At 40.8% G+C, this 139,208-nt stretch overlaps 1 protein-coding gene and 1 pseudogene across 10 annotated transcripts; one reads left to right on the top strand and one right to left on the bottom strand.

Moving 5' to 3' along the window:
- The first annotated feature begins 65,370 nt into the window (after positions 1-65,370).
- On the top strand, positions 65,371-66,891 carry LOC100411640 (protein C-ets-2 pseudogene; annotated as a pseudogene).
- A 1,677-nt stretch (positions 66,892-68,568) lies between these two features.
- INTS6L (integrator complex subunit 6 like) lies at positions 68,569-128,948 on the bottom strand. 10 transcript variants are annotated; one of them, XR_013531444.1, is made up of 18 exons: positions 128,502-128,948; positions 128,288-128,365; positions 103,830-103,979; positions 102,931-103,020; positions 102,518-102,701; positions 102,134-102,262; positions 99,480-99,643; positions 97,157-97,309; positions 92,451-92,583; positions 82,036-82,130; positions 80,936-81,046; positions 78,471-78,689; positions 77,439-77,562; positions 75,952-76,094; positions 73,944-74,087; positions 70,902-71,276; positions 69,922-70,015; positions 68,569-69,548 (listed from the first exon to the last, which is right to left on the bottom strand). XR_013531444.1 is itself a non-coding variant. In XM_003735827.5 (18 exons), the coding sequence occupies exons 1-18, from the start codon at positions 128,610-128,612 to the stop codon at positions 69,440-69,442; spliced, it is 2,697 nt and encodes an 898-aa protein (XP_003735875.2). In that variant the 5' UTR covers positions 128,613-128,948; the 3' UTR covers positions 68,569-69,439. The 10 variants fall into 10 exon arrangements, 4 of the variants coding, with proteins under 4 accessions (XP_003735875.2, XP_008988194.2, XP_002763348.2 ...); XM_003735827.5 differs by having other exon boundaries at positions 73,853-74,087; XM_008989946.4 differs by having other exon boundaries at positions 73,985-74,087.
- Positions 128,949-139,208: the final 10,260 nt, after the last annotated feature.

Genomic DNA, 139,208 nt, shown 5'->3' with positions numbered 1-139,208 from the left:
TGAAGAACAGTTTGGAGGTTCCTCGAAAACCTGAAAATGGAACAATCATATGATCCAGTAATCCCACTGCTGGGTATACTCCCAGGAGAAAGGAAGTCAGTACACCGCAGAGATATCTGCACTCCCGTGTTGGTTCCAGCACCGTCCACAGTAGCCAAGCTTTGGAAGCAACCTAAGTGTCCACCAACAGCTGAATGGGTAAGGAAAACGCGGTACATATACACAAAGGAGTGCTGTTCGGCCATAGAAAAGAATGAGATTCAGTCTTGTGCAACAACATGGATGGAACTGAAGGTCATTACGTTAAGTGGAATAAGCCAGGCACAAAAAGACAAACTTCGCATGTTCTCACTTATTTGTGGGAGCAAAAATTTTAAACTGAACTAATGGAGATAGAGAGTAGAACGGAGGACTGCCAGAGGCTGAGAAGGTTCGTGGGGTTGGGGGAAGTACAGATGATTAATACGTACAAAAGTATCTGATAGCATGACAGGGTGACTACAGCCAGTAATAATTTAATTGTACATTAAAAATAACAAGAGTATAATTGGATTATCTGTAACACAAAAAAATAAATGCTTGAGGTGATAGATGCCCCATTTACCTCGATGTGTTTATTACACATTGTTGTCTGTATCACAATGTCTCATATACCCCAGAAATATATGCATCTGCTATGTACGTACACACATTTCTTAAAAAGAGGTAATTAGCAAATACAAAGAGTGTCAATTGAGGGACAATATCTACCTCAGACTATGGAGAGAATTGAATTCTCCATAGGCTTAAAAGAATGAGTTAGATTCAGACAACATTAACCTAAGTAATTGTGGAGACAGACGTAAGTATAAGTGAGGGCCAAGGTTTGAGAAATTCAAGGCACAGGCCGTTCCCCCATGCTCACCGCCAGTACTGTGTTGGACCCGAGTGCTTAAAGAAATTGGACAGTTCCTGTCTCTACCTACCTTGCTGCTTCCTTGATGTTGGATTCAAAAAATTGTTTTTTGATTTCTATAGGTCCTTGCACTCCTTCAAGCAATTTGAAGATTGTTTCATATTCTGAAGATGTTAAAAAAAAAAACTTCAGTATTTTCAAATACAAAGAAGAATAGAAGTGAATCTTGCTTACCCTATACCTCACTAATCCTGTTTCATGGGCTAAAATGTTTTAAATGCTTAAATCAAGATACCTGCACATACAAAATCTAAAAAATTAAAAAAAAAAAAAACCTGCACCTACCTATGAATGAAAGTCTTGGAAACCATAACCCGGTGAGAAAAGGTGTACTGTGCTTTAGTCAAAAGACGAATTACCATAAATTATGGGTAAACTCAACTCTGGCAAGGAATTAGCCTCAACAGACAACATGCATATCTTCTGAATTAAAGTAAGGGAGACTTCCTCAATTTTTTTTAAAACAGACATTCTTATACTACTTACTTTGTCCAAAGCATTGAATTTCCTTCACTAACTGGTATTTTACATCAGCACTAATTTCTTCTCGGCTTTTTAGAAAAGGGAGTATTTCTCTGCATTTTAGGTCATCTGCAGAGAAATTGCTGGTAATGATTCTTTCTACAAGTGCATTTCTACCAGCTTTCTCCACCAGCCCACCTTTGCTGAAGCCAGTGAAGTCATCAATCCGAGAATCCAGTTGGCTGGCTGGAATACCAACTCCTACCTTAAGCTCTGGTGGAACAAATTTTGACAAAAAGCCATCAGTTGGAGTTTCACCATGTTCTTTCCCCTCCACATAGACATCACGAACGACAGATCTGGAAACTGAACTGAGAAGTTGAGCTGTGGGAACTGTGTCTTTTATCACCCCTCTGGGTATATCTATGTGCTCCTCAGTTTCTAGGGAATTATTTATTTCATAGATGGGAGGTATACCAGGGGGAAATCCCAGGCCTGATGAATTGAGGCCAGGACACATAAAACATTAAACCATTTCTTAGTTTCTGGCTCTATAAATACATATGGAAACCAAGTAAGACTGTATAACTCTAACAAATATTCACAGGTCCCTGGTACTCATCTGTTAGTGTCAGCTTGTCATGCTTTATAAGTTGAAAGCAGCAAGTTTCACTTGATATCATGATTTTTCAGGTTCACATACAAAGTGCCACGCTTTACTCAGCTGGAAGCCGGAAAACTTGGATACACCTCAACCTGTCTCCTCGCTATGTCAAATATATTCTGAGAAAATATAGGCAGCTGTTAATGCTGAAAGTTCTATACCCACTCATCACCTAAAATCCCGTTTAGCATATGATCTTCCTCTTTCTTCTTTCTGCCTCAGAAAAGTGACTTTCCTTCCACTCCAGGTCTGTCACCTCTTTCATTTCTTCATTGTCTGTGGCAGGCAGCATGCCAGGATCTAGGGATCAGTAGTAAATAGCCCAGAGAGCAAAGTTCTCTGCCCTTGTGGAGTTCACACCCTCAAGGGGCAGTCAGACAGTGCATACGTAATGAGGAAATGAAAGAAAGCAGCGTTAGGCTGGTGGTGGGGAAGACATCCACAGGCCTGTGGGAGACAGCAGCAGAGGGAGCCCCAGGAGCTGCCGCTGGTTGGGCAGGGCCTTCTCAGGAGGTGCCCTTGGGCAGGGATTGGAGGAAGAAGTGGGGCTACCTGTGCAGAGGCAGAGGGGGATTTCCAGGCTGCAATGAGTCTACGGGTATGGGCTGTAGTGAGGATGGACCGGGCACTATGGAGTGAAGGAGATAAGCAGAGAGAGCCAGGAGATGAATAGGACCCGTGTTAGTAGAGGGTGAAGAAGGCCTCGCAGACCAAAGCTGGTTTACGGTCTGTTCTGAGTGCTTAGGAGAGTTGGGGATGGATTTTCAGGAGTGATGTGGCATGATGTCATTTACCTGCCAACACGATGACCTGGCTGCAGGGCTGGAGGGTGTGCGTTAGATGGGGGCAATAATGGGAGACATGGAGATGTGACTCATCATGGCAAAGTGGAATAGAAGGAGAGAGAAATGCTGGGATTCAAGGAATATTTACAGTGTTTAGAGAAGAGAAGAAAAAGAAAGGTAGAAAAAACGAATGATAGGGGCCGGAAGTGGTGGCTCATGCCTGTAATCCCAGCACTTTGGGAGGCTGCGATCGGTGGATTATCTGAGGAGAGGAGTCCGAGACAAGTTTGGCCAACATAGTGAGACCGCATATCTACCAAAAATACAAAAATTTCCTGAGAATGCTGGCAGGTGCCTGTAATCTCAGCTACTCGGGAGGCTGAGGCAGGAGAATTACTTGAACTGGGAGACAGAATTTGCAGTGAGCCAAGATTGAAATACTGCACTCCAGCCTTGCTGACAAGACTGAAACTCTGTCTCAAAAAAAAAGAAAAAAAAAAAGAAAACAGGGGCTCACTAGTAAGGATAAGAAAATTTTAAAAGTACACATTGTGGAAAATGGAAATCCTAGAAGGTTTCCATGAAGGAGCAAGTGAACAACTGTCAAATGCTGTTGTAAAATTTATGGCAATGCAAGCCAAAACTGTTGACCTTGACAAAGACAGGAGGGTAAGAGGCAGGAGGCCAGCTGCACTGGATACAGCACGAAAAGGAGGCGAGGACAGGCTGACTTACCCTTTTCCGTAGACATGGCAGAGCGTCCAATACCACCGTCTCCTGCTCCTTCTGTACGTGCCGACAGGGCCATCTTCTGCCTTTTCTGATATGAAGGACTGTCAGATTCCCTGGGACGTTCAAACACATTTTCAGGTTCTACAGCCACCTTCTCGCCTTGATGGGTCATGGTTTCCTGAAATATATCAATGAACGCCTCCCACTCCTGACAAAAATCTAACAACCACCAAATGGCAAACAGTCTGCATATGTGTATCCAACCAAGAATGTGAACCATTAATTTGACGTTTAATCATGAGCCAAAATTTACCAAGCCCCAAGAAACACTCTGTTCTCATGAAAAGAAACCTATTTTTAATGCATGCTAAGTTAAAAAGAAGGAAGATAGTTTAATCAAAATCAATGAGAATGATTGCAGAAAAGGCAGCGACCATCAACCAAATGTAGATTAAACTATTATTAACTCTTTGAAGATTATAAATCAATTTGTATCAACCGTTGTTAGAAAAAGGGATTCCTTTTCTTTGTCCTCATTTTAGGAGATTGATACAAACCTGGTAACAACATCTGACAAGGACTTTAGAAAAAAAGTAAATGATAAGATCAAGCCAAAACTACAAGCCAAGATCACCCTGAATTTAAACGCAAGAATTCTAAACAAAAGTTTAGCGAACAAAATGCAAGAATACTTAAAAACAACGTACATCAACCATTGTCAAACATATTGCAGAAAGGCGAGATTGATTTCACATTTGAAAATCAATAAATGTAATGCACCACATTAACAAAAAGTTAAAAAAAAAAACAGGGAAACACCACAGGATTATTTTCATAGATGGGTCAATGTTTAACATTTATTCATGACAAAAACCATCAGTAACTTAGAAAAGAAAGCAACTTTCTAATGGTGGGAAGCATATGCACACACAAAAAATCATGGTAAATACCATACTTAATAGTGACATATCAGTATTTTCTCCCTGAGTTTGGAAACACGACAAAAATATCAACTATCCATTCAGCAATTTACTGGAGAATCTAAGAAGTGCAGTGGCATCAGGAAGACATAATAGGTTTAAAAACTGGAAAGAAATGAAACTGTTATTATTCACATACAACATTGTTCTGTACATAGACAATGTAAAAGAATAAAATCATTAGGGTTAATAAACAAACTTAGTCAAGTTACTAGATATAATAAAAACCACTGGTATTTCTTTATAACTAATAGAAACAAATAGTTAGAATATGAAATTTCAAATGTCATTAAAAACAGCACCAGAAACATCAAATACTTAGGAATAAATCTAATGAAGATGTGCTGGAGCACTACACAATAATTATAAAACATCACTGAGAGAAATTCAAGGCTGCAGTAAATGGAAGAAATATTCTTTACATGGAATGGAAGACATTATTAAGAGATGTTACTGTTAATTCTCCCTGAATGATCATGCCAATCTTCCTTAAAATTCCACCGTGAAAAATATATTTTCCAAAAACTGACGAGCTGATAGTTTTTTAAAAAGTATATGGGAATTGCCAGCGCGGTGGCTCAAGCCTGAAATCCCAGCACTTTGGGAGGCTGAGGCAGGCTGATCACGACATCAAGAGACTGAGACCATACTGACCAACATAGTGAAATCCCGTCTCTACTAAAAACAGAAAAATTAGTTGGGCATGCTGGCTCATGCCTGTAGTCCCAGCTACTCGGGAGGCTGAGGCAGGAGAAGCACATGAACTGAGGAGGCAGAGGTTGCAGTGAATCAGGATCGTGCCACTGCAGTCCAGCCTGTGTGACAGAGTGAGACTCTGTCTAAAAAAATAAAAAAGAAAAAAGTATATGGGAATTAAAGATTTGGAAAAGCCAAGACAATCTATAAGAAGAAGAACTAATTTGGTAGATATACGCTACTAAATATGAGATTTACTGTAAGGGTAGAGTAATTAAAACAGTGTAGTATTGGAGCAATGACAGACAAATACACCAAAGGAAGAGGACACAGAGTCTGGAAACACAAAAGAGCGAGATTTACCACAAAAAGAGATTCTGTAAATCATTGTGGAAAGGGCTGTGTTTTAATAAATGCACTTTATAAATGCAGGGAAAATATAAACCTTGACTCTTATCTCATCCGCTCCAAAAAACATTATTAAAGATGGAGAGACAATCTAGTAAAACACTTGAGATATTATCTTCACAACTATAGAACAGGCAAAGATGTTTCTAATGAGGATACAAAAGCACTAACCATAAAGAATGAATTGTTTAATTTGACATAATTAAATGGAAAATTTCTGTTCCTCCAAAGACACTACTAAGACAGTGAAAAAGCAAAGCATATTTGTAGATTACATATCACAGATTAGATTGTATAGGTTATATGTAAAAATATATATTAACCACACTCACACAAGCACACACACATATATATACGTATGTATGTATGTATGTATGACAAAAAACAAGTGGAATACACAACATATCCTGAACTACACTTCAATTTTTAAGAAACAAACATCCCAATAAAACTTGAAGGGGAGCTGAATACACACTTCATGACAGTCACACTTAAATATGACTCTAATAAACACGTAAAACACACCCAGACTGTGGCTTTACTCCATTCAACGAGAATTTATTTGAGATGAATTTGAGACCTAGAAGAAAACAGAATATAATCGTCATGGCATTGGGCAAGGCAAAGATTTTTCTTAAAACAATAAAAAGCAGTAGCCATAAATAATACACTGAGTAATAAAATTAAGAGTCTGTTCATCAGAAACACTTTATCGAGACAGTGTAAAAGCAAAACAGATTTATAGAAGACATTAAAATTACATGTGTATTTTATCTATGTACATATATGCCTGTGTGTATGTGTGTATAACTGAAATCCGGAATATATGTAAATCCATTTTTAAAGTACAAACATCTCAGTAAAATTTGGGGGTAGAGGCTTGAAAAGGAACCTCCTAAAGGGCACAGTTAAATGACAATAAATACATAAAAACGTGCTCCCAAACCATTAATAAACAGCTGGGATTGGTGGCTCATACCTGTAATCCCAGCATCTTGGGAGGCTGAGGCAGGTGAATCGCTTAAGCCAGAAGTTCGAGACCAGCCAGGGCAACTTGGCAAAACCCCTCTCTGCGTAAAAAAAATACAAAAATTAGCCGGGCTTGCCGGTGCATGCTTGTAGTCCCAGGTACTCCAGAGGTGGAGGCACAAGAATTGCGCGAGCCCGGGAGGTGGAAGTGCTGTTGTATCCACCCTGGGAGGCAGAGGGAGATCCCATTTCAAAACAAAATCAAGTATCAATCAATAAATAAACAGTAAATAAATTAATTAATTAAAACAATTTTTTTTAAAGATGTGCTCATTCTCAATCAGCAGAGAAATTCAAGTGCAGACATAAGGAGAGACCACTGCACACCCATCAGAACAACTGGAATGAAAGATTAAATGTACAGCGAGTGTGTGAATGTGGCACAGCTGGAATCTTCGAATATTTCTGTACACCGACTCCCACACAGACACCCCAGGCTGTGGCTGAAAGGTCAGCTAGTACCGCGGGGAAGAGCTCCTTCAGAACTGAGATCAACCAATGGAGGAAAAGCACCCCAATCCGGGGCGAGACAGAGCTCCCAGGGTCAGGTGGCCTCCCTCATGGCCGACACAGAGCTCCCCGTGTCCCACTGTAGGCTTAGAGAATCCAAGGAACAAGCACCCCACTCTCCCGCAGCACCGGGAGACAGCACCCACAGATAATTAAAAAAAAAAACAGCACCAAGGGAAAGCATTTGGTAAGCATCCCCATCCGGGACGAGCAGAACCCAAGAAAGGCCAACACATCTTAGCTGAGCATGAGCAACATCCAAAGACAAATGCACCCCACAGAGGACATCAGCACTCGAAGAAAAGAGTCCCTCGCGGGCTGAGATAAAGCCCACGACAGTGACCCCACAGAGAGGTGATAGTGCGTCTGGGGCACAGACACCCCCACCCCGGCCCATGAGCACGGGCAGAGTCCACAAGGCAGAGTCTCCCCTCAGGGCTGCGACTGAGCGGGGAAGACACACCCCTAAACCCGAGGCTGACACAGGCAACCAAGGCAGGATCCCTACGTCCTGGTTCAGGTCATTTCAGCAGAAAAAGTCCCTCGCATCACCTAGAGAGAGCCCCCGAGAAAACCCCCCAGTCCCACAACATAGCTGAGACTGGATGCCGAAGGAAAATGTTCCCCCATGGCCAACACAGGCTCCCACGGCGGTGTCCTCAGAGCGGGAACACATAGCCCAGTGATCCGTACCACACACCCGACGGAGAGCACCCCAGAAAAGAGGCTTTCCTAGGACAAAGGAGCCTTTCCGGGGTGAAATGAAAGCATTCAGGGAAAAACTGCCCCACTCACAGTCCTGAAGCCCTGACCTTGCCAGAGAAGCGGAAGCGTCACATCACAAAATGGCAGTGAAACTGTTGTGGCGCCTCCCCCCCGGTTGAGCTTTCTAGAAAAGTGCCCTCTGAGAACTGTGGGAAATGTGCCCCCTAGGGCACCTGGGAGTGATGTGCATGGGTCGCTTCTCACCAGAAGCACAGATCCCGTAGTGACCAAGGGAGACGGAAGGAAGGGAAGCTGCCGGCCACTGGGAACCTGTTGGGGGCACCAGAGTCCAGAGGAGAAGCCTCGAACCCAGCAGGACCAATCGCGCCAGCCCAGACAGACCGAGGAAGAGGAGCGCTCCCCTTCGCTGACTCTGGCGCCCTCTAAAGGCGGCCTTCTGTATCAACTGCACCGCGCACATAGGCAGAGGAACGCAGAACCTTCTCACTCTGCGGGATAAAAGGGTGAATTTGGAGCTGACGGGCAAATATATCTTGTGATATATTTGTCCGGCTTTGATAACGGAGTAATACTGGCCTCACAGAATGAAGTAGTGTTTCTTCCTCCGTTATTTTCTTGAAGACATCGCTAAGTGTTGGTATTATTTCTTCCTTAAATGTTTGGTAGAATTTGCAAGCAAAGCCACCTTGGCTTGGCTTGTATTTGTGGGGAGATTTTAAACTACTAATTAAATCCCTTTTTATGCTATAGTCCTATTTCAGTAATTTGTCTTCAAGGAACTTTTCCATTTTGTCCAAGTTAATTTTTGGCAGAATGTTGTTCAGAATGTATTCCTTTTGATTTCTATAAGGTCAGTATTAATATACGCCCTTCTATTCTTGATTGTCAGAATCTGTATAGTTTTTTTGTTTTTTCTTGGTCAGTCAAGCTAAAAGGTTGTTGGTTTTTTTTTTCACCTTTTCAGTGAACCAACTTTTGATTTCATTCTTTGTTGTTTTTTTGTTGTTGTTGATTTTCTTCTACTTTAATTTTCATCATTCCCCTCCTTCTACTTGCTTTTATTAAATATATCAATTTAAAACTTCAGGGATAACAAATGACTTGTTTCATAAAACAGGATTTGAGACCTTAGATATGTAGAAATGCTTATGCTATTGCAAGTAGTAATTGAGGCCAGAAAAGTTAATACAACACAACCACTTCCTACCCGTTTTGATAGTATGCATGCATATGAAAACCAAGTAGGACAGTAATACTAACAAACAAAATTACTTGGATCCCTGGTACTCATCGATGAAATACCAGTGGCTGCCATCTTAAGCCCTGATGGAAGAGTCAACAACACATTCTCAGGTGCTGGTTGGACATTTTCCATCTTCTGTTCATGGACATTGTGAAAGATGGTAGCATCTGGAAACCTAAGGAAGAGGTTGAGCGCTGAGGTAAGTGCATTATGCCAAACCACAAGTACATCCCTCTGATGCCCAGTTTCTATGAAATTATTTCATAAATCAGGAGGATCTATCAGGTGCTGATCTGAGAGCCCTCAGATTTAGGCCAGAAATGATCATACAACAAAACCACGTTACTCCCTTCATGGCACTGTGCATGCATATGAAAACCAAGTAAGAAAGTACAACTTATAAGCAAACATACAAAGATCCCTGGTACTCATGGCCGGAATACCAGCTGCTGCCATACAAATAAGCTGTGTCGGACCAGTAAACAAGACATAATCAGGCTGCGGTTCAACATTTTTCATTCTCTCTATACAGATATTGTGAGACACAGTAGCATCTGGAAATTGAATGAGAAGTCTCAGCTGCGAGTGAAGTGCATTATGTCAATGCCACAGGTATGTCCCTCTGATGCTCAGCTTCTAGGAAATCATCCCATAAAGCAGGGGGCTATGTCAGGTGGTGGTCTGGGGCCCCTCAAATATAGGACAGAAAAGATAATAAAACAAAACCACCTTCTTTCCTGCATTACACTGCATGCATACAGAAACCATGTATGACAGTATAACTGGTAAGCATTCACTGAACCCTGGTACTCATGGATGGAATACCAGCTGCTGCCATATGACCAAGCCTTGGTGGAATAGTTGACAAGAAATTATCAGTGTTGGATTGGCTATTTTGCATCCTCTCTTCACCAAGAGAGGATGTGATTGATGATTGATGATAGCATCTGGAAACCAAAGGAAGAGGTTGAGCTGTGAGGTAAGTGCATTTTATGTCCACCCCACTTGTATATCCCACTGATACTCAGTTTCTGGGAAATTATCCCATAAAGCAGGAGAATACACCATATAATGATCGAAATCCCCCCAAATTGGGACCAGGAAAGATAATTCAACAAAACCACCTTATTCCCTTCATGATACTACACATGCATATGGAAACCAAGGAGGACACCGCAACTAATAAACACACACACACAGATGCCTGGTAATCGTCGCTGGAATGCCAGCTCCTGCCGTACTCATAAGCCCTGATAGAACATTTCATGAGACGTTATCCTTTTGTGTTTGGCCATTCTTCATCTGCTCTTCACGGACATTGTGATTCGTGATAGGATGTGGAAACCAAATGAAGAGGTTGAACTGTGAGTTAAGTGCATTATGTCAACCCCACAGGCATATCCTTCTGATGGTCAGTTTCTGTAAAATTATCTAAGAATGCAGGAGAGCATATGCCAGGCAGCCATTTGATACCCCTCAAATTGAGGCTAGGAAAAAATATACAACAAACCAACCTTCTACCCTTAATGAAAATGTGCCTGCTTATGGAAACCAAGTAGGACGGAACAACTAAGAAGCAGACATACACAGATCCCTGGTCCTCGTGGATGAAATTCCAGCTTCTGCCATATCACCAAGCCATGGTGGACCAGTTTATAAGACGTTATCATTTTGGGGTTAGCGGGTTTCCATCCTCTGTTCAAAGGAAGAGGTTGAGCTGTGAGGTAAGTGCATTATGACAAGCCCACTGGTATATCCTACTGATGCTCAGTTTCTAGGAAATCGTCCCATGAAACTGGAGGATATGCCAGGTGGCCATCTGAAACCCCTCAAATGGAGCTCACAATAGATAATAAAACAGAACACCTTTTTCCCTTCATTACAGTATGCGTACATATGGAAACCAAGCAGGAGAGTGCAACTAATAAAATAACATACACAGATATCTGGTACTCATGGATGACACACCAGCTTCTGCCCAATTAATAAGTCCTAATGGAACAGTTGACAAGGTGTCATCAGGTTGTGACTGGCCATTTTCCATCTTCTCTTCACGGACATTGTGAATGACACTAGCATCTGGAAACTAAATGAAGTGATTGAGCTGCAACATAGATTTTTTTCCCCATACTTCCTCCAGAGGGACAGCTATACACAAATCAGTTTCTAGGGAATTATTTGTATCATCAAACAGAAGCATATACCACGTGGAAATCCCAGATCTTGCCATCAGAGGTCAAGTGAGATCATACAATGAAACTACCTTTTTACCTCTTGGCACAATGAGTACATGCAGTAAACAAGTAGGACAGTAGAACAAACATTCACAGGTTTCTTGTACACATTATTTTGTATTATCTTGCTGCCTTTTACAATTCTAACTTGATATTATGTTTATAGTTTTCCTATCGATGCCACGCCATACACAGCAGGAAGCCAGATTAGGTGAGCCCTCCTTAACCTGGCTCCTTTCTACCTCAAGCTTTGAGAAAACAGAGGTGGCTATTAGAACTGAGCATTCTATCCCTACTCTATCATCAAACATACCGGGGTTTATACGATTCTATAGACCCTTCCCTTTTGTCTAGAAAGAGTGACTTTCTTTCCACTCCAGATCTGACATCTCTTTCATTTATTCATCATCTGTGGTAGCCTGCAGGCCAGGATCTGAGGATCAGCAGAACAGCCTATAGAGCAAAGTTCCCTGCCCTTGTGGAGCCCAGCCAGTGTCACTCATCTTTGCCCTCATCGTTAGCCCACAAATTTTCGGAGTGCCAACTATCCCCAGGAATAGTACAGATACTTGGAATGTCTCATCTCTTTTACTCCTGCTGAGGAATCCACGCAGTAGAATTTGCTCACCCCACTTTACTGGTGAGGAAGTTCAGGCCAAAGGAGATGGGGAGACTGAGACCAAGTCCTAGTGTCGGTAGATGGTCAAGTCCAATCTTGACGGTTGAGGACAATAAGACAGGAACACTGGAGCCAGCCGATGCTTTTAGGAGCCTTGGTGAGGGGGGATGACACTAACGCGTGGCCTAATCTCCCTTCCCCTGCTCCCATGCCAAATACAACCTGATGATTCTCAAAAGAGCTTTTGCTTTAAAGTAGGTCTCCTCCGAAGGTGGAAAAGCATGGTTTCCACAAGGTTTTCCCGCAGATGTGTAGCAGGTCCACGAATATTCCTGATGTTCTGCTTAAAGCTTACGTTCACAAGGGGGATGTCCAGTGTATGGAATGCATTCGTCTCAGAGCCAGAATGAAGACGTTTCTGAACAAGTTGTTACAGAATGTAAAATTATGTATGCAGAGATCTTTCCATGCGAGAAAGTTCCAAGTGCTCTGCAAGACTTGTGAGGGAGATTAGTAAACGTGATGCCCAAAGAAATGTAAAAAGGGGTGTATAGATGTTTGCCTTTTCACAGTGTCTGTTGTGCAGCCAGCAGTGGGCTCTGCAAACCTGTGTTTGAACCCAAAGTGGTAGTGCCTGCATCAGAAGTCAGAATAGCCACTGTGGGTTTTTTTCTGAACTGGAAAGAAGGATTTAGGATGGGCCAGTGCCCAGGGGACACGGGAATCTGTCATCTACAAGGCCAGAGTTTGATGGCAGGTCCTAGGTCCTCAATATTGTGTTTCCTAAGCGGACAGCGGAGATCCCAACAAGCAAGCTTACTGGAAGAGTACAGTCCAGGTGGTTCTCCCTGGCCAATCTCTTTAAGAAGCAGGTAAGAAAAAGGAGACACAATGAGCAGGTTTGGGCCTCCAGTGGAATAATATTTGCAAGGTTATAGAAATTCCAGAATTTAGAAAAATACATGAAAGGTTTGGTGGACCCCAGATTTTACAAGGTCCAGAGGCACTGGTCAAGGAAACTGAGCAGAAGCGCAGTCCCATACCCATTCTAAAGAGAAGTGCTTTAGGGAATGCTGTGAGCGCAGGCTGAGGCCTCATCCCCTGTGCATCAGCTAGCAGGTTGGCAGAAAAACCAGTCCCAAGCTGAGGCTTCTGGAGGAACTGGAGGAATCATGGGCTTCTGCCTTGGCCGTCTCAACTCCGTGATGGGCAGGATGGATATTGTGGATGGAGGCCAAAATACAAAAACCCAAACCATAATCTTAGACCTTTCAGCCAAGAAGGAGTGATGAGGCAATCACAGAAAGTGCCGTTAAAAGAGCTTTGCATAGTGAGGCCTCTGCTGCATATTCCCAACCACACGTGGGGCCACCTACCTGTTCCTGTCCCATCCATCCCTGTGCTGAAGCCACTCTGACCTCTTTGCTGTTCCTCAAACATGACAGGGATGTGTCTTCTGCGGGGCCTTTGCAGTTGTTCTTTCCTCTGCCCAAATCAGTCTTTCTCATTTTGTCCATTTTTCTTTATTTTATTTAAACATTTTTTATAGAGATGTAGTCTTGCTGTTGCTTAGGCTGGTCTTGAACTCCTGGTTTCAAGCACTCCACCTGCCTTGGCCTTCCAAAGTGCTGGGATGACAGGCGTGAGCCACGATGCCTGGTCATCTTTTCTATTTCTCCTTAAATACCACTCCCTCGGAGCGACCATTTTGTCATCCAGTCTAAAGTAAGACCCTCAGTGAGTTCAGCCCCTTATTTTCATCACAGCACTACAACTCGCCGACAGTCTATCCATTTCATGGTTCAGCGTCTCATTCGTGGGCAGGCATTGCTACCTAACTGCACACTACCCATTCCACTTTCTTCCTCTCTATTGGAGCACTGATTTTGTTTTGGGCATACTTTTAAAAACCGTTTTCCATTTTAGACCCTTTGCAGTGTGGGTGGTCCTCTGACACAGCTGTTGACAGTGAGATGTCATCTGAGATGGTCTGGGAAAACCTCTGCTTTCAGAGCCACCCCTACCTTCTTCCATTTCTCTCCTTTTTATATTCCAGGAAGAGTCGCTCACCATGCCTGGATGTGGAGAGCCGTACTCCCCTGCCCCCACTTCGTGCTGTGCGGGGTCACACTGGAGCCCGAAGCACAGGGGAAATGTGCACCTCGATGAACATGTTTTCATAATTTTTTAAACAATTAGTGTTTCCAGGGCATTAAAGTTGTCGCAGAGATATTGAAATACCCTCTCTCTCTCTTTCTGTCTCTCTCTCTCTCTCTCCGTCTCTCTCTCTCTCTCATATATATATATACATACATTATATATATATATATATGATGTATATATATATACATGTATGAATGTGTGTGTGTATATATATATGTATATATTGAGACAGGGTCTTGCTCTGTCACTCAGGCTGCAGTGTAGTGGCACAATATGGCTCACTGCAGCCTCAACCTCATGGGTTTGAGCAATCCTCCTACTTCAGCTTCCCAAGTAGCTGAGACTACAGGTGTACACCACCATGCGTGGCTACTTTTTGTATATTTTGTAGGGATGGTTTTGCCACATTGCCCAGGCTGGTCTTGAATTCCTGGACTCAAGGGATCCGCCTGTCTGGGCCTCTCATAGTGCTGAGATTATAGGCGTGAGACACTGGGCCCATCTGCAACATTATTTTAAATTGGAATTTTTATTTATGCTCCAAATAGAATTTATTAACATCTTACTTTCTGGCTCTAATAGAAGCAAACTCATCATACTTTGAAAATATACTACTTTGTTGATCTCGTTTTCAGTGAGAAGAATTGCCATGTGTGACAATTTCTCTTGACAAAATGATGATCTGAGGTGATTTTTTTTCAACCTCAGCTTACCGAAAGTCCTTTTGCAGGATCCCACTGTGAATGGTATTGTTTAATAAAAATTTTAGGGCTAAATTTGGATAAGACTGTGCAAAGGGAGATTAGTGACTCAGTTTTACAAGATCCAAACCTGATGTTGATGTGTTACAAAGTATTGATACTAGGTTCTGCTTCAAACTAATTATTGTAGGTGAAAATCTACAAGACCTATCAACCAAATATTTACAAGTTACATCAGTGGCTTCTTTTGTAGATCAGATGTATTCATAGGAAGTAATATTTCTCCATGTAAAGATTCCAAACACTGTTTACCTTGTCATATCTCCATTATTACTATGAAATTAGGACATCTGTAAACATCTTACTTTCTGTTTGAATTGTAGTTTTCCCAAAATAATCTGAAGTAAGATCTATATTCTTAGCTGGTGATTTGGACATTTATAACTTCTCTACTTTTCTGTTCCCAATGTTTTCAAATCAAGGAAATGCATTCTTTTATCTTGTGAAACTTTCACCTCCATGAAACATACTTTCAAAGATTCTTTCTTCCACTTGCTATAAACAAATGTAGCTTTGATTTCTTGTATGTGTGGTTATTGGGGTTGTTTTTTTTTGAGACAGGGTCTTGATCTGTTGCCCAGGTTGGAGTGCCATGGCACAATCACAGCTCACTGTAAACTTGACCTCTTGGGCTCAAGTGATCCTCCCATCTCATGCACTCTATTAGCTGGGACTACATGTGTGCACCAGCACAGGTAGCTAATGTTTATATATTTTCTTAGATACAGCATCGTATCATGTCGTCCAGGCTGGTCTTGAACTCCTGGGTTCAAGCGATCCACCCACCTCAGCCTCCTAAAATGCTTGGATTACAGGCTTGAGTCACTGCACCTGGCCTCCTTATGTTTTAAAAAAATTATAGAGCTTTATGAACTGCTTCTACTTGGCAGAAAACATTATTAAACAAAAAAAGTTCCACGAAATTTTGTAATCTACATGTGACAAGCCCCTTGGTGCTTGGCATAATGTTTTATGTCATTTCATGTTTTGTGTTTTAATAGTTGATAACCATCATTAGTTAGTTTCTAGTGTCTCGATTGCCTGTTATCTTGAAGCCCAGTTTATCTTCACATAAATATATATTTTCCAGAAATACTTTAATGCATTATTAGGAACAGACACACGAATTTCCCTATACTCATTGAAATCATGCAAAAAATGAGCCCAGTGAGTCTCATATTTGGCATAATTACTTCTGCATAAATTCCGACTGGTATGTACTCTTGATACACCTGCCGTAAGTGCTCTCTTATCATATCCCTAGCTCTGAGTACTTTTATGCCATTAGAATCTTCTAATTTGTTAATCATTTTATAAACTAGACTCTACCCAACTCTTTTCATTTCAATGAAGTTAAAAAAATTCTTCTATAGTTATAACATGGTTGTTAATGTAAATATGCTTAATCGTCTGAAACATTCATTCAGAATTGGTTACATCTGGTGTACAATCAAGAAGTGAGAATACACGGTTTGCTTGTTTGGTTCTCACGAGATTTAGCACGATTTCCCAGAAACATTAAATATTCGTTTTGAATTTTTACGACCAGTAAGACCCATGATGGCCTATGGTTAGCTGTAACAACATTATACACACCTGTAAGTTCGCCTAAATTTAGAAATTTAAAGCATGTGGACTTTCGATAATTTCTTGCGATCTTTCATGAGGTAAATTCTTTTATATACAAAGGTATGATAACCTAAACACAGTGAGGCAGGGTAGGGAGTCAAGGAAGCGACCACGTCCTTTGGACATAGCAGTCGTGGTGAGCATATACAATCAACACCAATAAGGCTCAGCATCCCCACTGTAGTGAAGCACATTCAGGCAAGGCTATCTTCATTCGGGAATTTCCTCTGTGTTTCGATTTGACCTGTCCTCACATTGACCCTTTACTCATTATAATAGTCAAAAACACATCCCGGGTGGAGAGTTAAGATGCTAATGAGACCTGTGATGTATGAACGAGCACGGACAGCTACTGCAAACGTGCACCCAGAGGACCACCCTGAACATGCCTGCTAGCTACACCTTTTCCCACCTCCTTATGAATATTCATACAAGACTCCCGTAAAGGGAATTTCCCCAGTATTAACCAGTACTGTCTCATGCTTTCAAGCAGGCCACCCTGAATTCTCTCTGTCTCAGGGTATATTCCCTTTTCTACACTTAAATTTGAAAATATTATTTTTCCATTGCAATAAATTGTTCTGTGCTGCATCTCCTCTGCCGTGTGTCGCTTGGTTAAATTCTTGCACTAAGAAAACAAGAACCGAGTTCTCACAGCGGCTGTCAGCATTTCTGGTGCCGCGACACAGGTAGAGTTTTGCCTGCTGCACTGACTTTCGTTTCCTTTCACCAGTCCCAGACTACCTGCTTGCGTATCACTGCTTTTTCCAGTGTTGTTTCATTGAAGTTGTGGAGAAAAGTTGTTAAATCGCTTTGATTCTTTATGTGAATATAAGTAGCGCTCTCCTTTTGGCTGCTACTTCTGTACTATTCGTAATTATACGAACCATGTGGGTTGCCCTCAATATTCAGGCCACTCTGCTGCTTAGCGTCACATATTTCTGGCCGCATTTCAGACTCAGGACGTTTGTTGTTGCTCTGCAAATACCTGACTGCCACTTAGTGGCTACCGTGATTTATTTTCTAATCTGGTTTTCTGTTTATAAAACATTCTGTTTCTAGGGCCACGTTAAGAGTCCCTATCCCTCCAGGCTTTATGCATTTTCATACTCCTTCAGATTGTCCTTCAACAAACTTTCTATGCTGAAAAAGAGAGGTGCAGTCATGTAGATGCCTGGTTGCAGGGACTGCATCCAGGTATTCTATGTATTATAATCGGGCATCACAAATGGTAAACCAGTAAGGTAGGGAAATTCTTGTCCGTGAGACATCTGGGCCCCCAGCTGGCAGTGAGGGCCACCTCAGTTGAGCCTGGAGATGTCCAGTTCTGGGGAGACCTAGCATGATGCATGGCAAACACCTGTGACCTCCTAGGGCCTCAGTCACATGGGAATTCAAGCAAGTGCCCTGTACCACTTTGTGGTCTAGATTGGCTCATGGGGACACCCACAACCTCCTGGACTTTGGTATATGTGTCTGTCATTGAACGATTCTCTTGGTTCCCTGGGACCCATCTCCCCTACTTACACTAAAAATATCCCTGGGCTGTATGTTTTAAAAACCTGAATGCCATTTGGTTAGGTGAGCTAAAAAACAAAAAACAAACAAACAAAAAACTTACCTTGTTTTCTAACACTGTTTGGCCTGGATACAATTCAGCTAACAATGAAAAAGGGCCAGAGAATTGAAATGTGAACTTCAACACTATCCTACAGCTTGATCTTTTCTGTGCAAATCAGGAAAGTGGTCTGATGTTCCCTACGTGCAAGTCTTCATGGCCTCAGAACAGAACCCAGCTCTATGCAGCACCCGTGGACTTAAACCCAGTAAGACAGAAAACCACGCAGATGCACTAGGAGATCATCTTTTATTAAGGGAAAGGGACCCCAGGGCCCACGGTCCAACACCAGCTCCACATAGGGGCCCTCAGGGGCCCACACCTCCTTCTGAGTCCCCAGCACACACATCCTATCCGAGTCTTCTGTAGAATGTAATACCATTTCAACCCCCGTCTTATGCTCCTCTTTATTCTCCTTTGCCTTGTACGGTAAGAACTAGCCCAGTTGGAATAACCTGCAGTGGGACTTCATACCATCCAGGGCCAGAGAAACTGCTCCCTTTACAGGAAGTCTAAATGAAGAAGGGACCATTAGAGTGCATGTTCCATTCTCAGTGAATGTTCTAATCCAGTGCAAGCAAAACCTCAGCCGGTTCTCGGAGGAACCCAGTGCATTGACCGTCACATTCAAGGCTCTCATTTTGGCCTCTGACTTAACGTGGAAGGGTATACAAGTTGTCCTTTCCCTTGCCGCACTCCACAGAAACAGCAGAGAGTCTGATTAGCCAGTCGGAGATACATGAATAGCAGGGCAGGTGACCAGCCGGCTACCCATGAAGGGGCAGCTATTGCTGATCTCTCCCAGGACCCAGACTGGAATTACAACAGGTCTGGAGGAATAAAGAATAGGGACGGACTCCACGGTCCAGTGCCTCCTGGCAGGGTCAGACGATGTCTTACAAAACCTGTTAACAATGAGAAAGTCGAAGCACAGGGAAAAGGTGAAAACCCTGCCCTCTTTCAGGGGTGCGTAGAGGAGGCCTCCCGAAAGTATGCTAGCCTAGACCCTGACTCTGCTCAAGGCCAAGTGTTACCAAGACCCAACTTGATTAGCCAGTCTACCCCAGATCTCAGGAGAAAACCACAGAAATTATAATTAGGGCCACAAACGCCTATGTCTCAATTGATAGAAGTGGCTTTTTGAGTATTTCATAATAGGAATATGGCTGAGGAGGAAGGCAGAGTCCGGTGCAAGAACAGGTGAGATGAGGCCCAGGCTAAAATGATAGCTCTTTCTGTCAGTAATGACCTGCAACCTCCAAGTCATCCCCAGGAACCTCAAAGCTTGGAAACCGATCACCATCAGGGTAACAGCCATCAAGGAGCCTGCCTTCAATCCAAGCAATCAGAGCACCAGGACAGAAAGTGCACACAGCTGCCCCTGGGCCATGCCCAGTCTGTAAACAAGACAGCCACTGGGGAACGGATTTCCCTTCGTCCCGAAGGGGAAAGTGGGCATCCTCCCTCGAGATGGCACTAAGTCAAGACTGAGGGGGCCCAGGGATCCAGACAGCCCCCACTGAAGGGAGCATTCCAGTCCCCAATCTGGAACCCTGGCTGACCCTTGATGTGGCAGGTAAGAACACAGATTTTTTAAACGATAATCCGACCTCCTACTGTGTATTAACTTCTCATGCTGGGCCACTTACCTCCAAAGGTTGTGCTATAACTGGGGTCAATAATCTACCCCGTTCTTACTATTTTAATGCCTTATTCACATGTCAGTATAGACATCAGTTGATGGCACACTCTTTCTTACTTATGCCTGAGTGTCCTGCCCTGCTCTTAGGCAGAGAATTATTAAATAACATAGAGGCCATCATACCACTCAAAGGCACCAGTCCCTCCCAAACGGTCCTCACTGTAGGGCCAACAGATCACCTCTCTATGTCTGTCAATCTCAGAGCGAGCAAACCCTGCATCTGGAACGACAGGGTGCTCACAAGAGCCCTTTGGGCTCAACCTGTGGTCATTAAACTATAGGACCCCAATAGGTACCCCAACAAAAAGAAATATTCCCTAATGTTAGAAGCAAAGAAAGGATTGGAGCCCTAAATTTCTAGATTCTTACAGCATGGCTACAAGCGTCCTGACAATCTCCTTGTAATACTCCCATTCTACCAGTCACAAAACCAAATGGGGAATATTAACCGGCACAAAACTTGAGAATCATAAACGAGGCAGGAACCCTCTTCATCCCTTAGCAGAGAACTCTTATACCTTGTGAACCAAATTCCGGGACATTGCCAATGGTTTAGTGTACTAGACATTAAAGATGTCGCATTCTTTTTATCCCAGTGCACCTGTCCTTTCAGTTTCTATTTGCCTTTGAGTGGACAGATCCAAATACACGGAACACGCACAGTACACCCGGGCGTTATAGCTCTTGGGCTTTCAAGATAGCCCTCATCTTTTTGCACTAGCCCGAGGCAAAGATCTTTGAAAGTTACCGCTTAGGGAAGGCACTGTCCTACACTATGCAGATACCATCTTAATGTGTAGCCCTGCTGAGGAAACATCTGACAAGAATACCATCACAGTCTTAAATTTTCTTGGAACAAGCAGATATAAAGTTTCAAATAACAGGGCACAATTAACCAAACAAAGAATAACTTACTGAGGGTATATTATAATCCCTGGGATAAGGCGGCTCTCAGGAAAAAGCAAACAGGCCACACTAGAGTTGCCCAGCTCCCAAACCAAGAGACAACGCAGAACTTTGCTTGCAATGTATGGTCCTGTAGAATCCTGATTCCTGGATTTGGACTAACGGCTCATCCTCGCTCTGAGATCACTAAAGGGCCCGACACCGATCTTACAACGGGAAGAAGAACGAACGAGGGCATTTCAAGACATGACCAAAGGCCCTTATTGAGGTTCCTGCCCTGGAAATTCCCGACTTGGAACATCCAGGCACCTTATATGGGGCAGAGAAACAGGACCTCCTCACCAAAAACTGGGAGTACCACCTGATCCAGTTGGCTACGTTTCAAAGCACATGGACTTCATGGCCTGTGGATAGCCTGGTTGCCCTAGGACAATCGCAGCCACTGCCATTCTAGTGGAGGAAGCCCTAAAGCTGACTTTTAGACACACCTTAGAGGTCCTCATCCCCCATCAAGTGCAGCTAGTTTTAGAAACTCCTCGGTCACACTGGGCAATGGAAGGGCTGGCAGGGAAGTTAGGAGGTCAGCCACGAAGCTGTAGCCCAGCTGGCCTTCTTCCTCTCTGCCCATTCCCTTTATTTCTTATCTTTTATTTATTTATTTTTTTTGAGATGGAGTCTTGCTCTGTGGCTTAGGCTGGAGTACAGTGGCGCACTCTTAGCTCACTGCAATCTGTACCACTCTCACTCAAGCAATTCTCCTGCCTCAGCCTCCGGAGTAGCTGGTATTACAGGCTCATGCCACCACACCTGTCTAATCTTTGTATTTTCAGTAAAGACGGGGTTTCGCCACATAGGCCAGGCTGGTCTTGGGCTCCTGACCACAAGTGAGCGGCCGACCTTAGCCTCCCAAAGTGGTGAAATGTACAAATGCGAGTTACCAGGCTTGGCTTCATTCTTCTGATATAAATAGATCCTATACTATAGAAAACAAGCATGGGCTCAAGAAAATCAGAAGACCCTGAATCCTGAGGGTTGGAGGCTCATAGATTTGCAGCTCTTGCTAATGCCACCCATGAAAAATTGTTAGAAATGTACATAATTCCCTCCATGTGGGGCAGGACGCTATGACCACCTGGATGGACCATGTGCTTACAGGTAAAGGCCTGGCAACCACAATAAGAAGGTGACTCCGGCCTGTGAACTTTGCTCTCAAAATTGCCATGTGGGCAGACAAAACAGGTCCCCTCCTCTGTTAACCTCAATAAAGGTCCCCTCCTCTATTAACCTCAGTCCAGTGGTGAGGAACCTATCCTGGTGAGGACTGGCAAATTCACTGCACCCAAAGGCCCTCCTTCCAGGTTTTAAAATACCTTTTAGTTTCTGTAGACGCCTTTACTGAATGGGTAGAAGCTTTCCCCACCAGAACAGAGAAAGCTACAGGAGTGGACAAGGCACTGCCGAGAGTTCATAACAGGATTTGGCCTCCCCTGCTCCTTCCAGAGCGACGGAGGGCCCTGTTTTCTTGTAACTGTGACCCAAGAGACAGCACAAGCTTTGGAAACTAAACTTCATCTCCACTCCTCATGGAGGCCACACTCCTCACGCAAGGTTAATAGGACTAATCAAACTTTAAGGCAGACCCTGGCGAAACCGTGCCAGGGAACTTCTGGACCTCGGTACACTCTGTTGCCTATAGCCCTCATGAGAATACGAGTGGCACCCAAGGAAAAGAGAAAACTTGGTCCGTTTGAAAAGACTTCTGGGAGACCCTTCCTGACCTTAGACCTGTTAATCAAACCAGAAACCCAGTCTAATACACAATATATTCAAAATCTAAGCCAGGGCTCAGGCGCGGTGATTCACAGCTGCACTCTCGTCACTTTGGGAGACCGAGGTGGGCAGATGACTGGAGGTCAGTGGTTCCGGACCAGCCTGGCCAACATGGCGAAACCCCCAAAATACAAAAATGACCCAGGCATGGAGGCGTGGGCCTTTAATCCCAGCTACTTGGGTGGCTGAGCCAGGAGAGTTGCTTGAACCCGAGAGGCGAAGGTTGCAGTGAGCCGAGACTGGACCGCTGCACTCCCGCCTGGGCGACAGAATGACACTTTGCTGCCTAAAAACAAACAAACAAACAAACAAACAAACAAAACTGCTGTCTTAGGAAAAAAATCTAAGCCCTATACAGCAGGCTATCCAGGAATATAGCGATGCGGTGCTGCCCTCATGTGGACAAGTGGAAGGCATCCCCACGATCATACCTGGAGACGGGGTTCTATTGAAAACTTGGAAGGAAGGCTCCCAGGCAGATCAACTTTTCTTTGTTCGTTTGTTTGATTTTTACTTCTTTTAAAATGACAGGGGCCCTAGTAAGTACTACTAACCACCCCGATGGCGGTCAAGCTGCAAGGAATAGCCAATAGGGTTCACATGGCCAGAATTAAAGGTTGCAGTACACATTTACGGGAACCAGAGGAAGCTACTAATGACACCTGCCAGCCCATAGAGGCTCTAAAGCTTCTGTTCAAGAACACAATTCCAGATAAAGCCAATCTGGAAGACAAGCAACATCTCATCTTTGTTTTCTTAGCACTGCCTGCCATACTCTAATGGCTTTTAGAGATAGTGGCCTGTCTGCTGGGGAAGTAATTAACCACAGTGTTCGTCTATTAAACAACTCACCCCTGGGCGCAGCGGCTCGGCCCATAATCCCAGCACTTGGGGAGACTGAGGCAGGTGGATCACCGGAGGTCAGGAGTTTTGACACCAGCCTGACCAACATGGTGAAACGCCGTCTCGATCAAAAACACAAAATCAGCCAGGCGTGGTGGTGCATGCCTGTAATCCCAGCCACATCAGAGGCTGAGGTACGAGAATCACTTGAACCCAGGAGGCAGAGGTTGCAGTGAGGCGAGTTTATACCACTGCACTCCAGCCTTGGCAACAAGTGCAAAATTGCATGTCAAAAATAAAATTTTGAAAAAATACACTTAACCTTGTTGACTTTGGTTCACTATCAAAAGTTGAGGCTATGCCAGACCTGGGCCCTTAGAAGACTGGCCTGGCATCCCAGCACATCTCCAGGGACAAACTCACTGGGCCAAAGAATGGGGATGTCAGGCCCGACGGTCAATGCAAAGGGATTTTATTCGGTCAGGTCCTGAGTTCCTTATAAACAGCAGTTCAAATGTCCCAAACAGAAAAAAAAAAAAAATGCTTTCTTACATAACTTTTATTCACAGCAATTCCCTTTCTGCCTTTACAATAATTATGCCAGTGCTGTCACTTTCATGGAATTCCAAGAGAGACAGTGTAGCTGATACTTTGTCGCTGGGTCACCTATCTGCGTCAATACCTCTGCAGGAACTAAACTAATAAGTGGACACCTCACCCAGGAAACCAGTTCTTTGCTCTATTTCCTATCAATAAAGCTACAACCTCTAGATTTCGCTGAGGCCATCCTCTCACAGAAACCCCTTATTCACCTGATCTCAATATATGTCCCAGGGACTGTCAACATATCCTATCGAAAGATAACTATGCCTTGTGGTCAAACCCTAAAGGAGGAGCTTTAATTAAAGAACTTATTAATGCCACTGCCCAACTCCAGCATTCATTTTTGGACCCAGTAACCACTACCAACTTGGCTGCACATAACCTTTCACTTACAGGCCACAAGACAGGAGACCCCTTTTATAGACCCTCCACTGCTTTCACCAGAGTAATGCAAAATATTTTGCAGCAGAAATTTCACCACCACAAGGAATGTTTGTGGTTTGTGGTACATCTGGGGTATATGAGATATTGTGATACAGACAACAATGTGTAATAAACACATCAAGGTAAATGGGGCATCTATCACCTCAAGCATTTATCTTTTGTGTTACAGATAAACTAATTATACACTTGTTATTTTTAATGTACAATTATATTATTACTGACTGTAGTCACCCTGTCATGCTATCAAATCGTTTTGTACGTATTAATCATCTGCACTTCCCCCCACCCCCACTAACCTTCCCAGCCTCTGGCAGTCATCCATTCCACTCTCTATCTCCAGTAGTTCAGTTGTTTAAAATTTCTGCTCCCACCAATAAGTGAGAACATGCGACGTTTGTCTTTTTGTGCCTGGCTTATTCCACTTAACGTAATGACCTTCAGTTCCATCCATGTTGTTGCACAAGACTGAATCTCATTCTTTTTTTTTTTTTTTAATTTTTTATTGGATTATAGGTTTTGGGGTACATGAGCAGAGCATGCAAGACAGTTGCGTAGGTACACACATGGCAGTGTGCTTTGCTTTTCTTCTCCCCTTCACCCACATTTGGCATTTCTCCCCAGGCTATCCCTCCCCACCTCCCCCTCCCACTGGCCCTCCCCTTTTCCCCCCAATAGACCCCAGTGTTTAGTACTCCCCTTTCTGTGTCCATGTGTTCTCATTTTTCATCACCCACCTATGAGTGAGAATATGCGGTGTTTCATTTTCTGTTCCTGTGTCAGTTTGCTGAGGATGATGTTTTCCAGATTCATCCATGTCCCTACAAACGACACGAACTCATCATTTCTGATTGCTGCATAATATTCCATGGTGTATATGTGCCACATTTTTCCAATCCAGTCTATTATCAATGGGCATTTGGGTTGATTCCAGGTCTTTGCTATTGTAAACAGTGCTGCAATGAACATTCGTGTACATGTGTCCTTATAGTAGAACGATTTATAGTCTTTTGGATATATACCCAGTAATGGGATTGCTGGGTCAAATGGAATTTCTATTTCTAAGGCCTTCAGGAATCGCCACACTGTCTTCCACAATGGTTGAACTAATTTACACTCCCACCAACAGTGTAAAAGTGTTCCTTTTTCTCCACATCCTCTCCAGCATCTGTTGTCTCCAGATTTTTTAATGATCGCCATTCTAACTGGCGTGAGATGCTATCTCAATGTGGTTTTGATTTGCATCTCTCTGATGACCAGTGACGATGAGCATTTTTTCATATGATTGTTGGCCTCATATATGTCTTCTTTCGTAAAGTATCTGTTCATATCCTTTGCCCACTTTTGAATGGGCTTGTTTGTTTTTTTCCTGTAAATCTGCTTGAGTTCTTTGTAAATTCTGGATATCAGCCCTTTGTCAGATGGGTAGACTGCGAAAATTTTTTCCCATTCTGTTGGTTGCCGATCCACTCTAGTGACTGTTTCTTTTGCCGTGCAGAAGCTGTGGAGTTTCATTAGGTCCCATTTGTCTATTTTGGCTTTTGTTGCCAATGCTCTTGGTGTTTTGTTCATGAAGTCCTTGCCTACTCCTATGTCCTGGATAGTTTTGCCTAGATTTCCTTCTAGGGTTTTTATGGTGCCAGGTCTTATGTTTAAGTCTTTAATCCATCTGGAGTTAATTTTAGTGTAAGGTGTCAGGAAGGGGTCCAGTTTCTGCTTTCTGCACATGGCTAGCCAGTTTTCCCAACACCATTTGTTAAACATGGAATCCTTGCCCCGTTGCTTGTTTTTGTCAGGTTTATCAAAGATTGTATAGTTGTATGTATGTTGTGTTGCCTCCAGTGCCTCTGTTTTGTTCCATTGGTCTATATCTCTGTTTTGGTACCAGTACCATGCTGTTTTGATTACTGTAGCCTTGTAGTATAGTTTGAAATCCGGTAGTGTGATGCCCCCCGCTGTGTTCTTTTTGCTTAGAATTGACTTGGCTATGCGGGCTCTCTTTTGGTTCCATATGAAGTTCATGGTGGTTTTTTCCAGTTCTGTGAAGAAAGTCAATGGTAGCTTGATGGGGATAGCGTTGATTCTGTAAATTACTTTGGGCAGTATAGCCATTTTCACGATATTAATTCTTCCTAACCATGAACATGGAATGTTTCTCCATCTGTTTGTGTCCTCTCTGATTTCGTTGAGCAGTGGTTTGTAGTTCTCCTTGAAGAGGTCCCTTACGTTCCTTGTGAGTTGTATTCCAAGGTATTTTATTCTTTTTGTAGCATATGCGAATGGCAGTTCGCTCTTGATTTGGCTTTCTTTAAGTCTGTTATTGGTGTAGACGAATGCTTGTGATTTTTGCACATTGATTTTATATCCTGAGACTTTGCTGAAGTTGTTTATCAGTTTCAGGAGTTTTTGGGCTGAGGCGATGGGGTCTTCTAGGTATACTATCATGTCGTCTGCAAATAGAGACAATTTGGCTTCCACCTTTCCTATTTGAATACCCTTTATTTCTTTTTCTTGCCTGATTGCTCTGGCTAGAACTTCCAGTACTATATTGAATAGGAGTGGTGAGAGAGGGCATCCTTGTCTAGTACCAGATTTCAAAGGGAATGCTTCCAGTTTTTGCCCATTCAGTATGATATTGGCTGTTGGTTTGTCATAAATAGCTTTTATTCCTTTGAGATACGTTCCATCGATACCGAGTTTATTGAGGGTTGTTAGCATAAAGGGCTGTTGAATTTTGTCAAATGCCTTCTCTGCGTCAATTGAGATAATCATGTGGTTTTTGTTTTTGGTTCTGTTTATGTGGTGAATTACGTTGATAGACTTGCGTATGTTGAACCAGCCTTGCATCCCTGGGATGAATCCTACTTGATCATGATGAATAAGTTTTTTGATTTGCTGTTGCAATCGGCTTGCCAATATTTTATTGAAGATTTTTGCATCTATGTTCATCATGGATATTGGCCTGAAGTTTTCTTTTCTCGTTGGGTCTCTGCCGGGTTTTGGTATCAGAATGATGTTGGTCTCATAAAATGATTTGGGAAGGATTCCCTCTTTTTGGATTGTTTGAAATAGTTTTAGAAGGAATGGTACCAGCTCCTCCTTGTGTGTCTGGTAGAATTCGGCTGTGAACCCGTCTGGACCTGGGCTTTTTTTGTGAGGTAGGCTCTTAATTGCTGCCTCAACTTCAGACCTTGTTATTGGTCTATTCATAGTTTCAGCTTCCTCCTGGTTTAGGCTTGGGAGGACACAGGAGTCCAGGAATTTATCCATTTCTTCCAGGTTTACTAGTTTATGTGCATAGAGTTGTTTGTAATATTCTCTGATGATGGTTTGAATTTCTGTGGAATCTGTGGTGATTTCCCCTTTATCATTTTTTATTGCATCTATTTGGTTGTTCTCTCTTTTATTTTTAATCAATCTGGCTAGTGGTCTGTCTATTTTGTTGATCTTTTCAAAAAACCAGCTCTTGGATTTATTGATTTTTTGAAGGGTTTTTCGTGTCTCAATCTCCTTCAGCTCAGCTCTGATCTTAGTAATTTCTTGTCTTCTGCTGGGTTTTGAGTTTTTTTGATCTTGCTCCTCTAGCTCTTTCAATTTTGACGATAGGGTGTCCATTTTGGATCTCTCCATTCTCCTCATATGGGCACTTATTGCTATATACTTTCCTCTAGAGACTGCTTTAAATGTATCCCAGAGGTTCTGGCACGTTGTGTCTTCGTTCTCATTGGTTTCGAAGAACTTCTTTATTTCTGCCTTCATTTCGTTGTTTTCCCAGTCAACATTCAAGAGCCAGTTGTTCAGTTTCCATGAAGCTGTGCGGTTCTGGGTCGGTTTCTGAATTCTGAGTTCTAACTTGATTGCACTATGGTCTGAGAGGCTGTTTGTTATGATTTCAGTTGTTTTGCATTTGTTGAGCAGTGCTTTACTTCCAATTATGTGGTCAATTTTAGAGTAGGTGTGATGTGGTGCTGAGAAGAATGTGTATTCTGTGGATTTGGGGTGGAGAGTTCTGTAAATGTCCACCAGGTTTGCTTGCTCCAGGTCTGAGTTCAAGCCCTGGGTATCCTTGTTGATTTTCTGTCTGGTTGATCTGTCTAGTATTGACAGTGGAGTGTTAAAGTCTCCCACTATTATTGTGTGGGAGTCTAAGTCCTTCTGTAAGTCATTAAGAACTTGCCTTATGTATCTGGGTGCTCCTGTGTTGGGTCCATATATGTTTAGGATCGTTAGCTCTTCTTGTTGTATCGATCCTTTTACCATTATGTAATGGCCTTCTTTGTCTCTTTTGATCTTTGTTGCTTTAAAGTCTATTTTATCAGAGATGAGAATTGCAACTCCTGCTTTTTTTTTGCTTTCCATTAGCTTGGTAAATCTTCCTCCATCCCTTTATTTTGAGCCTTTGTGTATCCTTGCATATGAGATGGGTTTCCTGGATACAGCACACTGATGGGTTTTGGATTTTTATCCAATTTGCCAGTCTGTGTCTTTTGATTGGTGCATTTAGTCCATTTACATTTAGGGTTAATATTGTTATGTGTGAATTTGATACTGCCATTTTGATGCTAAGTGGCTGTTTTGCCTGTTAGTTGTTGTAGATTCTTCATTATGTTGAAGCTCTTTAGCATTCAGTGTGATTTTGGAATGGCTGGTACTGATTGATCCTTTCTATGTGTAGTGCCTCTTTTAGGAGCTCTTGTAAAGCAGGCCTGGTGGTGACAAAATCTCTGAGTACTTGCTTGTTCACAAAGGATTTTATTCTTCCTTCACTTATGAAGCTCAGTTTGGCTGGATATGAAATTCTGGGTTGAAAGTTCTTTTCTTTAAGAATGTTGAATATTGGCCCCCACTCTCTTCTGGCTTGTAGTGTTTCTGCCGAGAGATCTGCTGTGAGTCTGATGGGCTTCCCTTTGTGGGTGACCCGACCTTTCTCTCTGGCTGCCCTTAGTATTCTCTCCTTTATTTCAACCCTGTTGAATCTGACGATTATGTGCCTTGGGGTTGCTCTTCTTGCGGAATATCTTTGTGGTGTTCTCTGTATTTCCTGCAATTGAGTGTTGGCTTGTCTTGCTAGGTGGGGGAAATTTTCCTGGATGATGTCCTGAAGAGTATTTTCCAGCTGGGATTCATTCTCTTCGTCCCCTTCTGGTACACCTATCAAACGTAGGTTAGGTCTCTTCACATAGTCCCACATTTCTTGGAGACTTTGTTCATTCCTTTTTGCGCTTTTTTCTCTGATCTTGGTTTCTCGTTTCATTTCATTGAGTTGGTCTTCGACTTCAGATATTCTTTCTTCTGCTTGGTCAATTCGGCTATTGAAACTTGCGTTTGCTTCGCGAAGTTCTCGTATTGTGTTTTTCAGCTCCTTTAATTCATTCATATTCCTCTCTAAGGTATCCATTCTTGTTATCATTTCCTCGAATCTTTTTTCAAATCTTTTTTCAAGGTTCTTAGTTTCTTTGCATTGATTTGAATCTCATTCTTTTCTATGGCCGAACAGCACTCCTCTGTGTATATGTACTGTGTTTTCCTTACCCATTCAGCTGTTGGTGGACACTTAGGTTGCTTCCAAAGCTTGGCTACTGTGGACGGGGCTGCAACCAACACGGGAGTGCAGATATCTCTGTGGTATACTGACTTCCTTTCTCTTGGGGGTATACCCAGCAGTGGGATTACTGGATCATATGATTGCTCCATTTTCAGGTTTTCGAGGAACCTCCAAACTGTTCTTCATAGTTGTCGTAGTAAATTATATTCTCAACAAGAGTGTATGAAGCTTCCCTTTTCTTCACACCCTCGCCAGCATTTGTTATTGCCTGGCTAGACTACCCCTTACCATGCAGGTGCATTTCTGTCTCCATGCTGACTGTTACTTCATCCTTCTATCTCCCACAGTGCTTCCTACAGCATAGGTTCTTTGGCTCTCTTTTGGTTAATGACACGTCTCTTTCTTTTCAGGTATATGAGCGGAGACTTAATTCCGCACCTTGAGAAGAAACTGGAAGAAATGACATCTGGCTACTTGTCCAAGAAGGAACATCAGACCCTAAATGCATAATCTCTTTAATGATTGAGGAGGAAAGAGGATCAAATTGCTGTTTTCTACAGTCGAGCAGGATATGGCCGAAGCCTCCTAGCATGTGTTAGTGAATAAAATGGCCTCCCAGAGGCTAAGAAATTTCTGCCAGAAAACGTTGGTCTTTTTCCCTAAGCATTTCATTTGAAAGGATAACTTATTTGTTGGTTTGTTGATTTTCCCACCTGTGCTGGGAGACATGATTAACCCATCAGGTAAATACTATTACAGTCGTGGTTTCTGCAGCAGCCCACATTGTTGTAGCTGGTATTTATAACTGCCTTCTTTCACTCCCCATTTCTCATTCCCTTTGCCTTGAGATGGCATGTCAGCTGCTCATGGTGCTTGGTCTGGCAGGATGACTCAAACCTTCATTACGGAACAGTCTGAACCATTAGATGTCCTGCCTAGATGGCATTGCTGTAATTTTTCATTAACTCTGATCATAAAACACAGGAGTACTAAGAAGCTCTCTAGATATGTCAGGCATAGTGTTCCTTAGCCCCTGGTCTAGTAGGAACCCAATATCTGATATTTTCGTTTTTGTTTTTTACTTTCCATCAGCCGAGCCAGTAGTGGATCCCCTCAAGCCAGTCTCTTAGTTCAGATGAATGAAGAGTTCATAGTGGTCAGCTTGTAGACACAACTTCCATTTCAATGGAATCATTTTTGGTTCCCCTGTTGAAAAAATTTCTCAATTCGTAACTAAGACCTCTAGTCCAGCAGAGCCAAAAGTTTGCTTCTTGATATCAAAGTTTGGTTTTGGAGCACAAGAAGCAAAATTTTGCTACTAGATACCCAGGAGTAACAGTGATAGAGGCCTGCTTATTGCCTCCTTCATTCTTGAGGACATACATGTAGCTATGGGAAAAATAGTTCCATATACTTGATGCTGCGATACAGCATTGCCACCTCCTAGACTGTCAGCCAAGCCCCCAAGGCACTGCCGGGAAGGCATTCCTACAACTCAGGTTTTAAAAGATCATTGCACTGTACTATTGAGCCAACCATTTCAGCATGGGGAAGAACATCAGGAGACTCGTGTAATGCATTAGCATGATCTCATTGCCATATTCATTTCCTGTAAAGTGAGTTGCATGTTTAAAACTGGTGCAGTATGGGATAACATGATAGTTGATACAGCCTTTCGTTACAGCCTTTCCTAATACCACAGTGTTGGTTTTCTTGAAGCACTGTGGGTAGGATTGAAAATCCCTATTCAGAAGAAGAGTCTATTTGAGGAAGATCAAAGTGATGCCCCTTTACCTGTGGAAGCAGACCAAAGTAATCACCGTGCCACCTGGAAGCTGACTGACCAGTCTGGGACATCGTGCCATACTGGGGAATCAGCGTTGGTCTCTGCAGCTAGCAGATGGAATAGTCAGCAGTTACTGTAGTGAGGTGGACCTGGTAAATGAAAGTTAGTGTTGCCAAGCCCATGAACAACCTCTGTCTCAGCCACCATAGTCATGATGCACCATGACTGCTTAAAAGATAGCAGGGTGCACCTAAGGAGGTATGGATGTGGGTCAAGTAGCTTACTGTGGCCTCGGCGAAGACCACAAGTATACGGGTACCTCAGTTCTACAACTTTAAGAAGTTAGACCTGCCAGTAACCCAAATGAGCTTGAAAAGAGTTTCTCTCTGAGTCTTCAATTAGTCACCAGCCTGGTTGATACCTTAACTTTGATTTTGTGAGACCCTAAGCAGAGAATCATATCCAGACTGCCTGGATTTCTGATCTACAGAACTGCTTATATATTTGCATTGTTCTAAGCTGCTAAATGGGGGATGATTTCTTTTGCCGCAGTAACAAACTAATACATGTGGTGCCTGCATATTCGGAAGTAACAAATGAAAATCAGTTATGATGATTTTTATTATCTAGTCTACTGGTCACAGGGAACTACACATGAGACCACCGGTGTAGGATGAGAGAATTTTCTCTTTTTTCTGGGCCCAATCCATGCTAACAGGGTTTCAGTCACTTGTCAATGGGTCACGGTACTGAACAACATTGAGGAATGTGCTAAAACAAGCATCTATTACAAAAAAACAAACCCAAAACTTAACCTTGTTGACTTTGCGTAACTACCAAAATTGGGGATATGCCAGACCTGGATCCTTAGAAGACTGGCCTGGCATCCCAGCACATCTCCAGGGGCAAACTCACTGGACCAAAGAATGGGGATGTCAGGCCCAACAGTCAATACCAAGGGATTTTATTGCATCAAGTCATGGGTTCCTTAAGTTCCTCCTCTTAATTATCGACAGTAGTTCAAATGTCCCAAAAGGAAAAAGTGCTTTCCTACATACCTTTTATCCAGAGAAGTTCCCCTTCTGCCTTTACAGTAATCATGCCAGTGCTGCCACTTTAGTAGAACTCCAGGACAGACAGTGTAGGTGAAACTTTGTCACCGGGTCACCTATCTGAGTCAATGCATCTGCAAGAACTAAACTAATAAGTGGACACCTCACCCAGGAAACCAATTTTTTGCTCTATGATGTCCCTGGACTGGCACCACCTCTATTTCCTGTCAACAAAGCTACAACCTCTAGGTTTTGCTGAGGCCATCCTTGCACGAAAAGCCCTTGTTCGCCCCATCTCAACGTATCCCCCAGGGACTGTCAACATAGCCTGTCTAAAGATAACTCTGCCTGTGGTCCAACCCTAAAAGGGGAACTCTATTGAAAGATCTTACTAATGCCGCCACCGAACTCTACCATTCATTAACGGGTCCAGTAACCACTGCCGACTTAGCTGCACAGAAACTTTCAATTATAGGCCAGAAAACGGGAGACCCCTTTTATCGGCCCTCCACTGCTTTCACCATTTTAATGCAAAATACTTTTGCAGCAGAAATTTCAGCATCAAACAAATTTTGGGGGCTTGAGGATCTTCAGCATATCTACAATTACCCACTGTGGAAGGGGCGATGCTAAACACGTCTCTCCCTTTCCCCGTGTACCAGCATAGCAAGATTCAGCTCCCAGCAAGACCCTGTATTCCCTTAAGTTTACTACTGCCCTCTCTATGGGGATTATCATGGTCAGCTACGGGAGGTAGAGCCTCGACATCCAGCATAACCGGTTTGAGGAGATGACGGTGGCCCTCCCACGAACGGCAGAGGGCCTCCCTACACTTCAACAGCAGCTGGACTCCCTAGCCATTATAGTCCGACAAAACCGAAAAGCCTTCAATCTTCTCACAGCCGGTCAAAGACACACGTTTGTATGTGAAAGATGAATGCTCTTTTTACATCAATCAGTCTGGTTTAGCCCAAGAAAATATCAGAAATGTCATCACCCAGGCAAACGAAATGAACACTTTAGGAACTTCCATGGGAACTGGAAGCAGTGGCTATTGTCTGCTCTGCTCCCTTTAACATTGCCAGTCGTTAACATACTTTTAGCTTTGACTTTTGGTCCCAGTGTGTTTAAAACGCTGATTTCTTACTCTCTTGCTTACAGCTTCTCCAGGTCCATATGATGGTTTTGCAAGGCTTTCAACCTTGGGTTGCTGATGAGCTATCTCATGTCTTGCCCACCAGTCCAGTGAAACATGTGGTTCCCACCCTGTAGGATCAGGCAGGAAGAGACGTTAGGGCCCAGGCTAGGCAGGGAGAATGCCCCACTCAGCAGGAAACAGCTTTAGAAGAACATTAAGCGGCCTAAAACAACACATGTGTATTATCCACAGTTCTGCAAGTCAAGACCAGGAAGGCTCAACCGGCCTCTCTGCTGAGTCTCTCCCAAGGCCAACTCTAAATGGGCCGGCTGGGTGCTAATGTGGAGACTGTGGAATAATCCACTTCCGAGCTTATTCAGGTTATTGCTCATTTAGATCTAGTTCCTTAAGGTGGTAGGAGTGTGGTTCCCATGTTTTGGTTGGCTGTCATCCAGGGACTGCTTTAAACGCTTAGAGCCACCCTATACCTTCTCGGGAGCACTGCTTTATCCTCAAAGAGGGCCTGCTGTGTCACATCCTTCTTGTGCTTTGACTCTCTTAGCTCTTCTTCTGCTCCTGTGTGATGAAAATGCTCTACTTTTCAAGGATTCTGCTGCCAGGTCTGGCCCAGCCACACCACACTCATGTCTCAAGGTTAACTGACTTGACACCTTAATTCTCCGGCAAAATCCCACCATAGCAGTATTAGGATTAGTGCTTGATTGAGTATCCGGGAGATGGGAATCTGGGGAATCAGACTACAGCTGTCTCAGTCAGCTCCAGCTGCTATCACAGAATACCACAGACTGGGTGGCTTCGTCACCAGGCATTTCTTTCTCATCGTTCTGGAGGTTAGAAGTCCAAGATCAGGATGCCAGCGTGCTCAAATTCTGGTGGGGGTCCTCTTCCTGGCTTGTAGTCAGCCACTTTGCTATATCCTTACATGTTGAAGAGGCATGGAAGAAAAAATTCTCTTTTCTCTATCTAGAAGGGCATTAATCTCATCATAGGGACCCCACCATCATGACCACATCCAAACCTAATTATCTCCCGAAGGTTCCACCTTCAAATATCATCCCATTGAAGTCAGGGTTTCATCGTGTGAATTCTCAGAGGACACAAATATTTAGTCTGTTCATAATGCCTACCTACTACAAAAGGGAGAAGTTGACAGCTGCATCCCTGGTACCCATGCCTGGAATACCATCTCCTGCCATATTAGGAAACCAGGATGGATCATTTGAGACGACCTTATCTTGTTGGCATTGGCCATTTTCCATCTTCCCTTCATGGGTATTGTGAGTAAAAGTAGCATCTGGAAACGAAATGAAGAGGTTGATATGTGAGGTAAGTGTATTATGGTAACCCCACAGGTATATCCTTCTATTTCTCAGTTTCTAGGAAATTATCTCATCAAGCAGGAGGATATATCAAGTGGCGACCTGAGACCTCTCAAATGGAGGCCCAGAAAGATAATACACTAAAACCACCTTCTTCCCCACTTGACCTTCTTCCCTACTCATGTATATGGAAAACAAGTAGGAAAGTACAACTAATAAACAAACATACATAGATTCCTGGTACTCATGGATGGAATGCCCTCTGCTTCTATGTTAATGAACCCTGGTAGAACAGTTCACAAGATATTATCAGATACTGGTTGCCCATTTTCCATCTTCTCTTCATGGACATTGTGAGAGGAGGCAGCATCTGGACATTGTGAGCGGAGGCAGCATCTGGACATTGTGAGTGGAGGCAGCATCTGGACACTGTGAGCGGAGGCAGCATCTGGACACTGTGAGTGGAGGCAGCATCTGGACATTGTGAGCGGATGTAGCATCTGGACATTGTAAGCGGATGTAGCAACTGGACATTGTGAGTGGATGTAGCATCTGGACATTGTGAGTGGAGGCAGCATCTGGACATTGTGAGGGGAGGCAGCATCTGGAAACCAAATGAAGAGGCTGAACTGTGAGGGAAGTTCATTACTTCAACCCCACAGGTATATCCATCTGATGCTCAGTTTCTAGGAAGTTATCACATAAAGCCAGAGGATGTACCAGGTGGCTCACAAATTCAGCTCACAAAAGACAATGCATTCAAATCGCATTCTTTCATTTATAACACTGCATGCATGTGGACACCAAGTAGGATAGTATAACTAGTAAACAAACATACACTGATCTCCTGCCAAATTAATAAGCTCTGGTGGAGCAGTTGACAAGATGTTATCAGGTGCTGGTTGGCCATTATTTGTCTTCCCTTTCTGGACATTGTGAGTTACAGTAGCATCTGGAAACCAAATGAAGTGGATGAGCTGTGAGGTAAGTGCCTTATGTCAACCATATGGGTTCGCCCCTCTGATGCTCAATATCTAGGAATTTATCTCATAAAGAAGAAGTACATACCAGATATCAATCTGAGAACCCTCAAATTGAGGCCAGAAAAAATAATACAACAAAACCACCTTCTTCCCTCATGACACTATGCATACATATGGAAACAAAGTAAGACAGTACAAAGAGTAAACAAACTTACATTGATTCCTGATAGTAATGGATGAAATATCAGCTGCTGCCATATTAATACGGCCTAGTGGGACAGTTGAGAAGACATTATCGGGTGCTCAAGGCTATTTTTTATCTTCTCTTCAAGGACATTGTGAGTGAAGGTAACATCTGGAAATGAAATGAAGAGATAAAGTTTTGAGTTAAGTGCATTATGTTAACCCCACAGATATATCCCTCTGATGCTCAGTTCCTAGAAAACTATTTCATAAAGCCAGAGAGGATATGCCAGGTGGTGATTTGAGAACACTCAAATGCAGCTCATGAAAGGTAATACAACAAAATCACCTTCTCCCATTCAGGACACTAGTCATGCCTATGAAAACCAAGTAGGACAATACAACTTATAAGCAAACATACACTGATCCCTGGTACTCATGGCTGGGAGACCAGCTGTTGCCAAATAAGTAAGCCCTGGTAGAACAGTTGACGAGATGTTCTTACATGGTAGTTGGTTATTTTCCATCCTCTCTTCAAAGACATTGTGAACGATGGTAGCATCTGAAAACCAAAGGAAATGATTGAGCTCTGAGCTAAGTGTATTATGTCAACCCCCCAAGTATATCCCTCTGATGCTTAATGTCTAGGAAATTATCCCATAAAGCAGGAGGAGGATACATCAGGTGATGATCTGAGACACCTCAAATTGAGCTCATGAAAGATAATACAATAAAACCACCTCTTTCCCTTTATGGCACTGTGCATTCATATGGAAAACCACTAGGACAGTACAACTAGTAAACAAACATACACTGATCACTGATACTCATGCCCAGAATACCAGCCACTGCCCAATAAATAACCACTGGTTGAACAGTTGACAATACGTTATTAGGTTGAGGTTGGTCATTTTCCACCTTCTCTTCATGGATATTGTGAGTGATGGCAGAATCTGGAAACCAAATGAAGAGGTTGAGCTGTGAGGAAAGTGCATTATGTCAGCCCCACAGGTATGTCCCTCTGATGCTCAGCTTCCAAAAAATTATTGCATAAAGCAGGAGGACATGACAGGCCGCAATCAGAGACCCCTCAAATTGATCTCAATAAAGATAATACAACAAAACCTCCATCTCCCCTTCATGACAGTATGCATGCATCTGGAAACTAAGTAGGAAAATCCAACTTTTAAGTGAACATACACAGCTCATTGGTACTCACGGATGGAATACCAGCTCCTGCCATACTAATAAGCCCTGGTGGAGCAATTGACAAGACGTTATCAGATTGGGGTTGACCATTTTTCCATCTTCTCTTCAGGGACATTGCAAGTGGCTGTAGCATCTGGAAACCATATGAAGAGGTTGAGCTGTGAGGTAAAAGTATTATGGTAACTCCACAGGCATATTCCTCTGAAGATCAGTTTCTAAGAAATTATCTCATAAACATAAGCATATACCAGGTTGCCATGAAGTTGAGGCCAGGAAAGTTAATACAACACAACCACCTCCTACCCTTTTTGACACTATGTGTGCATATATAAACCAAGTAGGACAGTAATACTAATAAACAAACTTACATGGATGTCTGGTACTCATGGATGAAATACCAGCAGCTGCCATATTTATAAGACCCGATGGAAGAGTCAACAACACTTTGTCAGGAGCTGGTTGGCCATTTTCTATCTTCTCTTCATGGACATTGTGAATGACAGTAACATCTGGAAACCAAAGGAAGAGGTTGAGCTGTAAGGTGAGTGCATTATGCCAGCTCACAGATATATCCCGCTGATGCTCAGTTTCTAGGAAATTATTTCATGAAGCAGGAGTATATATCAGCTGGTGATCTGCGACCCCTCAGATTTTGGCCAGAAAAGATAATACAATGAAATCACCTTCTTCCCTTCATGTCACTATACACGCATATGAAAACCAAGTAGGACAGCACAACTAATAAGCAAACATACAGAGATCCCCGGTAGCCAAGACCAGAATACGAGTTGCTTCCATATTAATAAGCCCTGTAGGACCAGTTGACAAGATGTTATCAGGTGGGGGTTGGCCATTTTCCATTCTCTCTTCAGGAACATTGTGAGTGAAGGAAGCATCTGGAAACCAAATGAAGGGTTTGAGCTGTGAGCTAAGTGCATTATGTCAACCCCACAGGTATACGCCTCTGATGCTCAGTTTCTAGGAAATTATCTCATCCAGAATTGGTATATAGCAGGTGAAAATCTGACACCCCTCAAATTGAGGCCACGAAAGATAATACAACAAAACCACCTTCTTCCCTTGGTGACATTAGGCATGCATATGGGAATCAAGTAGGACAGTACAGCTAATAAACAAACTTACACAGATGCCTGATACCCATGGATGAAATACCAGCTTTTGCCCTTTTAATAAGTCCTAGTGGAACAGTTGACAAGATATTATCAAGTTGTGGTTTGCCAATTTCCATCTTCTCTTCACAGACATTTTGAGTGACACTAGCATCTAGAAACCAAATGAAGAAGTTGAGCTGCAAGATACGTCTGTTTTGTTCCATTTTCCCCCAGCGAGACAGCTATGTATGAATCAGTTTCTAGGGAATTATTTATTTCATGAAACAGAAAGACATACCACATGGAAAGCTCAGATCTTGCAAACAAAGGTCAGGTCAGATAATACAATAAAACTACCTTTTTACCTCTTGGCATAATGATACATGCAGTGAACAAGTACTACAGTAGAATAAACATTCACATGTTTCTTGTACTCATCATTTTGAATCATCTTGCTGCCCTTTACAATTCTCACTTGACATTATTTTTATAGTTCACTTATGAATGTCATGCTGTGCACAGCAGGAAGCCAGACTAAGGGAGTCTTCCTGAACCTGTCTCCTTTCTACCTCAAATCTTCTGAGAAAACAGAGGTAAGCTATTAGAGCTGAACATTCTATCTCCACTCCATCATTAAACATCCCTGTTTTTATACTATTCTACAGATCCTTCCCTTTTGTCTAGAAAAAGTGACTTTCTTTTCACTCCAGGTCTGACACCTCTTTTATTTATTCATCATCTATGGTAGCCTGCAGGCCAGGAATTGGGGATCAGCAGTAAACAGCCCATAGAACAATGTTCACTGTCCCTGTGGAGCTCACATCTTCATAGGGCAGTCAGACAGCACGTGCACAATGAGCAAATGAAACAAGCAGCTTTGGACTGGTGTTGGGGAAGTAGTCCACAGGCCTGTGGGAGACAGCAGTAGAGGGAGCCCCAGAGGCTGCAGCTGGTTGGCAGGGCCTTCTGAGGAGGTGTCATTGGGCAGGGCTTGGAGGAAGAAGCAGAGCTTCCTGTGCAGAGGCAGAGGGAGAGTTCCAGGCTGTGGTGAAGGCCAAGGGTAGGGGCTGGAGTGGGGATGGACTGGGCACTACAAGGGTGAAGGACAGAGGCAGAGAGAGCCAGGGGAAAATGGATGGGACCCGTATTAGGAGAGGGTGACAGAGCCAGGCCGTGCAGAGGCTCGCAGTCCAAAGTTGTTTCAGGGTCTGTTCTGAGTGCTTAGGAAACTTGAGGATGGATTTTCAGGAGGGACATGGCATGATGTGATTTACTTGCTGATATAATTAGCTACAGGGTTAGAGAGTATGCCACAGAAGAGGGAAGATTAGAAACACAGAGCTAAGAAGGTATTGTACTACCTTGGTGAGAGATCATGGCAGTGTGCACTGGAGGGATAGAGAGAAATGGTGGGATGCAGAGTTTATACTGGGCATCAGCTCCTGAACTTGCCAAGAGGTTGGAAATGAGAGAATAATAAACAAATCATAATAGAAATCATAAGTGACTTTAAGTATTTTGAGTTGAACTACTAAGTAAAAGTACACCAGGGGTGTTCAGGAGGTGTTAGGCAACCGACTATGGGAGCGGAATGCTGCCAACTCTTCCAGATTCTGGTTCAGTGACCTTATGTTGACAGTTTGAACTAGGCCATGGTGGAATTATTTGCACTATGGATAGTTGCAAACTCTAAAAACCAGGACTTCTCAATTCCCCATACCTGTGAGCAGCTGCTTGTTACACCTTTGTGGATGTTTCACCTAATGGATGCTGTCTTTAACTGAAATGATGAAGGCTGAAAGTAAAGTATTTTTGGAGAGAGGGGGAGGTCAGAAATTTGAACATGTAGAGCCACTTGAATTTTGGATGCCTATCAGACACCCTATAGAGATACCACACGTGTAGTTGTATTTGAGTCTTGATTTCAGAAACAAGTTGTAGTCTCGAAATATAATGGTGAGAGTTCTTATAGTGTGAATCATTTAAAATCCTAAGACAGCATGGCATCACATAAAAAGATACTATAGTGAAACGAAGAGAGCCTAGGATCAAGCTTTGTCGCCCTGAAATATTTAGAAATGGGAAGGAAGAGGAGAAAAACAGAAGGGAGAAGGAAAATGAGTCTCTAGTAACAGGGTAAGAAATCCAGGTGTCTGGGGACCCAAGAAGCTTTCCATGCAGGAGGGCGTAAACAGCCGTGCCGCCTACTGCTGAGAAATTGATGTCAAAGTATAGCAAACACAGGTGACCTTGATGATAGTAGTTTCATTGCAATACACGAAGAAGAAGCCATAGTGCACTGGGTTAGAGAGGAATGTGAGGACAGGCAGAAAGTGAGCAGACCCATCCTCTTGTTGCACCCATCATCTCCTTCTGCCTCAGGAACCTGCTTTATTCATCTCACGCTTGCAGAAACTCCAAACTGTTACACCTAATTAGAGCATTGCCCTTCCACTTGCAAATGCACTCATATCTGTTCATCCATCAAGGACATGAGTACAAATGTCTTTTGACATGGCTGAGGCCCGAAAGATTGGATTTCCCCTCACCTTCCTGTTGGTGTAACCACAGGAACATACTCTTCCTTCTCTTAGATGATGAGTGTCTTTTGGATTCTTTGGAATGTTTCCTTTTGCTTTGATGCCCTGTTGCAACCTGACTTACGTCATCACTTCTTGTTTGCTGAAAAACATCAGTGAACATATTCCATTAAAGGCAAATCCAACCATTGCAAAGTCACAGTCTTCTTATGCACACACAGCCATGCATTTATATCATTAATATAAGTTTAAGTCACAGATCAAAGATTTATCATCACTCAACAGACAAGATGCTCTCAGAAAACGCAAGCTGATTATAATGTGGTCTCAGTGAAACAATGGAAGGTAAAAATACAAGGTGTTATCCAAAGTCAAACATGGTACAGTCAAGAGTAATCAGAATGCTTGGGGAATGAGTGGCTTTCATCAACCAAAGGAATAAACATATGGTTATCTAATGAAGTACGCATGATTTTGTCTCAGCCCTTGTTAGGGAGGAAAAAAAGAAATATCTTTTTTATATTTTAGTGCCTTAAACTTACTTATTAACAAATATGATAAATAATTTATTAGATGATACATATAGATAGTGAAGTGTAGGATAGATTGAAAAGGTAAATTTTCCCACTTTCAACCTTATAGAGATTCAAAAAAATTGATCTTGAAGCTAGGTAGGTGGTACCAGGTGTTTTGCAATCTTGGTGGTAGATAAAACATGAAATTGAAGGATATAGTAGGTTATCTAAAAGTTATTTTCATCAAACAATAACTAGAGAATATGCTCCTGCCTACCAGAGGTACAATGAAGAGGTGGTACTATTTCTAATGAAACTATTCCAAAAAATTGAAAAGGAGGGACTCCTACCTAACTCATTTTATGAGGCCAGCATCATCTTGATACCAAAACCTGGCAGAGATAAAACAGAAAGAAATATTCAGGCTAATATTCCTGATGAACATAGATGCAAAAATCCTCAATAAAATACTGGCAAACTGAATCTAGCAGCACAACAAAAAGCTTATACGCCATGTTCAAGTAGGCTTCATTTCCGGGATGCAAGTTTGTTTCAACATACGCAATCTATAAATGCAATTCATCACATAAACAGAACTAAATACAAAATCCACATGATTATCTCAATAGATGCAGAAAAGGCCTTTGATAAAATTCAACATTCCCTTATATTAAAAGCTCTCATTAAACCAGGTATTAAAGGAACAAACCTCAAAATCATAAGAGCCATATATAAGAAACTCACAGCCAATATTATAACGAATGGGAAAAAGCTGGAAGCATTCCCCTTGAAACCGGCACAAGTCAAGGATGCCCTCCCTCACCTACTATTCAACATAGTATCAGACATTTTGGCCAGGCCAATCAGGCAAGACAAAGAAATAAAGGATATTCAAATAGGGAAAGAGGATGCAAAGTTATCTTTGTTTGCAGATGACATGACCCTATATCTAGAAAATCCCATCGCCTCAGTCCAAAAGCTTCTGAAGATGATAAGTAACTTCAGCAAACTCTCATTATATAAAATCCATGTGCAAAATTTGCTAGCACCCCTATACACCAAAAATAGGCAAGCAGAGAGCCAAATCATGAAAGAACTCCCATTCACAATTGCTACAAAAAGAATAAAATACTTATGAATACAGTTAACAAGGGAAGTGAAGGATTTCTTCAGAGAGAACTTCAAACCACTGCTCAAAGAAATCAAAGAGGGCACTGACAAATGGAAAAGCATTCCATGCTCATGGATAGGAAGAATCAATATTGTGAAAATGGCCATACTGCCCAAAGTAATTTAGAAATTCAGTGCTATTCCCATTAAACTACCATTGACATTCTTCCCAGAATTAGAAGAAACTATTTTAAAATTAATATGGAACCAAATAAGAGCCAGAATAGCCAAGCAAAAAGAACAAAGCTAGAGGCATCACACTACCTCACTTCAAACTATACTATGGGGCTACAATAACCAAAACAGAGTTTTACTGGTACAGAAACAGATACATGGACCAATGGAACAGAATAGAGAACTCAGAAATAAGATCGCACAGCAATAAACATCTGATCTTTGACAAACCTGACAAAAACAACCAATGGGGACAAGTTTCCCTATTTAATTAATGGTGCTGGGAGAAATGACTAGCCATGTGCAAAAATTGAAACTGGACCCCATCCTTACCCCTTATACAAAAATTCACTGAATATGGATTAAAGACATAAATGTAAAACCCAAAACTATAAAAACCCTAGAAGAAAATATAAGCAATACTATTAAGGACATAGGCAAAGGCAAAATTTGATGAAATGCCAAAAGCAATGGCAATAAAAGCAAAAATTGACAAATGGGATCTAATTAAACTAAAGAGCTTCTGTGTAGAAAAATGAACAATAATCAGAGTGTGCAGACAACCTACAGAATGGGAGAAAACTTTTGCAATCTCTCCATCTGACAAAAGTCTAATATCCAGAGTCTACAAGAAACTTAAACAAATTTACAAAAGAAAACCAAACAACCCCATTAAAAAGTGGTCAAAGGACATGAACAGACACTTCTCAAAAGAAGACATTCATGTGGCCAACAAACATATGAAAAAAATTTCAACATCACTGATCATCATAGAAATGCAAATCAAAACCACAGTGAGATAACATCTCATGCCAGTCAGAATGGCTATTATTAAAACGTCAAGAAACAACAGATGCTGGCAAAGTTGTGGAGAAAAGGGACAGCTTTTACACTGTTGGTGGGAATGTAAATTACTTCAACCATGTGGAAGGCAGTGTGGTGATTCCTCAAAGATCCAGAGGCAGAAATATCATTTGATCCAGCAATCCCATTACCTAGTATATCCCCAAAGAAATGTAAATCATTCTATTATAAAGATACATGCATGCGTATATTCATTGCAGTACTATTCACAATAGCAAAGACAGGGAATCAACCCAAATGTCCATCAATGATAGACTGGATAAAAAAATATAGTACCTACACCGGAATACTATGCAGCCATAGAAAGCAAGGAGATCATGTCTTTGCAGAAATATGGATGGAGCTGAAAGCTGTTATCCTCAGCAAACTAACACAGGAACAGAAAACCAAGTAGTGCATGTTCTTACTTATAAGTGGGAGCTGAATGATGAGAACACATGGAAACCTGGTGGGGGCAACACACACTGGAGCCTGTCATGGGGAGGGGTATTGGGTAGGGAGAGCATCAGGAAGAATAGCTAATGGACGCTGGGCTTAACACCAAAGTGATGAACTCATAGGTGCAGCAAACAACCACGACACAAGTTTACCTATGTAACAAACCTGCACGTCATGCACATGTACCCCAGAATATAAAATAAAAGGTGAGAAAAAAAGAATATGCTCCTGCATATAAAGTATGCAGGAGCATATTTAATAAAACATATTTATTTTATTAATAATATGTATATTTCTATTATATAAATTTTATTAATAGTTAATAAAATTTAAATATCTCCTTTGTCTTCATGTTTTAATGGAGAAGTTAGAGTTAGTGTGTCTCTCTTATATACAACACAAACCTCATATTAAGATCTCCATTAGGACAATCCAATTATGGCAACATCACCTAGTGCTTCATATTCCAAGAGAAATATTTAGTCATTTTTATTAATATAAATTGTATTAATATTTAATTATATATTATTAATAAGCATTATTAATAAAAATATGTTTATATTTGGTATATAAATTTTATTAAATATATTTAATAAAATATATTTATATATAATTTTGATTTGAAAATTTTCCAAAGCATTTTCATTTTCTATAAGAGCTGAGAATGTGTGAAGACATTTTTACTGAACATTTACTACCCTCCAGGTACTGTTCTAAATGCTTTGCATGTATTAACTCAATCCTTGGCCAATCCCTATGAGTGAGGTGTGATTCTTATCTCTTTCCTTAAGAAAGAGAAAATAAAGGCACGGAAAATCAAGGAAAAGTTTAATTAATTGAGGAGTTTGGGGAATGTGGTGGAATAACTTCAGTCTGGTTTTGGTACAGAAGAGATTATTGCCTATCTGTGTCCTTATACCAATGGTCTGTTCCACGACTACAGATGCAATCCCCTTTGTTTTCATGTTTTAATGGTGAAGTTAGTATGTCTCTCTCCTACACAACACAAACATCACATTAATATCACCATTAGGACAATCTAATCATGGCAACATCACTTAGTGCTTCAGATTCCAAGAGGAATACTTAGTCATTTCTTAGATAGAGCACTAGAGACGAATAACTGAAACGGAAACAGTAGACTGCAATCTCGATATAAAGGAGTTATTGTGGTGAGTGGGAAAGAATATAGACTCTGGAGTCAGAAAGAAATGCGTTCAAACCCTGGCTCTATCTCCTATCATGTGTCAAGTGGGACAAGCCATTTGACCACTGTCAGCCTTGATTTCTCATTAAAGGGGAGATAGTAATACACATCTGCGGAAAATTATGAGCATTAAATGTGATAATTAAAAACATCAGCTCCTAGTAAAATGAATCCACTCTTGGACCAAAAAGTTCCCATTTTATGTTCACATGAGAATTCCTGTGTCATATTCTTATCTTTTAAATCAAGAGAATTAACACATAGTTTACATTCATCTTTCCAATGAGAAAATACTTATACTAAGAATGTCACAGTTAGGGCAGAAATAGAAAGTTATCTTACCTGGCCATCATTTGTAAGCACAGAGCCAACAGTGTGACGTTTTCCAGGTGGAGTTGGCTGACTCGTTTGAAGTGGAGGAACCAGCATCTGCAGATATGCGTCATAGCTAACTATGTGTGTGTGACTGGAACACTCTGATTAAAAACTGGAACATAACTGGTGAAGAAATCAACATTATTCTCCCCATTGGAAGGGAGTAGGCTCCACGGCATTCCCTTATCATCCAGGGAATGCTGAGTAGTGGGCCTAACCCTCTTTGAATGACTTGCTTAAATCTATAGATATTTTTCCCTGGAAAAGCATGCTTACATACAAACTTGGTGTACAATTTCAGAACTGTGACCAGCCTAAGATCTGATTAATTTAGTGAACAGATGACCCCACTTAAATCACCAAAATGGGGATATAGAGTGGATGTAAAGTGATGTCAATTATTCTGGATATGATCAGTTTTGTGATTTCCATATAAACAATGAATACTCCGCTGAACTCACAGCAGTAAGCAGTGTGATATAGTATTTGTGTGTGCAATCTCTGCAATCTGACAGACCTAGGTTCTGTCACTTTTCCAATTGGTTAAACCTGAGAGAGCTGCTTAAATGTGCACTCTAAGAGTCTATTTCCATAAAATGGGCATAAAACAGTATCTAACTCATGGTGCTCTTATAAGGATGACCAGAGATAAAGCACAAAGGGGATAGTGTACGTGCTCGTTGATACATACTTTCCTTTAAGCTTGAAAAAAACAAAGTTGTGGGATTCAGTGAAAATGAGCATTCTAAATATTAAAATATTCAAAAACACTACACATGCAATAAACACCTTCTTACAAACTACATATTTTTAAAATCAATAAAACCCGGTACAAAAAACTTGTCTGGTTTCAGCATACCAAATTTCCTTCTGGTTAACTGGTCGAAATGACTACTACTTGCAACATCATAAGCATTTCTATATGTCTAAGGTTTCAAATCCTCCTTTATGAGACCAATCATTTGTTATTCCTGAAGTTTTGAATTGATGTATTTAATACAAGCAAGCAGAAAGAGGGGAATGATGAAAATTAGAGAAGAAGAAAATGAATGAAATAAAAAACAGAAAAACCAATTAAATCAACAGCTGATTCACCAAAAAAGTGAAATAAGCCTAACAATCTTTTAGCTTGATTCACCAAGAAAAAAAAGAAAGGACTACACAGGTTATCAAAATCAAGAATGAAAGGGGGGTTATTAATACTGACCTTATAGAAATTAAAAGGAATATATTAGGAAAGCTTTATGCCAACAAATTAAACAACTTAGATAAAATAGAAAAATTCCTAAAGACAAATTACTGACTGAAGAAATAGAATATCGAAATAGGACTATAGACAGTAAAGAGATTTAATTAGTAATTTAAAATCTCCTCACAAATACAAGGAAAAGCAAGGTGGCTTCGCGTGTAAATTCTATCAAACATGTAAGGAAGAAATAATACTAATACTTAGCAGTGTCTTCAAAAAAACAGCGGAGGAAGGAACACTAGTTCATTCTATGAAGCCAATATTACCCCAGTATCAAAGCCAGACAAATATATCACAAGATATATTTGCCTCTCAGCTCCAAATTCACCCTTTTATCCTGCTGTGTGAGGTTCTGCGTTCCTCTGCCTATACGAGCGGTGCAATTGTTACTGAAGGCCGCCTTTAGAGGGCGCCAGAGTCAGCCAAGTGGAACGCTGCGCTTCCTAGTTCTCTATGCCTGCATTTGCTGAGTGCCTGTTTTCTCCTCGGGATTCTAGCGTCCCACACAGGTCTCAGTGTTTGGCTGGAGCAGGGCACGCGGTAGCTGGCAGCTTCCCTTCCTTCCATCACCCTTGGGCCGTACCAGATCAGTGCTTCTAGTGAGATGCCTGCCCATGTGCATCACTCTCAGGCGCCCTAGGGGGCAGATTTCCCACAACTTTAAGAGGGCAGGTTTCCAGAAAGTTCCAGGAGCGGTGAGGCACCACCACAACTTTATTGCTATTTTGCGAGGTGCTGCCACACTCCTCTGGAAAGATCGGGATTTTTTTTTTTTTTTTCATTTTTATGTTTGAGACAGAGTCTTGTTCTGTCTCTCAGGCTGGAGTGTGATGGTGGTGAACAGGGCTCACTGCAGCCTCGACTTCCTGGGCTCAGGTGACACTCCCGCCTCAGCCTCCCAAATAGCTGGGACCACAGGCATGCACCACTACACTTGACTATTTTTTGTAGAGATGGGGGTCTCACTATGTTGCCCAGGCTGGTCTGAAATTCCTGGGCTCAAGCAATCTGCCAGTCTTGGCCTTCCAAAGGGCTGGCATTATTGGCGTGAGCAACCACACCCAGCAATGTCAGAATTTCGACATTGGTGATAGAATGAATAGGATAGAATTTCAACATGGGGGGGGCGGTTGGGGGAGGTTATTTGAGTACTCCATTTAAGCTCTGTAGTGAGGAGCTCTTTCTAAGGCACTGTATCTAAACAGTATTTCAGGAGAAACTTTTGAGGGTAATCTATCTCAGCTCTGGGTTAAAGGGATTCTTCCCTGGGTGCTGTACCTCAAATTCCCAATGGTATATTTCCAATGAGTTCTGCCAGTGTGGCACCCCAACAAGTTCTCTGCCGTACATTGAGTAACGACTGGACCTACCCGATATGTGGAAATCCTTGGTGGTGGTGGTGTGAGTGTCTCCTCATATGCTCTCCTCAAGCCTGCAGAGGACGATCATGGGTTCCTCTATCTCAGTAAGGGGGTGATGGATCTCCCTTTCAGCTTTAACTTACTCCTGGGAGAAAGCTCTTCTCTTACTTGGGTGCCCTACCCCAACCCTAGGTGAATGCTTCCTTGTGGGCTCTGTCTCATCCCTTTTGGATGGGGCTGTTTCTGTGGTGCTGTATCTTAGCCCTGGAAAGGATTTTCCATAATGCTCTATCTCAGTCCAAAGGGGTGACTCTTAGGGGCTCTATCTCAGCTCTTGGGGAGGAGATTTTTCCTTGGTTGCTTCATAACTGCAGTTGGAAGGCTCTTCCTTGGGTTCTCATCGTAATTATGTTAGGGGATGCCTTCCTTGGTTGCACTATGTCAGCCATGAAGTGAAGGAGCTTCCTTGGATGCTCTGTTTCCCACCTCAATTAGGGGAGGACCATTCCTTGGATGCTGTATCTCAGCCCTGTAGGGGACTCTTCCTCATGTGCCCATCACAGCTCTGTGTGTGTGTGTGTGTGTGTGTGTGTGTGTGCGCGCGCGCGCGCACGCGCGCGCATGTGTATGGGAGGCACTTCCGTTTGATATTCGATCTCTTCCTCAGGTGCTGTATATCAGCTCTAGGGTTGACGTTTTTCCTTGGATGCTCTATCTAATAAAGCCTAGAGTGGCACATCCTTAATGCTCTAACTCACCATTGCCAATTTTTCTTAAGCTTTTACTTGCATGCTGTATCCTCTAGTGGGGGAGTAATTCTTTGTGGTCTTTTAACTCCACCACCCAGGGGTTCTTACTTGTGTGCTCTGTTTCATCTCTAGGGGAGGGAGAGTACTTGTATTTTAGGTGCTCTATCTCTCCTATGAGAGAACTGAGATCCTTTTTAGGTGCTCTAATTCATTATGGAGAGGACTTTTCGATGGGCCTGTGTCTCAGCACTGTGGGGAAGACTCTTCCTAGGAGCTCTAGCTCAGCTCTGCCATGGTGTGGGGGCATGGGGGTGGAGAGGGACTCGGTCTTGGATCCTCTATCTCAGCCTAGGCAGGATTCGTCTTTGGGTGTGCATTCTCAGTTTTGAAGAGGAAAATCTTCCTCGTGGGATCAAACTCAATCTTTGGGTGATTCTGCCTCAGGTGTGTTCACAGGGCTAAGCAGGTGGGTTGGTATTTTCTTAACTGCTCTATCTCAGCAATGTCTGGGAGGTGGGAGGTGGAGCGGGGAGGACTTCTTTGGGTGCACTATCTCAGTTGACTATACTGACCGCTTCTTGTATCTGCTCTTTCTGTATTTATAGTTATCTTTATTTCTTACTAGTGAATTTCTTGTTACTCTGTTCCCCTGTTATAGTTAATAATTTTATACATTCAACTTTCCCTGTTTGAATTACTGTGTGGTTTTTCTCTCTTGATTTGATGAAGTCTGAAACAGAATTGGTACTGTGGATAGTCCCTGGGGTAGACCCTTTAGATGAGATTAGGGAATTTATCTGGTTGTGCCTTTGAGCTTAAACACAGCACCCTGCTTCTTGCCAAAGGGAAATGATACAAAAGTATGGCATGCATCAACTTCACAATTTGTCAAGATATCATGATGTGTGATTGTGATGAAGTGCCAATTGAAGTGATGGGGAGCGAGTGTATCAATCTGGAGCCAGTGTATCAATCTGGTTCCAACCGCATAGGAGTTGCGGTTGCACCGTATCCACACAAACACATGGTATAGACTGTCGTTAGTTTTAGCTATTCTGCTGGGTGTTTAGCCGTATCTCATATGGCTTTCATTTGTCCTTCTCTGATGATTAATGAGTTGGAGCAACTAGTTATATATTCAGTGGCCAGCCATTTGTATATGTCCTTATGAAGTACCTTTTCAGACCCTTTTACCCATATTTTATTTGGTTATCTTTTTCTTAGTGATTTGTAGGAGTTCTAAATTCAACTCCTTTATCAGATATTATATATAATATGTATACATATAGGGAATATCTTCTGTGAATCTCTGGTTTGCCTTTTCATTCTCTTAATAATGTCTTTTGATGATTAGAAGTTCTTAATTTAATTAATTCCAATTAATCTTTCTTTTTTAAACCATTAAAAATCTTTGCCAACCCCAAAGTCATGAAGATGATGTGTCAAGTTTTCTTTCAGATTTCTAACCCATCTTAAATAAATCTTGGTATACGTAATGAGGTAAATGTCAGGGTTACTTAGTGGACTTATTTAAAAGACTGTCATTTCCACCAGATATGCAGTTATATTTTTCTGTAAATGTGTAAGTCTGTTTTTACTTTTTTAAAATTTTTTCAACTTTTTTTTAATCTTTCCCCTTTTTATTTGCTGCAGGTTGGCCATAATGCACCGTGGAACAGGAATGCGAAGACCATCCCTAAACCAGGTCCAAGCATCTTCTCTGCAGGAGGCCCTACAGACATCACCATTGACTGGCCAAGTTCCTAACTACAAGGGAAAGCCAGGGAAAATGACCACTTTCTTTATGCCTCTCCATTATGACGCCTTTCCGTCTTTCCCAAGCACTGGCTCTCTGAGGTCTAGCATTGAAAAATAAATTAGGCTTCCTTGGAATGGAACAAGCATGGGTCTTGTCTGTTTCCTGTGAGTTTCCAGGTACAGGTGGATTCTTCTCCTCTTTCCCATGGGCAGCCAAATTGGATCCAGACCCTAATATTGTCATCGTCATCATCATCATCATTGTCTGTCATCATTGCCAGCAGTCGGGATCTGGAGGCTTATGGACAGACTTGGAAGGCATGTGCACCCCAAAAGCAACTGCCAGTTGCAGTGCACAGACTGGAGACAGTAGCCAGCACAGAGTCCACTGTCCCCTTCCAGGGAAGAGATGATGGTGGTTTGGGGAAGAAGGAGAGAAAGCTCCAGGACTGAGAGCTACTGGGAGCAGCATGATCGACTGAGACAAAACATCCAGCGAGATGCTGGCACATATTAGTTGCTCTGTGAACAGCAGAAATTTCTTGTTTTATTTTTATTTATTTATTTTTAAATAAACTGCTGCAGCTGTGAGAAGCCCCTGCCAGTCTTAGACTATGTACATAGGGCCTGGTTTCCCTCATGCACAGACCTGGGCCCCTGGGAGGGATCAAAGAATAAAAGAATTCATCTCCAAATCTGAGGCCTGAGTCACAAACTTTAAAGGAGAAGGGGGAAATCTGCACAGAACTGGAGGTGGCAGCCTCCCCTGCACAGCTATGCGGGACTCACCACCCAAGGCACAGTTTGGTTCCCATCCCAGGGCACCAGGTGCCACCATGGCTGGAGCCGTCAGTCTACACACGAATCCAACAAGTAGTATGACAGCTTCTGGTTGATCAATATGTGTTCATTCTATTCCCCCAGTTGTGCAGGATCAGAAAGTGTTCTAAATGTTGTTTCAAAAAGAGTGAGGTTTTAACTAGATCAGGCCCTGTGAGGTGCTGTTTTTATTCTTTTAAACACTTTTTATATTGAAGAAATTTTACGTTTACAAAAGAGTTTCTCAGGAATAGCAGGGCGCTCCCATAAATTCACCTGCCATCAGGGGCTCCAGAATTCTGTCCTCCAACGGGTTGCTGGTTAGGGCAGTTACAGGCACCAAGACCAGTTAGGAGGTGGATATCAAAGTCCAGGGATAGTTGGCTGAGGTCTGAGCTAAGGCAAGGTGAAGCCTGGTCTCCCTCCTGGGGACCAGCAATCAAAGTGCCCACAGCCTCCAGTACTACACCAGGAAGAAAGAAGCCACCAGCAATAACAGGGTAATGGTTACTGGGAGTCAGCCTGGGCACAAGCACCAACCACCATGTGCCAGTGGGACCCTGGACACATCATGATCTCTCATTGCTTCAGTTCCTTTATCCATAAAATTGGGAGATCTCACTGCTCACCTCACAGAGCCATTGTGAGGATTAAATAAGCTAGTCATAAAAATAAAAATAACAAAAATAAATAAATAAATAAAATTTAAAAAATAAAAATTTAAAATTTAAAAAAATGAGCTGGTCATGCTTGGAACAGGGTCTTTACATCTATGTGGTGCCAGGTAGTATCAAGTTAGCATAAAGGGCTTCAAATGAAGATAATCCTAGAAATCCAGAAGTGGCCAGAATCCACTGGGCACCTCCTGTGTGCCAGCCCTGGCTCAGGGTACAGCATGTGTCATCTCATTTAATTCTCTCAACTACATAAGAGGTGGGGATGTCATGAGCCCCCATGTCCAGGGGAGAGCTTAAAGGCACGCTGAGTCCAGGAACCAGCTGGGAAAGACTCAGCCAGATGCTCCAACCCAGATACTCCAAGTCCACATTTTCAAACCCTATGCCATCCTGCCTCCAGGGCTGGCAGGGTGACCTTGGGGAGTGACTTGCACCATCGTCTTTCAGCGTGGACGCACTCCTCTGGGTGCATAAATGCTGCTCTGCTTGTTTTCTGCGAAGCCGCCCGGATGGTTCATGGGTCCATGCGGGAGGTGGCCCCAGTGCATCCTGCTCCTCCCAGGCTCAGCTGCTGGTGCCTGCACAATGCCGCCGCTACTCTCAACTTTTATTTTATGTTCAGAGGTACATGTGCAGGATGTGGATGTGCAGGTTTGTTACATAGGTAAACATGTGCCTTGGTGGTTTGCTGCACAGAGCATCTCATTACCTAGGTATTAAGCCAAGTGTCCATTAGCTATTCTTCTTGATGCTCTCCCTTCCCCCACACTCCCTCTGACAGGCCCCAGTGTGTGTTGTTCCCCCACCCTCCAACATGTCCTTGTGTTCTCATCATTCAGCTCCCACTTGTAAGTGAGAACATGCGGTGTCTGGTTTTCTGTTCCTGTGTTAGTTTGCTGAGAATAATGGCTTCCAACTCCATTTATGTCCCTGTAAAGAACATAATCTCATTCCTTTTTTGGTTGCATAGTATTCCATGGTGTATATGCACCACATTTTCTTTATCCAGTCTATCGTTGATGGATGCTTAGGTTGAGTCCGTGTCTTTGCTGTTGTGAGTGGTGCTGCAATGAACATACATGTGCATGTATCTTTATAACAGAATGCTTTATATTCTTTTGAGTATATACCCGGTAATGAGATAGCTGGGTCAAATGGTATTTCTGCCTCTAGATCTTTGAAATCTCCACACTGTCTTCTTCTACAGTGGTTGAACTAATTTACACTCCCACCAATAGTATAAAAGCAGTCATTTTTCTGTGCAACCTCACCAGCATCTGTTGTTTTTTTTTTTTTTTTTTTAAGATGGAGTCTCACTCCCATCACACAGGCTGGAGTGCAGTGGTGTGATCTCAGCTCGCTGCAACCTCCACCTCCTGGGTTCAAATGATTCTCCTTCCTTACCCTCTGACTGGCATGAGATGATATCTCATTATGGTTTTGATTTGCATTTCTCTAATGATCAGTGATGTTGAGCTTTTTGTCATGTTTCTTGGCCGCATGTATGTCTTCTTTTGAGAAGTAAGTGTGTATTTCATTTAAGTTTTTGAATTTAATATAAAGTTGTTCATAGGAGTTTCCCGTCTCTCTTTAGAATTTTTCTGGATCCATAGTTATGTCATTTCTCATTCCTGTAATGTATTTGTGTATGTTTTTTCCTCGATCAATCTTCCTAGAGCTTTGTCTATGCTATAAGTTTTCAAAGCACTGACTTTTGGTTTTGTTTATTTTGTCTTTTGCAATTTCTTCTCTATTTCACTAATTTCTGCTTTATGTTTATTAGCACCTTCTTTCTACTTTCTTTGGGTATATTCTACGGTTCTTCATCCAGGTTCTTCAGGCTTTTTTTTTCCTTTTCTAATACAAGCACTTAAGGCTTTAGTCTTAAGGTCCACTTTCACTATCCAAAAGTTTTCATATGCAATATATTCCGTATCATTCATATCTAAGTACCTATTAGAAGTCTTTTAAAATTTTGGAATACATTTTGTTGTAGTTACTATTGACTTCTAATTCAATTTTGTTTTGTTTAAAGAATACGTATGAAACTAGTATTTGAACACTGTTGAGACTGTGGCCTATTTTTGCATGCATGCTTGACGGTAGTTTATATTCTGATTTTTGGGTACAGGTTTCTATAAATGGCCACGAGTTAACTTTGTTCATTGTATTGTTCACATTTATGTGTTTATTATTTTTTTCTGTTAAACTTAACAATAAATGAGATAATTACATTTAATATCTTCCACAATAATGGTGGACTTTTCAATTTCCCTCAATAGTTCTACTTATTATTGTTTTATATATTTTTGAGACTTTTATTACATGCATACAACTGTACAATTGTTAAATGTATCTGGAGAAATGAATTTTGACCTTTACATAGGGACTATTTATGCTGAAATAATGGATTTTATCAGTCTCCTTTATCTGGTGTCAATATAACTTCCTCGTCTTCCTTTCTTTTTTGATATTTGGTTTTAATCCAAACACATTGCTGTTTACATTAAAATTACAGGATCCACGAACATGTAGAAGGTAGTATTTGGTAAAAACGCTGAGCTTCACATGAGCTCACGTCTAGCTCTGGTCCTGCCTGTAACCACCCAAAGAACCTAAGCAATTCATACTTCCTCATCAGAAAAGTGAGGGAATTTGAATGGATGAGTGCCAGACCTTTTTTTAACTTTTATTTTAAATTCAAAGTACAAGTACATGTTTGTTACACAGGTAAACTTGTGTCACAGGATTTTGTTGTGCAGATTATTTCATCACCCAGGCGTTAAGCCTAGTATCCATTAGTTATATTTCCTGACACTTTCCCTCCTGTCACCCTCCATCCCCAGGTAGGTCCCAGAGTCTGTTGCTCCCTTCTTTGTGTCCATGTGTTCTCATAATTTAGCTCCCACTGATGCGTGAGAACATGCAGTATTTGTTTTTCTGTTCCTGTGTTAGTTTGCTAAGGTCAATGGACTTTGGCTCCATCCATGTTTCTGCAAAGAACATGATCTTATTCTTTTTATGACTGCATAGTATTCCATGGTGTATATGTACCACATTTTCTCTATTCAGTCTGCCCTTGATGATCATTTATGTTAATTCTTTGTCTTTGCTATTGTGAATAGTGTTGCAATTAACATTTGCATGCATATGTCTTTATGTTAGAATGATTTATGTTCCTCAGTATATACACCCAGTAATGGCACTGCTGGGTCAAATGTCAGTTCTGCTTTCAGTTCTTTGAGGAATCACCATGCTGCTTTCCACCATGTTTGAACTACTAGGTTGGTGCAAAAGTAATTGCTTGCTATTTTTGCCATTAAAAGTAATGGCAAAACTGGAATTACTTTTGCACCAACCTAATAATTTGCACTCCCACCAACAGTGTATTAAGTGTTCACTTTTTCCACAACCTCACCAGCATCTGTTATTTCTTGACTTTTTACTAATAGCCATTTTGACTGTCTGAGATGGTATCTCATTGTGGTTTTGATTTGCAATTTGCATTTGTCTAATGATCAATGATACTGAATGCTCTGCTTTTAAAGGGCTCATGTGTGTGAGTCAGACCCATTTGGAGGATCTCCCTATAGTAAGATCAAATGCCTAGTAAGCTTAACTACATTTGCAAAATTATTTTTTCCTGTAATATAATCATGAGAGTAATACCAGAGGGTAAAGGTCATGAGGACCATCTTAGAGTTCTTCCAAACAAAGAGAGAAGCTAAATATATCAAGAGTTGAATCCATGAATTTTGGGCCACTTTCTCTCGCAAAGTACTTATCACTCTAGGACCTGTCCGAGTGTGATCTTTATATATCCCTTTTTTTTTATAATAGGGTGCTTCTGTACCTACCCATCACTATGATTTGGGGGGTCAGAAAACACCCTGGTTAGGATGGGCAGCTCAGCTGGCATGGTAATGTGATGTCCCATAGTCAGGGGTTCAGTCTCTACTAAAGCCCAGTAGAGTAGTAAGTCAAATGTTTCTTGAAAGTACAAGAATGGCAATTATTTATCTAGGAAATTAGTGTCAGTAGAGCTGGTATCCTGTAATCATGGAGAAATCTGATTATTTCCCTTTCCCAATGCACCATCACCCTAGTAAAGGGCTTCAGTCACCTTTGGGTAAGAATGGGAGAATGAGTAATAGTATATACAATTTCTGCATATAAAGGGTCCTTCTTCAAAAGACCCCCACTTCATGCATAAATTTTTTTGATCTTTAACCAAGTCAAGTCTGAGATTAGATTGATTCAGGAACTCTTAATGATAATGAGAGTAAGGAGGGATATGTCTGAAATGCAGAAGATCCTACTTCTGTATCCAGTGGTGAAAGCCAATGGAAACTACAACAACCTAATTCAATCAGGACTGCTAATGGCCATGAACCATGAACCTCGGGAATGGAGTTCTGGATCATCCCATCAGGAAAAGGTCTATCACCAGAGAATATGCTTGCTGAGGACAAAGGGAGTATGAAATGGGTAGTGGAAGGAGTGACCACACGGCCATATGCAGAAACAAGGACTGTAGTAATTATGAGTATTAATTCCTTATCTTGAAATGAATGTTTACATACATATGAACCAAATATTTTTGGTTCTCATCCCCTTAGCTGATAATCTAAAATGTGTTAACCAATATTTAACTTTATTTTCAGTATTTAAGATATAGGATATTAAAGGTAGAGTGTGAATCAGGTTGAAGAAAAATGTGCAATATCTAGAGACAAAAAATTAGACTTTGTATCCTCTTTAGGAAAAGTGTTAACATATTATTTGTAAGCAGGGAAAGTTTTCTCATGTTAGGCAGAAAAATAACTTTGTTGCTGTGTTTGTTTAGAGACAGATATGGCTTAAGGAGATGTGCATGGGTACCAGAATGACAAGAGGTACCCTTTGTAATGTGTCAACTTGGCTAGATGAATTCATTACAGATAATTCTCTTTCCTGTATGTTTCCAGTTGAGGGTATGACAGAGTGATACTTTGGAGATTCAAGAATGTGGTGGAGGAGAAACAGTAGTCATTTTGTAGCTCATACCCATTGTTGCTGACCTGCTGATTCACCTTTTGGCATGAAGCAGCAGCTGTGCCTGCGATTCATCTACCTTCCACTGGATTCTCCTTCAGTTTCTCTATCTTTAGGATAAGGTCTTTGAGTTTAGCTCCATTAGGTGGGGTCCTGGATTATACAGAATACCCTCATCACCAAGGTCAGAGGCAACAAGAATAAGGTCAGAGACAAGAAGAATGGAGACATATTTATCTGTCCTTATAGGTTTTCAGATCATGTTTGCAGATTTTATTAATTGCCTGTTCTGTTTTTCTTATGGAGACTTTGTAACCACATTGCATAATTACATAAGGTGATTTTTTTGGTAACAGCAGCAGCAACAAATTTCAGTATTGCATACTTTTTCTGCTGCTGCTTTTTTTTTTTTTTTTGAGATAGGGTCTCGCTGTGTTGTCCAGGCTGGAGTGCAGTGGTGCAAAATCTCACTGCAGCCTTGACCTACTGGTGTTAAGAGACCCTCCCACCTCAGCCTCCAGATTAGCTGATAACTACAGGCACCTGCCATCATGCCTGGCTAATTTATTTTTAGTATACACGAGGTCTTGTTATGTTGTCCACACTATTCTCAAAATCCTGGCCTTAAGCAATCCTCCTGCCTCTATCTCCCCAAAGTGCTGGGATTACAGGCATGAGCCACCCTGCCTGGCCTTTTCCTGCTTCTTTAGTTGAACTTTGATTGTTGTAGGCAGGAGGATGACTAAACCCTTATTAAGCCTCCCTATACCACTTGCTTCTAAAGTTTGGTAGTTTTTTCCTGTGCTGATATATTGTAGATAACCACTTTTTGGAATTTTTATAATTTCCTTGTTCCATTCAACATTTTCAAACCAAGTATAAACAGAAATACCATTACTAATGGTAAGCGATTTCTTATAAAAAAACATGATTACATTTCATGATTTTCTGTTCAGGAATTAGAGCAGAACTGGGATCGGCAATCATTCTGCTTAACATGGAATCACCTGGCATCACTCAGTGATAGCCAGATGGCAGCTGGGCTACTCTGGAGACCTTTGTTGTTGTTATAAAATACACACAACATAAACTTTATTAATTTCACAATTTTAAAGTGTATAATTCAATGGTATTAAGTACATTCACATTCTGCAACCGTCACACAACTATCTAGTTCTAGAACTTTTTTCATCACTATCCCAGAAGGAAACTGTATCCATTAGCAGTAGCTACCCATTTTCCCCTCTCTCCAGCCCCTTACAACCAGTGATCTACTTTCTGTCTCTGTAGATTTCCCAATTCTTGATATTTCATATAAATCGAATCAATCATAGTATATGTTCTTCTGCCTTCTTTCACTTAGCAAAAAATTTCCAATGTTCAGCCATGTTGTAGCATGTATTAGTACTTCATTCTCTTTTACAGAGATTATTACTCTATTGTATGTATATATCACATCCTGTTAATTCACTCATTAATGGATATTTGGGCTGTTTCCACCTTTTGGTTGTTATGAAAAATGCTGCTATGAACAATTGCATACAAGTTTTTGTTTGAACACCCGTTTTATTTTCTCCCTATTTTATTTAAACTTTTGTTTTAGGTTTAAGGGTACATGAACAAGTTTGTTATATAGGTAAACTTGTGTAATAGGGATTTGTTGTACAGATGATTATTTCATCACCTAGGTACTAAGCCTACTACTCAAAAGGTATTTTTTCTGCTCTTCCCTCCTCTCACCTTCCACTCTCTAATAGACCCCAGTGTCTGTTGTTCCCCTCCTTGTGTCCACGTTTTCTCATCACTTAGCTTCCATTTATAAGTAAGAACACACAGTATTTGGCTTTCTGTTCCTGCATTAGTTTTCTTTTCTTTTCTTTTCTTTTTGAGACGGAGTTTCGCTCTTGTTACCCAGGCTGGAGTGCAATGGCGTGATCTCGGCTCACCACAACCTCCGCCTCCTGGGTTCAGGCAATTCTCCTGCCTCAGCCTCCTGAGTAGCTGGGATTACAGGCACGCGCCACCGTGCCCAGCTAATTTTTTTTTTTTTTTTGTATTTTTAGTAGAGACGGGGTCTCACCATGTTGACCAGGATGGTCTCGATCTCTTGACCTCGTGATCCACCCGCCTCGGCCTCCCAAAGTGCTGGGATTGCAGGCATGAGCCACCGCGCCCGCCCCTGCATTAGTTTTCTAAGGATAATGGCCTCCAGCTCCATCCATGTTTCTGCAAAGGACATGATCTCATTCTTTTATATGGGTGCATAGTATTCCATGATGTATATGTACATTTTCTTTATGCAGTCTATCCTTGATGGACATTTAGGTTGATTCTGTGTCTTTGCTATTGGGAATAGTCAACACCTATTTTGTTTTCATCAACTTTTATTTTGAGTTCCATGTTTACATGTGCAGGTTTGTTACATAGGTGAATGTGTGTCATGTGATTTGCTGCATAGATCAACCCATCATCTGTGTATTAAGCCCAGTATCTATTAACTATTATTACTGCTCTCCCCCTGCCCCCTCTCACAAAAGGGCCCAGTATATGTTGTTTCCCTCATGTGTCCATGTGTTCTCATTGTTAAGCTCTCGCTTATCAATGAGAACATGCAGATGAACACCTATTTTTCAGTTCTTTTGAGTATATTCATAGGAATGGAATTGCTCAGTTATATGGCAGTCCAATGTTTAACACTTGGAAGAAATGTTTTCCACAATGACTGTACCTTTTCACTTTCTGAACTGCAGTGTATGAAGGTTTCAATTTCTCCACATCCTCAACAATGCTTGTCATTTTCCATTTTAAAAATTATGGCATCCTGGCGAGGTTGGCTCATGCCTGTAATTTCAGCACCTTGGGAGGCTGAGGCAGGTGGATCATGAGGTCAAGAGATGGACACCATCCTGGCCAACATGGTGAAACCCCATCTCTACTCAAAATACAAAAATTAGCTGGGCATGGTGGTGTGCACCTGTAATCCTAGCTACTCAGGAGATGGAGGAAGAAGAATCACTTGAACCTCGGAGGTGCAGCTTGCAGTGAGCCGAGATCATGCCACTGCACTCCAGTCTGACAGCAGAGCAAGACTCTGACAAAAAATAAAATAAAATAAAAAATATATATATACCTATATATGTGTGTGTGTATGTGTGTATATATATATATATACGTATATATATACGTATATATATGGCCATTCTAGTAGGTATGAATTGTGATTTTGATTTGTGTATTTCTAATAACTAATGATGTTGAGATCTCTTCATGTACATCTCGGTCAGTTGTATGCATTCACTGGAGAAAGGTCTACTCAACTCCCCTGTCCATTATTCATTTTTTGTTGTTGAGAGTTCTTTTTATATTATGGATATGAGGTCCTTATCAGATACATGTTTTGCAATTTATTTTCTCCCATCCTGTGGTTGTCTTTTCACATTATTTTGTTTTGTTTAGACGGAGTCCCATTCTGTAGCCCAGGCTGGAGTGCAGTGGCACAATCTTGGCTCACTGTAACCCCCATCTCCTGTGTTCAAGCGATTCTCCTGTCTCAGTCTCCCAAGTAGCTGAGATTACAGGTGTGTGCCACCAAACCTGGCTAATATTTGTATTTTTAGTAGAGATGGGGTTTCACTATGTTGGTCAGGCTGGTCTTGAACCCCTGGCCTCAGGCGATCCACCCACCTTGGGCTCCCAAAGTGCTGGGATTACAGTCATGAGCCACCATGCCTGGCCATTTTCACTCTCTTGATACTGTCTTTTGATACACAGTTTTTAACTTTGATAAAATAAAATTATCTAATTTTCTTTTTTGCTTTTTCTTTGGTGTCTTATCTAAGAAGTCATTGCCAACTTCGAGATCGTGAACCTATACTCCAAAGTTCCCTTTTAAGAGTTTTATGATTGAAGTTCTTATATTTTGATGTTGATCCATTTTGAGTTAATTTTTGTATGTGAGGTAAGGGTCCAACTTCTGCTATTAGTTTCTGGTTTCACTCCACTATGGTGTAAGAAGATACTTTATAAGACTTTAGTCTTTTAAAATTTATTGTCATTTATTTTGCAGCCTAATGTATGGTTGATCTTGGAGAATACTCCATGAGCACTTTAGAAGAATGTGTACTCTGCTACAGTTGATGGAGTGTTCTGTAGGCATCTGTTTTGACTTTTTCTTTAATCCATTAGTTATTTAAGAGTGTGTTGTTTTACTTCCACATATTTATACATTTTCCAATTTTCCTTCTGTTATTGATTTTTAGTTCCATTATATTTTGGTTGGAGGATATACTTTGTGTGATTTCAGTCTTTTAAATTTTATTCAGACTTGTTCTGTCACTTAACATACCTTCCATCATGGAGACTGTTCCACGTGCATTTGACAATAATGTGTAGTCTGGTGTTGTTGAGACAAGTGTTCTATTTATGTCTGTTAGACCTAATTAATTTATAGTGTTCAAGTCTTCTATTTCCTTATCCATCTTCTGACTAGTACTCCTATCCATTATTGAAGTCTCCAACTATTATTATAGAACTGTGTATTTTCCCTTCAGTATGTCAATTTTTGCTTCACTTATTTTGGAGCTCTCTTGACTGGTGCACACATTTATAATTTTTACAACTTCTTGATGGGTTGGCCAACTTATGAATACATAAGATCCTTTTTGGCCTCTTTTAACAATTTCTGGTTTCAAGTTTATTTTGTCTGATATTAGTAATAGATACCCATCTCATTTTTGGTTACAATTTGCATGGAATATCTGTTTTCATCCTTTCACTTTCAATCTGTTTATCACTTTGTATTTAAGGTGAATCTCTTATACACAGCATATACTTGGATCACTTTTGTAAATCATTCTGTCAATGTTTAACAAACAGCTTTACTGAGAACTTTATTTTACACCATGCAATTCACCCATTGAAAGTGTATAATTAAATGGCTGTTATATTACATTATTAATTTTTTAAAATAATGATAAAATCTGTATATCATAAAATTTGTTATTTAACCAATTTTACATGTACAATTCAGTGGTTTAAAAATATTATTTTTTTGTGTGGGGGTAAAATTTATTATCAATGGTAATTGTCAGTTTCAACTAGCAGCAGTTATTGCTCCCAGGCTTTGTAAATGGGAGCTTTGTTAATGCTGTCTTTAAAATTCCTTCCTGTTTCTTAGCTGAGAGAGGAGGGCTGCACAACATAAAGGGTGAGGGGAGGAGCAAGCCAAAGGGAAGAGGCACTTGGCCTTAACTCAGAGAAGGGGAAAGACGGTCACTCTATTTTCTTTTGGTGGCAGTAAGAGCTTTATCAAGGTAATTATTTCCATCAGTTCTTGCACTGGGGAACCCAGGGCTCCAGGTCAGCAAGAGACAGGTCCTAAAAGACATTAAATTCTGGGAAGACAGCTGAGGAGGTAGGCCAGTCCCACAAGGGAGAGGACACTGCCTGTATGGATTGGATGGGGGCACACAAAATGATACTTCCATTCCCTAAACCTTGTAATCTGCAAATGTGATCTTACTTGATAAAAGGATCTTTGCAAATGTAATGAAATTAAGCATGGCAAAATTAGATTAACCTAGATTTCAGATGGGCCATACATCCAATGACAGTCCAGTCTCTAACAAGATAAAAACAGAGGGAGATTTGAGACAGGCATAAGGAGAAGGTCATGGGAAGACAGAGGCAGACACTGGAGTAATGCTGCCACAAGTAATGGAAGGCCTAGAGCTACCATGAGCTGGGAAAAGTAGGAAGGAGCCTCCCACTAGCACTCGTGAAGGGAACATGGCCCTGCCCACACCTTGAGTTTTTGCTTCTGACCTCTAGAACTGTGAGAAAATAAATTTCTGTTGTTTTAAGCCACTCAGTGTGTGTAAATTTGTTACTGCAGTCACAGGAAACTGATACACTGCCTTTCTTGGTGGCAGGTCCCAGGCCCTCAAAAGGTCACCCAAGGTCAAGGTCGGCTTCCTGATATGATTCCTGAGCTGCTGTAGAAGGCGCCATTGAGATAGGACTTCTGCATGGTTACCTGAGCTCAGACCACTCACCCTGGGAGGGCCAGGTCAGAAGGTGGTGACAAGAGGAAATGTGGTGGCAGGAGTGGCAGGGGCAGAGGGGAGGCAAGCAGCAGCCAGGGGTCCTGGGGCACCAGGGGCACCAGCAGGCTGAAGGGCAAGAGCTGTCATGGCAGTGGCTGTGGGGGCTATTATTTTTCAATAAAGATGGAGTCTCACTGCATTGCCCAGGCTGTCTCAACTCATGGCTTCAAGTGATCTTCCTGCCTTGGTCTCCCACAATGCTGGGATTAAAGATGTGAGCCACCACACTTGGCCTCTTTAAAAGGAATTCAAAAAAAGAAATTTAATTACATCCAAAATGTTATGCAACCATTACCACTACCTATTTCCAAACTTTTTCATCACTCAAATAGAAACTCTGTAACCATTCGGCAGTAACTTCACATTATCCCATCCCCAGAGCCCTAACTTAAAAGCTAAAAGTAACCTATGTGGTTATCTTGACTGGTACTTTATGTTTCTTCCTAAGATTTCTAAGTACTCTATTGTGTCCTTTCATTTCAGCCTGAAGAACTCTTTAGCACTTCTTGCAGGCACTACTAGTGGCAAACTCCTTCAAGTTTTGTTTATCTGAGAATGTCTTAATTTCTCCTTCATTTGTAAAGGTTAGTTTGACCATATATAGAATTCTTGGTTGACAGTTTTTTATTTTTTTCCTGGTAGCACTTTAAACATGGCCTTCTGGCTTTCATTGCTTCTAATGAGAAATTGGTTATTAATCTTAGCAAGGATCTTTTCTAACTGACAGGTCATTTCTCTCTCACTGCTTTCAGGATTCTTTGTCTTTGAATAGTTTGTCATAATGTTTTTCAGTGTGGATCTGTTTGAGTTTATCTCCCTTAGAATTCCTTGAGCTTGTTGCATGTGTAGATTCATGTCTATTATTAAATTTGTGAGTTTGGGGCCAATGTTTCTTTAAATATTCTTTATGCTACTTTCCCTCCTCTCTTGGGTATCCTATTGTGTACATATTTTTATGCTTGATGATGTCCCATAAGACTCTTAAGTTACATTAATTCTTCTTAATTCTCCTTTCTTTCTACTCCTCAGACTGGATAATCTCAATTGTCTTATCTTCAAGTTCACTGATTGTTTCTTTTGCCCAATCAAAACTGCCGTTGACCCCTCCTCCTGCCTTCCTCCCTTCTCCACTTCTCCCTCTCTCCTTCCCTCTTCCTTCCTCTCCCTCCTTCCCTTTTCCCTCATTCATCCCTTCTCCCTCCGTACCCCACTCCTGAAGAGCATGCTACATGGAAGATGGACTAATTACTTGCTCCAGTGGCAGATAAGCATGGTGTCACCCTAGCCCTGAGTGCCGGGAGCCACCTGGCCTGCATCCAGCATCCCTGATTGTCTCTTGTCCAGCCACGCACCTGCATCTGTGTGCCCTGACACATTGCACACTCAGCAGCCATGGGCCCTGAGCAGCCACCACCCTGATCATGCACTTACCCTCCTAGCAGCAGCACAATGAATGATTTTAGAATCAAGAATATGGACCACATAGCCCCTGTGGCTAACAGCTACAGAGGGACCCTCAGGCACCAGCCAGCCTCTGACACTTTTTATGGGTCTCTGTTTGCAGTTTTTCACCCTCTAAATAAAGAGCAAACACTGTAAGAAATGCCAACAGTCTTACATTCAATTTCTCATGACTTGCCAACTGTGTATTGCCCTTGTTAACTCTGTGTAGCAAGACTGTGATGAATTCAAGCTTTAAAAGCTACCTTCAGTGGCTTCAAAAAGGAGAAAGAGTGCCTTGGCATTCCAAAGAAACCCTGGCTGTGGAGTGAGCAGCAAGTATGCCAGTGGCTTCTCTGCACTACCAACAAGTTCAGTCTGGTGAACGTGAATCTCCAGAGGCTTAGCATGAGTGGCCAGGTGTTGTATAACCTTGGCAAGGAGTACTTCTGGAGCTTGCATTTGACTTTGTGGATGACATTTTCTGGGAACATCTGGACCAGATGACTGAAGAAAAACACAAAAAGACAAAAGATCAATATAAAGAAAATTCATGCCTCAACTCAGTTCCTCATTGTATTAAAAGCAATGCATTAGGTTTTGACATACAGCAGGTACCATATTGAATGCAGACACACAATTACCCCAAAGGCAGCCTCCCGGACAGCATGTGTCCAGCTTCTGCACCCAGCGCACTCAGCTCTGAACAGGAGTTTCAGATGTCCTCGAAGTCTCAGCTCAGTTCTGTCAGCCTCAACTATGCTCCATTAGTCAGGACTTTCTAGGCAACTTGAATTTGATCACCAACAATTATGGGAAGCCTAAAGACCAGAGATCCCCTGATAATGGTGCAGACATTTAAAGCTGTCTGTTTTTTTAACATTTAAATCACGAAGCAGACAGGTTTGAGAGCTCAGGCTCACAGCACCAGTCTTGGAACAACCAGTCATCCTTGCTGGATATGCAGCAGGTTCCCTTCTTCAAGAGCTTCAAAGACAACTGCAGCCAGTCTCTCTGCCTGAAAAAGTTGACCATGCCTTTCAAGGATTACATCCAAGAGAGTAGCAACCCAGGGCAGCAAGGCAAACCAGTTACACTTGTGGCTGTGCTGTCCAGCTTCACAGAAAGTGGACCTATTCACCTGTGGCAGTTTCTTCTGAAATTTTTGTCAGAGAAATCTTGCCAGTCATTTCTTCAGCTGGAATAGGGACAGTGGGAGTTTAAGCTTGCCAACCCTGACAAGGTGGCCTGTCAGTGGGGAATCAGGAAAAATAGGCCCAAGATGAACTACAAGAAGCTGAGCCTGGGTTTACACTACTATTATGACAAGAACATCATCCATAAGCTGTTGGGAAAATGCTATATGTGCTGCTTTTTATGTGACCTCCAGAACTTGCTGGGGTTCACACTTGAGGAACTGTACACCATTCTGAGCTTCCAGCCCAACACAGAGGTCTGAGGTCTCTGGAATCACCATGAATCAGCCCCAGGCCCGTGAACTGAGTGGGAAGCCCATCCTGACCAACTACTCCAAGCACCCATGATTGAATATGTCCAGGAATGGCTCTAAGAAGCAGTGGCTTTACTACATCTAAAAACCATACTTCTTGACTAGGCTTTCTCTCGTGTGACAAAGAAGGCACACCTAATACTACTCACAGTGCTTTTAAGTAAAAATGGTTGAGAAACAGGCACTCGGTAGCCATACTGGCTCCTAGCAGGCTATGGGAAGGGATGGTGCTGGCTGTTTGAGATTCTCAAAGGAGCGAGCATATCATGGACGCACACAAATTATTTTTTCATTTTCTTTCGTGTTTTGCAACCAAGAAGAGAAAATGCAAAAACTGCCTCTTTGTTTGAGAGGGATAGGAAGGTGGAAAGTAAACAGCCATGCCGTTTAAGAAGTCAGTTTGTTTATATTATTATTTGAGACAGGGTCTTGCTCTGTTGCCCAGGCTGGAATGCAGTGGTGTGATCACAGTTCACTGCAGCCTCCGCCTCCTGGGCTGAAGCAGTCCTCCCACCTCGGCCTCCTGAGTAGCTAGGTCCACAGGTGCGTGCAATCATGTCCAGCTAATTAAAATAATATATTTTGGAGAGATAGGGTCTCATCATGTTGCCCAAGCTGGTATTGAACTCCTGGGCTCAAGTGATCCTCCAACCTTGACCTTCCAAAGTGCTGGGATTACAGATGTGGGCCACTGCACGTGGCATCAAATTTCTTTTTTACTCAGCCATTCCAAGGATGGGTTGAAATGCTACAAAGCTCTCCTACCATGTTTCAATGACTTTTCTCCTAATTCAGCATTGGCTTGACTGCTGTAAACCTTTTACTATATTTTAGAGTTCCAATAAACTTGATTCTGACAGCTTTCCCCCCACTGCTTTCCATGTTTCTTGAAAGTGACCACCCCCACTACTCTGCCATTTTCACTAACATCACTCAATTCTGTGATATTTTGAACTTTAAATCCTATGTTAACATCTTTTTTTTTCTGTTTTTGCCAGCCCTGAGGAAGGCCCCTGCTGGCCAAGGAGGTGCCAACTCAGCTGAGAGGGGTTTGCGGGGCTGAGGCTGCCCCACAAACAGTAGAGTTACTACTATTCTTGCTGCTATTATTGAATCAATGGGTAGATGGGGGTTCCTCTCCTGGAGTCCCCGGGGACTTGGAAGTGTTTCTCGGGGATCCCTTCTCCGCACTATGAAATTTTGACTGACAGCTCTTCTGTCTTCCCGAGCAACTCCAACATCTCTTACCTACAGCTGCAGCTGGGGAAGGAGTGTATGTGTCTGTGTGTGTGTGTGTGTGCGCGCGCGCGTGCACATGTGCGCACGTGCACGCTTGCTCTAGAACATGGAAATCACATTTCCCTGTGTCAATATATCCTCCAGATGATGTCTGTCACTCACACCTACTCCAGACGTACCCCACCTCTAAGCTGTTGCTCCTGGTGTTCTCCACCTGGAACCTGCTCCCATCTCTGCCCAGCTAAGTGATTCAGGGTGCAGCTTCCACTCCCCCGTCACCAGGGAGTCCTCCTGCATTTTTCAGCCCAGTGATGTCAATGGCTGGCACACTGCGGGAGGAGGGAAGGAAACTGGGCTCAACCTACAGCCTATGTTAACATCTTAATTCAACAGCATACACTTTTTTCTGAAATAAAAAATTACAAGAAACGTGTAACTAGAAATTTATCCAGCATTAATGAACTTGTAAAAATCAATAAAATGATTTATTTTATATATGCAAAGTCAAAATCTCTTTGTACACTTTAATTTTTGCAAATTCATACAAACATAGCAATATTGCTCCATATAAACTTTTATATAAACATTAAAGGAAACATATACATTTATTTGTTCTTCTTGTGCTTCCGAAGCATAGAATGTATAAGTCCATCTGAAGACTTTTTATCATCACATGCAAGAACAAATGTCAGAGGTTGGGGGCAGCCTCAAGTGCACTTTGTAATGTCTCTAGACGAAAGAGAAGAGAGTTGGAGGTAGATTGTTTGGTGACTCTCCCTGTCCCTTCCCACAGGGAAATAAGTTACCCAAATAGCAGCTTCTTACTTCTTTGATTCAAACTATCCTGAATATTGCATGATTTAAAAGGCACAATTAGGAATTGTTGAAAACTTTGTTCAGCACACATAAGATTGCCATTTCTTTTCTGTACACCTGTTCTTTCTGAAGGACACAGTAAGAGCACCAAGCCGTGTTCCACTTGGAGGTGGCCCCTAGACACTCTAAGAATGCCCAGAATGGCAAAGTTCAAACGAGTAACCTCTCGTTACCTGTGGCAGGGGCACTGGTGTTTACGAATTTAGCCTGCTGAATTAATAATGTCACCTTCCTCAATTGAGGAAAACAAAACAAAACAATTCATACTTTAAAAAATTAAGGCAAAAACCCAGCTTTCACTGACAGATAATCATAAAATACAAAAACCCCATCACTTTTTCTTAGCATCTTGAAGGCAATTCCCTTGACTCAAACATTCCAGGAGGCTTCAACAATATCACGTTCCATCCTACAGCATAGAAAACTTGTCATTTTTTCTCATTGGTCTTTGCACTAACATGATGATCTGCTATTGGTGTGATTAATGTTGTTGAGAAGGTGGTGGGAATCTATTTTTTCTAGTACCTTCTCAAGGTACTGAATTAGGACTCGTCTTTTAAACCTGAAAATAAAGAGAAATTTTACTAACCAAAAGATACTTAAAGTATGCATGACATTCAAGGCACTGTGTTGGATACAAAGTGCAGCTTACAATCTACATGGAAATATAAATATTATCCTCGTGGAAAGATATGGTTTAGTGTAAGTACCAATATTAGCCATTGAGGGCCCAAGCCAACCTCAGACTATGATAAAACTAGAAGGATGAATGAGTTGAGTTCAGATAATATAAATCCAAATACTTTTGGAGACAGCCTTAACTATGAGTGAGGACCAGAAACGCAAGTCAAAGCCTATTCCTCTCTTTGTCCTGCATTGGGCCCTATTGCTCTAAGAACAAAAACAAAAAACTAAGAGTTCCTGTTTATACCCACCTTGCGGCTTCCTTGATGGTAAATTCAACGAACTGTTTCTTCATCTCCAGAGGTCCTTGCACTTCTTCAAGCAAAATGAAAATTCTTTCATATTCTAAAGAAATAAAAAAAATCAGTATTTTTATAAAGATGAATGAGAAATAAACTTTAATTGTTGTACATCCTTAGAAATTGTTCTTTGTGAGTGGAAAGTTAGATGTAGTTTGCATTTTAAACATTTAGATCAAAATATCTACATGCATTTACTAGGGAAACTCATGTTATCACTAACATATGTAGCAGGCTGAATAGTAGCTGCCTAAAATTGTCCCCATTTTAATCCCTGGAACCTGTGATTATGTTAACCTTATACAGCAAAATAGACTTTACTTTGCTGGTGCAATAAAGGATCCTGAGATGGGGAGATTATCCAAGTTTATGCATGTGGGCCCAATGTAAGCACAGGTGTCCTTATAAAATGAAACAGTAGAGGTAAGGTCAGAGAGAAAACATGTAAAGACAGGAGCACAGGTCAGAGAGGAGAAAAAGTGCTAAGGCTGTTTTCATGAAGATGGAGGAAGGGGCCATGGGCCAAGGAATGCAGATGGCCCTTAGAAGCTCAAAAAGGCAAAGAAAGAAATTATCTCTAGAGCTAGCAGAAGGAATGCTGGGCTGCCAACACTATTTTGGCCCAGCAAGAGCAATTTCTAAATTCTAACTTTCAGAACTGTAAGATAATAAATTTGTATTGTTTTAAGCTAGGAAACTTTTGATAACTTGTTATGGCAGCGAAAGGAAACCATTGCAACAAATAAGGGGGGAAAAAAGACAAAAAAGTATACTGCATCTTTTTTAGTTAAAACAAGAGGAATTGACTTAAATTATGTGAAAACCCAGCATTGCCCCCAATGCACCTCAAGGGGTAGCTTGAATCTACAGTGAATCATAGAATGAGAGGGACCTCCTGGTGTATTGTTGATAGATGTTCTTTCACCACTTACTTCGTCCAAACTTTCGAACTTCTTTCATTAATTGATGTTTTATATCAGCATTGATTCCTTGTGCCATAGCAGGGGTGATTTGCAATGTATCTGGCATAGTTTCCAATGTAGATGCTTCTGTCTCTTTTTGGTCATCTACACATAGATTGCAGTTTTTGGCTCCTCCTACAAATGTGTTACTACCAGGTTTTTGAATCAGCCCATCTTTGCTGAGATTCGTGAAGTTGTCAGAAAGAGAATCCAATTGGTTGGGTGGCATACCATCTCCTGTCATATTTATAAGCTCTGATGGAGCAGATTTTGACAGTAAGCCATCAGGTGGGGTCTGACCATTTGACATCTTCTCCTCATGGCCATCATGAATGATGGTAGCATCTGGAAACCAAATGAAGAGTTTGAGCTGTGAAGTAAGTTTATTATGTTAACCTCACAGGTACATCCCTCTGATGCTCAATTTCCAGTGAATTGTCTCATAAAGCAGGAGGATATACATGGTGGCGACCTGAGACCCCTCAAATTGAGGCCAGGACACATAATACAGTAAAACTGTCTCTTATTTTCTGGCCCTATGAATACATATGGAAATCAAATAAGACAGTAAAACTCTAAACACATATTCACAGGTCCCTGGTACTCATAGGTTAGTGTCAGCTTGTTATGCTCTACTAGTTGAAAACAGCAAGTCTCAGTTGACATCATGACTTCTCAAATTCACATACAACCCACCATGCTTTACTGAGCTGGAAGCCAGACAACTTGGATACACCTCAACCTGTGTCCTCTCTACATCAAATATATTCTGAGAAAATGGAGGTGGGCACTGCTGCTGAAAGTTCTATATGCACTCCATCTTCAAAAATCCCTTTTAGTGCATTATCTTCCTCAGCCTTCTTTTCTGTGTCAGAAAAGTGACTTTCCTTTCACTACTGACACCTTTTTCATTTATTCATCATCTGTGGCAGGCAACATGCCGGGAGCTGGGGATCAGCAGTAAACAGCCCAGAGAGCAACCTTCCCTGCCCCTGAGGAGGTCAATCCTCATGGGACAGTCAGACAGTACATGCACAATGAGCAAATGAAACAAGCAGCATTGGGCTGGTGTTGGAGAAGCAGTCCACAGGCCTGTGGGAGACAGCAGCAGAGGGAGCCCCAGGGGCTCTGGCTGGTCGGGCAGGGTCTTCTGAAGAGGTGCCCTTGGGCAGGACTTAGAGGAAGAAGCAGAGTCTCCCGTGCAGAGGCAGAGTGAGAATTCCAGGCTGTGGTGAGGCCAAGGGTAGGGACTGGAGTGGGGATGGACCACACAGTTCAGGATGGCACAGAAGCAGAGAGAGCCAGGAGATGAATGGGACTCGTATTAGAAGGTGACAGAGGCCAGCCAGTGCAGTCTTGCAGACCAAAGTGGGTTCAGGGTCCCTTCTGAGTGCTTAGGAGAGTTGAGGATGGGTTTTCAAAAGTGACATGGCATAATGTAATATACATGCTGACATAATTATCAGACCACAGGGTTAGAGAGTATGTGATAGATGGGGGCAAGATAAGAAACATGAAGCTGGGATAAGAAGGTATTATCGTAGCGTGGTGAGAGGTCACAGCAGTGTGCACTGGAAGGATAGAGATAAATAGTGGGATTTAGGAATTATGCTGAACATCAAGTTTCCTGGACTCGTGAAAGGGATCAAAGTGAGGGAAGAATAAGAGAAAAATCATAATGACTCTACGGTTTGTCACTTGAACCACTAGGTAAACAGTGCTGGGGTGTGGCAGGAGCCAGGGAGCAACTGCCCTCCAGAGCATTCTTCCTGACTCTGGTTCAATGTCTTCAGGTTGATAGCTTGACATTGATAAATATTAGCATTATTTGCATGAAGGAAATCTGAAAACACTACAATCTAGAGCTTCTCCAACCTCCTCAACCCTGACAGACGTTAAAGCTTTACCAGCACATATCTGGATGGTGTTATTATCTGCAATGTGGAAGGCTGCACGTGGAGCTGTTTTGGAGAAGGGCAAGTTCAAGAGTTCAGCTGAAACTCATGGAACCTACTGAGTTTTATTTGTCTATTAGACACCTAAGTGGAGATGCATGTCCACAATTAAATCTGAGTCTGAAGTTGAGAAGCAAGTTATAGTCTAGAGGTATAAATATCGGAGCTGTTAAAATATAAATCAAATTTAGAACCCCAAGACTCCACGGGGTCACCTAGGAAGAGAGAGCAGTCAAGAACAGGAGAGGTCTCAGAATTGAGCTTTGAGGCCCTATGATATTTAGAGGTGGAAAGAAAAGACAAAACCAGAAAAAGAGGATGAAAGAGACTTGCTATTAGAGGGAAAAGAAAGCTATGAGCTTATGGTGTCTGAGAACCCAACATACCCATGGGAGGATGGAGCGAACAACTGTGTCAAATGCTGCGGAGAAGGAATGGCAATGTGCTGCAGACACTAGTGACCTTGATGAGAATGTTTCAGTGGGGCTGAGGATGCAGATACCAGACTGCACTGGGTTAGAGCGTGAATAGGAGTTGAGAACACATAGAGCAAGTGCAGATTCACTCTTGCCGAGTTCACTTGCTCCTACTGCCAGGGAAACCTGGTTTATCCTCCTCATTCTTGCAGCTAGTCCAAAAGGTTGCAGCAAACATGCTCACCTCTCTTCATTTCTCCATTAATTATTGTGGTATTTACTTGCTAAGCAATGTATTCATTACTGTTAATTACTATGTGTTTATTACTATATAATTATAAAGTTTTTCACTTCACGAAGAATGAGATCCTTGAAACAGGGTCTCTGCTCCTTGTGGGGTTTATTGTACCTACCACATAGATGATTTAGTAATGGCTTATTTAATTAACACAAACTGAACACAAAGGAAGGAATACAAAACAGGAAATAAAATTATTTAGCGTCTTAGTCCTCTAGGAGCCATAAGGAAATCACAACCACTACTCTATACCTGTATGTACAAGGGTGGGTTTTATGAGGTTTGGATAAGATGGGAACCACAAGGCTGAGGGTGGTCCCTTTCCGCCCATATGGTTAGTTACAGTAGGTGGTGTTTGTGGTTTCCTCAACAGCAGGGACATACTCCGCCTTCTCTTAGATGACATAGGACTGTTGGGTTCTCCTGGACGTTTCACTTTGTTTTGTGGCCCTGCTACAAACTCATCTGCTTCATCAATCATCATTCCCTAAAAAACACATCAACGAACGGATTTAATTAAAGACCAAAATTCAACTGTTATAAAACTGCAAGCGCTCTTAATATGCATACATAATCGATCTTGCATTACGTCACTCATATGTCTTCTTTCCTCTCATTTTTTAAAACCCCATGCCAGATTAACTAACACCAATCTTAATCATGTGCCAAAGATCTACCTTGCCCCACCTCAACTTCGTTCTTAGAAAGATGCAAATCAATTTTAATACAATGTAAATGGAACAAGAGGAAACTAACATATAAGATGTTGTCCCAAGCAAAGCATCCTACAATAATGATTAATCAGAAAGCTGTCCTATAAGCAGCATTATTCAACCAAAATGAGAGAAGTACAAACCATTTTTCATCAACCCTTCATTAGAGAAATAATTTCCTTTTTTTTGTGCTTTAAACTAATCATTAAACGACATTAAACACCACTGTACAGAATGCTACATGTAGATGTTGAAAGGCAGGCAGGTGGAAAATGTAACTCCCCAATCTGCAACCTTACAGGGATTCAAATATGCCCCCTTGATGTTGGGCAGGCAGTGAGGAGGCTTTTCACTCTCGGGGGTGGATAAAAGATGAGAGGCAGCAGTACAGAAGCTTAACCAAGAGCTGTTCTTGTCCAAGAATAATACAAGAATATTTGCCCTCATTATTTGAATAAAATTGTAATAAATGACTTTTCCAAAGGATTTTTTACTCATAAACAATACAAAAATGGGAAAACATTTTCACTGAGAATTTACTACATCTCCTGTTCATGTTGCAAACAGCATATATGTACTCATTTAATATTATGCGGAGTTCTATTAGGTGTAATTTTTTTTTTTGAGATGGAGTCTTGCTCTGTCACCCAGGCTTGAGTGCTGTGGCATGATCTTAGTTCACTGCAATCTCTGCCTCCTGGGTGCAAGTGATTTTCCTGCCTAAACCTCCAGAACAGCTGGGATTACAGGCACCGACCACCATGCCTGGCCTCAAGTGACTTGTCTACCTTGGTTTCCCAAAGTGCTGGGATTACAGGTGTGAGCCACCATGTCTGGCCTAGTTAGGTGTAATTATTGTTCCCAGTGCTACAAAATGAGGAAAGCAAAGCATAGAAAGATAAAATGAGGATTGAGGTGAGGTGGAATACCTTTGAACCTAGTCTTGTCACAAAAGATATTGTGTGGTCTGAGCCTTAATACCAATGGTCTCCCCTCCACGAGTACCACTATAATCCCATTTGTTTTCATGCTTAAATGGGCATGTCAGTGTATCTCTCTCTCTCACACACCCCCCACCCACACCTCACATTTAGATCTTTAGCAGGACCATTCAAATAAAATAACATCACTTAGTACTTCATATTTCAAGGGACACATTCATCATTTTCTAGATGAAGCACTACAAATACGAATCATGGACACAGGCAATAAACTGATTTCAATATTAAAGAATTAGTGTGTGATGGAATGAATATAGACTCTGGAGTGAGAAAGACGTGGATTAAAATCCCTGCTCTTACGGGATATGTCACAGGTAAGGGGTTTGACCACTGTGGCCCTTGATTTCTCCCTTTTAAAGGGCAAACAGTTAACATTCATCTTACAGAGAGTTGTGAGCATTAAATGAGATTATTTAAAACAGCAGCTCCTAGTATATACCCAATACATGGCAGCTCTGACTTTATTCAACCAAGACAGTCTTGCATCAGGAGGCTCCCACTAAGAATCTTGGTGTCATATTTTATTGTTTAAACAAACAAATGGAGAACCTCTGATCTGTATTTATCTTGCCAAAAAGAAAAGAATTCTATAGCAAGAATATCCCAACTTAGGCAGACATAGGCATAGGTATCCTACCTTCTTATCCTGTTTAAATGGATTGCCAAAAGTATGCAATCTTTTGGGTTGGTCTGGATCAATCTCTCGTAGTGGAGAAGCCAACGTCTTCAGATATTCCTGATAGTTACCCATTTGTGCAACTGGAACACTATGAAGGGAATCTGCAAAGTCACAGGAAAAGGCATTGATGCTTGTAGCTGAAGTGTATGGTCCTTTTGAGAAGTCATGATAATACAGTGTGTGTCTTGGCATCAAATAGTGTTTAAAGTCTCGAATCTAGCATTCTGGGATCTAGAAGCACCTCTCTTCATCTCAATCATACCTTAGCCTACCATTACTACTGCCTACAGGCTCACATCGCTGGATCAGAACAACTCCCTTACCTTCAAACCAGGTTTGAGAATGGGCTGACCTCCCTTACACCACCATCCCAATTTAAATCACCACATATCTTTTGCATTTCAAGGAGTCTAGGTTCTACAGCATTCTCTGATCATCCAGAAAATCTTGGTTAGTGGGTATTAATCACTGAGAATTTGATTAAATCTGTAGGTTATCTTCCTAGAAAAGCCCTTTTACACACAAAACTTAGTGTATAATTTCAGGGGATTGGCCAGGATAAGATTTACTCATTTTAGTGAACAGAAGACCCTGTTTAAAATTAACATAATGGAGTAAATGGGAATTTGTAAATAGTCACAATTATCCTGGACAGCATTAGGTTGATTACTTTCATGCAAATGAGGTATTCTCTACTGAATTTATCACAGTAATCTGGGTGGCATAGTGTTTGGGTGTGCAGATTGAGAAATATGACAGACCTAGGTTCTGCCACTTTCCAACCAGCTAAACTTGGGCAAACTACTAAAATGCTCACTTTCAGTTTCCATGTCCATCAAGTGAGCATAAAAACAGTATCTATGGCCAGGCATGGTGGCTCACGCCTCTAATCCCAGCACTTTGGGAGGCCGAGGTGGGTAGATCATTAGGTCAAGACATTGAGACCATCCTGGCCAACATGACAAAACCATCTCTACTAAAGATACAAAAATTAGCTGGGTGTGGTGGCGCACACCTGTAGTCCCAGCTACTGGGGAGGCTGAGGCAGGAGAATCACTTGAACCTGGGAGGCAGAGGTTGCAGTGAGCCGAGATTGCACCACTGCACTCCAGCCTGGGCAACAGAACAAGACTCTGTCTCAGAACACAACAACAAAACAGTATCTTTTCCTGAGGTTGTTTGAAGCTTTCGATAGCTAAAGCATGGCAAGTGTAGTGTACGTGCTGATTAAGCACACTTGCCCTTAAACTTGAAAAAAAAAAAAAAAAAACCTGTGCCTGTTAAATAGACATAGGGATTCAGTGAAAATGGGCATTTTAAACATTAAAATCCTATAAAATAACCTACTCATTATGCAATAAAAACCTTCCTGTAAGTCACGCCTACCATTTTCCTAAAAAAAAAAAAAAAAAAAAAAAAAAAAAAGCATTTCACAGTTCTTCTACCTTCATCTTGTCCAACAATAAACTTGTGAGTTTTCAGCAGATTGGATCTCATTCTTGTCAGCTGGTCTAAAAGACCTCTACGGGGAATATCATAAGCATTTCTATATGTCTGAGGTTTCAAATCCTATTTGAAATGAAAGAAATAATTTCAGTTATTCTTGAGGCTTTTAATATAGAAATATAATAGTTATCCCTCTTAAAATGCTATTGAAGAGTGTTATGTCAATACAACTGACCACAGTGGAATTTTCCCAGTGGCAGAATTCCACTTGCTAGCGTTGTTCTGCGTTCTAACACATCTACAGGGTATTAAAGCCACTGGGACTATCCGTTTTCAAGTATTGTCATTTAAAACCCCAAATCCCGAGATCGATACCTGTGGCCACCTTGCAGGACCACTGCTGGTACTCTAGATGTATTCTTCTGGCAGCCATGGAGGGGAGGTAAGCTGCTGGGATCTCCCTTTAGGAAAGCCATGGCTGATCCTGCAAGGAGTGCAGTTAGCAGAGAGCTTCCCGCTGCCGTGGTGCCATAGGGATCCGCTGCAGCACTGAGCTGAGGCCATGCCCTTCCCAGGCTGCCCAGGGCCAGTGGCAGAGAATGGCAGGATGTTAGGTCAGCTCTGCCCAGCGTGGCCATACTCTATGGGAAATCTTGGTGCCAGAGGTCCCCCTTGGGCTGGCTAAGACTTTCTCCAGGCTACACCAGTGTCTGAGCTTCTTCACACCCAGTCCTCTTTCATTCCTCCCTCCTCTCACAGGTGCTAGGTCAGCTTTGTGGCCTGGAGGTTCTCCCTGCCTACCCCAGCTCCCTTGCCCCTTTATCTTTCATGGGCATTACCCCCAAAACATTATTTGTCCATGTAATTCCATATCGATATCTGCTGACAATTCCTAAACTGGTCCATTAACTACTAACTTCAAAATAGGATTGTCCATTATTTCAAAACTAAAAGAATATGAAAGACAAACGTATCAGACAAGTTCAAATACAAATTATTGATGTTTGTTCAAGCAAATACAAACAATTTACCTTGTTTAAGAGCCCAACTTGGAAGCCAGCAAATTCTTTGGTATTCAATTCTGTCAGTCTAAGCGCAGTTTCCCCCGTGATTTCTTTCAATAGTTTTCTAAAATTTTTATTGTGAGTCAAGGACATGCCACCTCCAGAATGATTTTTCACTTTAATTCCAGTTTCCTGGGGAGGTTTCTTCCCCACTGATGCTAGTATTCGTTCTGACTCTAGTTTGGTCTAAAATTAAAGTACATAGTATGTTATAAAAACATCTATATTACCACTGTCATTTTTACTACTTAAGAAAGATAATATACTTTCAGAACCCCACAGAAAAATTTTCAGTTACAAATCACAGAAAAATAGATAATTAAACATTTTCCTGTGCTTCTCTGCACTACCACAGCAAACAGATAGGGGGCTGGAAAGACAAAAAAAAAAAATATGTTTTTTGTCTTCTCTTTGTCTAGTGTCAAAATTATAATTACATCATGGAGAGAATAAAAACCATGAATAAGAATTTCATTCATAGACATTTGAAAGCAAATTTTGGTACTATAACATCTAGTCTAAGTGAACAGGTTCATTTCAGACCCAGACATAAATAAAGGTTTAAGACTCTGTATTTCTACATGTAAACTAGTGCTACAATTCAGATCATATTGATTGGAATTATATCTGGAAAAATTAATCTGTTTATCTCTAATATTGGACTATCCAAAAAGGTCTTAGATGATGTTTAATTTAACAGATATTACCAAGTAAATAATTTATGAAAAGCCTCTTAATAGGCATTATACCATACTGATTAAATTGAATGTATTATAGCACTATATATTTGGCATATTTTGTGTTTTACATACATCTGAAATGGTTCAAGAAACACTGATGACCTAGTTATTAAATTAGTAATTTGAGCTATTATAAATTAGCTATGATCTTCTCTTTCTGTAAAAGATGGAATTCTACCACTGTTCTGTAAACCCAAAATAATTTTGGATTTCTTGTGGTTTGGTCAGAGATATTTATTAATTTTCCCTAATTATTGGAATTAAGTCTATTTTATTATTTCTAAAAAATTCTTAAGACATGAAATATGAGATAAGAGCAAATTAAGGGTCTGTTTCCTTAAATGTTCTTAAAAGTTCATTCATAAAATGCTACACGTGCCCCAAAAGGTCCCAGAACTTGCATTAATTAAGACCTCTGTGCACTATTCTTCTTTGTGGCATACCTTGCTGATACAGCCTTAAAGGCTTAGGTAAACATCAAATTAAAAAAAATCGATAGATCAATAGATAGATAAATAAATAAATAAATAACTGAACCAAAACATTTACAACAACAACGAAAAATCTATTAGCAGAGAGGAAAGGGGGTTAGGGGGACACTTGGTAGATTAGAAATCTGGGGTTGCCTTTACTTTCTTTCACACTTATAAGCACACTGGACTGGTAGGAGCTGGTAAGCTCCGGACCATACTTAAGGTGTTGTCAGTTCTTAGAAAGGTGTGTCAGCATCCCAATAGTGGAGCCACTTTGGTTCTTTAGTGAAATCTGATGTTATGCTCACTACTCTCCATTTTCTAAAGGCCAAACTTCCAAACTCATCCACCTTGAAGCATTATCACCACTGCAAATGCTACTACTGTCCCTACCTGGGAATACCTTTGCACATAAGATAAGTAAAACTGCTGCATTAATTTGTCATATAACATAACACATTCATATGGTAGTAAAGCACTAACTCAGTAGTTCTCAAATATTTCCATCCTACAAGAATGGGCTAAGTAGAGGTGAGAAGTATGATAAGGAACGGTGAGTGGAGGATGAGGTACTAATAGAGAGGGGCAGGCAAGGGACAAGGTGAATAATGGCAAATGAGGAACAAGTGGAGGGTGAGAAGAGGGGAAACTGAGCTCCACTCTTCAGGTCCCCTTGGGGTCTATCACCCTCCAGTGTGAGGAACACTGGTCTCATCTCCCCACTCTCCAGGGAAAAGCATATAGCTATTTATCCAAGGGCTAGCATGTGAGTATAAGTCCTTCACATTAATGACTCGCTAAATGACTTGCCTGAAAACTTATCTTAGGCAAGTCATTTAACACATCATGCCTCAGTGTGCTGACCTAAACAGGAGGGATGCTCTGGCCCAGAGTGATCTGAGGAGGAACTAGGTTGGAGATAGACAAAATGCGACCCATGAGAGAAGTCTATTAAGCCTCTGCCCCATATCAACCAGCTTGTGGGTAGGACAAACTGGCAGGCAAAAGGAGAAATGGCACAGCATCAAATGATACTGACAGACCCTTAACTGTAGCTTAATGGTGAAGCTAGAAGCCATAGAGAATCACATTATTACTAATCCATAAAGTGTAGAGATATATACACATTTAATTGGAAAAATTACAGTTACACTAAAGAATAAGGAAATGCACTTCTGAGGGCAAAGGATTTTTGTTTGTTTGTTTTTACCAATACTACCTGTTGGCTGAGTTTTTTAAGGTAAGAGATAACACTGTAACTAAGTCCACAATCTAAATTATCTGATATCAGATTTGGAGCTCCCATCATCCTTAGTGCTTTCTTTAATGGCTATAAGGAAACAAAATACACAACAGTAAGAATAGAATAAATCTTAAAATACTCAAAGTTCAGTTATAAGGGGCAAGGGGACATGATTCATTTCTTAGAAGTCAAGGTGCTGCACATAAAACCAAACATGGAACATTAAAAAGTGGCAATGAAAATAGCAGAGAAGTAAGGAGCCGAAAGTAAAAAAATCAGAAGAGAGTGGGATAAGAAGAGCAAGTAACAGCAAATTCAAACAAGTATTGCTTTCAGTCTTATTTCCCAAATCATCAAATCATTTCACATTGCATTGTACTGTTTGCCCCATTCCTGCCATGGTAAATAGTAACACACCCCAACTTCTCCTCCCAGTGAAACCAACGGTACCATTTAAGACTCTGCCTTTTCACCTCTAGAAACTTGGCTTAAAATTTACCACATCAACCTCTGAAATGATTTTGGTAATCTTAATTTAGATTATATTACCAGTCAAAATCATGAATACTTCACATTATAAAAACCAAAATGAGGCCAAATCATTTCTTAATCTTTTTGGATTCTGCCTCCCACCACTAGTGCCCCAACTTCATGCTGTGTCTAGGACACATTTAAGAGGCAATAGGCAACTGTAACGTCTTCAGATTTTCTTTTTCCAGAGGGAAACCCCATACTGAGAATTTCTAGAGTTAAAAAGGGAAGTTGATCTAATATATAAATATAGATCTTATTCTTAAATTCCAATATTACAATTTCATAAGGTTGCTTTTCATAAGAGAAACATAGATGTCTTTTATAAAAACAACCATGGCAGTTAAAGGAATAAAATAGAGAAAACAGTTTTCTTTTGTGCCGCCATGACATCTCCAAACTCTTACACATGATTTGAGAAGGCAGTGACGACACAAATATCTGTAAAATAAAAAGATAACTCTCTTATTGCAAAAGTAAAGCTTTTGATCATGACAAGAATCATCACTGATACAGTTAATACATATATACACACAAATACATACTAATAGGTAGTATGGAGGCAGAGTTTTTAAGTAGCTGTCAAAAGCCTGTCGCCACTTCAGAATTGGCTTAAGCTTGTGAACTTTAAACAAGTCATCTGTAAATAGAAAAATAAAATATTACATTACTATAGTCCTGAGTTCTAAGGATCTAATCAAGCAACCCATATCTAGAAACTTCAACTTTTAATGTAGATAAAAATTTCACTGGTGTTTATTTGATTATCTTTTTTTAGTGGTTGTATTATTTACCAAAATTATATACAGTATTTTTTCTAGAAAATGAAATAAATACTCAGTTTACATATTCCTCTTCCATTCACAATGCTACATAAAATACAAAATAGAAACAATGATATTGATCCACTTGAAATATTTTCCCAACCTCTTACATATTAGTAACTCTAGTAATTTTTGCCTCAGGGGCAATCCATCGTCACTGGTTGATGGAATAACATGTATTTCTTTATTTCATTTAAACATAGAGGGTGTTACACATTTTGCTGAAAGGTCCAGGTAAAAGACTTTACAAAGTATCTAAGAAGAAAAGCTAAGCTTATAATTTCTAGGCAGTGATGAGCAACCTCTAAAACTGTATTTTGGATCAGGCACAGGGGCTTACACCTGTAATTCTCACACTTTGGGAGGCTCAGGCAGATGGATCACATGAGCCCAGAAATTTGAGACCAGGCTGAGCAACACAGTAAGACCCCTGTCTCTATAAAAAATAAACAAATTTAGCCAGGTATGATGGCATATGCCTGTAGCTGGGGAAGCTGAGGCAGGAGGATTGTTTGAGCCTGGGAGGTTCAGGCTGCAGTGAGCGGTGATCATACCACTGCAGTCCAGCCTGGGTAACAGAGCATGAGCCTGTCTCAAAAAACATAGTAAAATTAAATAAAATATTAACATTTGGATTCTCTTTAATCAGTTTATGCTTTGTTTAGCCATATTTCACTGCCTCTTCATTTTTTTTTTAATTTCCATGATCACACATTTTGAGCCAAACTTTAGGTCACTCACTGACCTAAAGTCATCAGGTGATAGTAACAGCACTAGCAGAAGTACAGATGTTAGGTTGATGTTTGAAATTCTGTACAACTAAACATGTTTCTTGAATACCATGTACTAAAAATATTTGAACTAAAGATATTTACCTAAAATAGACATCCTCTATCTTTTCACACTTAAATGTAATTATTTTAATAATCTAAATACATTTATATATACTGCATGAAAACTTCCTTCACATCTCATTACTTCCTTCCAAATGTAAGAAAAAAATATTTTTTCTAATATAAAAAATTAAAAATAGGAGTTCCCCAGACATCAACATGAATCTGCCACACATACTATAGGTACAAAAGACACTATAAATTCATCCTTTATTTTGTGTCTTAAGGTTTTATTAGAAAAAAAATTTTTTCTTACAGAGACAAAAACCATCCTTATCCCATATACATAATTTCTTTACAAATAGGGCTATTCTTTGAAATTCTGAATTACTTTAGTTAAGAAAAGCGACTACCTATTTCCTTCCTTTTACTGCTATAATAAATTATTCACTCCTGCTGAAACAAATTTAAATGAATTTACAGAGCCATAAAATGTAGGTCTTTTGTTAAAGATCTAAAGGTATTTTTGGTTCATTGCAGCAAGTGGGGCTTTTAAAGACCATTCATATTTTGACAGAAAGGAATGAGAAACCATGGATATATCCTGTTATACCATGTCTTTATGTGGAGTCTGTTGGGAATTAGTCAGATTTTGGAAACTAACGAAGAAACGTAGATACTGAAAAAACTTTTAGATATAAATAGATAATCGAGTGAATAATACTCTTTGTATTTCTAACAAGGCCAAGTGCAATGATTCCACCAAGGAGCTCCTTTAGGCTAATTATTTTCTGCCAGAGTTTTAAAATGGGAGTCAGGAGAAGAAAGAAAATCTTCTGCAGTCTAGATTAAGAAGGGTACAGAGCTCCTAGGGTGACACTGCTTTAGTCACTACCTCTGTAGCTCAGCAAATGATTTCCATGGCATTGAATACCCATTCACATGGACTCTCTAGGATAGTTCAGCAACGGTGTCATACAAACAATTAGCTGATCAACATTTGAAAGAAATGGTGATTAGAAGTGTAGAATGAAAGTAAAATGATACTGCCAACATCCCAAAAATGACTGGTATTTTCTCTTCCAGTTCCTTTCTCCCCATGTCTTTCTTCAAAGAGACGGAAGACCTGAGTTTGAGTTCAAACTCAGCCACTTCCTTAGCTCAGTGAGTTTGAAGAAATCACCTTTGTAAGCCTCCATTTTATCTATAAAATGGGTTAGATGATCATTGCCTTACCACAAGACTATTCTAAGGAACTACATAATGTATGTGTAAAAGCCCTATACAAAATGAAAAACAAAAAAACAAACCAGTGTAAGCTGTAAAGTACTGGAAACATAATGATTGATACACATCAATTATCCTGCTTCTATTCTCTATTCTCATACCTCTCCCTTTCTTTCTCCTGATAACTGGTTTTAATATGGAACTAAATTTTATTTTTTACACAAGTCCCCAGTTCTTAATTTAAAAGAACAGGTGGATTGAATGTGGTGTATTTAAGAAAAGGAAAAAATGTTGTTACGAATGCTCTAATTTTTGCAGTTATTGGGTCTCATTAGAAAAACTAATTTCCTAACTGAGAGAGAGTCCTTTGCTAACTACGACAATCTGGTGACCTCTTTCTTGACATGATTCTTCTGATAGCTCATTGATACAATTAAGCCTAATTTATCTACTACAGAAAATGAGATCTTTTATATTTTCTGGTAAGTTAAGTAATTAAACTTTTGTGACCTTCATTTGATTGAAATCTAGTATTAATAAAAACAAAACAAGGGACACTATTAGTAATATAGTGACACTTCTGGACTTACAAAGTCTGTGTAACTTAACCTGCCCTTTTACTAACTGTCCATGTCCACTAAAACTGCAAAATTACACAATAGTCTTACAGTAAGTATATTCTTAGTATAATATAGCAGTGCCTTTGAGAGCTACTAAGGTAGATATAAGTAATGACAATAATAATAACAGCATTTATTGAGCACTTACTACTTGTCAGGCAAATACACACACACATATATATTTCAGGGATGAAGGAAAGAATCAAGATATTCTCAGACGAACAGAAACGAAGATAATTTGTCACTAGTAGACCTACCCTTAAAAAAACAGCTAAAAGATGTTCTTTAAACAAATTAAACATGAAAAACCTTGAAATATCAGGAAGAAAGAACAGGATATGCCAAAATATGGTTTAAAATAATACACTTTGATCTGGAGTTTTCTAAATTATGTCTGACAGTTGAAGCAAAAGTTATAACACTGCCTCATGTATTTCTAAATGTACATAAAATAGTTCAGATAACTTTATTATAAATGGAGAAGGGTAAGGGAATATAAAGGGATAAAGTTTCCATATGTCACTCAAATTAGTAAAATAATGAGAACGAGTAGACTGTGGTTACCTGGAGCAACATTAAAAAAGCTATCCAATCAGATATACTTGAAAGTAACTACAGGTAAAAGAAAATGGAATTCTAAAAAATGTTTCAATAACCCAAAAGATGCCAGAAAAATGAAAATAGAGAAAAGAAAAATAGAACAAAGAGAAAGCGATAATATAAGACGGCATACTTACATCCTAACATAACAATAATCACATTCAATGCAGATATCTAAACACACCAATTAGAAAATAATGATTGGCAGAGTGGATTAAAAAACGTGATCCAAAAATGTGCTGTCCGTAAGAAACTCACTTAAACATAACACTTAAACTCAGTTAAACATAACAGTTATAGGCAAGTTCAAAGTAAAATGATGGGAAAAGATATATTATGCAAATGTCAAAGAAACAGTGGACACATTAGTATCAGATGAAGCAGACTTAAAAGCAACGAAAATTAGCAAAGGTACATTACATAAGGGTCAATCAAGGAAGAATACACAGTGATTCTAAATGTGTATGAACCAAGTAAAAGCTGCAAAATAGGCAAAGCAAAAATTGATGGAACTGAAAAAGAAACAGACAAATCCACAATTATAGTTGGAGACTTCAACACTACTCTCTCAAAACTGATAGAGCAAATAGACAGGAAATCAACAAGGAAATAGCAGAACACCATCAACCAACAGGAACAATTTAACACTTGTAGAATATCCTACCAAACAACATGAGACCCTACATTATTCTTAAGCACTGCAGGAACATACATTAAGACAGAAAAATATCCTTTGCCATAAAGCAAATAGCAGCATATTTGTAAGAGTAGGTATCATATACAGATGTGTCCTCTGAGCACAATGGAATTCAATCTAGCAACTAGTAACAGAAAGATAATAGGTACGTTTCAAAATACTTGGAAATCAAACAATACACTTGTAAATAACCTATGGGTCAAAGAAGTCTCAGGAGAAATTAAAAGACAAAGTAAAGTGAATGAAAATGAAAGACAACATGTAAAATTTGTGGAAAGCAGCTAAATTAGTGCTGAGAGAAAATTAAGGCACTAAGTATTACTTACAATAGAAAAGAGGAAAAGCATGAAACCAATAATTTAAGATCCCGTACCAAGAATTTAAAAAAAAAAAACAAAACAAGAAGGAAATTAAAAATTCAATGAAATTTTAAAAAGAAAAAAAGATAAAATTAATGAAACAGCTGGTTCTTTGATAACATTAATAAAAGTGACAAACATCTAGCAAGGCTCACGAAGACAAAGAAGACACAAGACCCATATTATCAATACTGGGAATAATATAGGTGATGTCACTAAAGACTCTGTACACATCAAAAGGACAATCAGAAATTGCTAAGAATGAGTCTACACACAAATTTCACAATGTAAATGAACAAACAGACTGATTCCTCAAAAGGACACATAACCACATTTCACTCCATGAATATATAATCCCTCAGTGAAAGATATAATTTGAATAACCCTATAACCATGAAAGAAACTGAATTAACATTTTAAAACTCTCAACAGGAATGTTTAGAAGCAGACAGTCTCACTCAGGAATTCTATCAAATGTTTACAGAATAATTAATACCAATCATACACAATCTTTTCCAGAAAACAGAATAGGAGAAGTACTTCCCAATTCATTATACAAAGAGCTGGTATTACCTTGACACCAAAACCAAAGATAACGAAAAAAGAAAACTACAGGCCAATATCTTTCATGAATAGAGACACAAAATTACTCAACAAAATATTAGCACATAGAACTCAGTAATATATATGAAAAGACTTATATGCCATGACCAAGTGAGATTTATTTCAGGGGTGGAAAGGTGGTTCAATATTTGAAAATCAGTCAGTGTAACCCATCATAGTAAAAGACCAAAGAAGCAAAATCACATGGTCATATCAAATTATGCAGAAAGAACATTGAGGGTGGGCTCAGTGGCTCGTGCCTGTAATCCCAGCACTTTGGGAAACTGAGGCAGACAGATCGCCTGAGGTCAGGAGTTCAAGACCAGCTTGGCCAACATGGTGAAACCACAACTTCGACTAAAAATACAGAAATTAGCCACGTGTGGTGGTGCATTTGTGTAATCCAGTTACCTGGGAGTCTTAGGCAGGAGAATCACTTGAACCTGGGAGGCAGAGGCTGCAGTGAGCTGAGATCATGCCACGGGATTCCAGCCTGGGCAACACAGCAAGACAAGAGAGAGAGAGAGAGAAAGAGAGAGAGAGAGAAAGAGAGAAGGAAAAGAAGGAGGGAAGGAAGGAAGGGAGGAAGGGAGGAAGGGAGGGAGGGAAAGAAAGGGCAGTTGAGAAGCTGTAACACCTATTTACGATTTTTTAAAACTCAGAAAGATAGAAATAGAAGGGAAACTCTTGAACTTTTTTTCTTTTTGAGACAAAGTGTTGCACCGTCTCCCAGGCTGGAGTGTAGTGACGTGATCTCGGCTCACTGCAACCTTCGCCTCCTGGGTTCAAGCGATTCTCTCGCCTCAGCCTCCCAAGTATCTGGGACTATAGGTGCATGCCACCATGCCTGGCTAATTTTTGCATTTTTTTAGTAGAGACGGGGCTTTGCCATGTTGGTCAGGCTGGTCTTGAAATCCTGACATCAGGTGATCCAACTGCCTCAGCATCCCAAAGTGTTGAGATTACAGGCGTGAGCCACCGCACCCAGCCAGAACTCTTCAACTTGATAAAGAAAATCTACAAAAGAATTATGCTTAATGAAAGAATGAATACCTCCTCTCCCCAACACATAACACTGGGAACAGGCATAGTTGTCAAGCACTGAAGGAACATACATCTTACCACTGCCATTCAACACAGTGCTGGAAGTTCTCTACAGTACAGTAAGGCAAGAAAAGAAAATAAAAAGCATACAGGTAAGAAAGGAAAAGGTAAAATTGTCTCTATTTGCAGATGACCTAATTGCCTACATTGAAAATTCCAGGGAATCTACAAAACTGTCCTACAACTAAGTGAGTTCAGTAAAGTTGCAGGATACAATATTAACATAAAAATCAACTGTGTTTGTACATCCTAGCAGTGAATATATAGATACCAACATCAAAAATATAATACCATTTGCAATCACCTAAAACATAAAATAGGTGTAAATATAACAAAATATGCACTGTATTTGCATGCAGAAAACTACATTAACACTGACGAAAGATCAAAAAAGATCTAAATAAGTATTCACAACTCACCTGTCAGAGGACTAGTATCTACGACATATAAGGAACTCTCAAAACTCAACAGTAACAAAAGCAAACAATCTAATTAAAATATAGGGAAAGTCAGTTTGCCAAAGAACATATACAATGGCACATGAGCACATTGAAACCACAGTGCCGTATCACCATACACCTATCGAAATGGCTAAAATTTAAAAAATACTAACACCAAAGCCTGGTGAAGATGCAGAGAAACTGATTCACTCATACACTGATGGTGAGAATGTAAAATGATGTAGCTACTCTGGAAAACACTTAAGCTGTTTCTTAAATAGCTAAACATGCAACTACCATAGGATCCAGCAATTGCACTCCTGGGCATTTATCTCAGAGAAGTGAAGACTTATGTTCACAACCTGTATGTAAATGTTTACAGTAGTTTTATTCACAATAGCCAAAAAGCATAAATGATACAGATGTCTTTCAATAGGTAAATAGGCGGAGAAACTGTGGTATATTCATTTATAGTATATAAACTCAGCAGTGAAGAGGAACAAACTATTGATACCTGCAACAGCCTGGAGGAATCTCTAGAGAATTACGCTGAGTGAAAAAAGCCAATCCCAAAACATTCCAGACCGAATGGTTCCATTTATATAATATTCTTGATATAATAAAATTGTAGAATGTAGAACAGATTAGTGGTTGCCAGTGGTTAAGGAACGGGTGGGTACAGGAGGGAGGTAGATGTGGCTGTAATAAGGGCCACATGAGGGACCTTCGTGGTAAGGAAAATGTTCTGTATCTTCACTGCATCAATGTTAATATCACAATTGTGATACTGTACCATAGTTTTGCACGACTTTCATTTGGGAAAACTGAGTAAAGAGTACACAGGATATTTCTATATTATTTCTTTTTAAAAAATGTTATTAAAAATTGTGTTTAGGCTGGGCACAGTGGCTCACACCTGCAATCCCAGCACTTTGGGAGGCCGAGTTGGGCAGATCACTTGAGGTCAGGAGTTCAAGACCAGCCTGGCCAATATGGTGAAACCCCATTGCTACTAAAAATACAAAAATTAACCAGGCATGGTGGTGTACACCTGTAATCCTAGCTACTCAGGAGGCTGAGGCAGGAGAATAACTTGAATCCAGGAGGTGGAGGTTGCAGTGAGAGTGCAGTGATCATGCCACTGCACTATGGCCTGGGCAGCAGAGAGACTCTCTCAAAAAAGAAATTGTGTTTAAAAACACATAATACTTACCATCTTAACCATCTTTCACTGTACAGTCTAATTAACTGCATGCATATTGCTGTGCCACAGATCACTAGAGGTTTTTCCACTAACAAAACTGAAACTCTATTACCCACTGAAGGACAAGTCCTCATCTTCCCTCACCCAGCCCCTGTTTCTATGAGTTTGACTACTTTAATAGCTCAAATAAGTAGAATCATACAATATTTGTCATTTTGAGATTGGCTTATTTCACTTAGCATAAGTCCTACTAGGTTCATCCATGTTGTAGCATGTCACAAAATTTCCTAACGCTGAATAACATTCCATTGCATGTATATACAACACATTTTCTTTATCCATTCATCTATCAATGGACTTTTTTTTTTTTTGCAAATGTGAATAATGCTGCAGTGAACATGGGTGTGCAAATATATCTTCAAGATCCTGGAGTCAATTCTTCTGGATATATACTCAGAAATGGAATTGCTGGATCATATGGTAATTCCATTTTTAATTTTCTGTGGTACTTCTATCTGTTTTCCATAGTGGTTGCACCATTTTACATTCCCAAGAGTGCACAAGAATTCCAATTTCTCCACATCCTTACCAACACTTGTCATCTTTTTTATGATAGTGACCATCTTGAGGGGTGTAATATAATGCCTTACTGTAATTTTGATTTGCATTTCTCTAATGATTAGTGATGTTGAGCATCTTTTGATATGATTGTTGGCCATTTGTACATCTTCCTTGGAGAAATATCTATTCAAGTCCTTTGCCCATTTTTTAACCAGGCCATTTAGGGTTTTGTTTTTGTTTTGTTATTGAAATGTAAGACTTCCTTATGTTTTTTAGAAATTAAGCCCTTATAAGATATATTATTTGCAAATATTTTCTCCTATTCCTTAGGCTGCCTTTTCATTCTATTGAGTGCGTTCCTTGATGCACAAGTTTTTAAATTTGCTATAGTCCCATGTGTCTAGTTTTGTTTTTGTAGCCTCTGCTTTTGAGGTCATTTCCTTCTATATTCTACATTTTCTATATTATTTCTTACAACTGCATGTGAATCTACAATTATCTCAAAATAAAAAGTGTGTAGGTGGTATCATGTAGTAACTGTTCTTCTATGTCTGGCTTATTTCAATGAGCATAATGTTTTCTAGAATAGTACCTAAAGTAAACAATACTGTATTGTGCACTTAAAAGACCAGTAGGAGGATAGATCTTATCAGGGCAGGAGGAAACTTTTGGAGGTGACTGACAGGTTTATGGCATAGATTGAGGTGATGGTTTAATGGGTATATACTTATCTTCAAACTCATCAAGTTGTATACATTAAATATGTACAGCTTTTTATATTTCAATAACACAATAAAGTAGATCCAAAAAGTTTACTTAAAAAATAGAAAAATAATACCATTAACAGTTTAAGTGAAAATTACATAGTCTAATCTCTTCACTTAACAGTTGTAGAAATGGAAGTCATAAAGACATATTTAAGAAAAGGGATAAACAAATCTGAAAAATGCAGACTTTTTTTTTACTGGCAGTCTTATTAATATGAAAGATATAACCTATATCTTATGTTAATGGTAATCAACTCTTAGGGTACATTCCTCTTAGGTGATACTGAGAAGTAAAGTAGATAGGTTATATAAAATAACCATACTAATATATTTATGATGACTCATTCTTAAACTTCTTAACTCAACATTTCAAAGTATTGCAATTTCAGTATATTCATTGCATGTTGTATTTATAGCACTAAAAGTCTTACAGTTTTAATGATCACATGAAAACTTAGTAAAGATTTGACGCTTTTTGCAAAAATTAAGAAACTCCACAAAACATTACAATTAGAAGGATACTGTGCAGTATTACATTACTCTAAACAGATGTGGCTCTTCAACAAGGGGGAAAAAATATCCATACACATTTTCATTAGTATCTGAGTAAGAGCTTCTTGAGTTGTTCCTTTTAGAATCTTGCTATGGAAAACACAGTTCTACAACCACAGTCATTGCAGAATTTACTCTGGTACCTATTTCCCTAACTCGCTACTTGGCCTAAAACAGATACCTCAAGAGCATTTATCTTATGAGGAGAAACAAGTACAAGGCAGTACTCGCACCCCATAGTACCTCTGGTTTCGGTATTTTTTGGCCCAAACTAGTCTACAAAAAAGCCAAGTGCACTTCAAACTGGGGGTTGGGGACGGGGAGTGCATTGGAAGTTGCAACCTGAAGAACAGCGTAAGAACACGGCAGTGAACACGGCAGAGAAGGTCAAGTGTCTCTTCTGTTTGAAGTAAAAACAACAAAAGAAAACAAAACAGAAAACAATATGCAAATTCTATCCTTTCAAATCAGTTTTTTACTTTCATCTACATTTAAAATGCTTCATCCATTATTGATTTTTCATTTCTGTTGTCTTTTACAGATGATTCAATGGTACATGTTTCACTTACCTAAAAGAGGAAGTAAAACTGGGTAGTTATAAGGCATCACAAAGAGGTTTACACAAGTTAAAGTTGTACTGGCTTTTAAATAACCAAATGGATATCCAAGTTCATTGTACTTTCCACTGCTAGTAACAAATACCTACGAGGAACACGAAGTAATGCACAGTGATGAAAATAAGGATTTTATGTCAAACCAAACCCACAGTAACATTCCATAGCAGCATCTATGGCACAATTCGACTGTAGTTTAAAAATAGCAATAGTGGTTTTAGCCTATGGTTATGTCAAAATGTATTACAGTGGCCAGGCTTATGTACTAGGATTATAGGTGGCTCGTGGTTGTAACCCTAGCAGTTTGGGAGACTGAGGTGGAAGGATTGCTTGAGGTCAGGAGTTTGAGACCAGGCTGGGCAACACAGGGAGGCCTCATCTCTACAACATATTTTAAAACTTAGCCAAGTGTGGTGGCATGTGCCTATGGTCCCAGATCCTTGGAAGGCTGAGGCAGGAGGATGGCTTGAGCCCAGGAGGTCGAGGTTGCAGTGAGCCATGACTATGCCACTGCACTCTACCCTGGATGACAGAGCGAGACCCTGTCTCAAAAAGAAAATCATATTAAATAGGAGTGTTCAGATTGCAACTCTTCTATAAATTATATTAAGAAATGAAACTATACTATGCGACAACCATTCAGAGACCACAGGCCGCATCAACAATACCCAAATATTTACTTACTTAGCACAATGAAAAATAAAGCTGAAATACTGCTAAGAAGAAATCAGCCACTAAAACAAATAAACTTCTCAAAAGGACAAGTGGTAACCAGAGTGCAGACTGTGATGGAAACAGAACATGGTCCCATGCCTGAAGCATGAAATTACAGAAACAAATCCTACTTAAAGGATTATATAAACAGTCTTCATTGTACTCTTATTAAGTCCTCTCTCTGCCCCCCTCCCCTACCTCTTCATTCATTTTTCATTCAATAAATATTTACTGAGTTACCTATTACAGTAAACCAGGCATTGGTGCTAATTATTTTGAGGCAGCAAGGAGATACTTTGGGTCAATCTGGAAGGCATTTTCTCTTATAAGTTATGCCGATAGTGGCCAAGTGCAGTGGCTCACACCTGTAATCCTAGCACTTTGGGAGACCAAGGAGGGAGGATCACCTGAGGTCAGGAGTTTGAGACCAGCCTGACCAACATGGTGAAACCCTGTCTCTACTAAAAAATACAAAAATTAGCCGGGTGTGGTGGTGTGTCTTTAGTCCCAACTACTCGAGAGGCTGAGCACGACAATCACTTGAATCCGGGAGGTAGAGGTTGCAGTGAGCTGATATTGTGCCACTGCACTCCAGCCTGGGTGACCGAGCAGGACTCCGTCTCAAAAATAATAAATAAATAAATAAATATTAAAAAGTTATGCTGGTAAACATTCAATGAAAATTAAAACATTGATCTTGATTCCATACAACTATCTTCTTACTCCTTATTGATTACCTGATGTGATTCCTGTATCATCAACCCCCATACAGTTGATACGTTGTGCTTGAGTCCCCTAGCTGCCATGTTTCCTCTGTTCCATGTTCAGAGTCTTTGCTCCAAACTATCAATATATACCTTTAGAGACCTGGACCTTTACTTTTCAAAAGTCCTTTGGCAGGATCTTTTACAACAAAAGTCGAACCCTGACATTTAACAGAATCCATTTGCCTTGCTAGTTCTTGGTACCAGCAATATCACCTACCAATTCACTACCTTCTTATAATATTAAGTTATCACCAAGAATAAATTGATACAATTTATGTAACGTAATTTATGTAATTTACGACCCCATAGAACATGAGTTGTACTAAAACATGAGTCTACTAGATTTTGTGTCATAATTTGAACCATAATAGAAACAGATAACTGCAATAAAGCATGCTGGATTTTATTTCCTAAGTGTGTATATTAGAAAAGAGGAAAAATTCATCAAAGAAAGATTAAAAAAAGTCACATGCACAAGGCAGTCAAGGGTCAGATCTATGACTCCTATGAAAAGAAAAACAGTGTATTTTGTTTCTTTCTTTCTCTTTCCTACCTTCCTTGGCCCCTTGAGTTTTTCCTCATCAGCCAAAGATTCATAGATTTTTAGGGCTCTGAAGGATCTTTAGAGCTAGTTCAGAGAAAGTAAGTGCCTAGTGCAAGGCCACACATTTGGTGACAGAACTAGGGTTAGGCTCCAGTCTCCATTGTGGTTTTGCCAAATTTCCTGGCTCCTGGTTCATTTTATTCTTTTTCACTCCCACTAATTCATCACATTAAGAATACTCTGGCCGGGCGCGGTGGTTCGTGCCTGTAATCCCAGCACTTTGGGAGGCTGAGGCGGGTGGATCACGAAGTCAGGAGATCGAGACCATCCTGGTCAACATGGTGAAACCCCGTCTCTACTAATAATACAAAAAATTAGCTGGGCACGGTGGCACATGCCTGTAATCCCAGCTACTCGGGAGGCTGAGGCAGGAGAATTGCTTGAACCCAGGAGGCGGAGGCTGCGGTGAGCTGAGATCGCGGCATTGCACTCTAGCCTGGGTAACAAGAGCGAAACTCCGTCTCAAAAAAAAAAAAAAAAAGAATACTCTAAGCCAGGCACGGTGGCTCACACCTGTAATCCCAGCACTTTGGGAGGCTGAAGTGGGCAGATCACCTGAGGTTGAGACCAACCTGATCAACATGGAGAAACCCCTGGCTCTATTAAAAATACAAAAATTGGCAGGGCATAGTAGTGTATACCTATAATCTCAACTACTTGGGAGGCTGAGGCAGGAGAATTGCTTAAACCTAGGAGGTGGAGTTTACAGTGAGCCAAGATCACTCCATTGCACTCCAGCCTAGGCAACAAGAGTGAGACTCTGTCTCAAAAAAAAAAAAAAAAAAGAATACTCTAAAACAAAGTAACATAAGGTACAGAAAAAAGGCATATGACATATTTAATGGGTTGTACAGGAAATAGGACAGCATTTCTTAAGTTTCTCTAAAGAAGGTTTCTAAGAAATGTACATAGCAAGAGGGGTTATTTGAGAGAAAAGCTATAATTTGTAATTGTATTCGTTTTCATTGTAAAAATGTTTTTCAACCTATAAATTCAAATGTCGTATCTTTATTTTAAATTAGCAATCTGTTCTCCATATCTCTACATTTCTAGGACTTTGTGGGCAAACTATAAGTATATAGCTCAATGAATGCTCACAAAGTCAATGTACATGTGTAAAAAGCACATGAGTCAAAAAACAGAACATGGCTGGGCACAGTGGTTTATGCCATAATCCCAGCACTCTGGGAAGCTGAAGTGAGAGGATTACTTGAGCCCAGGAGTTTGAGACCAGCCTGGGCAATACAGTGAGGCTCTGACTCTATAACACAATAAAAATAAAAAGCCAGGAATCATGGTATGTGCCTATAGTCTTAGCTCCTCTCGGGGGCTGAGGTGGAAGGATCCCTTTGCTTGAGCCAAGGAGGTCGAGGCTACAGTGAGCTGCGATTGCCTACTACACTCCAGCCTGGGCAACAGGTTGAACCCTCTCCAAAAAAAAAAAAAAAGAAAAAAGAAGAAATAAAGGAAGAAAGGAAGAAAAGAAAGAAACAGAACAAAACCAAACATCCCCTTGTATCCTCTTCTGTCCACCACCTTGCATCCCCCCAGGATAAACCACTATCCTGACTTCTAACAGAGTGAGTAAGTTAGTTTTACCTCTCTCTGAAAGTATATAATATGGAATTATACAATATATGATCTTTTCTGTCTAGCTTCTTTGCTCAGTATTATGTTTATGGGATTATTCTGTTTCTTGTGCTTTTACATTCTTGCTTTAAGCCTGCTCCTTTTTTCTAACTAGTTGTGACATCTTGGGAGAATTTAAGTAGCTTACAGATAACTTGTAGCAATAATCTCACATTTTAAGATAAAACAGATGGCAGTCTGAAAGTGTTCCTTGCATAAATACACCCTAACGGTTACTGATAGTCCCACATAGCAATAGAAATAGAACACACATCTTTACAGTGTAGGGCTCTTTTGTTGTATCCACATAAAAAGGCTGTGACTGCCATCTCTGAATTTTTACAAATTAAACTCCACAGGTGACTCTGTTAACCAGTCAGCAAGTCCTTCGGGCTTAAGGGTAACACTTGGAAGAACCAGTGTATGATATCTCTATGCATTTGTCTCATCTAAGTTGCAAAATCAACACTACACACATTAGTGTGATTTGTACTACAGGAGTTTTATTACATTACAGTAATACACAAATTAGTTTCAGGGTTTATGGTTTTCTGCCTAAACTATCCTGTACTTCCAATTTGTCAAGTTCAACGTAAGGGCTGAACAATTTGCTCCAGCTGCAGATGCCATACCTGAAGTGAATTCCATCCTTTATATTAGGGATTGTTACACTGGGTCCCATGGTTAAACTTCAAGGGGTCCTCCAAATACTCAAATATATAGGTTTCATCAGACTATTCCTTTAAATGGCAATATACAGTAGACTAATGATTCATATTAGTCTGAAATTATATGCCTGGCCCTGTTGTTTATTTGACAGCATTCATAAGAAACATTATTAACAGAGTCAGTCCAATTATTTTCAGATTAACCCTTGAAGCTTCTTAAAATAATTCCCAGATCCTAGAGTGGTTACAGATATTTGGCTAATAGGTAAGGATAAGTACCTGCCAGCAGGTATGGGGAGACTTTCGTTCCAAGATATACTGAGTTAAGGGTGAAGGTTCAAGTTCATATTTGTCAAAAGGAAGTTTGTCTATTACCATTGGCTCACAATCTACACAGGAGAACCTCACAACAGGATGAGATGTTCGTGGAGGCTAAAACAAAGCAGAAAAAAGTGGTTAGGTCTCAAAGCAAGCTTATATTCCTGACAATTCTGCAAGTCCTTTTATTTCTTGTTATACTATCACTGAGATACAGACTAGCATTTTGAGAAAGAGGATTACTGGATTTCTAAGAACCATCAATGGCTCCCATGGGAGAGGGGGATCAGATTCTTTACTATCTACTTGACATCAGGAAGAGGAAAGGTAAATTACAACAGCCATAACTAGAATTTCGGTGAATGAGAAAAACTGTTTTGAATATGTTTAAGACGTTATTATGATTCATAGGATGAACGTTGAATTTCAGATCTATTTTGTGACCTCCAAGAATTGCCTTCCCTTCATTCCTTTTTACCATGAGGTTACAGATAGTCCAGATACTGCTGAGGATGAAGAAATCCATACAACTTTCCAGTAAGGTAAGGAGAGGGCTAAAGCCACGAACAAGCAAGATGAAAGATAGTAGAGGCATAGAAAGGGCAAGACGGAGACTGATAATGAGCCAGTTATAACGCCAGGGCCCAGATGGAGTTTTGCAGCATTGCTAATACCAACGTGCTTGCCTTGAATAGCTGGAGCTGAGGACGCTTTGCACTGGGCTGCAAACGCCTGTGTACCTGGGGTACTGGAGCAGATTAATGGAGAAGCCATTTAATTAACAGGTTTAGCTTGTGTGATTGGAGAGCACCAGAGAGAGAAAGGGGAACAGCAAGGGCAATATGGAGAGAGAAGGACACAGGACAAATCCCAGAGACAAGGTAGGAAGTGGGTCAGCCTATTCTTGTTGAGAAATCCGTAAGGCTAATATGAATACGATAAAATATCTCTGCTTCCTTTATAAAAAAGAAAAACACATTCATTTGACTTTCTAATTTACAATTATAAGATGTCTGGGGGTTGAGAAAAATAGCTCTTAAATGAACTTTTAAAGATGGAAGAATGGTAACATGAGTTATATGTGAATTACTTGGAATGTCTTTTATTCTATTTTTTCCCCCAACTTCATTTTAATTAACTTTGTGAAAGGTTTCTGACTCCTTAGATTTGAACAGGTAAAAATGCAATAAAGACATAAATGAAGCTTTGTTGCTAGCAAAAATGAATAAATTTGTCATAAAGCTTGTACTCTGGAGTGTGGAAGGGCTGAGGCTTGACAGGTGTAACACCGTGAAGCTCTGAGGAGAGGAGTGGGACACTTCCCCTCACCCACAGCAGGGGCCGAAAGGGCTCTTCAGTCTTACATTCGGGTCTTTCATGCCTACTTCTGAAAAAAGTGCAGAAGCCTCAAAACAGTAATCCAGGAGAACATGCAGTTCACTGTTAGCAATTTCTAAAACTGAGACAGAATATAGCTGAACTGAACTAGGAAGATGTTAAATAGAAGTCATGATTTGTTTGTGTCCCCTCCCAAGCCCACGCAAGGGAGATTACTCAGGCCTTCTTACAATTTGCGGGAGGGGAGAAAAGAGAAAAGAGGGAGTGGGTTTCATATCATCTCCCTTATTAGACAATGCCCTCCATATAAAAAAAAAAAAGCCAGTTGATCTGGCACTAGGACCAACTATAATAGCAAAGCCTCTCATACCAAATGCAGTGACCAAAAAGACAAGCCCTTGCTTAGAGATCATTTTTTAAATATTGCTTAATTACCTACCATTAAAAGGTTTACTGCTACAAAAGTCCATTGATTACAAAAAGATGAAAAGTGGGAAGAAGTAGAATTTTGAATACTGTTTTTAATATGTTCCCAGAACCTATCCAAGGTGTAAACTATGCTCAACCTTCCTGAGGCTATGTATGAAAACCAAGGCCAGTACTTTTTAGACGTTGTGTTTGCCACATACATCAGGTCAGCTGCTCTGAAATGAAAACCTAGTCACAGGCTACGACAGCATCAAAAACAGCAACGTTTTAACATCCAAAAAGGGCAGCTCAAGTGGCAAAGGCAACTGAAGAATGACAAGTGTCAGAAAATAAAGGAAGTCCTCCCTTGCTTTTAGGCACAAAGCTAGACTTCCAGTAAGAGACAGAAAGCAAAGGAGGGAAGACTTACTTGCCTGTGGCATGGATTAAAGACCTATAAGCCATTTTTAAAGATTCACTGTAATCAGAAAATTGAAAATCCAGAATGATGTTTACCTTTTTGTTTTATGACACTTACTAGTGAAGGTAAATTCTGATCTGGCCAAAAAGATTCTGGAATTGGCCAATGTCCAACAGGAACACCAGTTTTAGAGTTAGGTCGTACATAAATGAGTTTATGACAACTATGCCATGGCTGAGCAGCAAATGAATTGCTTGGCCTAGATGAATCCATAAGTCCATCTAAAAGTTAAACAAAAGACAAACTAAGGCATGAATTTCTTTTTACAGCTGCTGATCTTCTTGTACAAATTTTCCAGCTGAAAGCAAAGTCCAAAATAAAACAAGAACAATGATTCATGAAAAATGGAAGAAGACAAAAAAAGTGACTCTACTAGGACTTCTAAATGTTCTCTCTGGAAACTTTTTTCATCTAATCTATCCCTTCTAACCCAACACCCCCCACCGTTCTTCACCTAATAAGAGAATATGTAGTTATGCAGAAAACTATTGTAAAACTAGTTCTAAATTTTCTGAGACTCAGACACGTAAACTACATACATCAAAACACTACAGTTATTTTTCAAGAATTCAATTACTAAATTAGGCAAATGAAATTGTTCACTCCCTGGTATAATTTTTACATTTCTGGAATCTGACAAAAATAGATCATAAATTCCATTTATATATTCTTTCTATTTCCAAATACATGAAAAAGTGTTCTTTACCAAACAATTAGACCCAATGACCACTAAGGCACAATAAAAACTAGCCAAATTCACTTAAAGATAGAAGAAATGCTGACAAATGTGTATATAGTAGAGGGGAGCACAAAGCAAACACATCAAGTTTATTGTGGGCAAATTCACTAAGGTTTCTCCATCCACCATCAAAATTCCATGGACACTGGGCATTGTATAATAGTGAATCATGTATCCTGAATGCATTTTTATGATTTAAACTAGCATATTTCATTTCCTCCCCCCCCAGCCCTGCCAAAATCAGGGCAAGGCAGAGTTATATAATCTTTCAATAATAATATTTGTAAAAGATATGTTTTAATGATTTGAGTCTCATTTTTCTTAAATTACCAGTCATTTGAATAACTTATTTAAGCATTACTTTAAACAAATAATTTCATTTTCTCTTTCTAATTTCTTAACATCCAAAAAGGGCAGCTCAAGCGGCAAAGGCAACTGAAGAATGACAAGTGTCAGAAAATAAAGGAAGTCTTCCCTTGGTTTTATTCCAGTAAGAGATAGAAGGCAAAGCTAGACATCCGGTAAGAGATAGAAGGCAAAGGAGGGAAGACTTAATTGCCCGTGGCATGGCTTAAAGGCTTCAAAGCTAAGACATTTAATGGGTCCACTGTGCACTAGGGAAGAAAATGTATAATGGCTTTCGAGGACCTCCCTGAAGTTGAGCTCACAATTCTTACAATGTGTATTTTTCAGAGGAAGGGGTTCATTCATCAGAACCTGAAAGGTTAAGAACTCTGGACAAAGGAGAACTGGAACTAGAAAAAAAATCTGAGCCATTTACATGACACCAAATCCCACTAGGATTTCTATATGTAAGTTCCCAATTTATGCTAAGGTAGTCAGCATGAAATTTTGGATTGCTAGCAGTGTAACATGCCCTTCCTACACAGTTAATTTACAATAGGCTGTGGGGCCTCAGTCTTTTATGGCAGGTGTTCTTAACTTGGAAGTCCAAAAAAACCCTGAGATTATATACAAAACTGTGGGTGTGTCACCTGTGCGTATATTTATAGGGAAAAGGGTCTATATTTTTTCCAACAGTTTCTCAAAAGGATGGGGAACTAAAGAGCAAAACAGTAACAACAACAACAAAAGATCAGGAGCCACAGGATCCACTGCTTCAGACAGAAATGTGTAGCTTTCTGCCCTTGCATTTGGCTTCTTTGTTCTTGGTGAAGGCAATTAAAACATATATCAGGCTAGACAAGCACTGTGGTAAGAATAATGAACTCTATACACACACACACACAAACACACACACACGCTTCCTAGGAGCTCTGTTTTTGCAATGCATTACCATGGTGCTTTGAAATCCATTTGCATTCAAGTAATCACAAACATCTATTCACAAACTATCTGGAGATTCACTATGATTTTACTTCCTCTATGCAAAAGTCAGTCTACTTTCATCAATTTTCGGATGTCGAACTTTCTGTGAAATCTCATTTGGAAAAAAGTTTGCTCAACCCTTAACTTCAAAGTGAAAAAGTGACCAGGAAAATACTAGTGTAGCATCTTAGAGAAGATGAGCAATTCCTGGATAAACATTCACAATCTCTTGCTGAGGTGCAGAAACTAACCAACACAGATTTCGTAAAGATGGCTTAGCATATTTGGCACTCAAAAAACCAAAACCAGGTTATTTCTTAAGTGCATACCATAGTGAATCTCCAGACATTTTGTGAATAGAGAGGTGAATGAGTCAGTGTCATCCAAAGACTGGGACCACGGAATATAAAATGCACCAGGAAAAGGAAACGTGTTTTTATTAACATTCAACATGAAATTAAAGTTGTTAGAATCTGGCCACCTGACACATATACATAAGAGTGAAGTATGATAGTTGTTTGGATGGATGCTTGTAACCACCCAAATGCATGTGGATAGTGAAGACTGTGTCTATACAATTTATTTAATATCTTCTCGTTCTCCTATATAACACTTTAGGGTTAAAAAAAGTTATCTACTATACCTTCTCCAATAGGAAGTGGATCTGGTCCCGTTTTTTCAAAATTAATAACTACACCACTCTGAACTTTTTGAACTAGAGATTCTAAACATTGATTCAACATTCTTTGTGTTCTCACACAGTAGGAGCGACCTATCCCACAAGGAAAAATAAATAGCATAAGTTTGATCAAATAAAATATGATTTCATAATACAAGCATTTTAAAATCCTAAAATATAACTTGAAATAATCATAATTACATTAGTAGCCAATATCATATCAACAATGACCTTAAGCAACAGTTAAAAGACTTTGAAGGAAAACAAGTAAAGGCTGGATACGGCATTTAATGAAAAATATACTCTGTGCTCTGAATTCTTCTCAGAAACATTAAATATTGCCAATACCTCCTGTGACTTCACACATCTGTGTGATGGCAGATTCATCAGTTGGTACACTCCCTAATTGCTCTGGTTCGGTAGAAGCCACTCCAGGCAAACGCAACACCAGTGCAAATAACCTTTGATCCCAACGAAAAGGTTCTTTGGTTAGTTCACTTCCAGGCAGAGGGGAATTCAAAGGAAGATGGAGCTGATAAGGGAAAAATGTGAAAAATGTTCATTATAATCATAACAACCCATGTAAAAATGAAAAATTAAAGGGTTCACTTTTCTTTCATACAACTCAAAAGAATTAAGAAATCTTTCAAGGATTACCAAGATGGGTAATTTGACCAAACTTATTCTTAACTGGAAATGCCTAACACAGAAATAGCTGCATGTTCCCCGCCATTTAAACAAAATTAAAAAAAAAATCTCACCTCTTCTTGAACACCAGCAGTACTTGTTAACTTGTTTCCATCTGTGATGGTAATTAAAATAGATGGTTCTAAAAAAAATGGATTTCTTCCCTAAAATACATTTAAAAAGCATTAGAGCCATGTAAAGTAATAAAAGTGTATTTAAACTTTTACATTTGCCTTGCCAATGATCTCTTTAAGTAAATGATAACATTTGTCTGGATAAATAAGGAGGAAATGATCAGGGAATGAAATGGGTGGGTATCAAAATAACAACCTCTGAAGAGGTAACATTCAGCATAACCCGAGGAATTCTTATAATTCAGGAACTCCCCAAACCATTAACTTTCAAATACCTCTCTCATTCTGCTTTCAAGTAATCATGAAATAATATTACAAGATTATACTGGCATTACCATCCACCCTCATGAATCCATTCACTTGAGTCAAAATCCTGGCACAAATAGGACACTAGGAACTTACATGCTGCAACCTGGAGAGTGACTTTGGTTACTGTGAGCACAGACTTTAGAGGAGGAAAGGACAATGCGAGCAACATCAAATGCTACTACTCTGCCTTCTTATCCTAGAGTTTTTTCATCAAAGTGGAAGGGGCAGAGGAGTTAAGGACATTAAAAGCTTCTTTTCAATTGTCTTGTTCCGATATTTCTCAGCAGTTTATTCGCACCATTCTCAAATATCTGATTAGCTCATGGTAGACAATTTTAGCTATTCTATTATCAAGCCATATATGAGAACCAAAAAAGAGGGATTTTTTAAAGTATATATTTAAAAGGTAATATGAATCTCATTGGGGAGGTTATGAAAAGTAGCAGAAAACTTAGTAACTATGCCCAATTTTAAATTCTTACTGCAAGCCATGGAAATAAATTAGCTGTACTCACTCAAATTTTTTTTACCTGTCCATAATTGTCTATTCCAGATATTAATCTATTGAGATTTAACAAATCAAATGAGGATCTTAGAGCCTGACCAAGAGTAGTCAGTCCAGAAGCCTGAAGATTTTTTAGTTCGCTCATGAATGTTGCATGATTTTCCTTCCAACCAACCTGCAAACCAAACATTTACAAAGAATTTCTTGATTACACAATGAACAATATATAAAATGCAAACAACCACTAAACAGAAAGTATCACAAGTCTAAGAAATTAACCGCTCCTTAACCTAATTTTATTCTATATCTTCACTGATCAGGTATAACTAAAGCAAGCAGTTTTGGAAAGACCTGCTAGGTTTAATAATCAAAAGCAAAGAACTAAAGCAAAAAATACTTCGTCTATTATGGCTGAAGGACTGTGGCTCAAGAGGTCCAGTTCTCTGTTCAGGCTCAACCAAACCTGCCAGCACACCTGTTACCCTAGCTTGATGACAGTGATGATGAGAGTAAGGGGCAGAGGAAGGAGTAGTTATTTTTTAAATGCATTGTCCTTGATAGAGACAAACAATTAGCTATATTGAGTGTCTGAGCTACATTAATTCTTCTAAACAAGATTCTTCCACCCAAGCAGTATTTTCATTTTTAAGCAATAGTAAAGGGGGAATAATAGGAAAAGAGCCACACTTATTTGGATATAACCCTTCTGGCATCTTTGAGTATTCAGAAAGCTCAAGATTTAGAATAAGGGGAGAAAGAAAAACAAAAAGTTTTGGCAAAGAAGCAGCATCCCCTAGCCACTCCCGGCAGCTATGAACAGCAGCAAAGAACCAAAGATCCAAGGTCAACAGCCAACATGCTGTGATTGATTGGTTTGTAGAATAGAAGGAAGGAAAGGATCATGCTGACTGGTCTGCAATGGCTATAAAAACAAAACAGCAAAAAATGCTGAGAAGAGAAGCTAAAAGAAGAAGGTGGCAGCTAACAGGAAGTCACAGGGGAATGGGCCAGCAAGGGAGAGAGCAGATAGCACAGCTTGGCCACAGAGTGGAACAGCCACTTGAGCCTCAGTGAGCCGGAGAGCAGCAGTGTGTATACTGAATGCTGAAGTTATGCCAAACAGGCCAGTACAGCTGGAGGTGGAAAGCAAGAGCAAATGATACTGAGATAAACCAAAACATTTGAATTTCACATTAAGCTGAAGGCATATAGTCCATCATCCATGCAACTACATCACTCTTTTCTGGTTTCATGGTCTTCCAAAGCAATTTGGATTGGTAGAATGACTGAGAGGCAAGAAAGGGGCAGGTTATTGCCTATGGACCCTGTTATGAAATATCTGTGTGACCTTGAGCAAAACCAGTTGGCTTGGAGGAAGATCTGATAAGCAGGGACACTGTGTAAGGCTGAGAATGATACCAACTTGCAAAGAGTCATTCATATCGTAGTAATCTGTCAGAATGGTGCCTCCTAGGGTTAAACAGAACACAACCTGCATAACCATACAAGGTCAAGGTGATCTTGGTTAAGATTCGCTCCAGGGGCCAGGCACGGTGGCTCACGCCTGTAATCTCAGCACTTCAGGAGGCCGAAGCGGGCAGATCACGAGATCAGGAGTTCTAGACCAGCCTGGCTGATATGGTAGAACCCCATCTCTACTAAAAATAAAAAATAAAAAAACAATAGCCAGGTGTGGTGGTGCATGCCTGTAGTCCTAGCTATTTAGGAGGCTGAGGCAGGAGAATCACTTGAACCCAGGAGGCAGAGGTTGCAGTGAGTCGAGATTGTACCACTGCGCTCTAGCCTGGGCAACAAGAGCAAGACTTCATCTCAAAAAAAAAAAAAGCTTTCCAGGTGCTCCTTTGGCCAAATTGTATATATGACTTTTAGTACTGAGAATATAAGGGATGAAAATAACACTTTATGGCCCAAGGAAAATCTTATTGAATGAGACAAACTAAACTTTAGCGAAAAGGATGCATTATGATTTAAACTATCTTTTCAAATATCTGGAACTATATCAATAGTTAATTATAAATCACACTGAATTAGGAAATGAGATTTCTTCTTTGGGGTAGAAGAGACAGGTATACATTTGGGTGAAGGATAGGATCAATTCTTTCTTTTATTTTTAATTTTTTTTGGAGACTGAGTCTCACTCTATTGCCCAGGCTGGAGTGCCATGGTGTGATCTCCGCTCACTGCAACCTCCACCTCCCAGGTTCAAGCAATTCTCCTGCCTCAGCCTCCAGAGTAGCTGGAATTACAGGCGCATGCCACCACGCCTGGCTAATTTTTGTATTTTTAGTAGAGGTGGGGTTTCACCATGTTGGCCAGGCTGGTCTCAAACTCCTGACCTCAGGTGTTCTGCCCACCTCGGTCTCCCAAAGTGCTGGGATTACAGGTGTGAGCCACCATGACTGGCCCTTTCTTGTATTTATTCATCAAATTTTTCCTGACTATCTATGTTATACTTGGCAGAATGCTACATGCTGGGAAGATAGAGAGGAATTAGCTCTTGAGGGGTTCCTGTCACAAAGGAATAAGAGATGCACTTATGGAGACTGGAAGAACAAGTGACCAGAGAGTGAGGGAAGGCTTCTCACTGAAAATGGGACATTTGAGAAAGCCTGATGGGATGAAGCGAAGATCATGAGACTCACTGATGTGAGGGGTAGAGGGGACTGTCCAAGGGAAGAGAACAGATCTCATAAAAGGATAGGACTCACTGGAGAGCCACCAGTAATCTGAATATCATTGCTCTGGGCACATGGCAGGAGGTATGGCTGATTAAAGATAATTTGGGCTTTGGCTATAAAGTGCTTTGTACACCATGCTCAGCAGTTTGGATTTTATCTGCTGGCCCTGGAAAGAACTCAAGGTTTTAAATCCAGGGAGTGGTATGACCAGACCTGTATTTTAATAAGATCTCTGCTGGTAGTTGGAGAATAAATTGTGGGGTGGAGGAGAGGCCGAAGCTTGAGGCAGGGAAACTGGTTTGGAGACTGCTGAAAGAGCTTATGAGAAAAGTGGGGATGGAGAGGAGGTTACAGATTACAGAAGTATTTCAGAGGTAGAGTCCTAAGGATTTAGTAGCTAATTAGAGGGACAGGTAAGATTACAAAGGGTCATGTATTATGTTGAAGTTTTTGGCTTTGGCAAACTTGTAAATGGTGGGTGGGGATCCTTTACCCTGAAACCACTATAAAAGTTGATTCTTGTTTTTGGAGTTACTTCATTTAGCAATCTTATTTCCACGCTGGAAACAATAGTTATATATTAAATTTGAACTCCTGAAGGTCCATGTGGTAGTTCGAGGTGTAATTAAAGAAAAATCAGTGGACTATTTGATTTGGTAAAGGGCTAGGATAAAATCTGGGTACCACTTCATGACTCATCATTATTTAAAATAATGTGTCCTGATTGTTAGTTGTGTTATTCATCAATCTGTCAGAATATTACTACTCTTCAAATTTTCCTTTAGAATATGGAATGAAAGCAATTTACAAATATTAATAGTTTACTTCTTTCTCTCTTTCCCTTTTTTTTGAGATGGAGTCTCACTCTGTAGCCCAAGTTGGAGTGCAGTGGCATGATCTCAGCCCACTGCAACCTCTGCCTTCCAGGCTCAAGCGATTCTTGTGCCTCAGCCTCCCAAGTAGCTGGGACTACAGGAGTGCGCCACCACGCCTGGCTAACTTTCTGTATTTTAGTAGATTCGGGTTTTCCCCATGTTGCCCAGGGTGGTCTCGAACTCCTGAGCTCAGATGATCCGCTTGCCTTGGTTTCCCAAAGTGCTGTGATTACAGGTCTGAGCCACCACACCTGGCCCAAATATTAACAGTTTCTACGTCTAAATCTCTGACATTCTGTTTTCAGGTTAATTGCTATTCTTTGCAATGAATTGGATGATATGGGAATTTTTAATGCCATTCCTACCTAGTACTACAAAGTATGTGGGCTACATTTACTATCAAAAGCAATGAACTCCTTGGTGAGGGTCCAGCTCCCTATATCAAGAGAAGAACCAAATGTCCCTATGTCCATTGCTCAACATGCTGAGGAAAATAAGGCCCACAGATTTATTGAAGTATTTAGAGCATCTTATTAATGTGACAAATTTCTTCCAAAAAGATAATTATAAAGAGATAACGAGTATACCTTTATACTCTCCATTCATTGCTTAGAGTTAATTTTTTTTCACAAATGAAGTCAGGACAGCTAATTTGCCTCCTTAATGTGTTTCCTTATTTCAAATTTCTGTACTCCAAAGATATTCTATTCTTATGCTAGTAAAAAAACCTTTACTCCTGATAATAACTTCCATACATTCTTCCAGAACTTTACTGCTTACAAAGCATTTTCACACTTCACATTGGCTTAGGGCAACCCTATAAAATAGGGATGGCATCACCATCCCTATTTTAACAAACAAGGAAGAAGTGAAACATAGGTATGTCTTGTTTATGTGGTGGACAGTCACATTCTAAAGCTGCACTATCTGATACAGTAGCTTTTAGCTACACGTGGTTATGAGAACTTGAAATGTGACTAGTGTGGATGGAGATGTGATGTAAGTATAGAATACATTTGCCATTTCGAGGATGCACAACAAAAAAATGCCAAAAATCTCATTATTTTTATATTGATTACATGTTGAAATGATGTCTTGCATATTTTTGGTTACATAAAATATTTTAGTATAATTAGTTTTACCTGTTTTTCCTTTTTAATGTGGCTACTAGGAAATTTTAAATTATGTGTATGACTGACATTCTATTTCTATTGAACACTGATGTTCCTCAGAGACCTGAAGGTCAGGTATGAGAGGTTGGTCTTAAAGCAGCAGACAGTAGACACACTACAGAATCCAAGGCAGGGGGAAACAAGGAAATCAGTCTGACAGTGACATACAGGACAGCTTGGAGGAAAGTGAAGCTGTAGTCAGAAGCTAGGAGGCTTGAGGCCAGGTACAATGGCTCACGCCTGTAATCCCAACACTTTGGGAGTACGAGGTTGGCAGACTACTTGAGTTCAGGAGTTCGAGACCAGCCTGGGCAACATGGCAAGAACCCATCTCTATCAAAAATGCACACACACACAAAAATTGCTGGACATGGTGGTGCACACATGTGGTCCCAGCTACTCAGAAGGCTGAGGCAGGATGGTGACAGAGCCAAGTCCTGTCTCAAAAAAAAAAAAAAAAAATGAAGCAGCAGCCTGAAGGCTGGACTAATAAGCCACACCTGGGGAATCAAGACCTGAATTAGGATGGGAATGCAGATGAAAGAGTTAAATGAGAAACATGTGAAACAAATAGGACAGGATAAAGCATGGGGCTAAAGGACAGACAGTAAAAGATGATTATAAGAAGCCTCAAGAATAAAGGTTTATGACAAAGGGGTAAGGTGGGATGGGTAGAATTCTAAGCTAACGGTTTACTATCTTCACAGGTCAAATTTTAAAAGTCTCTCCGAGGTAAAATGATCATGATGATCACTAATGAGAGCTAATATTTATCAGGGCTTACATGTTAGGAACTCACTTATACTAAGCATAGCATATAATATACATCCTTCTTACATGAACCTCATAACCCCCCTCTGGGCAGGTGCTATTATTATCTCCACTCTATACATGAGGATACTGAGGCTTGGGAAGGTGAAGCAACTTGTTCAAGCCAAACAACTAGGAAATGGCACAGCCAAGATTTGAATCCAGGTAGCCTAACTTCAGAGCCCACCAATTTAGACCACTGAACTAGAGACTCTTTCACACATTCTGTATATCGGCATACCTCATTTTATTGTGCTCTGCTGTATTGCACCTCACAGAAATGGCATTTCTTTCTTTTTTTTTAATTGAAGGTTTGTGGCAGCCCTATATTATCAGTGCCATTTTTCCAACAGCATGTGCTCACTTCGTGATTTTCTGCTACATTTTGGTAATTTTTGCAATATTTCTAACTTTTTCATTATTATGATCTTTTATGGTGATCTATGATCAGTGAGCTTTGATGTTACTATTAATATTATTTTGGGGCACCAGGAACCATACCCATATATGATGGCAGTGAGCTTATTCGATACATACTGTATGTGTTCTAACTGCTCCACAGACCAGCTGTTCCCTGTCTCTCTCCCTCTCCTCAGGCCTCACTCTTCCTTGAGACAGAACAATATTGAAATCAGGCCAGTTAGTAACCCTACAATAGCCTCTTAAGTGTTCGAGTGAAAGGAACAGTTGCACTTCTTTCACTTTAAATCGAAAGCTAGAACTGATTAAACTTAGTGAGGAAGGCATGCCGAAAGCTGAGATAGGTAGCCTAATAGGCGTCTTGCACCGAACAGTTAACCACATTGTAAATACAAAGGAAGCTCTCGAATACAATTTAAAGTGCTACTTCAGGAAACACAGGAGTAAGCAGAGAAACAGCCACATTGCTGATATGGAGAAAGTTTTAGTGATATGGATAGAAGATCAAACCAGCCACAACATTCCCTTAAACCAAAGCCTAATCCAGAGCAAGGCCCCAACTCTTCCTAGAGTTGATGAAATGAATCTTCAACTCTATGAAGGCTCAGAGAAGTGAAGAAGCTGCAGAAGAAAACTTTGAAGCTAGAAGCAGCAGCCACTTCCATATCATAAAAGTGCAAGGTGAAGTAGCAGGTGCTGATATAGAAACTATAGCAAGTTATCCAGAAGATCTAGCTAAGATCACTGATGAGGTGGTTACATTAAACATCAGATTTTCAATGTAGATGAAGCAGACTTCTACAGGAAGATGCCATTTAGAACTTTCATAACTTGAAAGGAGAAGTCAATGCCTGACTTCAAAGCCTCAAAGGACAGGCTGACTTTTTGTTAGGGGCTAATGCAGCTGGTGACTTTAAGCTGAAGCCAGTGTTCATTTGCCACCCTGAAAATCCGAGAGCCCTTAAGAATTATGCTACATCTACTCGGCCTGTGCTTTCGCAATGGAAGAGCAAAGGCTAGATGATAGCACATCTGTTGACAGCATGGCTTACTGAGTATGTTAAGCCCACTCTTGAGACCTAATGCTTAAAAAAAAATTCCTTTCATAATACTATTGATCATTGACAATGCACGTGGCCACCCAAGAGCCCTGATGTAATATACAAGGAGATCAATGTTGTTGTCATGCCTGCTAACACAACATTCATTCTGTAGATCATGGGTAAAGGAGTCATTTTGATTTTCAAGTCTTATTATTTAAAAAACACATTTTGTAAGGCTATAAAGAAGTATATTTTCTACAGCTATAGCTGCATAGATACTGATTCCTGTGATGCATCTGGGCAAAGTTGAAAACCTTCTGGGAAGGATTCAACATTCTAGATGACATTAAGAACATTCGTGATTCATGGGAGGAGGTCAAAATAACAACATCAGCAGGAGTTTCAAAGAAGGTGATTCCAACTTTCATGGATGACCAGGGTTCAAAACTCCAGGGAAGGAAGCAACTGCAGAAGTAGTAGAAAGAGCATGAGAACTAGAATTAGAAGTGAAGCCTAACGATGTGACTGAATTACTGCAATCTCATGATCAAACTTTAATGACTGAGTTGTTTCTTATGAATAAGCGAAGATAATGGTTTCCTGTGATGGAATCTACTCATGGTGAAGATGTTGTGAACATTGTTGAAATGACAACAATAAATTTAGGATATTATATAAACTGAGTTTATATGTTAGGGGCAGAGTTTGAGAGGATGGACTCCAACTTTGAAAGTTCTACTGTGGATAAAATTTTATCGAAAAGCACTGCATGCTACAGAGAAAACTTTCATGAAAGGAAGTGTCCACCAATGCGGCAAAGTTCATAGTTGTCTTTTTTTAAGAAATTGCCACAGCCAACCCATCCTTCAGCAACAACTACCCTGATCACTCAGCGGCCATCAAAATCGAAGAAAGACCCTCCACCAGCAAAAAGATTATGACTGGCTGAAGGCTTAGGTGATCATTAACTTTTTTTTAAGCAATAAAGTATTTTAAATTAAGGTGTATACATCGTTTTTTAGGCATAATGCTATTGCACACTTAATAGGCTACAGTATGGTGTAAACATAACTTTCCTATGAACTGAGAAAGCAAGTAATTCTTGTGACTCATTTCATTGTGGCGGTCTGGTAATTGAACACGCACTATCTTCATGGTAAGTTTATATTTACTTCACAGATATGTCTTGTTAGAGTAGTTTACAAGTTTAATCAAATTTTCAAATTTCATTTTCAAGTTTAAGCCTACTTTCTCTGACATCTAAGTACAGAACAATTCGGTGTGGGGAACAGCGAATTAGGAGTTAGAATGGCCTTGTCTATTCCTAGCTGTCACTAACTCGCTTGGCAAGTGGTCCACAGTAAGTCACTTAATCCTTCCGGAGCTGTTTCCTCACCCAAGGAATGAAAGCACTGAAAAACCAACTCTAAGGACCCTTGAAGTTTTTTATATCCTATAATTCTATATGTTCCTTTAATATAAATCGGACTTATGTATCTTACAATTCTACGCCCTGTAACAATCCCTTATGTAAATCTGACTTACAGAAAGAGAACACCTCCTGTCTCAGTAAATATGTTAATTCAGGCTAGGTTTAAATTTCCATAGTCGACTAAAAATGTCTTTTCATGCCAACAGAAAAACAGGCCTTTCTATCTATCAGTGTGACTTGGGTTCTTGTCCGAGCTAAATCTGACTAGCCACTAGCTCTTTATTCTCCACTTACATCACCACAGGAAGGAGAGAATTTGCACTTTTCTCCTCAGAAGGGCAAAGCCTAAAAGCAATATTTTCTATTACCCTCTGCACCCACATTTCCACCTTCTCATCTGACTGGTTGGTTTGCAAGCAGGAAACTGGCATCCTCTCTCCAGGCCTGTTGCTGAAGCTCTTTTGAATATTCTGGTATGTTCTCTGACGTGGTACTTAAGGGGCAGGTTCTGCCCCTACAACAGACCCATAGGGGAGGTGTGTCAATATGCGAACTACTTGCAAGCCTTCATGAACACACATCTAGGCTATAGCCTATCATCTAGTTTTGATCAGGAATAAAGCTGTTATTTGGAACTCTGTCTGGCTTCTGTGTCTTATTTCTCAGTAGATTTCAAGTGGAGGAGGGAAAGGAAGGGGTGTTACTTAGTGGCTCCCCTAAACCTCAGCATCCCTCAGTATCCTACTACTTGTCCTTCCTGAACTTCATCCCATTTTAGCCAGGCCATTTCTCTGATTCATTTATTTTCATTGAGTTTTTTTTTTTAATAGAGAAGCCTTTTCCTCCATTTAAATCTTGCCAGGAAATAAAAACAAGTAAAAGAGATAAAAGCAGATCGACTGTCCTCAAAGGGGATGTGGCAGTGGTGTTAGAGGCCTTTCGGAAAACTGTTCTATCTCTAAAGGTCACTTGCAATCTACTTTTCCAAAATGTTATAATGTTAAAACACAGTATAATGTACAAGTTTAATAAACATGCTGTTAATTTCCCCAGCCAAGGTAACTGATAGAGGTATTTAGGGCAGCTGTAACCTAACTTACCACAAGAAAAGTCACCCTTACAAACTGTATGTGAATTGATTATTTATAAATCAAAAATAGTTGAATGATTAAGACTCTCTAGAGTGGTAGCTATTTAAAGGGACTGGCAGTGAATTTTTCCAAAGAGAAAAAGAATCCTTGTACATTATGAATTTTCACAAGCCAGGTTCCTTCATACAGCAATGACAGAACTTGCTGCTGGGAGGCTCCGTTTGCTGTGTCCCCCTGACTTGGTTCTGAGCCACTGCACTAACCAGTTTTAGGCACATACATCCTGCAGCCTATCTGGATATTCCCCTAAGGAGCAGTGCAGTCCAATTCAATCTTCCTAGCTTGTTAGGAAGTCCTTCACAATGAATGAATGAAAAACCTTGCTGACATCCAGAAAGCCAATGTATGTTGCTTTTCTCTCCTTGACAAAACTTTTTATCTTTTATTAAAGGAAATTAAATCAGCCTGGTGATATTCGCCATTCCTAAGTCCATGTTAGAGATCTATCCTGGACATTGGGCTCTTCTAGGTAGTTATACAAACTAGATGATTAACAGATTTGAGTATTTTCCCAGATGTCGCAAGTTAAAGCCAAGGAGTCTAAATTTAGCAGGACCATCATTTCTCTTGTTGAAAGATAAACTATTCTCCTTTTTCCATCTGCTCTCCATAAGTTTGGGGAAAACTTGCTCTGTAACAATCCAGAAAATTTGCATAAATCAATTCCAAAAGTATTTTTCAACCAACTTACTTTCTTCTTCAATTTAGCATTCTGTCATTTTTGTCATCATAAACTGTTCCCACATTGGTAAACTCACCAGTGAGATGGAATGACATGAAAAATAACAAGCCCTGCTTTTCCGATCAACTCTGTCTCCTGAGGAGACAAATGACTTTTCTCTTGGTCTTTGCCCTGAATATTTGGGCCAGTTAAAACTTCTCAACTTCAAGAATTTTCTCCTCACAATTAAAATAGACTCCAATCCTGATAACAAAGACCAGGTTTACTTGCTCTCTTAGGAAACAGGACACTGTGACAGCTGAATCACCTTAAATTGTAAATATCTTTGTAAAATGATTTTTACAGCTAGCACACTTATAAAGGAGGTTGTTACAATTATGAAGTACACACTAAAAATACATTATATCATTACAAGAATGAAACTGTTTGCCTTCTTGTACCTCCTCTAAAGACTTCCTTTTTGCTTATATTTTCAGACCCTGACAAAATTTTTTCCCTGATACTCTGATAGCAATTTGGTCTGATTCCACATTTTTTGTGCTTTTCTCACTTGACTCAAGGTGCTAATGTACTTCAACGCTCAAAGGAGGTATTTTACTGTTCTGTGTTTTAAATGTACTAGTGTAGCTTTAAAATAACTTTTAAAGAACATCCAGGCTGGGTGCAGTGGCTCAAACCTGTAATCCTAAGACTTGGGAGGCTGAAGAGTGAAGATCACTTGAGCCCAGGAGTTTAAGATCAGCCTGGGCAACATAGTGAGACCCCTCTGACTACAAAAAATTAACATACAAATTAGCCAACCACAGTGGCATGTGTTTGTAGTCCCAAGTGGCAATCGCTTGAGCCCAGGAGTTTGAGGCATGCAGTCAAACTATGATCACGCCACTACACACCAGCCTGAGTGACAGAACAAGACCCTATCTTTAAATAATAATAATAACCAGTTCTCTTGGATTCTATTTTGTAAAAGTTGCTTCTGCAAGGGCTTTTCTTAGTGTCTTGAACTTGGCAAAATGTGCAAAGTCCATTTTATCTGATTAAATCAGTTCTCTCCCTGAGAACTCTGAATGCTATCATTCCGTTGTTCGATCTACCAATTTTCCTCCATATGGTTCAGGAGATACTACCAGCCAAGACAACATAAAACAAATCTATCTGACTTGAGTTTTCTACTTTTTAACAAAGTTCGTAAGAAATTGACCTCTCCCAATATATCGCAGAAAGGTATTTAACAGTCTGTGACCTGCTGCACTGATCTTCAGCAGACAGTTAAAGACTTGCATGATCACATCATTTAACAAAATTGGATACAAAAATGATTCACAGTTTGATTCCACTGACACATAGTTTACCATTTTGTGTTACTGATCTCTTTAAAGTAATACCTAGTATGAGGTTTTCTAGGCATAAAAACAATCATAACAATCTGGAAAATTTGCAAAACACATTTATGTTTTCGATTCTTACCCCAGGGAATTAGGATAAAATCGTGAAGCAGCATACTTCTCAAAGTTTACCGGAAAACATGATAAGATCAAAAGAAATCTGACCTTCACCAGTGGACAGTAACATGTAGAGACCAATAATTTTAGAAGCTTTTCTCCTCCCTCCAAAAGTCAATTGCACTGCTACTGAAGCAGAAACGTTTTAGAACTCACTAAACTTGGTCACATGTAAATGTGAAAAGTTTCCTTTCCCAGTCTCAGACTACTTCAACTGCAGCTATCAACTAATACTTAGTATCAGAAAAAAAACTGCTATTGTGAAAAATCACACGTTCAGTTGGTTACATTTTGGGTCATTTTATGGACAAATACATAAAATAATAAAAAATTTGGGTCTTGGAAAAATCATACATGGACAGGAATGAGACTAAGCCACAGAAGCATTGCAGAAAGTGTTGCACATATGAGATAGCAGAATGGCCATGTATTACTTTCTGAAGATTACACAGCATCTCTTTCCCCAGGACTAATTCTTTGAGGAAAAATTCTTCCATGAGAACACATGGACACATGGGGGGGGGCAAATAACACACACTGGGGTCTGTGGAGGAGGCTGGGAGAAGGGAGAACATGAGGAAGAATAGCTAATGGATGCTGGGCGTAACACCTAGGTGAGGGGATGTCCTATGCAGCAAACCGCCACGGCACATGTTTACCTCTGCAACAAACCTGCACATCTTGCACATGTACCCCACTACTAAATAAAATTTTATGAAAAATATAAATTATTTCAAAAAAATTGTTATGAGCTACTTTTTATCTAGTAAAAGTAACATGCATTCATTGTTTAACATCCCAACAAAATACAAAGTCATTCTGTCTGTTCACCAAACCCTCACTCTCACTCTCCAAAGTAACTATTGATAGGACTCTCTCATGAACATTATTAAACTGTTTGCAGCAAACAGAATCAATAAGATGGAGAGACATTTACCAATGCAACCACTAAGAGTGTGATATAGCACATTAAATATATCCAGGACCTGTTTTCTAAAATTAAAAGTTGTCTTTTGGAGACAGGATCTTGCTCCGTGGCCCAGGCCGGAGTGCAGTGGTGTGATCATAGCTCACTGCAGTCTTGTTCTCCTGGGCTCAAGTGATCTTCTCACCTGAGCCTCCTGAGTAGCTGAGACTGCAGGCATGTGCCACTATGCCAGGCTATATTTTTTAAATTATTTTTTGCAGATACATGTTTCCCAGGTTGGTCTCAAACTCCTACGCTCAAGAGGTCTTCCCACCTCAGCCTCCCAAAGTGCTGGGATTACAGGTGTGAGCCACCATGTCTTGCCTAAAGTAATTTTTAAGTCTCTGAATTCCAAGTCTCAATTATTCCACTTCCTGCCTTTCAGTTATACAAGTCTCTCCTGTACCTTTTCGGAAGGAGCCCTGGAAATAATCTAGTCTAATCCCTTCATTTAACAGATGAGGAAACTGACACCATAAAAGATTAAGTGACTTGCCCGGGGTCATGTGTGTAATTAGTAACAGATTCAGGCTAAGAACACGGATCTCTTGCCTTCCAGCCCAGCACTCTTGACAGAGCTACTGAAGTGACAATGACACAGTTTGCCATATTACATGACAGTGGATGGTGTAATCTAGACAGGATATACTATGTCTACTTTTAAAAATCTGATTTTATAAAAGTACCTAGCAAATGGCCTAAATCTACTTCTAACACACAACTCAAAGGCATCACTATGAAATGGGGTTTACAATGTCTATGTACCTATGTAAGCTATTAAGGAAAGTGGAGAGATTTGCTCTACATATTGTCAAATCCTCCTTCAAGAAATAAAATAGAAGGGGTCTCCACTTTTCAATGTCATGGCTATATTCAAGGCTAGATATTCTCCCTGTCATCGTATTGTCCACTGTCTAGTTATGTGTGCTGTCTTTGGCAGAGACAAAAATTCCAGGAGGAACTGGCCCTTCTGATTAAACTGCAGTGCCTCCAGGCAACTTCAGGCCAATTTAAATCAAACCATCTTGGTCTAGAGTTCAGGGTAATCAAACACTAAAGGTCATACTCCAGCTCCCAGCCCCCCTTCCGTCTGCAAGTTCTCATCATTATAATAGCATTTTAAAGCATGTTCTGTCATGTCCTCACCCTTAAGTGACACCCTTAATGGAATGCTTTCAGTTCACTTCCTCTCCTCCCCCAGGCCTTCAGCTCTCCTAGCTCTGTATCTCTTCTTCCTTTGGTTAACTGATGTTCTAAGGTCTGACATCAGGAATGGGGAGATACACTCAGAGGGTAGAAGAGACAGTGCAGGGCTTCTGTGGGAAATAAGTTTATACTGACACGTGGAACAGATCCTAGAGATCTCAGAATGGCGAGCTGGGGAATTTAGACTTGACCTCATAGGCATGGAGAGACTGAAGGCTGTTGGGGAGGGTGATATGATAAAATCAACTTTCTTAGAAACTTAGCAGTTGACGTGAGTGGAGATGGGAATTTTGGAGGCACCTGGGAGTCCAGTTAGAAGGTTGGTACAGTGGTCAAAGCATAAAAACATGAGACCTGATTAAAGTGATAGCAGCAGAAATTGAGTCACATGTAAGAGAAATTTCAAAGGGATGGTAGATAGGCCAGACAAACAAACAAAAATGCAAAACAAACAAACAAACAAAAACAAAGCTGAATAATGACAGAGGAGGTCTGACTATGTGCTGAAACCAGGATAGACGGTGGAGATGTGTGGAGATGTCCTGAAGTCAGTTGAGATGCCTGAGTGAGAAGATGAAGACGGTGAAGCATCAGTGTGCGCTGGAATATTTGGAACCATGAATGAAGCAGGATATACTCACTAAGGGAAAGACTTTGGAAGACAGAGAAAGAATTATCAGAGAGGGGTTGGAGCAACAGAATAAAGGAAGTGATAAGTTTCCGGAAGGGAGAGGTAGTTAGTTTCAAATGTAGTCAAGGACAAACAGGATAAATATTAGTAACTTTGCTCAAGTAGCTCAACAGTAAATCTTAGGACTTCAGTAAATCATATTTACTTTTCTTAATAGTACCATTTTTCAGTTGCACAAACAAAAATGTTTCAAGTCTTTTGTTCAACTGCAGTCAAATCCTGTGTTTGGCTCCTGGTACTAAGTTCACTGAACTATCTGAGCTACAGGGCAGGATACAGATAATAAAAGAGCAGCTGGCATTAAAGAGTAGTACAGCTAGGGGAAAATGCCTTAAGATAGAGAATTCTACTTTTTCTATAAACATCTGACACATCACCCAAAAGTCTTCATGCAATGTTTCTCTGGTTAAGACCCCACTGACTGACATCTCTATTTCTTCTCTAAAATCCACTCTTCTACCCCAGCCCATCTTTCCTTCTACTCCAGGAGGAAAAAAAAAAAAAAAACGATGATCTGGCTATGACAGGGGTGTGGCTTGAGGAGAATGGGAGAAGTGGTTGAAATGAGGACCACACCAGCAGATAAGGCTCAGGCTGATACACAAACTCTGCAAAGGCATAATGATAATCCAAGCCTTTTAAAAAACCATGTCTACCTCCACCAGAGGCTGTGGATTAGAACAGTCAAATGGCTACTGTGGAGTACACTGAATATCTTTCTTTTCCCCATAAGAAAAGTATTTATCAGGAGACAGGTAAAGTGAAGAAGGCATATTAGTTTCTAGTGGCTATTATTAACAGATAGCCAATGACTACCCTGCTGCTTTTACAAACCTACCACTATTCCTATAGGGCCTACTCAGCCTAGGCTCCCAGTTTACATCCTCCAGTCCTCAACTATCTCATACTCCATCAACTGAGAGTCTCAACAACTCTACATCTGTCACTAGTAGGGGCATAACTGTGGGACATCAAAGGCCAAAATATTATATAAACAAATGCACCACAATATTCACCCAGCAATAATCAGAGAAATCATAAAAATAATAGCACTAGCAGTACTAATTTTCATTCATTGAATGCTTGCTATAATACCAAGCACTATTACATTAAAAGCAGCTATAAACAACAGCATGATAATTATATTTAAAAGATGATGGCTCTAGGACATGCATCATAATGAGAAAATACCAATTAGAAGTTATCAAAAAGAATGTCTGTCACAGTTGATAGGAAAAGTGAAGCAGTTAATCACTGAATAGACTGGAATAGAGACAGACTTGGGTTACTATTGGCTGTGTAATTAACCTCTCTGGGCCCTAGTTCCCTTACCTATAAAATGAGGATGATAATAGTACCTAGTAATACCAGCACACAGCCTGACTAGGAAGAGAAACTAAATAAACATTTTACATTAATTGGCACATTGCCCTGTACATAAGCATTACTCAATAAATGTCAGCTGCTATTATTTGAAAGCCATTTTGAGATTATTCATTATTACAAGGAAGCAGATATAAATCAAATCATATCTGAAATACAGGGATATACTATATAAGCTAGATAACACCTTTGACTATAAGATGGGATTTAGGAGGATCCAAAACTAGGGCTATAAAATGGTCCTACCTCTCACAGACACTATTCATCAGCATATCTATAAATCCACCCAGCCTCAGAATTAGACATTGGTGCTTATTCCTTAAATGGGAGCCACTATAGTTACCAAAAAAATAATAATCAATCACTCCCGTAACCTCCACTAGGAGGATTAAGTTTTGAGAAAGTTAACGACTGTCAGAAATAAGAATCCTAGGAAACCTCCAGTCCTCTCCTTCCTTTTAATGCTACTGATGACTTGCCATGATATAAGACAAGGGCTCTGCTGGGCAACATCAAGAAAACCTTCAAAAATAGCAGTGATACAAATTCCCCTTTGTTAAGTTTTACACTATGCCAAACTAGAGAATTTATTCTTTATCTTACACTTCCTAAAGAAAACTGTTCCTGAGAATTCTTGGGCAAAGTAGCTATGTAAATCTAACAAGGGAGATGTTACATATTTCTAATAACACTGAAAGCACGAAACATTTAGTGCCACTGGTGAGTATATATTATAAACAGAATTCCGAATTACTACAGTTACATTCGTTCACGTACATATTCCACTATACTTAGCCCAGGAAAAGACTTCTAACCCAACCAGTTGGATCACCAACTGCATCCAAAAGACTAAGCAACCAAACTGGCTTTCAATACAAACAAGAATGGGATGCTTTCATATTTTGCCCCACGGGCAAGGGTTATCAAGCCATCAACTCTAAACTGTATGATAACCTTTCATGCACAAATGAGTCCTTTATGGGAGGGATGTTCATTTTAAACAGAACTTCTAGAGAAAGGATATTCCTTCAGAAACAATTCCTAGGATATGAACATCATAAAATATCTTAAGAAGAAATATAGATGAACACTGCTGTCTAACAGAAATATAGTACAAGTCGCATAAGGGATTTTAAATTTTCAAGTCACCACATTAAAAAAATAAAAAGAACCAAGTTAGATGAATAATTTACTTAATATATCCAAAATATTACATTTTACACTGTCTGTTGCAGCACCCACTGACAGACTAAACACCTTTCAAGTGCTCCGTAACCATATGTGGCTAAGTGGATGCTGCACTGAACCGTGTAAATGTAGCCAATCTATGAATAGGAATAACTGACATATGTGAAGAGCCACGCCTACCTCCACCATCACCTCAGCCCCTCACCCTTGCTGCTGGAGCCCTTACCGTGTCCCCACCCCTCATGGAACAGTAGTCCACACCAAGTTGTGAGGAAGAAGGGGGAAGGAATATGTTTTCAACAAATCCAGTTGGAAACTCAAACCCATTTCCCATTAGAAACAATGATAGACACAATAGGTCTATGGCTAAGTGACATTAAGGATTAAAAAGGCTTTCCTGGGGAGGAAGGTCTGGGAACCTAATCACCACTTCCAATATTGTATCCAGGAGATACTGTGTTCCAAGCTCCCAATACACAGTTACAAAGGGACTGCCTGGGTCTCTCATTTGCACTCTTTTGGTAAAAGAGAACCAGGAGGAGGCCATGTTTACAGAGAGTTTTTCATTTAAGGACTTAAATGAAACATGTAGTTTCCTTTCTTCACTGCCTTTCTCACTCCCATAAGGAGGGTCCTTCAATCCTACCCTTCCCTAGAAAACATATTTCTCCCTGAGATGTGGAACTGCTGCCATATTTTTTCACTCTGTAAAACTGAGAACCCTGTGTTCTAAATCATAATTATCTTCCCAAAGCAAAGACAAACTGAAAAGGAAAATACCTGCCCTTTCCTTACCTGTGCCCACCCCCACCCCAATTCCAACTGTAAGGCCAAAAGCTCTCAAGTAGCAAGCACTATTAGAAAACGAGGCAATTTCAACTATAAACTCTGGGTTTCCCTAACCTTTTATTCTCCTTTCCCTTTAGCTCACTTAAAAGGTTATTATAACCAAACAAGCATACAGACAAGTTTTGTCCTATTTCTCTTCAATTCCACCTAACAGCTTTGCATCCCAGAAGAAATGTACAAACTCTGGCTTGTAGGTTTCAAAGCTTTTCTGTGGTCCAGTCTTAACTAGTTATAGTCTTGAGACATGTCAGATTCTCAGTCCTGTGCATCCTCCTCCCCCGCCTCCAGGTCTTTGGTCAAGAGTCCACTGCTGTTGACATTTCCCATATCCTAAGCCACCTTCTCTAGTCAGCTTTTTCCAGTGACTATCCTCAAGACCTTCAATGACGAGGAGCATGTCTTTTATTATTCTGGTCCCCCCTTAGGCCAGGTCTTTCTGGTTTCACCTTAGGCCCCTATAACAGAGTCTGGTGCAGACAGAGGAGATACTCAAGAAGCATGGTAAATGAATGCCTAGACTGCTGTAATGTCGATCCACTGTTAGACTTGTCTTTTGGTAATACCATTTTGATCATATCACTACAACGGTAATAAAAGTCAGATCAGTAATTACATGCTGCGGAGAGATGGATTGCAAAAAGATGCAAGAGGCATTTTCCTGGTTGACGGAAACGTTATATATCTTGGCCTGGGACGGTGGTTACAATGAATGTATAAATATAAAAATGCATCATATCATTAGGATTCATGTGTTTTACTGTATATAAATTATACTTTGATAAAAAAGGAAAAAAGGGAAATATATACACTTAACTTGTAAAAAACACATTAAGATCCTACCATATTATAAACTTGAACCTATATGAAAATGCTAGGGGCAATAAACATTAAATATATCAAATTGTTAATAGTGATTACTCTCTGGGGAAGAGTACTGGGAATGAGGTAAGCTTAGACATGAGGGGAATGAGTAGCTTTGACACTTAAATATTGCTTGAAATCTTTTTTCCATTTGTTGAGTACCTATTAAAATCTAAACACTCCCTTAGGTACTAGGGATACAAATACCTAGAAGTTCAAATATTTGCCCTTAAAGAGCTCACATTAGGGAAGTCAACATAAACACTAATAGTCACCATATAACATGCTAAATGCTATATAGTTAAGGTGTGGACAACATGTTAAAGGATCGCAGAGGGAGTTGTTATACTGCTTGGAGTAGCGAAAAGGCAGAGGGACAAGATGACTTTTGAGAACATAGAATAAAGACCTGAGGTATGTCAGGCCAACCAATATGTCCCAGGCAGAGGGAGCAACATTTACAAATGGCACAGAAGAAAGTGGCATAGTATGTTGGAGAGGAGGACCTATTTTCTCATTGTGGCTGAAGCCTCAGGTCCGTGAGAAGAGAAGAGAGGGCAGAGACATGATAAGATAGGGCCAGATCATGAAGGGCCTTGGAGGCCAGGCCAAGAAATTTACTTTTATTGGGAAATGTAATGGAGTGCCACTGAAAGATTTTTTCATAGGGGAATGACTTTATTTTACTTAAAGAATGATCAGTCTGAGGGCAATGAGGGGAAGGAATCAGTGGAGAGCAGGACTGGAAGTAAGGAGAACAATTGAGTGGCTGCTTGCAAGTGAGAAATGATGAAGGTTGAACGTGGAGCAAATAAGAATGAATGGATACAAGAGAGGTTGAGGATACAGAACACACAGGACTCCACAATTTTGTCTGTCATCGTCCCTAGTCATCTTCCACCTGATCCCCAGTCTCAAGGTTGTATTGCCCAGAGATCTAGTCTTCTACCATTAACTCTCCCCTTTTATTATTTCAAAATAATTATTGCTGCATGCCTCAAATGGCCAGTAAAGGAAGGTGGATAAGAAAGCATGATCGTGGGAGAAGCAATCCATCGCAAAAGTCAATGCACTACCTGCATGGCATTTTGAATTTTAAAAGCATCTTTCATTGTCTAAGATTGCTCTCACAGGCCATGTTGCTACCATTTCACCGTTAAGCTTTTCCATAGCTTCCTAACCACAATGAAAGGCTCCCCTAAAAGTCACTCCTTTTGCAAATAAGGCCTATAAAATACACTCATGGGCATATGAAAAAGTTACTTCTTAGTTAAAATTCCAAAAAATGCCTCTAACACATATCATTTTAAAAGCTTAAATTTACTTCCTAAATCTGTAAGCTAAAATGTTGCTATTTTCTGATACATGTAGGCAAAGGCATGCAAACACCAGCAAGTAAAGCTAGCTACAGGATGTGAAAAGGCAACACTCAAGGCAAAAGTTTACTTTTTCAAATGTATGTTTTCAAATTACAGATTTAGGATATTTCTTTGAAACATTATCTTTTCCTATTTATAAAAAACTTCTGGCCAGTATTTTATACATGCGTTTCAACTATTTCCAGAAAAGTGACTCCATTTTATGTTTAGAAAAATAATTTCCTTCAACAAAAAAATAAATAATTTTAACAAAGTAGCTTCCAACATAAAACTATTTCGAAACTTTTGTTATTATATTCACTACTCTAATGGCTTACTTTCTTCCAAAGTGATAGTAACAAGCCTACGTCTTCTATTCACTGAATAAAAGGAAATAATGATTCATAGCAAAACAAAACATACAAGACAGCAGAACCACAGCCAAGACTAATAAGAACTATTATACCAAAAAAAAAAAAATCCCAAAACATAACACTTTAAAAAACCACAGGTTAGTTTTATAAGGATACATTAGACATTTTAAAATGTTAAACAGGGTTTCATGCTAGCTGTGTACACTGAAGATACCATGGCATAAAGGGAGGGTGAACACTTGTAACACTGTGCATAAAACTTGTCTAGAAAACAACATAACAGATGTAGCACACGATGCTTGCATTTCATATACTTTTTATATGGTACTCAAGTCAAACTTCATTCCATGCATGCAAACCTGGACTGCAAGTAACAGATATGGCTAATTTTAAAAGAACACACAGTTATATAGTAAGAGATAGGTGGTAAAAAGTTCCAAAGTCTTTGGTGAAATACTATATTCACATATTCAACAGTATACATTAGTGAAAAATTCCAGTCACAGTAACTTTTCACAAGATTTATAGTCAGAGCTTGTAAGTGGATATACTGGGAAGAGTTACATGCCTATTAAGAAAAAGTCTTCCAACCAAATGCACAAATCATGTCTGTTATAAACACCAATAGAAACAAACCTTCCAGTAGAAAATAAAGTTCATTTTACAATGTTTAGACTTGGAGACAACCAAGACCCAGAAGTAAGCAGCTATTGTGAGAAAAGAGAAACAATAGCCTTTAACCTTAGAGAAATAAAAATATATATATATACTCACATTCTGCAAAAGAATAAGCTACCAATAAAATCCTAGCCAACATCACTTTGCTGAAAAGACCTCAGGCTCCTAATGAGAGTGAAGTTTTTAAGTAGGAACTAAGATGCCTGCTGACAATCAAAGAAAGACCTATTTGATAATCAGTGTGACAGAAAACAGACATTTATGGCTCCCAGCTATTAGCAAGTGAAAGACTAGACTAAATTTTAAGAAAAAGAGAAATTACCAGATGTTCTAAAACTTCTGACCTTCCAAGCAGGTTAGATCCTAAATACCACATGCTGAGAGGGCTGGAGGCAGGTTGGCAGGAGAGTGATTGAAAAAAGACTCAGAAAAAGAAAATGCTACCAAAATATGGCATATTATTAATAGTTCAGGTATAGAGAGCAAAATGACAAGAACATCATTAAGATCATTAACCTTTTCCTAGAACATGTAGTTATCATCTAAGAGTACAATGAAAAACTTTGGAAGATAGACTAAGAAGATAACCAATGACTAATAATTAAACATATTACAAAATATATCTTCCCATATATCTGACCTACATAATGAAAAAAAAACATCAAACTCAACTTGGAAACGTGCTTTTTGCTTTAGGAAAAAATGTAGTATATAAAATGACAGGATAAAAAGAGCTATCTGATGAAATTTCCACTAAAAACAAAATCTAACTTTTCCCGTCTGTTCTATAGAACTATCTGGGGCCTTTAAAATAGCATGGATGAATTACACAGCCATTAAAATTTTTAAGTGCGAAGACTATGTGGCGACCTGGAATAATTCATGGGACAAAAGTAGGTGGAAAAAGCAGAATACAAAGTAATATGTGTACTGTAATTACAATGCTAGGCTAAAAGGTGTAATGATGGTTAAGAATGAGGTTTATTTCCTTTCCCAGGTTTCTGTAAATACTGTTTTGATAAGTTTTATAGATAGAAAACTATCTTTAAACGATCCTTCTTGGCATATGGAAAAATGATAAATAAGTTGTTCCTTTTTTTTTCTGAGACAGAGTTTCACTTTGTTGCCCAGGCTGGAGTGCAGCAAGGTCTCAGCTCACTGCAACCTCCGCCTCCCAGGTTCAAGCAATTCTAGTGCCTCAACCTCCCGCGTAGGTGAGATTACAGGCGCCCGCCACCACGCCCGGCTGACTTGTTTTTTGTTGTTTTTTTTTTTTCAAGTAGAGACGGGATTTCACCATGTTGCATAGGCTGGTCTTGAACTCTTGAGCTCAGGCAATCCGCCCACCTCGGCTTCCCAAAGTGATAGGATTACAGCACCGCACCCGGCCAAAAAGGCAGGCTGCTTTGTAGTTTATCTTTTTTATTACTTCGAATTAAGGAGCATGTATTCAAATCCATACTACAAATGGTGGATTCTTATCTGTATTAGCAGTCAAAGGGTATAGACATTCAGACGCAGGATGTTTAAACATCTGCTTTTCTATGTGGAAAAAATAATCACATCCTTTTGGAAAAACAGACATTTTTAAAAAGCTTATGGTATTTTGAAAGATGTCTACTCAATTTTTCTAAATGGCTAAAATAACAAACTGAAAACAAATATCGAAACTAGAGCAGTTTTAAGGGGAACCTACTAATTAAACTGTTAACGGGAGTTACAAAATTAGTTTCTCTTTGGTTTCCTTCTGCCTGAAGGAACACTCTCTTTGGCCGACTACTCAGCTTGCTAGGTTCCATTCATTAAGACACCTCACTCTACAGAAACGGATCACAACACATCCAGACTGCGTCTCCCTAGCACTATTAAGATTATTCTGAGGAAAACAGAAAAAGCCTAACAAAAGACGTCAAGGATTGTAGAAATATTTTTTAAATTTCAATATGCAAGCAGGACTCCTATGCAGGTTGATTTAACAGTTTAAATTCTGTTTTATCTGGCTACTGCAGGCAAAGCAGCAGTTCTTTATCTCTTCACCATAGGAACATAAATTACCCCACAGAGGCTGTCCTCCCTACTTTTCTCCTGCAGGTCAGAATCAAATCATCGAACTTGACTATTATAAATGCTCACATTTGAGTCCTCCCCTTCCTTTCTTTCTTGCCCCTGGACAAATTCCTACGTGGCTAGCAGAAACCTAATTTATGATATAAATAGGTAGAGCGGGTCCCCAAAAAGCTCTGCCCCTGTGGGTTCGCATTCGGCACGTCCCCCTACGTGTCGTTGCTTCGCTGGAATTTCCAATGTAACAGTAGCTAAGGTAACTGAGAGCGGGGCTGAACCTGGCCAATTCCGGAGCAGAAACGCAGTGACTTGCTCCGGGTCTGGGGGTGGGGAGGCTGGCGGCGCGGACAGATTTCCGATTGGGTGGGGGTGGTGAGAGGCCATCGAGTGCAAAGACGGTTGTCTGGTCTTTGAAGGCCGGCGGCTGGCTCTGCCACGCTCTCAGCAGGAAGGGGAGGGGAGCGGGAGGAAGAGGGGGAGAAGGAGGAGAAGCCGCGAAGAGCCCGAGGAGGGGGAGGAAGACCAGGGGAGGAAGGAGGGGCCGGAGGAGGAGCCCAGGCTCCGGGAAAGCCCGCGCGTCCAGCCCGCAGGACCTCGGGGCGGAGTCGCAGGCTCCACCCGGACCCCGGGCTGCGGCCGCCACCGCAGCCTCGCGCGGTGCGCCTCGAAGGGGCGGGCCCGCCTCGCAGCCTCCCTCCGGGTTTCGGGCCCTCCTTCCCCGCTCCTCCCTCCCCTCCCTCCTTTCCATCTCAGCAGCGCCCTCAGTCTCCCTCTCGCAGGCTCATACAAAAGCAAAATGTCCGCCATGTTCCTAGGCGGCTGCGGTTGTGGTGCCACGAGCTCGGCCCTCCTGCGGTTTCTACCCCGGGCTGCTCGTCGCCGGTCCCCTCTCCCCGACACCAGGCGCTACTGCTACTCCGAAGCCGCCGACCGCACCACTCCGCCCGCCCTCTGCGCCCCCCCCCACCGCCCGCCCCGCCGGGCGACGCAGGACCGTCTCGGGCGGGGGCAGGGGTGTAAGCAGCCCCGCCGACTTGCTCCCGCTTCCCGCCCGTCCCCCCACCCGTGGCCCCTTTACCTTGATGCAGTACGGGGGTTCGTCGTAGGTGACCAGCATGTACCTGTCTCCACGGCTGGCCGGGTCCCGGGCGCGCAGCTGCGGGGCGAGGGATGACGGAGGGGGTCGCGTAGGAAAGGAGGGGGGAGGGCGATACAAACGTTACAGAAGCACCTCAATCCACACCCCGAAATCCCTCGGGAGCTCTCCCATTTCTCCCCTCCCCTCCTTTTACCTTCAAGAATAACTCCACAGCGCCTTTGGCAATGTCTAAATAGGAGGTGCCCAGGTCAGTGCGCTGGTTCATAGAGGCGGACGTGTCTACGAGGAACAGCAGGATGGGCATCTTCCCCCGCACCCCTGCCTCCGCTTCCCACTCTCCTGGCTCTCTTGCCTCACTGCCACGTACGGCCACCCGAACCCTCAACTCTCGCAGAGCCAGGGGGCAAGGAGCAAGAGGAAGAGAGGGAGACGGGACGGGACGGATGGGACCGCTCCTGGCCTCCTCTTTCTGCAGCCCCACCTCCTCTCCCTCCAAGGGAACTTGAAAGTGTGAGCGTGTGTAGCCCTCGGGGCCCTCCCCCTTCCTCTCTTCTGCTGCCACCACTACTGCCGCCGCCGCCGCTGCCAGGACTACTGCCTAAGCATCCGTCCGCGCTCACTAGAGCGCTCGCCCCAGACTGAGTGCCGTCTCTGTTCACTGACAACTTCTGTCTGCTCACCTACCATCGGTACCATGTGACCAGAACCCATGCCATTGGCTGCCAATTATGTGTTATTTGCATATTCATTAGATGACAAGACTGGGGGAGGGACTTGGGCGAACCCTGGGAGTTGAAGTTTGAACCCAGGCAGAGGGTAAGGGGAAGTATTAAGGACCCTCGCTAGGATTTTCCTTTAAAAAACTTGGAAACAGTTCGGATGATTAGTTCGGGTGGTTTAGATGGATTTTTCTATCGCTCTACAAAGAGGGTCATTCGAAAGGAAGGGTGAATTTGAGCAACAGTTGTACAGAACTACAGAAGCAGATGCTTGGACAGTCTGCACAGAAAACGCTTTGCTAACTGCAATCGATCAATCCTGCCAGTGGAGAAGACGAAAATATTTCAGAAGCAGCAGACTTCTTTCCTGGCAGGACATACTCGCATTCCTTTAGATCCCTCCCACTTCTTGATCAGTATTTGTGACTTGGTTGCTGGCCTTGCATTCCACATATATCTACTTAGAAAGGAAACTAAAGTTTAAACACAGTTACCTAAACTGGCCTTTTGTATGCACAAGCTTCTTCAGTTTCACTAACCTCTTTGAAACATTGGCCTGCCTGTGATAATTCCACCACTGTTCTCTCTGCACAGCCTTTACACTTGGGAGGTTTGCAAACCTAGATTCTGATTCAACTCACACATTTATTGATTGATTGATTCATTCATTCATTCCTGTATTTATTTTTATAAATAAATCAAGAGGATCTCACTTGATGACCTAGGCTGGAGTGCAGTGGCCCCATCATAGCTGCCTGCAGTGCCAGCTCCTGGGCTTGAGCGATCCTCCCACCTCAGCCTCCTAAGTAGCTAGGACTACAGGGGCATGCTCTTAACTCACGTTTATTGAGCATCTATGAAGTGCCAGGCACCCATAGTAGCCTTGTTTAATCTTTGAATTAATTATGGTAGATGGCATTATATTTAATTTTCAGTAGAGGAAACTGCAGCTCCCTGAGGTTAGGGTAACAATGATGGATGCTGGCTCTGTGAAGAGACTCAATAAGTGGCCAACCACACTTGATTGACTACTTCATATGACACGATTTTTGAATTTGGACATGTGTATTCCTGGAAATTACTCTGCACAATGTGGAATCCGGGGCTTCACTGAGTTTGAATTTCATTGAGGAGAGATGATGACATACACATGTATAATATTTTATATATTCTGGCTAGGTGCAGTGGCTCATGCCTGTAATTCCAGCATGTTGAGAGGCAGAGGTGGGTGGATCATTTGAGGTCAGGAGTTTGAGACCAGCCTGGCCAACATGGTGAATCCCTGTTTCATCTAGTCTATAAATACAAAAATTAGCCAGGCATGGTGGCGGGCACCTGTAGTCCCAGCTACTTGGGAGGCTGAAGCAGGAGAATCGCTTGAACCCAGGAGGCAGAGGTTGTAGTGAGCTGAGATCACACCACTACACTCCAACCTAGGTGACAGAGCAAGATTCTGTCTCAAGAAAAAGGTATTTTACATATTCTATGTACACATTATATATATTTGTGTGTATATATATATATAAGTTATGTGAATTATATATTTATATATGATATATACACATTCAATAATATTCTCAGAGAAATAAGATTTTAAAAGAAGTCACATGGCAGTATGTGAATCGGGGACAAACAAGGATGCAAATTAAAACGGGCTATGGAAACAATGGTCTAGTGGCCTAGAAATTTAGGGGATTTTATGAACAAGGCACAAAGGAGGAAGAGAGGGAATATGGACTGGAAGGAATGGCATGAACAAAGATTCAGCCAAAGATAGTACTATGTATGGTACATTTAAGACCATTCTGGTGGAATGTAGGAAATTAATGAAGAAGTAAGGATGAAAAAGATACTGGAAGCCTCTATTTCCATTCTGATACAAATATCAATGTAGAAGGGCAATGCCTACATGGGCTAGGGTACAAAAACTATGGGACTGTTGGGGGCAGTGTGTTAGTTTTCTACTCCTGTGACAAATTTAGCAGCTTAAAACAACACAAGCATTTACTATCTCACAGTTTCTATGAGTCAGGGGTCTGGGTTTAACTGGATTTTCTACTTAATCTCATACAGCTGCAGTCACATTGTCACCCAGGCTGTTTTCATCTGGAGATTCAACTGGGAAAGAATTGGCTTCCAGTCTCATTCAGATTTCTGGCAGAATTAATTTCCTTGGGGCAGTATGCTGGTGACCAGAAGCCACCTTCAGATCCACCTGCTGTGCAGTTCTCTGCCACATGACTTTCTCCACTGGCTGTTCACAGCATAGCTGCTTCTTCAGGGCCAGCGGAGAAATTTCTCACTCCAAGATGGAGCCTTATATAATATAAATAATCTCAAGAGCAGCATCCATCACTTTGCCATATTCTATTGACTAGAAGCAAGTCACAGGTCCCACCCACACTCAAGGAAAGGATATTATACAGGATGTAACACCAAGGGGTGGAGAACATGGGACCACATTAGAATTCTCCCTAACATTAGATAGGGATGGGATTTTAGGATGGGGATGGGATTATTACCTGGAAACAAACTTTGCCTAGTTCACAGTTTTTGTGAGATGGAGTCTTGCTCTGTCACCCAAACTGCAATATAGTGGCATGACCTCAGCTCACTGCAACCTTTGCCTCCCGGGTTCAAGCAATTCTCCTGCCTCAGCCTCCTGAGTAGCTGGGACCATAGCCATGTACCACCATGTTCGGCTAATTTTTGAATTTTGAGTAGAAACAGAGTTTCACCATGTCGGCCAGGCTGGTCTTGAATTCTTGACCTCAAGTGATCTGCCCGATTCAGCCTCCCAAATTGCTGGGATTACGGGTGTGAGTCACCATGCCCAGCCTGTTAAAGTCAATTCTGAGTAATATTATACAAACTTTCAGCCTACCAAATAAATGCATTGGGTTGACTGGTTGCTTAAACTATCCTTTGGTTAAAGAATTACAAGATTTCCTATTAGGAGTTTATATTTTATTTTGTGAATATCTATATGTGTATGTGGTTATGAGACAGGAGAATAAGGACTGCTGAGTCATGATATCCCCCAGTTTACAAATGGTATTTTAAGATGACATTTTAAAATCTCCTTTATACTTTCCTCCCAACTTTTCAATGAGTGTGCCTTACTTTTATAATCAGAAAAGGGGCTATGATTAAAATTACATTAAAAGAATTGTAAAAAATTCTTCCAACATGAATATTACTGAGACAATTTTCAAAAATGACTTACCAGCATTAGTGAAACACAAATAATCTCAGTCACACAATGCTCCTGTGGTTGAGGATATGCACAGTCCCACAGAGTGACCTTCTAAGGAGAAGATATTCTCCCCATGCAGGTGAATGCCTTTTAATGTATTTATTTTTTTCTAACAGGACATATTATTGATTCTTTTTGGCATAATCAAATGGAATTAAAATGATGTTAACATGGAATCTGAAAAATACTTGCGTTTCACTATAAACTACAAAAATGGCAACATACAAAAAAACCATGTAACAGATTTATGGGCTTATTCAGATTAAATCAAACCCCAAGCTGTCACCAGGAAGCTTCTCTTTGTCACTTCCTGGAGGAAAGTAAGCTCTTTATTATGCTAGAAAGTGTGTAGACTTCTCCACTGTGTTTCTTTGGCACACATCAACACTAAACCATACAGAGCCCTTTCTACCTCTTTCTCTGCTACAGAACATCAACCTCTTCATGTAGTAGATTCTTTCTGCCTTGGGTTTGCTTCTTGTACTAGAATGTAAACTACCTGAGAGCAGCTAGAGCCTATAACCAATGCCTGGTGCAAAGTGCTTGCTCCGTAAATGGTTATTACTTTTAATTGTCAAATGTGCTGTGTTTTTCATTCTTTCATCGTCTTTCCAGGTGCTTGGATATTATCCTGTAGCTCCTTTCCTAGGGTTAACCAGCCCTCCCATGTTGCCCCCTGCCTTCCATCTCTCACAGGAGCAGGGTGGTAGGCCCAGCTGCCTCTTCCCTATGGATCCAGGACTTTTTGAATTTGGGCTCCAGGAGGCCCCTTCAGGCCAAGGCATTGAACTGACAGTCTTCACTGCCTGCCCCAAACTCTGCTAACTTCGCTTTTGTTCTACTCGTGCTTCCTTATGAAATGGCTGTTTTTTAGGCCACTGCTCACTGTTTATCTCTTTCAGTCAAATCCTCTTCCCAACTGCTCCCAAATTTCAGACCCTATGGCCTACATTAACCATCCTATCTTGAATTTTCTCATGTTTTTTGAACTTGTGAGCTCTTGAAATGAGTTTCCTATTTCCTTTTCAAGTTCTTGCTCTTCATCTGCCTTTCATTCACCAGTAACCCCTAAATAAATTCATTTTAATACTGCACTATACTCCCCCGTGTCTGAAGTTACCAGATATCTCTCAGGAAGGAATTCCTACCAAATACTGCTCTCCTGCCCTTCATTCCTTTCTACTTCATATCTGGAATTACCAGATATCTCTCAGGAAGGAATTTCTGCCAAATACTTCTCTCCCGGCCTTCATTCCCCCCATACAAATGTTCACAGACTTTGCCCCATGTTTACATTTAATGTTATGGTATGGTCTATTACCATACAGCTGATGCTTTGTTTTGGTGAGAGTTAGTTTGATTTTTTACTCTCCAAAGATTAGTCACCTCTTGTCTTTAAGCAGTTCCTAATCACTATATATATATATTTTTTTTTTTTTTTTGAGACACGGTCACACTCTGTCACCCAGGCTGGAGTGCATGGTGTGATCGCAACTCACTAGAACCTCAACCTCCCCAGCTCAGGTGATCCTTCCACCTCAGCGTCCTGAGTAAGTGGAACTACAGGTGCTTGCCACCATACCTGGCTAGTGTTTGATTTTGTTTTTGTAAAGATGGGGTCTCACTATGTTTCCCAAGCTGGTCTTGAACTCCGGGACACAACCAATCATCCCAATTCAGCTTCCCTAAGTGCTGCGATTATAGGCATAAGCCACCAGGCCTGACCCTAATCACTACATCTTGACAAAAAGACCTTACTTACCGTTGTTACTACCCTCTCCCAAAGCCCGCCTTCCATGCTTTAGAAGGGAGTGAAATCTCCCTTTCTCCACCACCTTCTCTTTCCTCAAGCCCATACAATCTTTCTCTCTCTACACTTCATGGAAACGGCTCAGAGGTCCCCAGTGGCCTACTTTCGGCCAAGTCCAATGGTGTGTTCTGCATTTCCTTTGCTGATTGCAGAGCGACTTGTTACATGTCTTCCTGAGTTCCTACTCCCACCTACCTTGTTTTTCATCTCCTACCATTTCTCATGAGGTCTTCCCACACCTTGGACCATATGCTTGGACCATATGTTTACACCTTCAGTGAACCTTAAACTTAGTCTTTGTCTCACTCCATGGCTACCTCTTTTCCTCTCACTGTGTCTACAAAGGACTGTGTTTTTCCACAATCTTAATTCATTTAGTCGTTATTCAAAAACTTCTTGGGTGGAACTTCTACATGACAGGCAATGAGTATGCATGTGAGAAAAAGGGAAACAGCATATTTTGCAGTGGTCGAGAGCTTGGATTTGGGGTTCAAATTCCAGCTCTGCCATTTGCCAGCTATGTGACCTGGGACAAGTTTACTTACACTCTTTCTGCCTCAGCTTCATCATCTGTATAACAGTAATAATGATAGTATTTCTTTGGATTGTAATGATGATTGAATGAATGAATACTTATTGTTTTATTTATTTACTTTTGTAGAGACATGGTCTTGCTATGTTGCCCAGGCTGGTCTCAAACTCCTGGGCACAACCATTTCTCCTGTTTCAGCCTCCCAAAATGTTGAAATTACAGGTGTGACCCACCATGCCCAGCTCAGAAAGAGCTTATAAAAATGCTAAACACAGAGTAAGCTCTATTTGTGTTACGTAAAAGTAAGAAGAGCTGTAGTTCTGGCCTTTGTAGAGCTTACATTCTAGTGGGGAAAATAGTCAAAAGAATAGATGTGATATATATTGAGTGCTGTGAGAGAAGAAATACAGGGTGGTATGGAAGCACCAAGAAGGAAATTATATTCTAGAGGGGGTTGAGATGTGGGGGGGCATACAGAGAAGGTTTCTTGAAGGATCTGACTTTGCTTAGGAATAAGCCTGGTGAAGGAGGCTGGTGAGGGGTGAGGAATAACACAGGCAAGGAGGAAGAGTGTCCCGGGCAGGGAATAGGATGTGGATGAGATGGTGAGAGAGACCGACAGACACCCCTTGGAAAAAAGGAAAGTTCCGTGTGACTGTAATGCAGAGGAACTCGAGTGGGGGAAAAGGAAGAGGGGAGAAATGGTTAGGGACGAAGAGGTGAGCAGGAGGCAGATCATGCAGGGCCTTGTTGGCCCTGTGAGGAATTGAATTTTATCGTGGAGTCAACAAGGAACCATTGAAGGATTCTCAACAGATCACGGTTTGGTGATATCATTGTATCTTTAGCACAGAGAACGGGTTAGACGAGGACAAAAATGGAATCAGGAAGACAAGTGAGAAGTCTATTTCTGTAATTTCGGGGGCTGAATTGTAGTGGTGACAAGAGGGTGGAGGGGAATGTATGGGTGCCAGGTACATTTAGATGGTAGGATAGTCAGATCCTAGTCATTGACTGACATGGGGTGTAGGGAAAGAAGGAGTCATGTGTGACCAGCATTCTGACTTGGGTAATATGGAAATTGTGGGGCCACTCCCTGAGACAGAAGACAAAGGAAGAGATGCATCTGGGGGCAGGGTGGGCTATTCAACAGTGCCAGGCATTGTTCCAGGAGCTAGATACGGGCCAAGGTTCCCTGTCTTGGGGCATCTATAATAAATAAACAAGTAAATATCTAGTATGTCAGATGGTGATAACTGCCATAGAGGAAATAAAGTCAGGTAAAAAGTTAATCTTTGTGCAGGGGGCAAGGTGAGTGACGTGTCTGTAGGCCACCCAAGTAAAAATAACTAGGAAGCAAACTGGCTGAGTAAAGTATAAAAATAAACCTCAAAGAGGGGAGAAGCTGCCCAGGCAGATTTTGGGGGAATACACTAGAGTTGTGAGTGCTTCATTTTTTAGGCACTAACTATGTACAAGGCAAAGGCCTTGGGACTTTGCACATCTTATCTCAAAGCACCAATCTTGTGAGGTAGGGCCAACTATTCTTCCCAGGTGCAGGTGAAGAAACTGGGGTCCCTGCGCTGGTCACCTGCCTGACCTCCGAGCCCAAGCTCTGTTTCTCCATTCTGCAGGAACAATACCAGAACGAGAGGGTATGTGCTGAGGGCTCAAGAGCCCAGACACACATTAGAAGAAGCTCAGCATGGAACCATCTCACCAGGAGAGAATCTCAGGGAGTCTGGGCACTGCCCCATAGGGCAGCAGGATGTAGAGGGGCCAGACAGAGGACAGTGCGAGTGAGTCATCCAGGCATGAAGACCGCCCTCCCCCAGCCCACAAAAGACTGGCCTTGGATACCCATCTTGTAGGACTGCATGGGACCTGAGTTTGCTGTGATCTGCCTACGGACACTTGTTCTACCCATGCTCAGGAAAATCTCTTTCTGAAACCTGATGAGACAAGGACTGGTGAGGGGTGGTGGCAATGTTGGGGTCCCCAGAGAGCTGAGGTGAGAGCCAGCCATCTGTTGATCAAGGGCAGCCAAATGCCTAGACAATCCTTAGTGGCTTCCTTCTGCTCAGGGCCCAGGCACAGAAAGTTATATGGACATTTATAGACTTGGTTACTCTGAGAGATGGCGTAGGCTAAAAATAAAAATAGCTGGTGATGAAAGTTGGCCCAGGGCAGCCCGCACAAAGCTCTCCAGCAAGTCATGCCACTTGGGTAACTTCCTCTCCCAAATCAGGGCGTTGGAGCCTCTGGGCTGAGTGAGGCCCTGGAATCTTGGTCTTTCCCCTTCACATTTTCTGTGGTCTTCTCCTTATACTTCACCACCCTGAAGCCACTGTCCATGCCCTCCTGTGGACCTCACAGGCAAGAGGGGCATTACTCTGTGCGTGGAACACCAGGGATGTATGCAGGGCATAGAGAGTAAATTCCAAGCATGCTGGTGGGGAGGACCTTGCCACAGCCAACCTCAGCCTCTCCTGCCTCCAGAAACCTAGACACTTCTGTCTCTCTCCTCCCCCACACCCACCAGACTATCAGGTACTGTTCAGTTCCTACATTCTATATCACTTACATTCATCCCCTCACTGATTTTCTCCTAGCTGGGTTCTTTGCATCTTATTCAGTCCATAGTACTGACATGTCTGTAGTTTCCCTTTTAGCTTCTGGGGAGGATTAGTACCGTGAAAAATCCTTAAACAGCTTCTACACCAAGACATTTACACGAATAAAAACGACATTTTGATTCTTGCTAAAGCATAAGTTTCATCATTTTTCCCTCTTCTACTTAAGGCTACATTTTCTAAATGACAGCATTTAAACTATGTTTGAACATGTCCTTTATTTTATTTTAGGTTCGGGAGTACATGCGAAGTTTTGTTATATAGGTAAACTCATGTCACGGGAATTTGTTGTCCTAAGCCTAGGATCCAAAGGTTATTTTTTCTGCTCCTCTCCCTCCTCCCACCGTCTGCCCTCAAGTTGGCTCCAGTGTCTGTTTTTCCCTTTTTTGTAGAACATGTCCTTTAAAATGTAACAATAGTAGGATCATATTTTTACTTAGGTGTAGTGAGAACTCCTATACCTATTTTATTTGTCATAAATCACTTAATTTTCCCAATTTTATCAGTTTCTCTTCTACCACATGGAGAATGAGGAGCTCTTGACACCAGAGCTGGCTAGCCTCGTATGGCCACAGAAATCGCTTAGTTAGTGTTCAGTTCATCAGATATTTACTTAGGCCTGCTCTACTTGACACTTTGCTAAATGCCTGGGATGAAAAGATAAACAGGACATGGCTTCTGCCTTAATGAGCTTCTATTTCACTGGGGAAGGTCAGAATAGAAACAAATATTTTCAGTACAATATGGTAAATGCTCTGAGAGAGAGAGAGAGAGAGAGAGAGAGAAATGCACAAGTTTCCCTGTGAATACAGAAGGGTAGGACTTAGCCAGTTATCAAGGAAAGCCTCATGGAGGAGGTGGTATCTGAACTTGACCTGAAAGGAAGAAGAACTCGTGATGAAAAAGGGAGGCAGTTGAAGCCAGGTATGGTGGCTGATGCCTGTAATTCCAGCAGTTTGAGAAGCCGAGGTGGGAGGATCACTTGAGGTCAGCAGTTTGAGACCAGCCTGGTCAACATGGTAAAACCTTGTCTATATGAAAAAGACATAAATTAGCCTGGTGTAGAGGCAGGAGAATCTCTTGAACCCAGGAGGCAGAGGCTGCAGTGAGCCAAGATCATGCCACTACCCTCCATCCTGGGCGACTCAGTGAGACTTGGTCTCAAAAAAAAAAAAAAGGAAAAAAAGAAAGAAAGAAAAAGAGAAGTTGTCTCCCCAAATAAAAGGACTGGTAGGAGCCAGGGTCTGAGGTCTTGAAACAGATTAATGTGTGTGGCGGCCCCAACCAGTGTTCTGCTAAGGGGCTCTTTATTGGCCACTGCACCCATCTCACAGCTGCTGTGAATGTCGGCTGCCCCCTCCCTTTCTCTGGAAAGTTGCCCTCAAGAAAGGGAGGCTCTTTGGCACCAAGTCACATCCCCCCACTCCCCACAACCTGCAACCAGTGACTGCCTGACAAAGGTGGGACCATTGTGATGTCATCCATGCTTCCCAGCTTTGGGGAAGCAGCAGAACCCTGACTCCAAGTGAGTCCACATGCTTGCTTAGGTTCCTCCCCTGCCCTATCCTGCTTCCCGCACCCGCTTCTTCCTGAAACTCTCCTGTAGTAAATTACAAGGACCTTAATCCCTGCTTTTAGAGAAGCTGACTTTAGATAATATGTTCAAAGAACTTCTAGACATACCTTGTACTTCTTGGCATACCTGGTACTTAAGGTGTGAGTTAAGGAATAGTTGGAAGATTAAACCCAAGAATTAGGCAAAAAGCCAGATCATAGAGTACTTTGTATGCCATATTAAAGACTTTTTGAGTCTTTTTAATTTTTGTATTGAGCCTTTTAAAGACTAAAGCACCCTTCTTCAAATCATGGTCCCCCCTTAACAATGGAGCTTCCCAACCTTTAGTGAGTTACTCATTTACGTAAGGCATTGGGGGCTACTGGGTTCTTTAG

This window comes from Callithrix jacchus, chromosome X (assembly GCF_049354715.1).
Source record: "Callithrix jacchus isolate 240 chromosome X, calJac240_pri, whole genome shotgun sequence".
NCBI lineage: Eukaryota > Metazoa > Chordata > Mammalia > Primates > Cebidae > Callithrix > Callithrix jacchus.
The sequence above is the reverse complement of the archived record's forward strand: the minus strand, read 5'-3'. Positions and strand labels throughout refer to the sequence as shown.

Excerpts from the sequence above, each read along its gene's own strand:
- INTS6L (XM_003735827.5), bottom strand. The coding sequence starts at position 128,612 with ATGCCCATCCTGCTGTTCCTCGTAGACACGTCCGCCTCTATGAACCAG. Across the intron at positions 103,980-128,287 it reads AACCCCCGTACTGCATCAAG|GTTGGTTGGAAGGAAAATCA; the intron begins GTAAAGGGGCCA and ends TTTGGTTTGCAG. Across the intron at positions 92,584-97,156 it reads CTCCCCATACCTGCTGGCAG|GTATTTGTTACTAGCAGTGG; the intron begins GTACTTATCCTT and ends TGTTCCTCGTAG.